General features: G+C 44.4%; 3 protein-coding genes across 9 annotated transcripts in view; 1 reads left to right on the forward strand and 2 right to left on the reverse strand.

The window, feature by feature from the left end:
* Nucleotides 1–39,379, reverse strand: part of TOM1L2 (target of myb1 like 2 membrane trafficking protein) — a 108,417-nt gene extending 69,038 nt beyond the window's left edge. For all 7 annotated transcript variants that reach the window (XM_089656741.1, XM_089656740.1, XM_089656739.1 and 4 more), the window contains exons 1-3: nucleotides 39,237–39,379; nucleotides 11,547–11,631; nucleotides 4,000–4,078 (exon numbers count right to left, since the gene is read on the reverse strand). In XM_089656741.1, the coding sequence (XP_089512867.1) occupies nucleotides 4,000–4,078; nucleotides 11,547–11,631; nucleotides 39,237–39,288 (216 nt within the window). In that variant the 5' untranslated portion in view covers nucleotides 39,289–39,379. The remainder of the gene's footprint in view (nucleotides 1–3,999; nucleotides 4,079–11,546; nucleotides 11,632–39,236) is intronic.
* Nucleotides 39,380–42,857: 3,478 nt separating this feature from the next.
* DRC3 (dynein regulatory complex subunit 3) lies at nucleotides 42,858–74,217 on the forward strand. Its single transcript, XM_089656718.1, has 12 exons — nucleotides 42,858–43,019; nucleotides 46,131–46,247; nucleotides 49,349–49,515; nucleotides 54,213–54,359; nucleotides 58,165–58,284; nucleotides 58,474–58,586; nucleotides 61,298–61,472; nucleotides 63,451–63,582; nucleotides 65,417–65,487; nucleotides 67,692–67,815; nucleotides 68,172–68,303; nucleotides 72,596–74,217. The coding sequence occupies exons 1-12, from the start codon at nucleotides 42,860–42,862 to the stop codon at nucleotides 72,704–72,706; spliced, it is 1,569 nt and encodes a 522-aa protein (XP_089512844.1). The 5' UTR covers nucleotides 42,858–42,859; the 3' UTR covers nucleotides 72,707–74,217.
* A 5,734-nt stretch (nucleotides 74,218–79,951) lies between these two features.
* Nucleotides 79,952–108,128, reverse strand: SMIM22 (small integral membrane protein 22). Its single transcript, XM_089656742.1, has 4 exons — nucleotides 108,043–108,128; nucleotides 96,973–97,155; nucleotides 90,114–90,196; nucleotides 79,952–86,367 (listed from the first exon to the last, which is right to left on the reverse strand). Exons 2-4 carry the CDS (start codon nucleotides 97,103–97,105, stop codon nucleotides 86,317–86,319), a joined length of 267 nt encoding a protein of 88 aa, XP_089512868.1. The 5' UTR covers nucleotides 97,106–97,155; nucleotides 108,043–108,128; the 3' UTR covers nucleotides 79,952–86,316.
* Nucleotides 108,129–144,179: the final 36,051 nt, after the last annotated feature.

Consider the following 144,179-nt stretch of genomic DNA (forward strand, 5'->3'; position numbering starts at 1 on the left):
AAGATCCCAATTGAAAGATCCATTTTGTTTCATTCTGCGAGATGCTCCTTACCATATCTCCTCCCCTCCAATGGGAAAAAATCCGATCAATCCCGCAGAATTTCAAACACGATGGATCCCTATTATGACACTTTCTAAAATGGTAGGAAAGACTATGATATTTATATCCTTTTTTAATATTTCTAATATGTTCACCTAATCTCACCGACAATTTCCTGGACGTTCTACCTACATATTGAAGGTGACAAGAGCATTCCAACAAATACGTAACAAAGGAACTGTCACAAGATATAAAATGATTTATTTTGTAAGAGGAACCCGTAGAGCAAGAATGAAACGAATCACTAAGAGGAGATATGATTCGTTTCATTCTTGCTCTACGGGTTCCTCTTACAAAATAAATAATTTTATATCTTGTGACAGTTCCTTTGTTACGTATTTGTTGGAATGCTCTTGTCACCTTCAATATGTAGGTAGAACGTCCAGGAAATTGTCGGTGAGATTAGGTGAACATATTAGAAATATTAAAAAAGGATATAAATATCATAGTCTTTCCTACCATTTTAGAAAGTGTCATAATAGGGATCCATCGTGTTTGAAATTCTGCGGGATTGATCGGATTTTTTCCCATTGGAGGGGAGGAGATATGGTAAGGAGCATCTCGCAGAATGAAACAAAATGGATCTTTCAATTGGGATCTTTGTACCCTAAGGGGTTGAATTCGGACATAGACATCAATTGTTTTTTGTCTAATTGGTAAGAGCATAGTTAATTTCCAATAAAAATCCTCAGGTGTGTCTTATCACTAATAAAAAGATTTCTTATATATTTTAATGTATTTGTATTTAATAAACATTATTTTGATTTTTTATGTTTATTTATATATATTTTTATTTGTAGTTTTATTTTTATTTATTTTTTATTTTTATTTTTATTATTATTTTTATTTTCATTTTTATTATATTTATTTTCATTTTCATTTTTATTTTTTTTTATTTTTATTTTCATCTTCATATTTATTTTTATTTTTCATTTTTATTTCAATTTTATTTTTATTTTTATTTTCATTTTAATTTTATTTTTTATTTTAATTTTTATTTATTTTCATTTTTACTTTTATTTTTATTTTTATTTTTTATTTTTATTTTCATTTTCAATTTAATTTTATTATTATTTTATATTTAATTCATATTTTAATTGCTATCTAGTAGTGATGTCATTCATTGCTCATTTATTAAAGAACGTTTTTTTGTAATAGTTAGGCATTGTTTAAAATTGTATTTGTGTTTTTCCCACTAGGGACATGTGGTATTATACATGTCGCTTCTGGGAGATAATTAAACAGTGTTGGGAATAACCTAAAAAATGATTTTAAATTGTGTAGGCATATGCCTCATTTGTAAAGGACTCTCACGTCACATAACAGGAGGAGTGGTTTTTTGATAATCCCGGGGAGGTGTTTTGACCAATGGGAACGGAGGGGTGGGTCCCTGTTGGGTATGTAAGGGAGCTTCAGACAGGAAATGAACGTCTTGAGAACGCCCGATGGGAGGGGCGAAACGCGTTGACGCATTTCCGGTTGTTACTCCTTACGTCTGGCGTCACTTCCGGTGAGTGGAGCGCACGCTGAGCGGTGCGTTCCAGCGGCCATTTTTTGGGATCTGTAGATGTGTGGTCTTTGTGGAGCTTCTGCTGTAACCTGGAGCTGTGATGTGAGATTCCGTGGGAGGTTGCCTTACATCTACTGTTCATCTGGAAAGAAGCTGGTCCTAATAAATATGCCTTTTTAAAGTGATTTTAATGTGAGTGGCCTTAATCCTTGATTTCACTTATGAATGGTGTTTTGCAATATTACACTATCTGAGATTTTTTCTCCCTGGTCGGATGGTGGAGCCTATGCTGGAGGTGAGGATTCCTACAGAGTGGATACGAAAGAGGGTTTAGGATCCCATAAATTCCTTAAAGGCGTTTCATTCACCTAAATCTGGTGAGTACATTTGATGTTGGTTTTCACGGGTGGAAGGTGGAAGTTTCTTTATAATAGAAGAAGAATTTGAAAATTTCTTTTTGCACAAAATATATTTTTGAGATTTTTTGAACTTTGGTTTATTAATTTTGATGGACTTCACTATTAATCTAATTAATTATAAATTAATTTTCTATATATGTTTGCACTTTGTATGTTGATTTGATGTAGAGGTCTATGTTTGCGCTGTTTATCTTTATTTTTTACCTACAGGAGTAGTTAGACCCACAAGAGGTTGGCCTTGAGTTTTTTAAGCCTAGTGTTCAATCATTAGCTAGGTGACAGTGTAAAGACCTGTGTTGGTGGGTTTTTGGTGTATGGCAAAGGTCTCCAAACTTTCTAAACAAAGGGCCAGATTGCTGTGCTTCAGACTTTAGGGGGGCTGGACTGTCAGTGGGAGTAGAAAATGCTCCAGAATCCAGTGCAAGTACACAATTTCTTAGGTCTGATTGTCAGTGGGAATAAGAAAATTACACAGTGCATGTGGTCAGTAGAAGAAGGAATGGTGCCCCATCATTAGATTGTAAGCCCGGGATTGTGAGCAGGGCCCTCTTAACCCTCTTGTATTTTATTGTATTGTAACTGTACTGTCTCCCTTTCTATTGTAAAGCACTGAGCAAACTGTTGGCCCTGTATAATAATAATAATCTTTGGTACCAGTGAAAGGAGTAGTGCCATTTATTGGTATCAGTGGGGGTACTAGTGCCCCATCCCTGATGCCAGTGGAAGGAATAGTGTCCCATCATTGGTGTCAGTGGAAGGAATAGTGCTTCATCCCTGGTGCCAGTGGAAGGAATAGTGTCCCATCATTGGTGTCAGTGGGAGGAATAGTGCCCTATCATTGGAGTCAGTGGAAGGAATAGTGCTTCATCCCTGGTGTCAGTGGAAGGAATAGAGCTCCATCGTTTGTATCAGTGGGGAAAATCATGCCCTGTTATTGGCGTCCATAGGAGGGATAGTGCCCAATTGTTGGTGTCAGTGGAAGGAATAGTGCCCCATCATTCGTTTCAGTTGAAGGAATAGTGCTCCATCCTGGTGTCAGTGGAAGGAACAGAGCCCAATTATTATTGTCAGTGAGAGGAACAGTGGGAGGAAGAGTGCCTCATCCCTGGTGTCAGTGGGAGGAAGAGTGCCCCATCCTTGGTGTCAATAGGAGGAATAATTCCCCATGGTTGGTGTCCATGGGGGGAATAGTGCCCCATTGTTGGTGTCGGTGGGAGGAAGAGTGTCTCACTGTTGATGTCAGTGGAAGGAATAATGTCCCATCATTGGTGTCAGTAGAAGGAACAGTACCTCATCCTTGGTGTCATTAGAGAAAAGCATGCCCCATTGTTGGGGTCAATGAAAGGCATGCTGCCCCATTATTAATGTCAGTGGAAGGAATAGTACCCTATTGTTGGTGTCAGTGGAAGGAATGATGCCCCATTGTTGGAGTTAGTGGAAGAAATGGTTCCTTAGTACTGGTGTCAGTGGAAGTGATAATTCCTCATTTCAGTGAGAATAGTGCCCCAAAGGGCCTGATAAGGGCAAGCAAGGGCTGCATCTGGCCCGCCAGCTGCAGTCTGGAGATCAATGGTCTATGGGGATGCAAAACCCACTTGAAGCAGGTCAGAAGGACATCAATTGCAGGCCACATGCGCCTGCCAATAAAGTCGGAATTTTCTCAGAAGTGTGTCAAACTAAAGCCATACACACAATCCCAAAGCACTTTGACAAAGGCCCTAAACCACAGTTCATTTCATATATATATATATATATATATATATATATATATATATATCTTACCAGGTATTTCAACAAACGATAAAGAAACACTGTTTACCCCCGTATTGAAAAAAAATAAATCATTCAATTTGGTATTCGTTAATAAAAGTATTTGTTTATAAACTTGTAACAAAAAAAATAAATGATCACAAACAGCATAGTTCTCATTTAGGCAACTTTCTTGTTAAAAAATCAAAAGGGAAGCTCACCGTTAATGCCAGCATCACTTCTCTGTAATTTTTGTTTCCATTCAACCTTTTCTTTAAGGCGCGGATCGCATCTTTTGGCCTAGACACAAAATAAGGTAATTCATTCAGCATTTAAATTTGATTTCCAGCCTTTAACCATAAATCAGTATAACAATAATCACTACTGGGACATGTAACATGTATATTATATAAATATTAAAGCACTTCGGTGCATAGAGATGAATGTCATTTTGTGACAAATAAAGTAAAAAAAAAACAAAAAAAACCCCAGAACAGTACATAGTATGATGCAATGCAGCAGAGCATCACACCACCCCCTCACTGCACCTTCACAATGTACACAAGGGCATACTGCTATAGCGTGTAGGCTGGTGCAAACGAGCCATAAATGAGTGTATGGTTAAACTTTTTCTATTCCTTCCACTGACACCAACAACGGGGAACTATTCCTTCCACTGACACCAACAATGGGGAACTATTCCTTCCACTGACACCAACAACGGGGAACTATTCCTTCCACTGACACAAACAACGGGGCACTATTCCTTCCACTGACACCAACAATGGGGAACTATTCCTTCCACTGACACCAACAACGGGGAACTATTCCTTCCACTGACACCAACAACGGGGAACTATTCCTTCCACTGACACCAACAATGGGGCACTATTCCTTCCACTGACACCAACAACGGGGAACAATTCCTTCCATTGACACCAACGACGGGGAACAATTCCTTCCATTAACACCAACGACGGGGAACTATTCCTTCCACTGACACCAACGACGGGGAACTATTCCTTCCACTGACACCAACAATGGGGAACTATTCCTTCCACTGACACCAACAACGGGGAACTATTCCTTCCACTGACACCAACAATGGGGAACTATTCCTTCCATTGACACCAACAATGGGGCACTATTCCTTCCACTGACACCAACGGGGAACTATTCCCCCCATTGACACCAATGATGGGGAACTATTCCTTCCACTGACACCAATGACGGGGAACTATTCCTTCCACTGACACCAATGACGGGGAACTATTCCTTCCACTGACACCAATGACGGGGAACTATTCCTTCCACTGACACCAATGACGGGGAACTATTCCTTCCACTGACACCAACAATGGGGAACTATTCCCCCCACTGATATCAATGACGGGGAACTATTCCTTCCACTGACACCAACGACAGGGAACGATTCCTTCCACTGACACCAACGACAGGGAACTATTCCTTCCACTGACACCAACGACAGGGAACTATTCCTTCCACTGACACCAACGACAGGGAACTATTCCTTCCACTGACACCAACAACGGGGAACTATTCCTTCCACTGACACCAACAACGGGGAACTATTCCTTCCACTGACACCAAAAATGGGGAACTATTCCTTCCGCTGACACCAACAACAGGGAACTATTCCTTCCACTGACACCAACAACGGGGAGCTATAGGTAGTCTCGTAGGATGAATATCCCAAGGGACTCATTCACACCAGTGGATTGTGGTAACCTGTACACAACAGTAATCCGGTAAATGAGGTGCGTTGCTGTACAAACAATGCAGCATGCATTTTTGGTGTGCTGAGGTGCGTTTACAGGCCATTCATTTTGAATGTACAGCATAAAGCCATGAGCTTCAACGTAGAAAAATCATGTGCATTGCAGCGCAGGGCATCGTAATATGAACCGACCCGAAGAACAATGACATCTATAGGGGTGATTAGCAATCTAACAGAAGACAGGACATCCCTGGGTGCTCGGAATAAACACAGTTCTATCTGCACTGACGAAGTATAAAAAAAAGTGACTTTGGCTCTTATGTTTTTGACTGCCCTCCAAACTTCCATCACTGTGCCGTAAGCTGCAGAGAAACCAGAATCTACGAGGCTGACGAAATGTCTCTACTCCCCGGGGTGGAGGCACGGATGTGGCCTATTAATCTATATATAGTGAGATCTGGTCTGGTGAGTCTGGCTCACACAGGAGTGACCATGTCCTCGGCTCGTGTCCCGCTCATTGAAGGACGGGCGAGGTAAGACACGCCGCATCCGTTACAAGACCGGTAGATCTGGAATTGCAAATTAAAGGGTTACTCAAGAAGACAAGTGAAATGCTAATGTCATCCAGGAAACACTGTTCAGTACATTCTCGCATGTGCCCCAGGGTGGAACTACAGTCTCTGGTCCAGGGGCAGACTGATCATTCGGGCACTGCCCAAGGGCCCGGGGTCAGTGGGGGGCCCCATGATCTGCCCCTGGTACCTTTCATAGGCTTTTTTGGGTGTGGTTTGAGTGTTGGTCTGGTAACTTTCATAGGCTTTTTTGGGTGTGGGCGAGGACACAGGGGCCCCATGATCCCCTATTGCCCGGGGGCCCCATGAGTTGTCAGTCCGCCCCTGCTCTGGTCACATGATTCTGTGCTACATTCACCTCCATTTCTGTTTGTCTGAGAGACAGTAAATAGCCTTCAATGGGTGGAGTTGGGGCTACCAGACCCTCCTACTCTCAAGCCTATCAAATTGTTTCTTGAACATCCCAACAATACAGCTGTTTTAAAGCTTAATTCCACCTTGGGGAGTCACAGACAGAAATAAAAACCTGACAAAAATGTAAATCTGAAACGCAAAGAAACATTTTGGCTGGAGTTTGGCTTTAAAGCGATGATATAGTTTGCTATGTAAGAAGACAGCTGCACTCCCAGCTTGATGTGTGAATATCGATGTGAAACGGCCTCAGACAGCTCTCTTACATAAGCCACGCTTCCCCCCCGGACGCGTTTCGCCCCACCTAGGTGGGGCTTAGTCACATAAGGATCTATCAATGCAGGATAAATGAATGCTCAAGCCGACACCCCTATCTCTGAGGATCAGAGGGGTTGGTTTCCTCTTAGCTTTGAGCTGCGGTCCAAGTTTGTGTACAGATTTATTTTGCTACTTGCATTGGGCCAGCTTAGGTCAATAAGCCTAAGCTGGCCCAAGGGATGTTCAAGAACAAATGTAATAGGCTTGATAGTAGGCGGGTCTGGTATCCCCAAGTCCACCCATTGAAAGTTATTTACGGTCTCTCAGACAAACAGAAATAGAGGGGAATGTAGCACAGAATCATGTGAACAGAGACTGCAGTTCCACCCTGGGGCACATACGAGAGCTTACTGAACAGTGTTTCCTGGATGACATTAGCATTTTACTTGTCTTCTTGAGTCCCAATGTGATACCTGATCAGGGTCTCTGGAAGCTGTAAATTACTGTAGTCGCCCGAACTGCTAAATTGATCATTGAGATCTTCCAGGGGCTGTGCCAGGCGGCTGCCTTCCTGCCTAATGACCACAGGGGGTTTGCTCGCTTGGCACTGCAATGCATTGTGACCATCACTGTAGTAGCTTGGCTGCAGCTTCCACAGAGGCCGATCGGCGATCACATACATATACTTGTAAGCCCAATATAAGTATGCAAAATATAGAACTGCTGGAGTTCAGATTTAGAGCCAAACTCCAGCCAGCAATTCTTTGGATAGTTATGAACTCATTCTCCTGGGACATACTACATACAGCCTATGCCTGTGCAAGGGCCATATTTCCCTTTGCAGGCATTCATGCCAATTGGGATGCAGCGGGTGCACAGACACAGACCATGCTCCAGATTTGCCGTCCATGCAGTTGCACAGCCCTGAATGCACACGGCCTGCCTTTGGGGCTATTATTATTATTATACAGTATTTATATAGCTCCAAAGGGTATGCTCAGCGCTGTACAGTAGCAAGGGGGACAGAACATAAGACAAGACAGTAACAATACAATACACGAGGGGTTCGAGGGCCCTGCTCTTTCGAGCTTACAATCTAGGATGCATACACGCAGCCCACAGGTCCACCTGCCCTTGATCTATCCATTAAATACATGTACCTCTACTATGGGGGCTCTCAAAATGTTAGGACTACAGAATATCGGGGTACTGTGACGTGGCTCTGTGGCTTACGTATTTGCAAATGTGTGCTAACTAAACCCATTTTAACGCATACCGTTAGACAGGTTAATTTGGTTGTTGGCAAGCTGGCTGGCAAGTTGACCAGGAACTTTCTTTTCTCTCTTTTTTCTTTTGACATGCGTCGCCTGTTCATTTGTCCTTGCTGCAAAAGCCAGTTATAGACTGGGGCAGTGGCCATTTTTGTACATACTATAGCAGGGGTGGGCAAACTTTTTGACTTGAGGGCCGCAATGGGTTCATATATTGGACCCGGGGGCCGGACCAAGAGTAGATGAATGATGTGTATGTGTCATCCATAGTAAGTATAGTAATATTCCCCCATAGTAAGCATAGTAATTCATCCCCCATATAGTAATTCATCCCCCATAGTAATTCATCCCCCCTATAGTAATTCATCCCCCATATAGTAATTCATCCCCCCTATAGTAATTCATCCCCCCTATAGTAATTCATCCCCCCTATAGTAATTCATCCCGCCTATAGTAATTCATCCCCCCTATAGTAATTCATCCCCCATAGTAATTCATCCCCCCTATAGTAATTCATCCCCCCTATAGTAATTCATCCCCCCTATAGTAATTCATCCCCCATATAGTAATTCATCCCCCATATAGTAATTCATCCCCCATATAGTAATTCATCCCCCATATAGTAATTCATCCCCCATATAGTAATTCATCCCCCATATAAAGTCCCCAAGTCCCCCCTGTGTCAATTCACTTACCTTTGCTCCGCGCGTTCCTCTCGCCGTGTTCCCGCGCCGTTCCGGCGTAGCATGAAAATCTGTCTCCTATGAGGATCTGTCCCCCTCGACGTATCTGCGCATGTGCCAGTTTCAGGCATTAGCAGCCGATCGGCGATCTCCGGCACATGCGCAGATACGTCGAGGGGGACAGATCCTCATAGGAGACAGATTTTCATGCTACACCGGTCTTCAGGGCGGACTGTGAGAGGAGCCTAGCGGGAGCCTAGCTCCGCGGGCCGGATTAAAAGGTCCGCCGGGCCGTAGTTTGCCCATTGCTGTACTATAGCCTATGCAAGGGCCATATTTCCCTTTGCAGGCATCCATGCCAATTGGGATGCAGCGGGAGCACAGACACAGCCCATGCTCCAGATTTGCCGTCCATGCAGTTGCACAGCCCTGAACGTACATGGTCTGCCTTTGGGGCTATGCATACACACACAGCAAGTGTCTGTGACCCCCAAGGTAGAACTGGGCTTTAAAACAGCTTTGTTGCAAGATTTTGCCCTGGGACTATCTAACGTTTCCATCAATACTACCTTAATTGATGCAAACTATAAAACGTTGTTAAGATGGTACTTGGTCCCTACTCGGATTGTGAGGATGCATCCATCTGTTTCGGCGATGTGGCCAGGTGGGTTCTATGTATCACATCTGGTGGCAATGTCTGATAGCAACAAGATTTTGGATTTGCATGTTTAATTTAATCAATATGGTGAAGGGGGGGGGGGGGGATGCCTGCAGATCCCCGGAGACAGCCCTCTTTCATAAATTCCCAGATAACGTTCCCAGAAAATCCCATAAATTGATCACCTACACGTTGTTAGACGCGAGAATCACTATAGCTAGACATTTGAAGCAAATCGGTTATCCCGCTTGACTATGTTAAGAATAAACCCTCTCAGCGGCTGTGAATCTTCAAATATTATTCAAAATTCATATTTCCACTTGATCCACCTCCAAAAATGTCACTCTTAAATATCCCCGTGTACCCCAAAAAAAAAAAAAAAAAAAACTACATATAGTGCATTATCCTTATTGCATAAACGTCAAAATAAAACTCAAAAACAAAATCTCAGTGTATATTGTGTTCAGGATCTGCATAAATCACTCAGTGTCCACTTCTATGTGGCTGAATTAATACTCTTACCCTAAAAATACTTGTACATAACTTTAAATCTCATTCCACATTAGAATCTGCTAAAAAACTGATCCTTTGAATGCATCTTCATAAAGAATACCTCCGGAGAAAACATATGACAGTGTAGGATCCTTTAAACATGAGCACATAGGGGCGCACATTTCACATGTTTAACCACTTCAAGACCGGACACTTTTACCCCCTTCCTGTCCAGGGCAATTTTCAGCTTTCAGCGCTATCACGCTTTGAATGACAATTACGCGGTCATGCAACACTGTACCCAAATGAATTTTTTACCATTCTTTTGAAACAGATAAGGCTTTATTTTGGTGGTATTTATTCACTGCTGGGATTTTTATTTTTTTTGCTATGTAAATGAAAAAGTCCAAAAATTTTGAAAAAAAGTGTTTTTTTTATAAAATTTTGCAAACAAATAATATTTCATCATAAATCTTTGCCAAAATGTATTCCGTTATCTTTTTAGTAAAAAAAAAAATCCAAATTAGTTTATAACAAAAATTATAATTTTTAAACATTTTTATTTTATTTTTTTATATTATTATTTTTTATTTTTTTTTTTACATACTGTCACCCTAGCAGTACAGTGTCACCATGGTGACACTGTACTACTTGTGGGGGGTGATGAAGATTTTTTTTTTTTTTTACACATTGCTTTTACACCCATATAGGATGTAAAAGCAATCATTTCTCTTTCTCTCTGTCTGCATTCATGCACTCATTGAGAAGTACTGACTGAGCTGTGATTGGTCACAGCTTGTCACATGGTACAAGGCTGTTGTGAATAGCCCTGTACCATGTGACCTCTGTGATCATTCACAGATTTCACACGTAGTAAGCAATGATGTCACAAGTGACATCTTGCTTACTACTTTGCATGTGATCACTGATTGGCCAATCAGTGATCACATGATCTGGACCTCGTACAGAAGTCCCGTCCGACGATCGGTGTTTCACTGTGTCCGGAGGAAAGTGGGGTCGGGAAGTGGTTAAAGGATCCTACACTATCTAGTGTCAGACTTCCTCTGTAAGGCTGGCCATACATTATACAATTATCTTCCAATTTTCTGCCCAATTTCCTTTAGATTTACCTTCAACTGTGTAGTGCAAGGGCCCGCCTAATTGGATACAACCGAAAGTGTTGCTTAGGTTTGTCCTCCTATTATATGGTTTTTGGTAAATATAAACCAAAAATCTCCAGATAATTGTATAATGTATGGCCAGCCTTACTCTTAACTGGTCACCTGTAAAGACGTTTAAAGCGTTGCCTATGGAGAATTTTAAGTACCGTAGTTGGGCGCCATTCCACGGGCATAAGTAGTTTTAAAGCGTGATATGTTAGGTATCTATTTACTCGGTGTAACATCATCATTTTTCCAAAATATTGGATATTATATACAGTTTCTGTGCAATAACATTCATGCAAGAGCATTTTTTCCCCAAAAAATTGTAATATATAATGTTTGAGGGTTCTGAGTAATTTTCTAGCAAAAAAAAAATGTAGCTTTTCACATGTATGTGAGAAGTGTCAGGAGTGGCCCAGTAGGGAAGTGGTTAAAAATGGTAAATAGCTGACAGGTTCACTTTAGTTTTCACAGCACTATGCCCTTGATTATGGAAAATGCGATTTTCCTTGCTTTACCCACCCTTCTTCTGTCTCGTTGATGATGTCACAGATCTCCATGTTTAGCGTCCAGTCCTCGCTCTGAAGGGAGCCATCTGTGGCTTTCTCTGTGGAAGACATGAAAGGAGATAGAAGTTACATTTAAACATCATAAGCTGATCTACTGGTGCAGAAGAAGGCAGCAGATGGCTCCATTGTGTAGTAGGAACTCCACACCTCTGAAGCGACTTACCTCCAGACTCTCACTCTTCATGTTGGCAGGGCATCTTTCCAAGACTGCCCTTCACCAACATTCTAATCCAGCGCCTCCACAGCCATCACACAAAAAATGAGGAGGTGGACCTTTGGAAGCAAGCTAAGGTGATGCTGTCCTGTGTCACTAGTTAGGTGACAAAAGTCAGACAACAAAAAGGAAGGAAGGCGGAGCTGGGAACACCATCGCAGAAGTCTCACTGCCAGACTTCTCTGCAGATATAGAAGCTGCTGTGCTGGCATCTACAGCCGGTACTTACCTCTTGTCACAGTGATGTCACCAGAGAATCAATAAGCTACAACAGGGTCTCTATACTACGGTCCGCGGGCCAAATCAGGCCTGCTGCAAGATTTTGTCTGGCCTTCTGATGTAAGAGGGGCTCTGCTGTAACGCAGGACTCTGAGAGGGACTTTTATGTAAGAAGGGGACTCCTATATAAAGGGGACTTTGATGAGGACTCTAATGTAAGGGAGGACTCTGATAGCGACTTAGATGTAAGAAGGGGACCCTTATAAATGGGACTTTGATGGAGACTCTGATGTAAGTGGGCTTTAAGGAGGACTGTGATGTAAAGGGGACTCTGATTTAAAAGGGGGACTTTAATGTAAGGAGCCTCTAAGGGGGGCTCTGATGTAAAGGGAGATTCTAATGTAAGGGGGACTCTTATGTATAGGGGAAATCTGATGTAAGGGGGACTCTGATAGGGACTATGATGTAAAAAGAGAACTCTTAAATAAAGGGGACTTTGATGGGGATTCTGATGTAAGCAGGCTCTAAGGAGGACTCTGATATAAAGGGGAAATCTGATGTAAGGGGGACTCTACTGTACATAGGTATCCCCATCATACAACAAAGGGGGATTCTGATGTAAGGGGGCCCTGAAGGAGACCACGGTGTAAGGGGGTCTCTGACGGAGACCACGGTGTAAGGGGGTCTCTGACGGAGACCACGGTGTAAGGGGGTCTCTGACGGAGACCACGGTGTAAGGGGGTCTCTGACGGAGACCACGGTGTAAGGGGGTCTCTGACGGAGACCACGGTGTAAGGGGGTCCTGATGGGCTCACAATTATTTTGATTCCTTTTCTGTTTTGTTTTATTAAAGTTTTTCTATTTTGCTCTAAATCATAAAAGTTAAGTAAAACGTATTCATTTAAATTTGATTTGCTCATTTAGGGCTCATTCACATAAGAGATTGGGGGGGGGGGGGGGGGAGTGAAACCCTGCAGATGAGCCATGCTCTTACAGCCTTCCAACTGCTACCCCTTTAGATACAGAGCCAGGAGTGCAGCCATGCCACTGCTGTGATGGTTTGAATGGTACCCCGTGTCGCATGACACCTGTGAACATGGCCCATTAAAGTGAACGGGGCAATTCCGCAAGTACCCCTCAACGGCGTATGTGGTTGCGGCACACTAGTCCGGGATTCAAGGAGTTAACTGCCTTTCAAACACTCTCTGAAGAGCAATCCGAAAACGGATCACTCGTCAGAGACCAACACCAGTGTGAACGAGCCCTTTCAAAACAGATTTTTTTTTCTGGCTTGCAAATGTAAAACATACAATGTGGCCCTCGTACTGAAAAGTCTGGAGACCCCTGAGCTGTACATAGTTTACAAACAAAACTATAAATAATAAACCTTTCTAGTGTCAGTGAAAATATATGTAAAAAAAAAGTCCAAAAATTTCAAACAATTGAGGTGATTGTAGCCATATTAATGCATTTGCAACAGAAACAATTCATTACTGTCCGTGATACTTTTTTTTATTTGCACCAACATACAATTTTGAGGTCTAGCTTTCGGGGAACGTCCCCTTCTTCAGGGTCCGAGCAGTACTATTACAATGTTTTAGCAGAATGTTAGAAGTTGGAGATGAGAGAGAAAAAAACAAAAAAAAAAAAAACCCCAAAAAAAGCAGAAAGAAACACAAGCCTAGGGTTAAACTAGAGATAAGATACAGCAAAGCAAAAGCAAAAACTGGGGGGGGGGGGGGGGGGGGGAGAACAACAATGACAGAGAGAGTCATAAAATTGTCGAATAATGATTGAGGAATCCCATGTCCAAATTAAGGCCCTTATCTCGTGTCAAATAGAATTTAAATTCATGTTTGAAATTTTTGGACTTTTTTTTTTATATATTAAAAATATATATTTTTTATATATTAATTTCATTTTTGGACTTTTTTTTATATATTAAAAATATATATTAAATTAATTTTTGGACTTTTTTTTATATATTAAAAATATATATTTTTTATATATTAAATAAATTTTTGGACTTTTTTTTATATATTAAAAATATATATTAAATAAATTTTTGGACTTTTTTTATATATTAAAAATATATATTTTTTATATATTAAATTCATTTTTGGACTTTTTTTTATATATTAAAAATATATATTAAATAAATTTTTGGACTTTTTTTTATATATTAAAAATATATATTTTTTATATATTAAATAAATTTTTGGACTTTTTTTTATATATTAAAAATATATATTAAATTAATTTTTGGACTTTTTTTATATATTAAAAATATATATTTTTTATATATTAAATTCATTTTTGGACTTTTTTTATATATTAAAAATATATATTAAATTAATTTTTGGACTTTTTTTTATATATTAAAAATATATATTTTTTATATATTAAATACATTTTTGGACTTTTTTTTATATATTAAAAATATATATTTTGTATATATTAAATTAATTTTTGGACTTTTTTTATATATTAAAAATATATATTAAATAAATTTTTGGACTTTTTTTATATGTTAAAAATATATATTTTTTATATATTAAAATATATAAATATTTTCACTGACACTAGAAAGGTTTATTATTTATGATTTTGGACTTTCAAGGGTGAAAGTAGGACTTTTTAAGTGTCAATAGATAGGGTAATATATCACAATTTATTATAGATATCATTTTGGATACAGAACTTTATATCACAGATTGCAAAGAAAACTGCTTTAACTGTGTAAATGCCATGAAAACTCAACCGATCGGGTACAAGAAAATGAAAATCCTTCAACTCTTCCGGTCAGACTGTAGGATTGTTTTATTGAATTAGAGAGGTCAGGCTCAGCTCAGCAGAAACCACCGCGACACCGCAGAACAAATGACATGGAATGAGAACGGCGAGCTCCAATCTTCCCGGAAATCCTGATGGTGTCAGCAAAGAGTGACGGGACCTTAAAGAGCCGGATGGCTGGCTGGCACTTTCCTGACTGCAAAGACAAATGAGCGCCGATGATCCGAAGATCGAGTCATCAGTATCGCTCAATCTAATCCAGCCTACGTTGTCAAGACTTGACCGAAAGCGGCTCTGCCTGGTAAAAGGCCAAGCTGCTGCGGCACCTCCTGCAAAGTGCAGCTGTCAATCATAAAACAGAGGGATTTTTTTTTCTTTTAGCCAGAAAAGGACAGATGGATGCGGAGAGATGTGCAGCAGAGAGCAAGTCTCCTGAAATGACCTCAGTCTAGGAGAAATCCCAGGAGGTATCACCAATCCACTGTGAGATGAGGTAGAGGGGGCTTTTTAGTGCAGAGCATGTAGGCAAAGGCCACACCCCTGACACACCCCCGAGGTACAGGGACCACAAATAATTAAAACACGCAAAATAATGACTGGTTACAGTGGATCTGAACCAATGTTGAATTACATCTAGTTTGCTAAAGAACTAATGCCGGCCATACATGGGTCGAAATTCGACCGTTTTTTTGTCCGAAAATCGGGCCTAAGAATAATCGGCCGATTTTCACTCTGTTATTGGGGTCAATGGCATCGGACGATTTTCACTCTGTTATTGGGGTCAATGGCAACGGCCGATTTTCGTGGTTCCTCCCCTTTTCGGTGATCGGGCATGTTGGAAAATGTGTGAAAAACGACCGATTTTCGACTCAACGATGGTCAAATCGTACGATGGTTTTTCCGAAAAGAATATGTGCATGAGCCGTGACCTGTAAAGAACAGAAGTTTCGCCTGTTATATGGGGTGAACTTTATGACTTGGTCGGCCGATTTTCTGAATTATTGATGGCACCATCGGATTACCGAGCGAACAACGTTTTCGATTTTTGGACGGAATTTGACCCATGTATGGCCTGCATTAGTATCATAAACAATTACCATATTTTTCCTTAACCAACTCAATACCGGACACTTTCACCCCCTTCCTGCCCAGGACAAGTTTCAGCTTTCAGCACGGTCACAATTTGAATGGCAATTGTGCGGTCATGCAACACTGTACCCAAATGAACTTTTTATCATTTTTTTCCAAACAAATAGAGCTTTCTTTTAGTGGTATTTGATTACCATCAGGTTTTTAAATTTTGGCTAAATAAACAATAGACAGAAAATTTTGAAAAAAATATATATGCTGCATTGATGGACACTAATGAATCTGCATTGATGGGCACTGGTAAGGCTGCACTGATGGGCACTGCTGAGGCTGCACTGATGGGCACTGCTGAGGCTGCACTGATGGGCACTGCTGAGGCTGCACCGATAAGCTGCACCTATGATCAGTGTAAACAATGTAATGTCAGACTGGGGCGGGGTTTTTTGGCTCCTGTATCACATGTGGTGTGGACTGGATTTGGCCCCTGGACCTTGTGTCTGACACATGTGGTGTGGACTGGATTTGGCCACTGGACCTTGTGTCTGACACATGTGGTGTGGACTGGATTTGGCCCCTGGACCTTGTGTCTGACACATGTGGTGTGGACTGGATTTGGCCCCTGGACCTTGTGCCTGACACATGTGGTGTGGACTGGATTTAGCCCCTGGACCTTGTGCCTGACACATGTGGTGTGGATTGGATTTGGCCCCTGGATCTTGTGCCTGACACATGTGGTGTGGACTGGATTTGGCCCCTGAACCTTGTGCCTGACACATGTGGTGTGGACTGGATTTGGCCCCTGAACCTTGTGCCTGACACATGTGGTGTGGACTGGATTTGGCCCCTGGACCTTGTGTCTGACACATGTGGTGTGGACTGGATTTGGCCCCTGGACCTTGTGTCTGACACATGTGGTGTGGACTGGATTTGGCCCCTGGACCTTGTGCCTGACACATGTGGTGTGGATTGGATTTGGCCCCTGGACCTTGTGCCTGACACATGTGGTGTGGATTGGATTTGGCCCCTGGACCTTGTGCCTGACACATGTGGTGTGGATTGGATTTGGCCCCTGGACCTTGTGCCTGACACATGTGGTGTGGACTGGATTTGGCCCCTGGACCTTGTGCCTGACACATGTGGTGTGGACTGGATTTGGCCCCTGAACCTTGTGCCTGACACATGTGATGTGGACTGGATTTGGCCCCTGGACCTTGTGTCTGACACATGTGGTGTGGACTGGATTTAGCCCCTGGACCTTGTGCCTGACACATGTGGTGTGGATTGGATTTGGCCCCTGGACCTTGTGCCTGACACATGTGATGTGGACTGGATTTGGCCCCTGGACCTTGTGCCTGACACATGTGGTGTGGACTGGATTTGGCCCCTGAACCTTGTGCCTGACACATGTGGTGTGGACTGGATTTGGCCCCTGGACCTTGTGCCTGACACATGTGGTGTGGACTGGATTTGGCCCCTGAACCTTGTGCCTGACACTTGTGGTGTGGACTGGATTTGGCCCCTGGACCTTGTGCCTGACACATGTGATGTGGACTGGATTTGGCCCCTGGACCTTGTGTCTGACACATGTGGTGTGGACTGGATTTGGCCCCTGGACCTTGTGTCTGACACATGTGGTGTGGACTGGATTTGGCCCCTGGACCTTGGGTCTGACACATGTGGTGTGGACTGGATTTAGCCCCTGGACCTTGTGCCTGACACATGTGGTGTGGATTGGATTTGGCCCCTGGATCTTGTGCCTGACACATGTGGTGTGGACTGGATTTGGCCCCTGAACCTTGTGCCTGACACATGTGGTGTGGACTGGATTTGGCCCCTGAACCTTGTGCCTGACACATGTGGTGTGGACTGGATTTGGCCCCTGGACCTTGTGTCTGACACATGTGGTGTGGACTGGATTTGGCCCCTGGACCTTGTGTCTGACACATGTGGTGTGGACTGGATTTGGCCCCTGGACCTTGTGTCTGACACATGTGATGTGGACTGGATTTGGCCCCTGGACCTTGTGTCTGACACATGTGGTGTGGACTGGATTTAGCCCCTGGACCTTGTGCCTGACACATGTGGTGTGGATTGGATTTGGCCCCTGGACCTTGTGCCTGACACATGTGATGTGGACTGGATTTGGCCCCTGGACCTTGTGCCTGACACATGTGGTGTGGACTGGATTTGGCCCCTGAACCTTGTGCCTGACACATGTGGTGTGGACTGGATTTGGCCCCTGGACCTTGTGCCTGACACATGTGGTGTGGACTGGATTTGGCCCCTGAACCTTGTGTCTGACACTTGTGGTGTGGACTGGATTTGGCCCCTGGACCTTGTGCCTGACACATGTGGTGTGGACTGGATTTGGCCCCTGGACCTTGTGCCTGACACATGTGGTGTGGACTGGATTTGGCCCCTGGACCTTGTGCCTGACACATGTGATGTGGACTGGATTTGGCCCCTGGACCTTGTGCCTGACACATGTGGTGTGGACTGGATTTGGCCCCTGAACCTTGTGCCTGACACATGTGGTGTGGACTGGATTTGGCCCCTGGACCTTGTGCCTGACACATGTGGTGTGGACTGGATTTGGCCCCTGGACCTTGTGCCTGACACATGTGGTGTGGACTGGATTTGGCCCCTGGACCTTGTGCCTGACACATGTGGTGTGGACTGGATTTGGCCCCTGTGTCTGACACATGTGGTGTGGAGCCCAGCAAGGCAGGTGTATCTCCTTAGTGCGTTGAGATGCCATTGACAATGAACGGCACCACAACGCAGTAGCGCATATTAAACATGTTACGTTGAAAATGAAATATAAATGGCCCCTCAATGAAAGCTGCTGAATAAAAACATCTTTTCCATGAACCTGCTAATGAGATTAAAAGGGATTTGAATAAGATCTACCTCAAATGAAATCTGTCACAAACCTGAGCATATGATCCAGCTCCAGTCATAGAAAAATAATCCCAAAAACCCGACAGCAGTAAAGCTGCCACAAATCTTTATAAGATGAAAAAAAAAAATGTATAAACAAAAATGACCTTCAATGAAAAGCATGTCAATGTGGTCAGCAGACCCTGACAGAGGTAGCTGGAGGTGAATCCAAACCCCAACATTTCATGTAAAAGCTGAGCCCCACTATAGATGGACGATTGCCATGGCTGGCCGGTCTAACCGGAAATACTAGCTGCCTGGCTACCATGCTGATTCATGATCTCCTCTGGCAAGGCACTGAACCAAAACAGGCAAACATTTCTGCACTCCCTCGCAAAACCACAAAATTGATGGGTTTCACCTTTTCAGACAGGCACCTGCACTTATTTTAGCATTTTTTGCCTAGACCAGCTTTCCTCCGCCAGGGGGCCCAGGCACCCTGGGGTGCCTTGAGGTTGCTTCAGGGGGTGCCTTCAAAATAAAAAAAGTCTAAAAAGTTCCCAAAATTTGTATTCAAGCCAGCGGGTGGAACACGCCCGCCTTTTAGTTACACAAAGTCACAGGTTTTCATTGTACGCCATTACAACCTTCTAGCCGCCGGCGTCCTGACAACCAATGACATCAGCTGATAAGGAGGATGTTGGTTGCCTGCACAGCATCCTTGTTTGACCCTCCCCCTCTCTCCATCAGTGCTGGGGTCACATTAGCTCAGGGATGGAGAAAAACTGAAGGAGAAGGGAAACATGGGCATACTAGTCAGTACCAGTGTGCAGAAGTGTATTTGCTTTGGAAGAATAAATCACCTCTAATGTTGGGTGTCCTACATGTGTGGATGTTGCTGCGTTATATAAAACTATTAGAATAGTTTCACATTTTAGAACGGGGTGCCTCGGGACTGTCCACAATTTTAAAGGGCGCCTCGGGACTGTCCACAATTTTAAAGGGCGCCTCGGGACTGTCCACAATTTTAAAGGGCGCCTCGGGACTGTCCACAATTTTAAAGGGCGCCTCGGGACTGTCCACAATTTTAAAGGGCGCCTCGGGACTGTCCACAATTTTAAAGGGCGCCTCGGGACTGTCCACAATTTTAAAGGGCGCCTCGGGACTGTCCACAATTTTAAAGGGCGCCTCGGGACTGTCCACAATTTTAAAGGGCGCCTCGGGACTGTCCACAATTTTAAAGGGCGCCTCGGGACTGTCCACAATTTTAAAGGGCGCCCCGGGACTGTCCACAATTTTAAAGGGCGCCCCGGGACTGTCCACAATTTTAAAGGGCGCCCCGGGACTGTCCACAATTTTAAAGGGCGCCCCGGGACTGTTCAGAATTTTAAAGGGCGCCCGGGGACTGTTCAGAATTTTAAAGGGCGCCCCGGGACTGTCCAGAATTTTAAAGGGCGCCCCGGGACTGTCCAGAATTTTAAAGGGCGCCCCGAGACTGTCCAGAATTTTAAAGGGCGCCCCGAGACTGTCCAGAATTTTAAAGGGCGCCCCGAGACTGTCCAGAATTTTAAAGGGCGCCACGGGACTGTCCAGAATTTTAAAGGGCGCCTCGGGACTGTCCAGAATTTTAAAGGGCGCCTCGGGACTGTCCAGAATTTTAAAGGGCGCCTCGGGACTGTCCAGAATTTTAAAGGGCGCCTCGGGACTGTCCAGAATTTTAAAGGGTGCCCCAGGACTGTCCAGAATTTTAAAGGGTGCCCCGGGACTGTCCAGAATTTTAAAGGGTGCCCTGGGACTGTCCATCATTTTAAAGGGTGCCCCGGGACTGTCCATCATTTTAAAGGGTGCCTCGGGACTGTTCATAATTTCAAAGGGTGACTTGACTGAAAAAAGGTTGAGGAACACTGACCTAGACAATAATTACATCAGCTTGGCCTACCTGCTACCTCCTGGGACATATCACAGGCCCCAGGAGGCTGCGGGACCACATGATCTCATGCATGTGCATTGGTGGGCCAGCTGTGAGACATCAGGAAGTTCCAGCTGCATCCATGATGGCAGCACCAGGGATCCAAAGCATGGTGAAGGATCGGTTCCAGCGAAAACAGTGCTGGACTCCTAGACTGGCAAGTGTCTGCTAAAAGTCAGCAGCTACATGTGTAGCTGCTGACTTTCAATTTTTTTTAAATACAGGACCAAAGTTCCTCTTTAAAAAGTGGTAATAAACACAAAATGTAATAATGCAGCTTACCAATCATTAGATGTGGTGGCTGCATTTGTTTTCTTTTCTTCGGCTTTTCCCCCTCAGTTTTTACATGGTGATCTGGCCAGTAACACACCTCCTGTATTAGAGTGCCCCTACTCTGGATGAGGGAGCACATTTAGACAGCAGCATTGTCAGTCTTGGGGAGGGGAGTATTAGATATACTAGCAGATTTAAATACACTAACAAACTGAAGCCAAATGCCAGTTCACACAGGATATGTGCAGCTCACAGTACATTTGCATGGTGACAAGTGAGAACAACGCCCTTACATTGGAGATCAGTGGGAAGAATGTCCCTTACATTGGTGATCAGCGGGAAGAATGTCCCTTACATTGGTGATCAGTGGGAAGAATGTCCCTTACATTGGTGATCAGTGGGAAGAATGTCCCTTACATTGGTGATCAGTGGGAAGAATGTCCCTTACATTGGGGGTCAGTGGGAAGAATGTCCCTTACATTGGGGGTCAGTGGGAAGAATGTCCCTTACATTGGGGGATCAGTGGGAAGAATGCCCCTTACATTGGTGATCAGTGGGAAGAATGTCCCTTACATTGGGGGATCAGTGGGAAGAACGTCCCTTACATTGGTGGTCAGTGGGAAGAACGTCCCTTACATTGGGGGTCAGTGGGAAGAACGCCCCTTACATTGGGGGTCAGTGGGAAGAACGCCCCTTACATTGGGGGTCAGTGGGAAGAACGCCCCTTACATTGGGGGTCAGTGGGAAGAACGCCCCTTACATTGGGGGTCAGTGGGAAGAACGCCCCTTACATTGGGGGTCAGTGGGAAGAACGCCCCTTACATTGGGGGTCAGTGGGAAGAACGCCCCTTACATTGGGGGTCAGTGGGAAGAACGTCCCTTACATTTGTGGTCAGTGGGAAGAACGTCCCTTACATTGGTGATCAGTGGGAAGAACGCCCCTTACATTGGGGGTCAGTGGGAAGAATGTTCCTTACATTGGTGGTCCGTGGGAAGAACGTCCCTTACATTGGTGGTCCGTGGGAAGAACGTCCCTTACATTGGTGGTCCGTGGGAAGAACGTCCCTTACATTGGGGGTCAGTGGGAAGAACGTCCCTTACATTGGGGGTCAGTGGGAAGAACGTCCCTTACATTGGTGGTCAGTGGGAAGAATGTCCCTTACATTGGTGGTCAGTGGGAAGAATGTCCCTTACATTGGTGGTCAGTGGGAAGAATGTCCCTTACATTGGTGGTCAGTGGGAAGAATGTCCCTTACATTGGTGATCAGTGGGAAGAATGTCCCTTACATTGGGGGTCAGTGGGAAGAATGTTCCTTACATTGGTGGTCCGTGGGAAGAACGTCCCTTACATTGGTGGTCAGTGGGAAGAACGTCCCTTACATTGGTGGTCAGTGGGAAGAACGTCCCTTACATTGGTGGTCAGTGGGAAGAACGTCCCTTACATTGGTGGTCAGTGGGAAGAACGTCCCTTACATTGGTGGTCAGTGGGAAGAACGTCCCTTACATTGGTGGTCAGTGGGAAGAATGTCCCTTACATTGGGGGTCAGTGGGAAGAATGTCCCTTACATTGGGGGTCAGTGGGAAGAATGTCCCTTACATTGGGGGGTCAGTGGGAAGAACGTCCCTTACATTGGTGGTCAGTGGGAAGAATGGCCCTTACATTGGTCAGTAAGAACAATGCCCTTACATTGTAGGGGTCAGTGGAGTATTAAATATACTAGCAGATTTAAATACAAATGAGTAGCGCTGCGCTTCACGAATGGTCCTGTAGTCTTCTGGGACCTGTCACGTGTCCTACAAGACTTTGGGGAGGGAGAATAGGAGGACGACTTCCATTTCTGATTGCCTAGGCGATCGCAGTGGAAGTGGGAGTGGGTACCTGTCAAATTCCGGTACCCGTCCCCCCTTCCCCCCAAAGGTGCCAATCCTTAATGGGGATTGGGGAACTAATCTTTAAAGCAGAACTTCCCCTTTTGGGTGGAACTCCGCTTTAAATTCTAATCTTTCCTAATCTCTGAACCAGGGGCGGACTGACAACTCATGGGGCCCCCGGGCAATAGGGGATCATGGGGCCCCTGTGTCCTTGCCCAAACTCAAAAAAGCCTATGAAAAAGGTACCAGGGGCATCTCATGGGGCCCCGTACAGACCCCGGGCCCTCGGGCAGTGCCCAAGTTTCTAAATGGTCAGTCCGCCCCTGCTCTGAACAATGACAAAACAGAGTTGGGCAATTCCATTTCATTAGATGAATTCATTACATGAATTCTGTGTCCTTAAATCACGATTCTCCCAGCCTCAGACACGCAGCCATAGGTTCAGCACTCCAATCCTCAGATCCGTCTGGAGCCTAGAATTCCCAGCAGCACCCAGATTATTGCAGCCGACAGCCGCTCTGCAGTGACAATATATCTACAGAGTACAGACGCAGCGCACTGCGCAGTGCTGCCAATAGACCTTTGCTGCACTTTAATCACCCGCAGCACGCCACGCTGCCTCATTTAGAAATACCTGCAGCGTAATTAACCCCTCGGCTTCCCACTATACAGCCTTATGCCAAGATAGCAGAAACAATGCGTCAGCCAATGCACGGTTGAGGGATGACGGCTCGGTATGCTTTACGAGGACATAATGCAGACAGGCGAAGACCTACTGGGGTGGATTAAGGCCACTTTCACACTAATCCACAGCAAATACGAATATGCGGTTTTTGCTGTGTTTTTACCGCGCGTTTTTTACAGGACATGTGACTCAAAAACCAAACAGATAATGCAATGCGGGTGCGTTTCTGATGCGTTTTCCATTGATTTCAATGAAGAGGTGACTTTTTTGGTGCAGTTTTTCAATCACACCAAAAATGTAGCAAACAGGATTTATCAAAAAAAAAAAAAGGACTCGGCCCACAACAAATCAGTTTGAAGAGTACCATAGGATTACACGGTCACATGTTTTTCTTCTGCTTTTTTTTTTTTGCTCAAACACAAAAGCAGAAGGAAACCGGATCATTGTGAAAGCTGCCTTACTAAGACTGGAGCACACAGAATCTGGTGCAGCTCTGCATAGAAACCAATCAGCTGCCAGGTGTTATGGTCAAAGCTTCATTGAACAAGCTGAAGTTAGAAGCGGATTGGTTACTATGCAAAGCTGCACCAGATTCTGAGTGCAAACATTTTAGTAAATCTCTCCCGATTGTCTGTAGATCCAAACATCACACTGTTATAATGTCTAGAAACCTGGACCCATATATCTGTCTCTTGAACAGGTCTCAACGTGACACTGTGGTAGATGTAAATCCAGTCACTAAATTGTCAGTTCAGGGCATTCTAAAAGTTATTTTCAGAGGTGCAAAGCAAAAAAATAATAATAATAATAATAATATATATATATAATAAAATAGAAAAAATAAAATATAACATAACAAAAAAAAAAAATTATATATATATATATATATACACACACACACAAATATTTTTTTTTTTATGTTATATTTGATTTTTTCTAATATATATATATATTTATTAGGACACTGTTCAAGTATTCTGGATGTCCAGTGTGCCCTTTAACATGGTCAGTTCGGTTTCGTTGCAGACTAGCTGGTATGTATACTGGGAAATGTTTTGTTGTTTGCAATGTCCAAGTATTCTGATGCTGCTGGCTGTTACAATACAGTAGCCAGCAGGGGAGATTCCTCCATCTACATTGTTTAGCACAGACGAAAGAATCAGTAGATTTCTCTTGTTCAGTCCGTGGGCTGAATAAAAAAAAAATCTAAGTGTTTATTCGGCATAAAGGGGCATTCTTCCCACTGACCACCAATGTAAGGAGCATTCTTCCTACTGACCACCAATGTAAGGGGCATTCTTCCCACTGACCACCAATGTAAGGGGCATTCTTCCCACTGACCACCAATGTAAGGGGCATTCTTCCCACTGACCACCAATGTAAGGGGCATTCTTCCCACTGACCACCAATGTAAGGGGCATTCTTCCCAATGACCACCAATGAAAGGGGCATTCTTCCCAATGACCACCAATGAAAGGGGCATTCTTCCCAATGACCACCAATGAAAGGGGCATTCTTCCCACGGACCACCAATGTAAGGGGCATTTTTCCCACGGACCACCAATGTAAGGGGCATTCTTCCCACTGACCACCAATGTAAGGAGCATTCTTCCGACTGACCACAAATGTAAGGGGCATGCTTTCCAATGACCACCAATGTAAGGGCCATTCTTCCCACTGACCACCAATGTAAGAAGCATTCTTCCCACTGAGCACCAATGTAAGGAGCATTCTTCCCACTGACCTCCAATGTAAGGGACATTCTTCCCACTGACCACCATTGTAAGGAGCATTCTTCCCACTGATCACCAATGTAAGGGACATTCTTCTCACTGACCACCAATGTAGGGAACATTCTACCCAATAACCACAAATGCAGGGAGCATTCTTCTCACTGACCTAGGGGGGCTCCTCTCACCTGACCACCATATTAATGGACACATCACTCACCACCAAATTGCATGGGCGTTACACTGACCACCAATGTAAGGAGCCATGTCTCCACTGACCACTAATGTGAGGAAGCACTACAATTTTCATAGCTTTCTTTTCTGGTAATTATTGTATTTTGATCTATTTTATTATTGCAAAAAATGTTGTATAGCTCAGCCCTAGGTGTCAAATATGCCCCATTTCAGAGCCCAAAAAAAGGGACAAATGGGAAGCAAAGGTGGACCAAGGGATTTGGTTCCAAACGAGGAACAGTTGGGATCTATTAATACAATGTTCTGCTTGAAGCGGTCTGTAAAAACACTTTGTTCTGTTACATTGTGCCTGCACTTCGGGAGTCCAAATAGGATTTTGTGAAGGAGAAGCAATCCCATGTACAGCTCCAGCGCCGGCTGTGAACCTCTACAAGGGAAGCAGGAATGAGGATCAGCATGGTGGTGCTTTTCCAGCACGCTCTCCTCTGCCTTCCACAATCTCATTTCCTGAGCCGGTCCCTGAGAGTGATATACAGTAATCCTGTTACTGATAATAGGATTCTCTACAACTCTTTAAACTGCATATAATCCAAAGGGATCAGAGCAGCAAAAAGGAGCTATTCCACTTATCCCCAACTCCTAGTAGACCAATACAAAAGTGCACTGTGCAGGGGGCCACCAGCCATCCCATAAGAAGCCTCGCTAACCAAATACCACGTCATGAAGGGGCTTATTTAAAGCTACATTCAAGTATGTGTACAGGATGTGAACTGTCTTGCCTGCCAACAGAATTTCAATGCTGTTCAACCAGTCTTATGATCCAGGTACCTCTGACAGGCACATAGCCAGGTGCGGAACGTCCACTGCAAAAGCAGCACAGCATGATGAAGGACCATCCCCAGCCTGCTGATGGAGGTCATCCCTGTGTCCTCAGCCCCACTTTAGCTAAAGATCGGTTAAAAGTGATATTATATGTAACAAAGGATGTCCCATATCGTGCAGTCTACTGGATTCTATATAAATCTTCTCTGCAAGGATGGCCCGTCCTCTTCCTGCCTCTGAACTTCTGGTGCTGAGGGGGTTAACAGCATTCAGGCTGAGCTGCAGTAAAGATGATCTGATGGGAGACCCGTCCCTCTCACACTCTCATCCATGGGGAAATGTTCTTTCATTGAATTCACTTCTTGTAACAGGATGATGTGAATGGGGGAGAATTTGAGCAGTCACATGATTCTCTCACCCATTCACAGATCATGTGAATAATAATTAAAATAATTTCTCTAAATGGGGGGGGGGGTCAGAAGGCAGTGGGACCCCAGCACATCATCTTTAGTGCACTTCATCCCCCAAACACTTGAAGTTGTTAACCCCCCTCCCAGGACTAAAATTTCAGTCAGGAAGAGGACAGGGCATCCCTGCAGTGAAGATTACTACAGAATCCAGCAGCCTGCATGACATGGAACATCCTTCATTACAGGTAAGTAATGTGACTGACCACCAATATAAAGGGCTCTCACCTCCTGACCACCAATATAAAGGGCTCTCACCTCCTGACCACCAATGTAAAAGGGCTCTCACTTCCTGACCACCAATGTAAAAGGGCTCTCACTTCCTGACCACCAATGTAAAGTGGCAGTCACTTCCTGACCACCAATGTAAAGTACTCTCACTTCCTGACCACCAATGTAAAGGGCTCTCACCTCCTAACCACCAATGTAAAGGGCTCTCATCTACTGACCACCAATGCAAAGGGCTCTCATCTACTGACCACCAATGTAAAGGGCTCTCATCTACTGACCACCAATGTAAAGGGCTCTCATCTACTGACCACCAATGTAAAGGGCTCTCATCTACTGACCACCAATGTAAAGGGCTCTCATCTACTGACCACTAATCTAAAGGGCTCTCATCTACTGACCACTAATCTAAAGGGCTCTCATCTACTGACCACTAATCTAAAGGGCTCTCACCTCCTGACCACCAACGTAAAGAGCTCTCACCTCCTGACCACCAATGTAAAGGGCTCTCATCTACTGACCATCAATGTAAAGGGCTCCCATCTACTGACCACTAATCTAAAGGGCTCTCACCTCCTGACCATCCTAAAGAGCTCTCACCTCCTGACCACCAATGTAAAGGGCTATCATGTACTGACCACCAATTTAAGAGGCTCCTCTCTTACGGACCACAAATGTAAGACAACATTCCTCCATTGACCACCAAAGTAAAGAGCTCTCACCTCTTGACCACCAATGTAAATAGCTCTCACCTCCTGACCACCAATGAAAAGAGCTCTCACTTCCTGACCACCAATGTAAAGAGCTCTCACCTCCTGACCACCAATGTAAAGAGCTCTCACCTCCTGACCACCAATGTAAAGAGCTCTCACCTCCTGACCACCAATGTAAAGAGCTCTCATCTACTGACCACCAATTTAAGGGGCTCCTCTCCTACGGACCACAAATGTAAGACAACATTCCTCCACTGACCACCAATGTAAGGGACTTGTCTCCTACTGACTGAATGTGAATTGGCATTTCTGTACACTTTGTATCTTCTGTTCATTATTATCACCAATCTTTCACTTTATGACTATTAAATAAAACAGGTTTCTAGGGTACAGAGCAGGAGGGTGCTGACCACTGATCTGCTGTGCGACTCTCATACGTATGCCATATTCTTTTATTTCTAACTTTCTGCAGCTCGCCGATCACACTAATGTACCTTGACCTTCAGATAGAATCGTTATCAGCGGGGGCTCCCCTAATGTCCTATCAATTATTTCAAGGGTCCCTCCAGGGTGAAAGAGGTGACAGAGCCTGCCAGACACATTCCATAATAAATCCAATAAGGCGTTCACCATGATTTTATTTCCAAAGAAAAGCCCTCCAGCACTCTTATCTACAATACAGAGCTCTCAGCTGACGGCTGGAGGATAATCGCAGCCCGCCCGCCGACTGACGCCATCAATGAACGCTCGCTCTGTGCCCACACAGGCCTGAGATCATTTGGAGGCCACAAGACTGAGGATTTTGGCTTTACCCCGCCGTCCTTCTCTGACCTTTACACCAACTCAAACATGAACTTTGCAGAGCTTGCTTTGGGAAAGATTTAATTAGGACATTCATCTCCATTAAATGACAGGAGGTCAGGTTGCTCCTTTCTGAACCCGTGATGGAAGATATATATATATATATATATATATATATATATATATATATATATAAACACCACGTATGTTATAGTGGAAGTTTAATTTGCTGATATTTTGCTTTTCTTGGTTCCTCCTGCCTCATCAAAATTCTAAATAAAGATTTAATGACATACTGTCTTTTTAGAACCAGTGACATCATCACTGGGTCTCTGTGCTTCTCTATGTAATGCTGACTGATGGGAGGGGATAGCTGGGCGCTGTACACAGATTTCTGAAATCATTACAGCCTTGGTACGCCTCTCAAGAGCCCTCAGCCCTGATGCAAGCAGTGGACTGGTGCTTGGAAGGAGTTATGCAAATTATGATTATTATACAGGATCAGGGTTGGACTGACAACTCATGGGGCCCCCTAGGCAATAGGAAATCATGGGGCCCCTGTGTCCTTGCCCACACTCAAACCACACCCACAAAAGCATATGAAAGGTACCAGGGGTATTTCATAGGGCCCCTACTGACCCCGGGCCCTCGGGCACTGCCCGAGTGCCTAAATGGTCAGTCCGCCCCTGTACAGGATTTATATAGCGCCAACAGTTTACAATATAACGGGAGACAATGCAGCAACAATACAGTTCAATACAAGAGGGTTAGGAGGGCCCTGATCCTGGGAGCTTACAATCTAAGCTGATCATTAATTCTGGCTGGGTGGATCTGATCATGGGTGGATCTGATCATGGGTGGATCTGATCAATGGTGGATCTGATCAATGGTGGATCTGATCAATGATGGATCTGATCATGGCTGGATCTGATCATGGCTGGATCTGATCATGGCTGGATCTGATCATGGCTGGATCTGATCATGGCTGGATCTGATCAATGATGGATCTGATCATGGCTGGATCTGATCAATGATGGATCTGATCATGGGTGGATCTGATCAATGGTGGATCTGATCAATGGTGGATCTGATCAATGGTGGATCTGATCAATGGTGGATCTGATCAATGGTGGATCTGATCAATGGTGGATCTGATCATGGATGGATCTGATCAATGGTGGATCTGATCAATGGTGGATCTGATCATGGGTGGATGAATCACCCACTGAGGTCTTACACACGATTTACAAAGCCAGGAGCACTACAGTCATATTATTCCTCCTAAGGCGGCGGGAGAAGTCTCACCCCCTTTGCTGAAAGCTCATACAGCTAAAACAACCAGGCAAGCTGAATTAAAGATCTACAAGACATAAAGCATTGAGGATATATATGCTGCCCCCACCGAACCTATTGAGAGAGGTTTTCATGCTCTCACTCACTACAGGCAACAATAACAAATGGGTACCTTCATATTTTTAGCAGCATATGTAATCTAAAGCATTCTTCTTTTAGGGCCGGTTCACACTCCCTGTGTTTCAGTTGCTTTTTTTCTGCATCCAAAAAGCACAGAAAGTAGGTGATATGGTTGTCAATGTCATAGTTCACATCAGCGCTTGCAGTTCCAGTGCGTTCTGAATGCAGAAAAAGTAGAACAGGATGCACCGTTTCTACACAGGACTGTACTGGAACGTGGTAAAATGCATAAAAAAATGCCCCGGAAAGCACCAAAACGCAAAAACACACTGGAACCCTATTTAAATTGAAGAAAAAGAGGGGAAAAAATGAACTGGAATGCATCAAAAACACACACAACCCCCCCCCCCAAAAAGAAAAAAAAAAACAAAACACAACATACACACACTGGAATGCACATGTCCCTATTTAAACTGAAGAAAAAAAGGAGGGGAAAACAATGTACCGGAACGCGCCAAAAACACTTTTGGAACACATCTGGACTGCATTTCTATACTGTGAACCGGCTCTCAATAACTTGATATAAGTAGAAATTCTCTCCTCTCTAAACTAGAAGCAGAACCGGCAGAAAGATGACTGGAGCAGAATTTGGATGCAGAAATCCCGGAAAGGGCAGGAGAGGACACGGGTGATGAGAAGTGACACGTACCGACTAATCAATATTAACACGATTTATGAAATGCAAAATTTCAGCAAAAAATACGCTAAAGTTAATTCAGGGCACAAAATTGCGATATACAGCATTACCCACTTTTTTTTAAGTAAGATATAAAAGATGAAGTTGCGCCGAGTACATAGACACCAAACATGTCAAGGCTTAAAATGACACGCACTCAGGAAATTGTAGCAAACTTTGGTCTCCGATATTTTCCACTTTAAAAGCCCCTCCAGGTCATCAGTTTAGAGTCACCCATGAATAATGGGCTGAGAATTACTACTCCTACTCCTGCGTGTGCAGAGATATGCAACATGTATCACAATCAATGTTTTTGCACATAGGTGTCCCCGTTGCATGTTTATTAGGTATATTACAAGGTGGTATCAAAACGTTTCGAGATTAGTTTTGTAACTCACCAACAGATGGCAGTACAAGGCTGCACGCACAGGGAGCACCGACCTTCATAAGTCAGTGTACATCGGGTGCTGTGCAACTGGTGCTATAATGACCACGTGCGTTACCACGCCTGCTATTTCATCATGGACAGCAAGTTAGAACAACAACAGAAAGAGCAAATGTGAAATTCTGAGTGAAAATGGGCATATCTGCCTCAGAGCCATTTGACATGATTCAGCAAGTTTACGGCTTTGCTGCAAAGAGTCCTTCTGAGCGGCACGCGAGCTTCAAGAGTGGAAGAACATCCCTGGAAGACGACGAGAGATCAGGAGGACCTTCAACGAGCTCAACCAGCGAAATCGTCGACACCATTCAGCAACTTGTGCATGATGATCGTCGGAGGACAATCCACAACACGGCTGCCATTGTCGGTGTGTCATACAGAACAGTCCAGGAAATCCTCGCGTGTGATGTGAACATGTGCCGTGTTGTTGCCAAGTTCATCCCCAGGCTGCTGATCCAGGAGCAGAAGGAACACCACGTCGAAGTCTGCCAAGAACTCCAACAGGGTGCCGTGGATGCCCCGTCATTCATGTTAAGGATCATTACCAGTGACAAAAAGTTTTGAGACTACTTTTGTAACTCACCAACAGATGGCAGTACAAGGCTGCATGCACAGTCACAGGGAACATCGACCTTCATAAGTCAGTGTGACAAAGGACATCGTCCTGTGTACATCGGGAGCTGTGCAACTGGTGCTATTCTGACCACGTGCGTTACCACGTCGGTTCTTTCATCATGGACAGAGAACAAAAACAGAAAGAGCTCCCATGTTCTTCCCCAGGCTGCTGATCCAGGAGCAGAAGGAGCACCATGTCGAAATCTGCCAAGAACTCCCACAGCGTGCCATGGAAGACCCGTCATTCATGTTAAGGATCATTACCAGTGACGAAACTTGGCAGTGTACAGGTTTCACGCAGAATTTCACGTTTGCTCTTTGTTCTAACTTGTTGTCCATGATGAAATCACAGACATGGCAACACACCTGATCATAATAGCACCAGTTGCACAGCTCCCGATGTACACAGGACAATGGGGTCAATTCACTAAGAGATAAATACTGCATTAATTGCAGGAGCGGGTGGCCATTTATAAATTACCTCACTGCCCCCTGCTTGTGCACGCTCCCTGGGAGCGTGCAGCACCGCGATCTGGTGCCCGCTGTGTCCTCCGCACACAGTGGAACACTGAACGTCGTACGAGACCTCTGTGCGAGGTCCTGATCATGTGATCACTGATTGGCCAATCAGTGATCACATGCAGAGTAGTAAGCAAGATGTCACTTCTGACATCATTGCTTACTTCGTGTGAAATCTGTGAATGATCACCGAGGTCACATGATACAGGGCTATTCACAACAGCCTTGTACCATGTGACAAGCTGTGACCAATCACAGCTCACATAGTATTTCTCAATGGCTGCAGGAATGCACACAGAGAGGAGAAATGATTGCTTTTACAGCCTTTATGGTTGTAAAAGCAATCAGTGTAAAAAAAAAAAAATATTCATCACCCCCCACCTTACAGTAGTACAGTGTCACCATGGTGACAGTATGTAAAAAAAATTAAATAAAAATAATATAAAAAATAAACTAAAAATGTAAAAAGAATTTTTAAAAATGATAATTTTTGGTTATAAACTAATTTGGGTTCTCTTTTTTTACTAAAAAGATAACTGAGTAAATTTTGGCCAAGATTTATGATGAAATATTATTTATTTGCAAAATTGTATAAGAAAAACACTTTTTTTTCAAAATTTTTGGACTTTTTCATTTATATAGCAAAAACAAATTTAAATCCCAGCGGTGAATAAATACCAGCAAAATAAAGCTTTATCGGTCTCAAAAAATGGTAAAAAATTCATATGGGTACAGTGTTGCATGACCGCGCAATTGTCAATGTGTGATGGCGCTGAAAGCTGAAAATTGGCCTGGACAGGAAGGGGGTGAAAGTTTCCGGACTGGAAGGGGGTGAAAGTTTCCGGACTGGAGGGGGGGGGGAAAGTTTCCGGACTGGAAGGGGGGGAAAGTGTCCGGACTGGAAGGGGGGGAAAGTGTCCGGACTGGAAGGGGGGGGAAAGTGTCCGGACTGGAAGGGGGGGGAAAAGAGTCCGGACTGGAAGGGGGGGGAAAAGAGTCCGGACTGGAAGGGGGGGAAAAGAGTCCGGACTGGAAGGGGGGGAAAGAGTCCGGACTGGAAGGGGGGGAAAGAGTCCGGACTGGAAGGGGGGGAAAGAGTCCGGACTGGAAGGGGGGGAAAGCGTCCCGACTGGAAGTGGTTAAAATAACTCATGCGGTATTTTTATTTATTTTTTTAATCCAGTACAAAACACGCGTTATTTACCAAAAGCGTTAAATATTTGTGTTTTGCGATATTTAGCACTTAAATTTTGCGTTACTTTTGGGGTTGTTTTTTTCAAAAATTATTTTTTTTCAGGCTTACATTGCACACAGCAATACTGTGAAACTATGAAAACATTCTAATGTGCTTTCATTCACAAAAATGATCTCCTGGTGAAATGTTACATTGTATTTCCATTCCTGAGCTCAGAGGAGGACATTTTCACACGGATACATTGTATACATTTCACTTCCTGGCCAGTGCAGAGATCCTCGAATTGTTATTTTGTGCATTTCAGATGTACCACCAGCAAACGTCAGGCGATACATAATGAATGTGGATGTTTTTTAACCCCTTTACGCCGGCCGCACATTTGCGTTCACGTTACAAAAAACATATGTGCTGAGAGCGCGCGCCCTGCGAGCACCCAGTACACATGTGTGGTACTCACGGAAAGGTCCCGATCCGCTCTTTCCCGTCCACATCACGGCGGTCAGATGATCCCTAAACCACGCCCCACCCACCTCCCAGCGTCTGAAACTCTTAAAGACCCGGGAGGCGCCGGCAGGAAGGGGTTAATGAACTGAATGATTTATCTCTTTTTTTTTGCAGTATTTATCTCACATTCGATATTTTACTTTGATGAATTGACTGTTATTATCTCATGCGATATTTCTGAAAAACAAGTCACGTGACCTTCATATCGCATGCGGTACCCTTTAGAGAATTGACCCCCAATGTCTTTTGGCCCCCCGACTTACGATGGACGGTGCTCCCTGTGACTGTGCGTGCAGCCTTGTGCTGACAAAACTACTCTAGAAAATTTTGGATACCACCTCGTATATTTATAAAAACTATTTTTACATTTCTTCAGTTACTTCCTGGTTTCCATGCCTAGGCAAATGATGTCATACATCCCAGGAGGGGAGAAGGGTTTTTCTAAGTTAAGCACACCCTCCTGCCTGTATACCTGAGCTAAGGGCAGATGGATTCCAGGATGTCAATGCTACATGAATCATCCGCCCTTGCTCAAAATGGCCACGTCCAGAAATGCTGGGGGGGGGGGGGGTTTCTCAAAGCGATTTCTCAGCAAAACAAAGCATGGAGACATGGATGGAGGATGGATGGGAGAGTTTGCTTTGAATATTACCCACTTGCTGCCCATCCACAGTACATGTACTGCAAGCAGGCGGCAGGTGCAGGCCCGGCAATGAAAATGTATGTTGCCGACTTTCTTCCAGGTTTGGGGAAGGTGCGCACCGCCTGCCGACCTGTGCTGTGATTGGGCATAGCACAAGTTTGTCAGCAGGTTTCAGACAATGATTTTGGCTGAAACCTGCTGATCGGCTCTGTCCAATCACAGCACAGAGTTCTGTGTTTACAAACACACAGAACTCTGTGTACACAAACCTGCAGTCTAGCTGTTTGTTCTCCCTGAGAAGCAAAAAGAAAACAGCCAGATCTGTGAGTAACAGAATTTTACATTTTTGAACATATTTGATTTTATTGGATGTGTTTTATAACAGAAGAAGAAAATATATTATTTCAAAGTTTTTGGTCTTTTTTCGTTGATATAATTTTTAAAAAAACAGCGGCGGTGATCAAATACCACCAACAGAAAGCTCTATTTGTGTGCAAAAAAAATGATATAAAATTTAATTTAGGTGCAGTGTTGCATGACTGCACAATTGCCATTTAAATTGGTTAAAACCCCTTACATGTACCCAGTGAAGGGTCTATCCTCAGGTGATACACAGAGATTAAACAAAGCCTCCCACATAAGTTGTACCGGTTCACAGTGCTCAATTTATAAAGCTTGTCAGAGTTCAGAGCACAGGGGTGGAAAGTTGAAATTACACTCTTCAGAGCTCAGAGAGGAGAGCTCTGAGAGCTGATTGGAGGGAAGAGACACCCCCCCCCCCTCCACACAGCTCACAGGAACAGAGCTGAGGATGTCAATCTGCTGGAGGTCCCTCACCTGTCACCATTTTGCTCTTGGTGTCAGAAGCAATTCATGCTGATGAAGGAGACAGCAGACAGAAATAACACTTAGTGCTCTTGAATGAGACAAATACACACTATACAGGGATATGCTTTGTTCATATTTCTTGACTTGGGTTTACAACCACTTTAAAGTGTTACTAAATCCAGGACCCTGCATTCACTATATCCGCTCTCCCCGGACCCTGCATTCACTATATCCGGTCTCCCCGGACCCTGCATTCACTATATCCGCTCTCCCTGGACCCTGCATTCACTATATCTGGTCTCCCCGGACCCTGCATTCACTATATCTGGTCTCCCCGGACCCTGCATTTACTATATCCGCTCTCCCCGGACCCTGCATTCACTATATCCGCTCTCCCTGGACCCTGCATTCACTATATCCGGTCTCCCCGGACCCTGCATTCACTATATCTGGTCTCCCCGGACCCTGCATTCACTATATCCGCTCTCCCCGGACCCTGCATTCACTATATCCGGTCTCCCCGGACCCCGCATTCACTATATCCGCTCTCCCCGGACCCTGCATTCACTATATCTGGTCTCCCCGGACCCTGCATTCACTATATCCGCTCTCCCTGGACCCTGCATTCACTATATCTGGTCTCCCCGGACCCCGCATTCACTATATCCGCTCTCCCCGGACCCTGCATTCACTATATCTGGTCTCCCCGGACCCTGCATTCACTATATCTGGTCTCCCCGGACCCTGCATTCACTATATCTGGTCTCCCCGGACCCTGCATTCACTATATCTGGTCTCCCTGGACCCTGCATTCACTATATCTGGTCTCCCCGGACCCTGCATTCACTATATCCGCTCTCCCCGGACCCCGCATTCACTATATCCGCTCTCCCCGGACCCTGCATTCACTATATCCGCTCTCCCCGGACCCTGCATTCACTATATCCGCTCTCCCCGGACCCTGCATTCACTATATCCGCTCTCCCCGGACCCCTGCATTCACTATATCCGCTCTCCCCGGACCCTGCATTCACTATATCCAGTCTCCCCGGACCCTGCATTCACTATATCCGCTCTCCCCGGACCCGGCATTCACTATATCTGGTTTCCCACAGTACACAGAACATGGAAATGCAATTATTTTAGTAAATATAAACTGCTAAATACCTTTTCTCATCAGCAGTATATAGCAGTCTTGTGACTTCTAACAGTGTCCAGCCAAGCACTGGTTAAAGCTTTTAGAAGGAGTTTTCATTCTCCCCTGATTGTCCTATGAGGCTGCATGACCCCTGCCCTCTGCTTGGACAGCGCTGATTGGCCCTGTGCTTATAACATGCACCCGCCCAAGAAAAAAAAAAACTCTGGTAATACACACCAAAATGACCAAGCACAGCTTGCTGTTCTATCAGCAGATGGATTGGGGACAGTAGAAGAAGGGGAGGATCAGAGAAGACAGGATCAAACAGCATTTTTACACAATGCAGAGGATTAACCCCTTAGGTCCCACAGCGAGTATAACAAGCATGCTTTACTGTATATACAGACTGATTGTACTGTTGTGCGTTTAGTAATATATTTAAGGTAAACCTTCCACTGCCGGTCCCCCCACCTCCCTCCCTAAATACTTACTTGAATCCTACATCAACCCAGCGCTTTGCCCATCTGCAGTTCTTCTTACCCCTCTTCCTGCTGTCCCAGGCTATACACCGATAGCAGCGGAAACCAACCAGCGAGGAGGGCAGGGCCAAGCCATACTGTGTGTGTCTATGGAAGCACACAGCCAGGCTCGGGACATCTGCCCCATACAGCCTGCTATAGGAGCATGCACAGAAGAGGAGGAGTGGAGAGCACCAGCTGGGGGGCCTAGAAGAAGAGAATCTGGACTTCTGTGCAAAACCATTACAGAGATCAGGTAAGTAGGACTTCTTTTTTTATTTCAATTTTTAATGAAATGGAGGTTTATAACCACTTCAACATAAAGCGTTCTCTGATTGGGTGAGTGAAGTCACTGCCCCGCCTCTCCAACTCATCAAATCAGAGAAGGCATTCACAGGAGGTATGTCAGGTGACAGTGAGAAATATGTGTGTATATATACTCTCTCTCTATATATATATATACACTACATTGCCAGAAGTATTGGTCGGCTGGCCTTTCCACACACATGACCTTTAATGACCCCCCAGTCTTAGTCCGTAGGGTTCAATATTGAGTTGGCCCCGCCCTTTCCACACACATGACCTTTAATGGCCCCCCAGTCTTAGTCCGTAGGGTTCAATATTGAGTTGGCCCCGCCCTTTCCACACACATGACCTTTAATGGCCCCCCAGTCTTAGTCCGTAGGGTTCAATATTGAGTTGGCCCCGCCCTTTGCAACTATAACAGCTTCAACTCTTCTGGGAAGGCCGTCCACAAGGTTTAGGAGGGTGTCTATGGGAAGGTTGGACCATTCTTCCAGAAGCACATTTGTCAGGTCAGGCACTGATGTCGGGGGAGGAGGCCTGGCTCGCAGTCTCCGCTCTAATTCATCCCAAAGGTGTTCTATGGGGTTGAGGTCAGGACTTTGTGCAGGTCAGTCAAGTTCCTCCACCCCAAACTGGCTCCTCCATGTCTTTATGGACCTTGCTTTGTGCACTGGTGTGCAGTCATGTTGGAACAGGAAGGGGCCATCCCCAAACTCTTCCCACAAAGTTGGGAGCATGAAATTGTCCAAAATGTCTTGGTATGCAGACGCCTTAAGAGTTCCCTTCACTGGAACTAGGGGGCCAAGCCCAACCCCTGAAGAACAACCCCACACAATAATCCCCCCTTCACCAAACTTTACACTTGCCACAATGCAGTCAGGCAAGTACCGTTCTCCTGGCAACCACCAAACCCAGACATGTCCATCCGATTACCAGACAGAGAAGCGTGATTGGTCACTCCAGAGAACACGCCTCCACTGCTCTAGAGTCCAGTGGCGGCGTGCTTTACACCACGGCATCCGACGCTTTGCATTGCACTTGGTGATGGAAGGCTTGGATGCAGCTGCTCGGCCATGGAAACCCATTCCATAAAGCTCTCTACGCAGTGTTGTTGGGCTCATCTGAAGGCCACACCAAGTTTGGAGGTCTTTAGCTATTGACTCTGCAGACAGTTGGTGACTTCTGCGCACTGTGCGCTTCAGCATGCACTGACCCCGCCCTGTCATGTGACGTGGCCTACCACTTGGTGTCTGAGTGGCTGTTGTTCCCGGTTGCTTCCACTTTGTTATAATCCCACTAACAGTTGAGCGTGGAATATTTAGTAGCCAGGAAATGTCACGGATGGACTTATTGTACAGGTGACCACCTATCACGGGACCACGCTTGGAGTCACTGAGCTCCTGAGAGCGACCCATTCTTTCACCAATGTTTGTAGAAGCAGTCTGCATGCCTAGGTGATGATTGTATACACCTGTGTCCATGGAGGGGATTGGAGCCCTGAATCACATGACTGGAGGGGACTGGAACACCTGAATCACATGACTGGAGGGGACTGGAACACCTGAATCACATGATTGGGGGGGGGGGGAACAATACTTTTGGCAATATAGTGTATATAGATATATAAAATATAAATAGAAAACTATGATAATAAAGCTATAATACTAGGAGGTGTCAGTGACACCAATGGGGGAGGGGTGTACACAGAGGTGACAGTGAGAAATGTACACTCACATATATATATTAATAGGGGATGACAAGGACACACAGCGGGCCCTGTAGGCCTCTCACACACGCACACATAGGAGGCCCCAGTCCCGCCCCCGGCTCTCTTACCGATACATTGCCCCACCGGGGTGCTGTACGGGTTCCCCAGCAGAAACTCCATCTTGATGACAACAAACAGCCGGCCTCTCGATTCACTCCCACAGCCAGGCCGAGCTCCCGCCCTCTCTCCGTCCCCATTGGACGAGCGGAAAGAATCCCGAACCTCGTTGGACCATTCTGTCACTCCGCCCGCCCCCACCGATGATGGTTTTCACTCCATTGGTTGACGCACCTGTCAACCTTGAATGTTGTCCTTGCTAAGCTAGAGGGGGAATGACAGGCTAACGCCGTCCTCAGAGCCTGATTGGTCGGCGCGCTCTGCCCATCCCCTTGTCATTTAATCGCCCGCCTCTTCGGACATCCCGGTGAGGGATTGGCTAACAACGTTTTGAATGGGAAAGCTTTATATTCTGTCGTGCTAACAGTGAACATCGCTTTCATTGGCTATTTCTTAGCACGTGTGCAGTTGCTCTTGGCTACCAAGGACGCCTCTGTATTCGCTGTGGTGGGAGTCAGGTAATGGAAAGTCCGTAGTGTAAGATGTTATCTTTTATACGGAAACTGCATCTCAGAGTGCGATGTGTGAAGGGGCAACCTGAAAGAGTGTCCCCAGGCAGGACTTTTATATTTATATAACATGGTGAGGGGACAGAAGTCAGCGCACACCCCTCTGTCAGGGTTTCCTTGTAATAGTCACTGTGTCTGTTAGTCCTGGTGATCACTGTCACTGGAAAGCAATAGAAAAATCCAAAATGTTGTCACCAGAACAGGAAGAATGGGGATCCGTGTTCTTGTGACAACTTGGAGAGATTTCCTCTTACTTCCTGTTGTGTCCACCAGACAGGAAGTGAAGGTCACCAGTGGCACAGGTAGCAAAGAGAAAACTAACAAGTGGTTCAAACCATTCTAAACATGTGACATGAAGAACAAATGGCTTTATACTATATACTGTTGCAAGCCAGAAATCCCGCGAGCTTCCCGTGCTCTGCGCCGGCATTGTTCCCGGTTATTTCTGAGGGCTACATAACTCCTCCTTCCTATGTTATGGAGATGAGGAAAGGAGGGCATGTTCTGTATACAGTACGGTGATTGAGCATTAGACATGTGCTTTTCGTTTCGTTCCAGATTGAAATTCACAAAAAAGTTTTGTGATACGGATCTGGAATAACGAATTATCTGAATTCAATTCAAATCAAATTCAAGACAAATTTGAAAACAAATTGGAAGTGTAAACATATTGCTGATGGTTCCTGATTTCCTTCAAAGTCTATATGTATTAGAATATAGCTGTCTTCCGAAATTCACATTTTGAAAGGAATAGTAGAAGAATAGAACAGAATAAAATAGAAAAAAATAGAATAGAAAATAAAGGAACAGAATATAAAATAAAAGAACAGAATAAAATAGAATAGAAAACAAAATAAAGGTACAGAATAGAAAATAAAAGAACAGAAAAGAATAGAATAGAAAATAAAGGAATATAATATAAACCAAAATAAAGGTATAGAATAGAATAGAAAATAAAGGAATATAATATAAACCAAAATAAAGGTATAGAATAGAAAAGAATATAATAGAAAATAAAGGAATATAATATAAACCAAAATAAAGGTATAGAATAGAAAAGAATATAATAGAAAATAAAGGAATATAATATAAAACAAAATAAAGGTACAGAATAGAAAAGAATAGAATAGAAAATAAAAGAGTCAAATGGAAAAGAAAGTAAAATAATCAAACAGAATAGAAAGAATATAGCCATCTTCCAAAATTCACATTTTGAAAGGAATAGTAGAAGAATAGAACAGAATAAAATAGAAAAACATAGAATAGAAAATAAAGAAGTAGAATAAAATAGAAAATAAAAGAACAGAATAAAATAGAATAGAAAATAAAGGAATAGAATATAACCCAAAATAAAGGTAAGAAAATAATAGAATAGAAAAGAAAAGAGTCAAATTAAAAAGAAAGTAAAATAATCGAACAGAATAGAAAGAATATACCCATCTTCCGAAATTCACATTTTGAAAGGAATATTAGAAGAATAGAACAGAATAAAATAGAAAAAAATAGAATATAAAATAAAGGAATAGAATATAAAATAAAAAAAACAGAAAAGAATAGAATATAAAATAAAATAATAGAATATAAAATAAAATAAAGGTATAGAAAATAATAGAATAGAAAATAAAAAAGAAAGTAAAATAAAGAATATAGCCACCTTTCGAAATTCGAATAGAATAAAACCAGTTAATTCTTCACAATGAATTTGGGAGATCAGCAGAGCTGGGGGTTACTACTGAGTAGGATATCAGCAGAGCTGGGAGTTTCTACTGAACAGGGGATCAGCAGAGCTGGGATTACTACTGAGTGGAGATCGGCAGAGCTGGGGGTACTACTGAGTGGGGGATCTGCAGAGCTGGGGGTACTACTGAGTGGGGGATCTGCAGAGCTGGGGGTACTACTGAGTGGGGGATCAGCAGAGCTGGGGGTACTACTGAGTGGGAGATCTGCAGAGCTAGGAGTACTACTGAGTGGGGGATCAGCAGAGCTGGGGTTACTACTGAGTGGGGGATCAGCAGAGCTGGGGTTACTACTGAGTGGGGGATCTGCAGAGCTGGGAGTACTACTGAGTGGGGAGTCTGCAGAGCTGGGGGTACTACTGAGTGGGGAATCTGCAGAGCTGGGGGTACTACTGAGTGGGGGATCTGCAGAGCTGGGAGTACTACTGAGTGGGGAATCTGCAGAGCTGGGGTACTACTGAGTGGGGGATCTGCAGAGCTGGGGGTACTACTGAGTGGGGGATCTGCAGAGCTGGGGGTACTACTGAGTGGGGGATCTGCAGAGCTGGGGGTACTACTGAGTGGGGGATCAGCAGAGCTGGGGGTACTACTGAGTGGGGGATCTGCAGAGCTAGGAGTACTACTGAGTGGGGGATCAGCAGAGCTGGGGGTACTACTGAGTGGGGGATCAGCAGAGCTGGGGTTACTACTGAGTGGGGGATCTGCAGAGCTGGGAGTACTACTGACTGGGGAGTCTGCAGAGCTGGGGGTACTACTGAGTGGGGAATCTGCAGAGCTGGGGGTACTACTGAGTGGGGGATCTGCAGAGCTGGGAGTACTACTGAGTGGGGAATCTGCAGAGCTGGGGTACTACTGAGTGGGGGATCTGCAGAGCTGGGGTACTACTGAGTGGGGGATCTGCAGAGCTGGGGGTACTACTGAGTGGGGAATCTGCAGAGCTGGGGTACTACTGAGTGGGGGATCTGCAGAGCTGGGAGTACTATTGAGTGGGGGATCTGCAGAGCAGGACTGTAAGCTTACCATTTTATTCAGTGACAGGAGCTTTGATTGGTATTCACAGGGCTTTAAAAAACCATGCCCAATGCCACATTTTGAAGTAAGTGTAAACAAGCTCTTAGTGGCAGGACCACCAGGTAAAAATCAAGAATAAAGAAAAAAAAAAAAATAAAGACCCCCACAAATATAGCCATTATATCTATGGAATGACAAGCTGCAATATATTATGTTTGTTTTTGGCTTCAGGTACATTTTAATACTTTAGATACTTCTGCATTACTTGCTGGATCCTGGTTTGTTACTGTTTCCATTTGTGTTTGTGTAAAGGTGAGAATGAACGGGCTGTACGATACGGCAGAACCAAATGTCATCGATGACGAAATGCTGAGGAGAGCCGTGGAGGAGCAGGGCCCGAAGGAGGAAGCCGGACGCATAGCCAAGGTGGAGGGCATTGATTTCAAGGATGTCACTAGCCTGCGCCTCGATTTCAGACGTAAGGCTTCTGTAATTTTATATTATGCCACAACTCCAGATATAGCGGCTCAGTTTTAGTCAACCACTTGAGTCCCGGGTGCTGCTTTATACTACCTATTTGAAAGGAAACCAGTCCCAACGTAACCACCATCCTCCACCGTCACCCACCAACCCCCCCCCGTAACCACCATGCTCTACCGCCGCCCACCACAACCCCCCACCCAACGGAAACACCATCCATTTTTTTGAGACAGATAAAGCTTTATTTTGGTGGTATTTATTCACCGCTGGGATTTTTATTTTTTTTTTGCTAAATGAAAAAGTCCAAAAATTTGGAAAAAAAGTGTTTTTCTTATAACATTTTGCAAATAAATAATATTTCATCATAAATCTTGGCCAAAATTTATTCCGTTTATCTTCTTAGTAAAAAAAAAAAAGCCAAATTAGTTTATAACCAAAAATTATAATTTTGAAACATTTTTTTTTACATTTTTATTTTTTTATATTATTATTATTATTATTTTTTTACATACTGTCACCCTAGCAGTACAGTATCACCATGGTGACACTGTACTACTTGTGAGGGGTAGATGAAGATTTTTTTTTTTTTACACTGATTGTTTTTACACCCATATAGGATGTAAAAGCAATCATTTCTCTTTCTCTCTCTCTGCATTCTTGCAGCCATTGAGAACTACTGAGTGAGCTGTGATTGGTCACAGCTTGTCACATGGTGCAAGGCTGTTGTGAATAGCCCTGTACCATGTGACCTCTGTGATCATTCACAGATTTCACACGTAGTAAGCAATGTAGTCACAAGTGACATCTTGCTTACTACTTTGCATGTGATCACTGATTGGCCAATCAGTGATCACATGATCAGGACCTCGTATAGAGGTCCCGTCCGATGATTGGTGTTTCACTGTGTCCGGAGGACACAGCGGGCACCGGATCGCTGTGCTGCGCGCTCCCAGGGAGCACGCACAAGCAGGGTGCAGGGAGGCCGTTTATAAACGGCCACCTGACCCTACACTGCCACCGTCCGGCTGTTTATATGCAACGGCCGGTCGGGAGGTGGTTAAATGCTAGGCGCGTTTAGCACTTGAGTGGTAGTTCATTTTAATGGCCAGAATAAACAATCATTCTGGCCAAGGAAATGGATTAGTACCCAAGCGCTTGAAGCTTGTAAATACACCTAAATGCTTGTAAAAACTTTAGATACTTTTACAAGCACCAGACGTTTTTTCTGCAAAGACGCTGGTGCCTGGAGGACAGCTTTTTTAATGTTCTGCGTGCATGAGGCATAAAACCTGCAAGCTGATTGGTTACTTTGCACAGCTGTACCAGGTTCTGTGTTCACCAGTTTTAGTAATTATCCCCAGTGTATCTTTCTCTCCTTGAAGGAAAGACAGATGTAAACAAAGTGTGTTTACTGTAAGCACAGCCATCCAGAGCAGTGTGCTTACAGTGAAGCACCCCCCGCCCTGCCCTCTAGTGCTCACAACAGCCTTTTAAAGGTCACTGTGCCACACTTGATATTTCCCTCAGCAAGATCCATTATAAAAGTTCAGAGCAAAAAAAAAGAAAAATATATAAAGGGAATGGATGGACAGCCCCTAAAAATGAGGACAGTAGGGAACAAAATCAAACCATTAACTGCTAGAAATCAGCCTACAGAATATTTTCCTTCCCTGGTTGAGTAAGCACCAAACACACAGTATTATCTTCAGGGACCCCAAGGGCCACACAGTAAGTGTGTGTGAAAGGGAAGCAGGTTGGGCACTAGGACAGTAATGCATGCAGTACTGCATTGTGGTGCTATTCATTTTGAATGACACTCTAATGCACTAAATATATGAGCCTCGGATGCACCTGTATTACTGTATACCTCAATGCAGTGGCTTCTCTAGGGGGGTACGGGCCGCACCGGGTGACACCATCACAGGGGGTGCAGGAGCAGGATGCCGGCACAGTGACAGCTGTAAAATGAGTATCCCCTGAAGCAACTGCGCATGTGCCAGTTTCAGGCCGAAGAAGCCAATCGCCGGCTCTGTGCTAAAGTTGGAGTTCGTCTTCTTCGGCCTGAAACCGGCACATGCGCAGTTGCTTCAGGGGATACATATCTTCAAGGGATACTCATTTTACCGCTGCACCGGCACCGCTCCTTCCTCTATGGAGGGGTGACACCGCGTGTTATCGCACTGGGTGACACCAACCCTAGGGACGCCTCTGCCTCAATGCACAGAAAGGCACTACTATGCTTCATGCCCTGCGTTGAAAAGTAGTGCAGATGCATTTTATGGTCTCTTGTAGTGCAGTAAAGTGGTTATAAACCCTTATATATACCAAGTAAAGTTTTTGGTCTTTTCTTCCTTTATATAATAACAAAAAACAGCGGTGATCAAATACCACCAACAGAAAGCTCTATTTGTGTGCAAAAAATTATAAATCTCATATAGGTGCAGTGTTGCATGACTGCGCAATTGCCATTTAAATTGGTTAAAAACCCTTACATGTACCCAGTGAAGACTCTATCCTCAGGCGACACACAGGGATTAAACAAAGCCTCCCACGTAAGTTGTGCCTGTTTATCTGCTGTATTCTCTTCTACATCTGTTCAAAGTGCTGAATTTGTAAAGGTTATCTGAGAGTTCAGAAAATAAGGGAGCTGAAGTTACACTTTGCTGAGCTCAGTAAGGAGAGCTCTAAGAGCTGATTGGAGGGAAGGGACACACCCCCTTCCACACAGCACACAGAAATAGAGCAGAGGCTGTCAATCTGCTGGAGGTCCCTCCCCTGTCACCATTTTCCTCTTGGTGTCAGGAAAACTCAATAGAAGTGGCTCATGCTGGTAGCAGCCAGCAGACAAAAATGACAGTGCTCTGGACTGAGGCAAGTGCACACTACAGAGGGGTATACTTTTTCATATTTCACGTCTGAGGTTTACAACTTAAAGTGCATTCACTAATGCTCCACACAGATTTGAATGGAGCCTAAGTCCTGTCTTCAGCATGCAGTCCGCTGTCTGTTTTTAATTTTTGACCTGCAATGGAAAAACTAGTAAAAAAAAAGTAATTAGATTATAAACCTCATTTACTTCATATTCCTTTGTTTTTCTGTTTAATTCTAGAGATTTTAAAGATTGATAATCTGTGGCAGTTTCACAATCTGACCAGACTTCAGCTGGACAACAACCTCATTGAGAAGATTCGGGGGTTGGATACACTTGTCAATTTAGAATGGCTGGGTGAGTAACATACTGAGATTAGCTTTTATTGTACAATATATTTAAAGCTGAACGCTGGGCACACAAATATTAATATTCACTATATCTGGTCTCCCCGGACCCTGCATTCACTATATCTGGTCTCCCCAGACCCTGCATTCACTACATCCGGTCTCCCCGGACCCTGCATTCACTATATCCGCTCTCCCCGGACCCTGCATTCACTATATCCGGTCTCCCTGGACCCTGCATTCACTATATCCGCTCTCCTCGGACCCTGCATTCACTATATCTGGTCTCTCCGGACCCTGCATTCACTATATCTGGTCTCCCCGGACCCTGCATTCACTATATCTGGTCTCCCCGGACCCTGCATTCACTATATCTGGTCTCCCAGGACCGTGCATTCACTATATCCGCTCCCCCCGGGCCCTGAATTCACTATATCCGGTCTCCCCGGACCCTGCATTCAATATATCCGGTCTCCCCAGACCCTGCATTCACTAAATCCAGTCTCCCCGGACCCTGCATTCACTATATCCAGTCTCCCCGGACCCTGCATTCACTATATCCGCTCTCCCCGGACCCCGCATTCACTATATCCGCTCTCCCCAGACCCTGCATTCACTATATCCGGTCTCCCCGGACCCCGCATTCACTATATCTGGTCTCCCTGGACCCTGCATTCACTATATCCGCTTTCCCCGGACCCTGCATTCACTATATCTGGTCTCCCTGGACCCTGCATTCACTATATCTGGTCTCCCCGAACCCTGCATTCACTATATCTGGTCTCCCCGGACCCTGCATTCACTATATCTGGTCTCCCAGGACCCTGCATTCACTATATCTGGTCTCCCAGGACCCTGCATTCACTTTATCCGGTCTCCCCGGACCCTGCATTCACTATATCTGGTCTCCCCGGACCCTGCATTCACTTTATCCGGTCTCCCCGGACCCTGCATTCACTATATCCGCTCCCCCCGGGCCCTGCATTCACTATATCCGGTCTCCCGGGACCCTGCATTCACTATATCTGGTCTCCCCGGACCCTGCATTCACTAAATCCAGTCTCCCCGGACCCTGCATTCACTAAATCCAGTCTCCCCGGACCCTGCATTCACTAAATCCAGTCTCCCCGGACCCTGCATTCACTATATCCGGTCTCCCCGGACCCTGCATTCACTATATCTGGTCTCCCCGGACCCTGCATTCACTATATCCGCTCTCCCCGGACCCCGCATTCACTATATCTGGTCTCCCCGGACCCTGCATTCACTATATCCGGTCTCCCCGGACCCTGCATTCACTATATCTGGTCTCCCACAGTACACACAACATGGAAATGCAATTATTTTAGTAAATATAAACTGCTAAATACCATTTCTCATCAGCAGCAGTTAGAGCAGTCTTGTGACTTCTATCAGTGTCCAGCCCACCACTAGCCAAAGCTTGTAGGAGGAGTTTTCTTTCTGCTCTAGGAGGATGGAAATCCCCTGACCTCTGTCTGGACAGTGTTGATTGGCTCTGTGCTGATTACAAGCACTCTCCCAAGGACAAAAAAAAACGTCTCTAGCAATACACACTAACCTGAGCATGCGCAGAATGGCTACGGTACAGTCTCTTATCAGGAGATAAGATGTGGACATTTGAACAAGAGGAGAGGCAGAGAAGACAGGATCAAACAGCCTTTTTACACAATGCAGAGGATTAACCCCTTAGATTCCACAAGCATGCTTTACTGCATATACAGACTGATTTTATTGTTGTGGGTTTATCTGCATCAGGGAAAAATCAGGTCTCCTGCCCTTCAAGACAAGGCAGAGCTGTGTAAATCTTAGGACTGGATGGAAAGAAATAAAAGCCTTCTGGTAGGTAAACCAGCTCCCTTGCATGTGTTTCTTATGTGTATTTATCTGGAGCCAATAATTACACGCATCAACCTTATAGAGAAGAGGTGGTCACTTGAAGAAGGGGAGGAACAGAGAAGACAGGAGCAAACAGCATTTTTACACAATGCAGAGGATTAACCCCTTAGGTTCCACAGTGAGTATAACAAGCACGCTTTACTGCATCTACAGACTGATTGTACTGCTGGGGGTTTAGTGGCACTTTAAGTGAATGGGGCTTCGCTGCAAGCACCCCCCAACCACGCACAATGCATGTGATTGCATCGCAGTAGTCCAGCATGCAGGGCGTTAAAGTGGTCTTAAAGGCCGAAGGGGCAGGACAAAGCCCCGCTGTCTCTGTTTATGAACTTGCTGGGGAAGGGGAGGAGGGGGGGGGGGTACTTGAAGAGTGAAGGAGTCAGGAGCGCTGGCGGGGGACCTAAGAAAAGGAGGATCGGGGCTGCTCTGTGCAAAAGCATTACACAGAGCAGGGAAGTATAACATGTTTGTTATTTTTTTGTTAAATTTGAGCTTTTATTATCACTTTAATCCAGATGATGAGAAGGCAATACATCACTTCTTCACCGCCTTTTACATTTCCGAAGATCGGCTTGCTATTGAGAGAGAAAAGCAAGTGTACAAGAGGCCTAGAAACATTTTCACAAACTACAAAAAATACATGTGGATCCTGCCAGAAGTCCTCTGTCCTTGCCACTTCCTGTGCAGTAAACTGAAATCTCAAAAAATGTTATCGATTTCCCTATCATCTGTAAATTACAAAATCTACCCCCCTTGTGTAAAGTAAAAGAGATGAGGAGAGGGGGAGGTGTTTGTAGTACAATATGTAACAACAGCCTAGGGCGACAACACTGCTGCTCCATAAATACAGTACAGTGAGTGAGCATTGTCATCCCAAGACAGGAAGTGTTACTGGCAGGATCGCCAGGAGAAAATAAAAGAAGAGAAGCCTGAAAAAGAAAACTAATGCAGCCACCTCATCTAAGGACTGGAAAGCTGCAACACTTTAGTTTTTTGAAGGGGTTTGATCCACTTTGACCCATCTTTGGTGACAAACTAGATCCACTTTATCTGGCTGCCAAGAAGATTACCTCCATTTTTCTTTATATTCGCATTTGTGAACGAGGCTTTCAGTGTTCTGATCACTGTGCTAGTGATCTGGTATCTTTATATTTGCTGCACGTAATCCTTTCACTTCCCCTGTTTGCTTTCTAGACTTGTCATTTAACAACATCGAGGTGATCGAGGGGCTGAGCGCTCTTACAAAGCTGGAGGATCTAACTTTGTATAATAACCGGATTTCTGTATTTGAGAACATGGATGGCCTGAAGAATCTGCAGGTCTTATCTATCGGGAATAATAACCTGGCATCCCTGGAAAATGTAAGGAAGGACCGAGTGTTTTGCCCAAGTTGTTGCTTTGACACTTGAGGGTCATTTTTGCACTTGTGTAGAAACTGAATCACCTTAAAGCAGAGCTCCACCCAAAAGGGGAAGTTCCACTTTAAGGACTGCTCCCCCGCTCCCCGTTAAGGATTGGCACCTTTGGGGGGCGGGAGCTGGTACTTAAAGTTGACAGGTACCCGCTCCCATTTCCAGTCCGATCACCTAGGCGATCGGAAACGGAAAGTGTCCTCCCTCCCTCCCTCCCTGTAGTCTCTTGGGACACATGACAGGTCCCAGAAGACTACAGGACTTCATGAAGCGCAGCACTACTTGCGCATGCGCAGTGGGTACCCGGCTGTGAAGCGGAAAGCTGTCACAGCCGGGTGCCCACACTGAAGATGCCGGCCTCCTGGAATACAGGACGGCCGGTGAAACGGGCTGCGGGGGACACACCGCCGGACCGAGGGACAGGTACAGTATTTGTAGCTGCTGATTTTTTGTTTTGACAGGTGAGTGGAACTCCGCTTTAAAGAGGAGTTTCAGGCTCCCCAAAAATATTAAGTCAGCAGCTACAAATACTGACTTTTAATATAAGGGCATTTACCTGTTCAGGGGCCCAGCGCCATTGTCACCCGATCTAGTTCGCTACGCCATGTGATTGGTCCCGTAGTCTTCTGAGACCTGTCATTTGTCCCAGAAGACTGCGGGGGGAAGGAGGGGGGCCAGTACCTGCCAAAACCAGGTACCTGCCCCCCCCCCCCAAAAAAAAAAAAAATGTGTCAGTGGAAAGTGAAAACAAGCGGGGGCTTGTGTTTTGTTTTTTTTTTTGTTCATTTTGGTTTTTTTTTTTAATTATTATATCTTTTATTAAATGTTCTTAGAAGAAAAAAAATGCATTACACAACCACCATATATTTTATTACATCATACATATAAACATTATTCCCATACCCACCCCCAAAACACCCCTGTCCAATCTCATCCTAACCTCTCTTTCCCATAGTAGTCAAAACAGAGACCACAAGGATCCAAGACCTTCTTGACAAGACCTTACTTTTTCCTTGAATCAAAATACAAGGTGTCGCTCTCCACCTGGGGACACCTGATGTAAGGGGGTACTCTGATGGGGACACCTGATGTAAGGGGCACTCTGATGGGGACACCTGATGTAAGGGGGTACTCTGATGGGGACACCTGATGTAAGGGGGTACTCTGATGGGGACACCTGATGTAAGGGGGTACTCTGATGGGGACACCTGATGTAAGGGGGTACTCTGATGGGGACACCTGATGTAAGGGGCACTCTGATGGGGACACCTGATGTAAGGGGGTACTCTGATGGGGACACCTGATGTAAGGGGGTACTCTGATGGGGACACCTGATGTAAGGGGCACTCTGATGGGGACACCTGATGTAAGGGGGTACTCTGATGGGGACACCTGATGTAAGGGGGTACTCTGATGGGGACATCTGATGTAAGGGGGTACTCTGATGGGGACACCTGATGTAAGGGGGTACTCTGATGGGGACATCTGATGTAAGGGGGTACTCTGATGGGAACACCTGATGTAAGGGGTACTCTGATGGGGACATCTGATGTAAGGGGGTACTCTGATGGGGACATCTGATGTAAGGGGGTACTCTGATGGGAACACCTGATGTAAGGGGTACTCTGATGGGGACATCTGATGTAAGGGGGTACTCTGATGGGGACATCTGATGTAAGGGGGTACTCTGATGGGGACACCTGATGTAAGGGGGTACTCTGATGGGGACACCTGATGTAAGGGGGTACTCTGATAGGGACACCTGATGTAAAGGGGTACTCTGATGGGGACACCTGATGTAAGGAGGTACTCTGATGGGGACACCTGATGTAAGGGGGTACTTTGATGGGGACACCTGATGTAAGGGGGTACTCTGATGGGAACCCTGATCAGGGGTGTATTTACCACAAGGCATTTGCCTAGGGCGGTATTTCTCAGGGGATCGCAAGGGGAGATTGGGACCTTTCCGTGAGTCACGGACATTTGCGGAGGGCACGCGCTCTCAGCACATATGTATTTTCTAATGGCACATAAATATGCAGCCGCTCGGCGTCAAGGGGTTACTGCTAAAGGGTGGCAGGGCTGAGCAAAATCGTGTGTGTGTGTATGTGTGTGTGTATATATAATGTGATTTGCATTTCCAGGTAGGGAGCATGTGCCGCCACCCTGCCCGTGCCGCTATTGGCGGCTAGGGGTGTCAATCACCGGGAGCTTCCCCACCAGCACTTAACAATCGTTGGGGAAAGCTGACGGGAGAGACCTGTGTCTAAACAACGCAAATCTCTCTCCTGCCAGCAAGGACATGCTGCTTTGTATTTCTCAGCATAGCATGTTTCCATAGTAAAACACACACAGCACATAATGTAAAACACAGCACACAGTTAACCCTTTGCTTGCCCCAGATGTTAACCCCTTCCTGCCCAGTGCCATTCGTACAGTGTCAGTGCTTTTTGTTTGCATTGGTCACTGGGGATGTCAGTGGCAGTTAGTCAGTCTCCCGCCCAGTATCAGAATGCCCATTGCAGTCCCGCACTCCCACTATAGGTCGCTGATCACCGCCATCACTAGTATAAAAAAATAAATACAAATGTAAATTCCAGTCTATATACCGCCATTTGTAAACGCTATCACTTTGACGTAAACCAAATAATTTACACGTATTGGGATATTTGTTTTCTAGCAAAGACATGGAGCAGAATACATTTTGACCTAAATTTAAATTTACATTTTTTTATTGGATATGTTTTATAGCAAAAAGTCAAAAATATTGTTTTGTTTTTTTTCAAAATTGTCGGTCTTTTTTTGTTTATAGTGCAAAAAATAAAAAATGCAGAGGTGATCAAATACAACTGAAAGAGAGCTCTATTTGTGTGGCAAAAAAAAGGAGATACATTTTATTTACGTACAATGGTGCATGACCGCGCAATTGTCAGTTAAAATAACGCAGCGCCATATTGCAAAAAATGGCCTGGAGGGCATGTAGTTAAAGAGCCCTGTGTTGTTTACCAATACAGGGCGCTCCTCTATCATTCGCTGGGTTCCAGCAATAAATCGATGGCCGGGACCTGCTGAACAGCATGTGCTGTAGCGAATGACAGCACATCCGAGGTGCCGGGCGTGCATGTGCGCGTCCTACTCGGAATAGCTGGATCACGTACATGCATGTGAACCAGCACAGGGAGGCCGCTCTGCCACAGTATATCTCCGGTAGTCTCAGGGGTGTCCAAACTAGGGCCCTCCAGGTGTTGAGGAACTGCAAGTCCCGTGAGACCTTGCAAGACTCTGACATCCACAGGCAAGTCTCCCAGAGGCATGATGGGACTTGTAGTACTTCATCAGCTGGAGGGCCATAGTTTGGACACCCCTGCTCCAAGTAGTTAAAAAAAAAAGGGGGTTGCTTTCATTTATACTTTAGGGAGTCATCTTAGTTGGTAAGCTGTGTCTAGGTCAGCAATGGGCAAACTACGGCCCGGCGGACCTTTTAATCCGGCCCGTGGGTGTGGCTATCAGGATGTGTGTAGGCGGGGCAGCGTGACGAACGTGAGGGGAGCTAGGCTCCTCTCACAGTCCGCCCTGAAGACCGGAACGGCGCGGGAACACGGCGAGAGGAACGCGCGGAGCAAAGGTAAGTGAATTGACACAGGGGGGACTTGGCTTACTACTTGGGGGGGAATAGTACTGTGGGGGATGAAATACTATGGGGGATGAATTACTCTATGGGGGATGAATTACTATGGGGGATGAATTACTATGGGGGATGAATTACTATGGGGGATGAATTACTATGGGGGATGAATTACTATAGGGGGGATGAATTACTATATGGGGGATGAATTACTATATGGGGGATGAATTACTATATGGGGGATGAATTACTATAGGGGGGATGAATTACTATAGGGGGGATGAATTACTATGGGGGATGAATTACTATGGGGGATGAATTACTATAGGGGGGATGAATTACTATAGGGGGGATGAATTACTATATGGGGGATGAATTACTATATGGGGGATGAATTACTATATGGGGGATGAATTACTATACGGGGGATGAATTACTATACGGGGGATGAATTACTATGGGGGATGAATTACTATGGGGGATGAATTACTATATGGGGGATGAATTACTCTATGGGGGATGAATTACTATATGGGGGATGAATTACTATATGGGGGATGAATTACTATATGGGGGATGAATTACTATGGGGGATGAATTACTATATGGGGGATGAATTACTATGGGGGATGAATTACTATATGGGGGATTAATTACTATATGGGGGATGAATTACTATATGAGGAATGAATTACTATGGGGGATGAATTACTATGGGGGATGAATTACTATATGGGGGATTAATTACTATGCTTACTATGGGGGAATATTACTATACTTACTATGGATGACACATACACATCATTCATCTACTCTTGGTCCGGCCCCCGGGTCCAATATATGAACCCATTGTGGCCCTCAAGTCAAAAAGTTTGCCCACCCCTGGTCTAGGTGGTGGATGGCTAATTCTGTATTGATTTTAATAGTTCCTCATTTATAAAACGGATTTTATTAAGTCAGAGTTCACTTACAATATCAGCAGTTTATGTCTCCTTATCTCCGTATTTCCCTTTGCTTCCAGCTCGTCTACCTGCGCAGGTTTGAACATTTGCGGACGTTAAATCTCGCAGGGAATCCAATGTGTGAGGACCAAAACTGTAAATTGTTTGTTGCTGCTCACCTCCCAAACCTGGTGTACCTGGACTTCAGACTTCTAGATGACAATATAGTAAGATGGACTTTATACGTGACATTTATATTTTGTGTGTGCCCATTACCAATACTGGTTTTCCTCTGTTTTCCATTTGAGTAAAATAGAGTAGCTAACATTAAGGCCCCATTCACACCTGAGCGATTTGTAGCATAAAGCGCGAGGCTCCTAAGCGCTTATTATATAAAAATAAATAATACTTAACTCGTAACCTTAACCCCCAACCCTAACAAAAAAAAATAAATTATGAATGATTATGATAATAATAAATAAACACTCAAACCCGAACACAAAAATTTTTTAATTATTATTTATTTTAGAGTTGGGGTGTTTATTATTAATAAAATTATTATTATTTACTTTTTTTAAGGGTTTGGGGGATAAGGTTAGGGGTTAATTATTTATTATTCATTTATTTTATTAATTTATGATTATTTTTATTTATGCATTTATTTTATTTACTTTACATTTATTTATTAATTTTTTATTATTGTTATTAACACCCTATCTCTGACAAAATAAATAAGAAGACAATAAATAAAATATTAACCCCCCTCCAACCCAAACCCTAATCCCTAACCTAACCCTAACTGTAACCCCTTACCCTAATAATAAAAAAAAAAAGAAAAACAAGAAAAGAAATAAAAGCTGAAAGACCTAGCAACAAGTGATTGCAACAGATTATTATTATTATACAGTATTTATAAAGCGCCAATGGTTCGCTCAGCGCTGTACATTAGGGGGACAGAACATGTGACAGAACAATACCAATACAATGCAAAACATGAGGGGATTGAGGGCCCTGCTCTTTCGAGCTTACAATCTAGGAGGGAGGGGATGGTGGCACAGGAGGAGATAGCTGTGGGGGATGGAGTGGTAGAAAGAGTGGAGGAGGTCGGCAAGTTAGCAGGGGGTGGGGTAGGCTTCCCTGAAGAGATGGGTTTTCAGGGTGCGCCTAAAGGAGAGGAGAGTAGGTGATAATCTGATGGGTTGGGGCAGGGAGTTCCAGAGGATGGGTGACACCCTGGAGAAGTCCTGGAGGCGGGCATGGGAGGAGGAGACCAGGGAACTAGAGAGAAGGAGGTCTTGTGAGGAGCAGAGTGTGCGTGCTGGGTGGTACTTGGATATTAGGTCAGTGATGTAGTTCGGGGCAGTATGGTGGACAGCTTTGTACGTCAGTGTTAGGATTTTGATTTTGATCCGTTGCGCAATCGGAAGCCAGTGGAGGGATTGGCAGAGGGGGGTGGCGGAGATGGAGTGGTTAGAAAGGTGAATGAGTCTGGCTGCCGTATTCAGGATGGACTGAAGCGGTGATAGCCAGCGGAGAGTTGGGGTGTTTATTATTAATAATATTAATATTATTTACTTTTTTTAAGGGTTTGGGGGTTAAGGTTAGGGGTTAATTATTTCTTATATATTATTCATTTATTTTATTAATGTATGATTATTTTTATTTATTTATTTGTGCATTTATTTTATTTACTTTACATTTATTTATAAATTTTTTATTATTATTAACACCCTATCTCTGACAAAAAAAATAAGACAATAAATAAAATATTAACCCCCCCAACCCAAACCCTAATCCCTACCCTAACTGTAACCCCTTACCCTAATAATAAAAAAAAAAAAAAGAAAAACAAGAAAAGAAATAAAAGCTGAAAGACCTAGCAACAAGTGATTGCAACAGATGATATTTTTCTCTATTGGCTAATAAAAAAAAAGACAAATCTCAAAAATGCTGTATGAAAACAACAAAGGAACAGAAAATGCTCAAAGGCGCTACGCTCAAATGTGAATCCAATCTAAGTACCAACATTCCTGCATTTTGTATTTGAGACATACCCAATGTGACATACCAGTATTTCTTTTTTATGTACTCTTTTTTTCTATTTTATGAATTGTAATATCAAGAAATATTCACAAAATTCTGATGACATTATTTCTCACTTTGTATTTTTTTTTAATGCAAAATAGGTGTTAATAATATTAAAATGGACATAAAGTAACAATATCAACACTGACAAAGACATACATCTGTGCTGGACATGTTAGTCAAAGGAGTAGATAAGATCTCTGTAATATATTGGGAAATTTGTACTCTATTTTGTATTTAAAAACCATGGAAGGGGTATTTCTCCATTTTATATTTTAGCTACTTGGTCAATGTTACGTACTGGTATTTCCCAATTTTGTATTTTAACAACCTGGCAAAATGACATACTGGTATTCCTCCATTTAGTATTTTAGAGACATGGCCAATATGACATACTGGCATTCCTCCATTTTGTACTTTGGAGACATAGGCAATGTGATGTAGTCCTCCATTTTATATTTTAGAAACATGGCCAATATGGCGTATTGGTGTTAGTCCATTTTGTGTTTCAGAGACATGGTCAATCTGGAGTACCAGTATTCCCTCATTTTGTAGTTTAGAGACATGTACCAGTATTTCTCCATTTTGTAGTTTAGAAACATGGCCAATATGACATACTGGTTTTCCCTCATTGCGTATATTTCAGACATGGCCAAGGTGATGCACTGGTATTCCTCCATTTTATATTTTAGAGACGTGGCCACTGTGACATACTGATATTCCTTCATTTTGTATTTTACAAAACATGGCCAATTTGACATACTGATGTTCCCCCATTGTGTATTTTAGAGACATGGCCAATGCAATGTACCGGTATTCCTACATTTTGTATTGAGCGATATGGTTGGTATTCCTACATTTTTTATTTTAGAAACATGGTCCATTTGGCGTACCGGTATTCCTACATTTTGTATTTCAGAGACGTGGCCAATGCAATGTACCGGTATTCCTTCCTTTTGTATTTCAGAGACGTGGCCAATGCCATGTACCCGTATTCCTTCATTTTGTATTTCAGAGACATGGCCAATGCGATGTACCCGTATTCCTTCATTTGTTATTTCAAAGACATGGCCAATGCAATGTACCTGTATTCCTTCATTTTGTATTTCAGAGACGTGGCCAATGCGATGTACCCGTATTCCTTCATTTTGTATTTCAGAGACGTGGCCAATGCCATGTACCAGTATTCCTACATTCTGTAATTAGAAAAATGGTCAATATGATGTACTGCTATTTCTCTTGCAGGCACTGTGGACCAATTCATCCATGCAACTCCCTCCTATTGCCTAGCTCCTATTACCTAGCAGTGGCACTGCAGTTCAGCTCACTCTGCTCCCCCTTCCTGCAGTGACTCAGCAGCCCAGCCTTCCCTTGCAACCCCTTCCTAGCGGTGACACAGAAACTCAGCTCCCTCTGCTCCCCCACCAGCCGTGATATAGAAGCTCAGCTCGGCTAACCCTGCTCCCCTCTCCCACAAATGAAACCAATGCTCAGCTTCTTCTGATTCCCTCCCGGCTCAGCAGCTCAATGCACCTTCTTCCCCCAACTTAGAGCTCCTGCTCTGTTTTTATATTAGAAGGCTGCTGAGTCTGGAAGGTGGGGGGTGGGGAGAGCAATGTCAACGTGTGCCGAGAAGTCACTGCTGACAGGGAGAACAAGATCTGAGCTGCGAATGTATGACTGGGAGTGAGGAGCAGGGGAAGCTGAGCTTCTGAATCACTACTGAGAGGGGGGGGGGGCGAGAAGAGCTTAGCTGCTAAGAGAATTAAATGATCGAGAATAAATTGCTCCACAGTGCTTGCAGCTACATAGGTCAGTGAGGGCTTGTTTTAAAGCTCATTTATTGCTTGTTAAGAATATATACATATTTGAAAATTCGTAGGCTAACCACAGGTTCACTTTAAAGTCATTATGATATCCCAGAATGTGTGCATTGTATATTTTCAGAGAGACATAGCCAATGTGAAGTACCAGTACTCCATTGAGGAAATGAATCATAATGAGACTTTGGAGAGAGTGAAGAGGGAAAAAGAAGAACAGAGTAAGCAAGAGTTGGATAAGCACAAGGTAGATCCTGAAAATTATTAACTAGTGTGTGTCCGATGTCCTTAAAGACTTTCTTTCATTTGCTGATGTTCCACCAAAATCATAGCTGATAACTTGTTGGTTGCCATGGGCAGCAGAGATTTTCTATTTCCTGAAGTGCTATGCTTTGTGAAAGTGTATCTCTCACGTTTGTATTATGTTTACTTTAAGGCTGCCTACGTGGAATATCTGAATGGCCCCTTCCTTTTCGAGGCCATGTATGCAGAGGATGTCGATGGAACTCGGTTGTCTACACTTCCTGGTATGGATGAACTAGTGGACTCATATCCTTCTATCCTCCTTGTATCAAACTAGGAGAGATGTTACCTCTAGAAAATGTTTTTGAATCACTGATGTGTTAATTTAAATGTAACTGGTTACTCAGTGGTGTAAGCCATTTTGTGTCTATAGCAGGCTTATTGATAGCATGGCCTGTACATTCTTCCAAAACCTTCCATGCCCCTGAAAGTGTATAAAAAAAAAAAAGTTTATACTAACACACAAAAGTTTGGGAATGCAAAATGTGTATTGAAATTCTGGAATGTTCTGGATAGGGCTGGGTGCCACTGTGGGAGGATTGGGGTTCTAGAAGGTTTAGAACTTGGTGAGCCTGTAGGGGATGAGATTTCTGGAGGACGCTGGGGGAAGCTGAGGAATGGGGTCGCTCCAGGAGGATGGGAACTTTTTCAGGGGCACTGGCAGGTGCTGCGGGGCTGAAGGGCACTGTAGAAAGTGTGGGACATTTTTGCAGGTTGGTGGCACTATGGGGGTTTTGAGGCTCTGCAGTAGGCTGGGGGACACTGTAGGAGGCTGGTAGCCACTATGGTAGGTTGGAGGGCACTGTCAGTGGTTACGCGATCTCAAAACACCCAGTGATTTTTTTTTTCCCATGAGAGAGCAGCTCAATTTTACAATCACCTCCCATTATTAATTGAAGGTCTAAAAGAAACTTTTGTAAAATCCACGCAAGACTGCCATCCTCATATACTGGATCACAGAGGGATATATCAAGATGGAAATCTCATATGCATGGAAAAAGAGACTAACTCACAGGTATTGCCACAAATCAGGTACTCCTGTAGCTCAAAAATGCTCAAGTGTGATGATGACACTGGAATCCTGCCCATTTCCCAGTGTCGTCACCGCTGTTGGACGTTCCCAGTGTCGTCGTCACGGTTGGACGTTCCCAGTGTCGTCGTCACGGTTGGACGTTCCCAGTGTCGTCGTCACGGTTGGACGTTCCCAGTGTCGTCGTCACGGTTGGACGTTCCCAGTGTCGTCGTCACGGTTGGACGTTCCCAGTGTCGTCGTCACGGTTGGACGTTCCCAGTGTCGTCGTCACGGTTGGACGTTCCCAGTGTCGTCGTCACGGTTGGACGTTCCCAGTGTTGTCGTCACGGTTGGACGTTCCCAGTGTCGTCGTCACGGTTGGACAATCCCAGTGTCGTCGTCACGGTTGGACGTTCCCAGTGTCGTCGTCACGGTTGGACGTTCCCAGTGTCGTCGTCACGGTTGGACGTTCCCAGTGTGGTCGTCACGGTTGGACGTTCCCAGTGTGGTCGTCACGGTTGGACGTTCCCAGTGTGGTCGTCACGGTTGGACGTTCCCAGTGTGGTCGTCACGGTTGGACGTTCCCAGTGTGGTCGTCACGGTTGGACGTTCCCAGTGTGGTCGTCACGGTTGGACGTTCCCAGTGTGGTCGTCACGGTTGGACGTTCCCAGTGTGGTCGTCACGGTTGGACGTTCCCAGTGTGGTCGTCACGGTTGGACGTTCCCAGTGTGGTCGTCACGGTTGGACGTTCCCAGTGTGGTCGTCACGGTTGGACGTTCCCAGTGTGGTCGTCACGGTTGGACGTTCCCAGTGTGGTCGTCGCGGTTGGACGTTCCCAGTGTGGTCGTCGCGGTTGGACGTTCCCAGTGTGGTCGTCGCGGTTGGACGTTCCCAGTGTGGTCGTCACGGTTTGACGTTCCCAGTGTGGTCGTCACGGTTTGACGTTCCCAGTGTGGTCGTCACGGTTTGACGTTCCCAGTGTGGTCGTCACGGTTGGATGTTCCCAGTGTCATCATCGCGCTTGGACATTCCAAATGTCGTCATCATACTTGAATGTTTCCATTGTCGCCATCCAGCTTGGACTTTCCAAGTGTGGTCATCACGCTTGGACGTTCCCAGTGTCGTCATCACGCTTGGATGTTCCCAGTGTCGCCATCATGCGACGATCATGGTGGAGAGATCAATAGATATTTAATAACGTTTGCATTATCTGGTGACTTGGGTCTTAGCTGGGTCACTGTACAGTCTCTCCATAACCAGTTGAGCTCACAGGTCAATATTAAACCAAACCCCTGTAGCTTGAAGCCTCAGCTGCCATAGAAATGGTAAAGCAGTGCGGTGCTTTGGGCACATAGACCCTGAGAGCATCGGTCATTCAAGAAGTTTGAACGTATTTCTTTATCATCCTCACTGCGGATATAGTAGATATTGGCAGTTGCCAGTTTTTTGGTATACAGGGTGATCTCACTGGGTCCCGGTGCTGAATTTCAATTTTCATAAAGCTATTTCTTCTGTCGGGTCTAATCCAGTAATTTCTTCTGGTTTAAGGTATGGTGAACATAACCTCTTCTTCGGTATACTTGGATCCATGTCTTGTTATTCCTGAGAGTGGACTTTGAACAGATGTAGAAAAGAGAGTAGATAAACAGGTACAACTTATGTAGGAGGAGTTCTTCTATCTCTGTGTATCACCTGAGGCCAGTCACTTCACTTGGTATACGTAAGAGATTACAACCACTTTAAACCATATGAAGAAAACCTGACTTATGTAAGCACCCCCAGCAGTGTTATATGGTTCCTCCCAATGGCTACAACTTTTACTGGACAGCTTGGCATGTTAGGACCCATTCACACCACACATTATGTAAAAGGAGCCCATTCATTTATGACCACATCATATTTAATACATATGTGCAGTGTGGTGTTCCTTACCATTGACCCCACATACAGGACGAAGTGTACGGAGGTGTGTCAGGCTATATTCGATTATGGCCTCAAGCACCACGAAAAAAGAGAAGATGAAATGGCCATCTTTAATGAATGTCGGCAGGAGGCTGTGACTGAAAACGAGGAGGCCGGCGTCAAGCAGATTCATGAGTTTCAAACGCAGAACAATGAGGTATGGTTTATAAGGGTGTATATGTGGGGAGGGTCATTGCTCTTGTATGGTATGTCGGCTTGTGATCTTGGGATGGTGCCATGTAGCAGTTTTACCATTTATACAGGGGACTAGTCCCAGCGGTGCACAGCTGGAACATGCTGACTATCTAGAAGGCCCCATATTAAATGGCTGTCTGCTTGGTGAAAAAAAAATCATTCTGAGTTTCGGTCAAAGACTGAGGACGTATTGTGAGTGGAGGGGGACAAGGACAGTGCTGGATTAAACTCTGGAGGCCCCTAGACCGTTGAAACCTTGGGGTCCCCCTCCCAGGTTTCTGGAGGTTTCTCGTGCGTGCACTCTACTGTATTGGGATCATGTTGAACTAAGTATTTTGCACATTGGCCGCTAGATGAAGATGACCACCACTACTGTGCGTTACATGTACGTAGGTTGTACCAACATTTTTTTACAAACTGACAAATGAAAGACGATGAGCTTTTAAAGGACAAACTGTAATGTGAATCTGATGTCTGTAGTTTATGTAGTTTAAATTGTTATTGGGTACACTATATTAATACGGTATCTTTGACAGAGTCTTTAATCACTTGTCACCCCACCACAGTACATTTACTGCAGCAGGGTGGCAGGTGCAGGCAGTGGTGTACTTAGGTTTTGTGCTGCCCTAGGCAACACAAAAATTGTCCACCTCCCCGCTGAAAGAACCTGACACCGACAAACCCACTACCCCACCCCCGCGGAGAGATCCTGACACAGACCAACACTAACTGCTCCCCCCGCCCAAGAGAGCCTTCCACTACCACCACCTCCCATACAACCACCATCAACCCCCTCCCCACTGAAAGGGCCTGATACAGATCAACACCACCACCCCAGCCCCGCAAATAGAGAGTCTGACACCGACCAACACTAACCGCTCATCCACTTTTCCCTTCCCTCCGACCCCCCCCGCCGCGCAGAGAGCCTCACACTGACAGACACCACCCCCACCTCTACCTCCCGCCCAAGAGAGCCTTCCACTACCACCGCCCCCCATACACCCGCCACCAACCCTCCCCCCTGCTGAAAGAGCCTGAGACTGACCAACACCACCACCCACTCCCACGGAGAGAGCCTGACAGTGACCAACACTAACCGCTGCCCCCTTCCCTCCAAAACCCCTGCAGCACAGAGAGAGCCTCACACTGACCGACACCATCCCCACCTCTACCTACCACCCAAGAGAGCCTTCCACTACCACCACCCCCCATACACCTGCCACCAAACCCTCCTGCTGAACGAGCCTGATACCGACCAACACTAACCGCTCTTCCCTTCCCTCCGACCCCCCCCGCCCAGCGAGAGCCTCACACTGACCAATGCCACCCCCACCTCTACCTACCACCCAAGAGAGCCTTCCACTACCACCACCCCCCATACATCTGCCACCAAACCCTCCTGCTGAACGAGCCTGATACCAACCAACACTAACCGCTCTTCCCTTCCCTCCAACCCCCCCGCCCAGCGAGAGCCTCACACTGACCGGTGCCACCCCCACCTCTACCTACCACCCAAGAGAGCCTTCCACTACCACAGCCCCCCATACACCCGCCACCAACCCCTCCTGCTGAACGAGCCTGATACTGACCAACACCACCACCCCACCTCCGGAAATATAGAGCCTGACACCGACCAACACTAACCGCTCCCCCCTTCCCTCCAAACCCCCTGCAGCACAGAGAGAGCCTCACACTGACCGACACCATCCCCACCTCTACCTACCACCCAAGAGAGCCTTCCACTACCACCACCCCCCATACACCCGCCACCAAACCCTCCCGCTGAACGAGCCTGATACCGACCAACACTAACCGCTCTTCCCTTTTTTATAGGAATCAAACTCCCAAAAGTTTACTTTATATCTGACATGCACATCCACAATTGTCCTCAAAAGATCAAAATAAAAAATGTTTGTATGATGTCCTTTATGTCTCTCTAGCTGTTCGATGAGCTCTCGCAGATCACAGACCAGCAGATTGTAGACTCCAAATCACTGCAGTATAGTCAGGACATTGCCCAGCTCATGGACTCCCTGCTGATGCTGGAGGTGCAGCTGGTGGACCAGCTGGAGGTGAGTCCACGTCTATTACTGTGTTTATTCCCCCCAGAAAAAGTCAGAAATCATCATAACTCTACCCTTTCTAAAGGGATACTGTATTGGTATTTGGTCAAATTTGTTTCACATATACAGTAAGTAAACACTAACAATGAATTTCTCTTGTGTTCCCATTTGCTCTGTTTTATTAACATTGCAAATGTTTTGTTATATCTGTTTAATAAAAGCGCAGAAAACCTGTTGATTTTTACCTAAGCTGGTTCCTGTGCACATTTCCTATGTTATCTCAAAGATCCTTCTCAGTTCTTATCATGAACTACAGAATTATTAGCCTTTATATTGTAAAAATGAGGAGGTCTGAGTAGCTTAGCAAAAAACAGTGGGCAGGGCTGACACCACTCAGTTCTCCAAAAGTGTGTTGTCAGCCCACAACAGGGCTTAAAAGTGAATTCCAGATGTACTTTCACTTGGGCCAAGCTGGCCAAAGCAAATTATTTCCATGCCAGAATGGTCTAACATTAGCTATCAGTGTTTTTCAACCAGGTTGCCAGGATTATGGGACCCAGTTGGGTCTGGATCAGCATCATGAGTTACCATGGTGAGGGCAGGCTTGCCATCAGTGTGATAATAATTAATGGCGCTTTAGGACTAGGACACACGTCATCATTCATTGCTTGGGTGTTGATAGCCAGCTGGCCCACACCATGACAATGCAGGCAATGCATGACAAAGAACCAGGGCAAACAGCATGCAAGGGTACCCCCAACATTCAGGGGAGGATGGAAGACCGCCTCCTCCAAACTTGCTCCGCCTCCCACCCTCTGCTACGCTGTTGGAGTCATAAGGTACAACTCTGATATGAAGAGGGACTGTGTGGGACTGTCTGATGGTGGGGGGGAGTGCTTTGTGATTAGAGGTCTCTGATGAGGGACTGTCTGATTACGGGACCTGTGATGGAGGTGTAGACTGTGTAATTTGGGGGCTCTGTATGGGTAGACTGTGTGATTAGGAGACACGGTGATGGGGTGTGGACTGTGTGATTGGGGGATTTTGTATGGGTAGACTGTGTGATTGGGGGAACTGTGACGGAGATATGGAATGTGTGATTGGGGGGCTCTGTATGGGTAGACTGGTTAAGGAGTACTATGATGGGGGTGTGTCCTGTGTGATTGGGGGGCTGTGTATGTGTAGATTGTGTGATTAGTGGCACTGTGATGGGGGTGTTGACTGTTTGGGGGACTCTGTATGGGTAGACTGTGTGATTAGGGGACATGGCTATGGGGTGTGGACTGTGTGATTGGGGGGCGCTGTCTGGGTAGACTGTGGGATTAGGGGCCACTGTGACCAGGGAGACTGTATGACTGGGGGGTCTGTAATGAATGGGGTGGACTGTGTGATTGGGGACACTATGATGAGTGGTTTTGTGATTGAGGGACTCTATAAATGGAGGGGGACTGATGTGATGGGGGCTCTCATATATAGGGGGTCTCTGATGTAAATGGGGGGGACTCTGATGTGATGGGAGGGGGACCTCTGACATCCAAACAAATTATTCATACGCCAGAACAGTCTTGTCTATTACAGCAGTCCCAGAAGCCAGAACTTCTGGCATTGAAATAATTTGTTTAGGCCAGCTTGGCCCAAATGAGCCATTAAAAGTGAAAGTAAACCTGGAATTCTCTTTTAAGAGCTGAATGCATTTCTGGCAGATCAACGTTTAGTTCAGTACTTGGAGGGTAATTAAAGGAATAAAACACAGGGAAATGTTCATGTGTTGGAGAGATGTACTTGTATTTTTTTTCTTCCTTGACATACACTTTAATAACCGGCTCATTTTCTCTGTACACAGGAGATCACTAAGGAATATGAAAGGAATATCTCTGAACTGGTGTCAACTTTTCTGGAAACTGCACAAGGCCTATATCCTTTTTTTGGACAGGTCTTGTAAAGACAGCCAGCAGCTAGTATACAGCGATCTTCTTTTTTCTGTATTCATATTTCCTACCTAGGATTTCATAATCTAGGTTCATAATACATCGTACATCACAGGTGTGCTTGGCCATTTTTGTGACAGATTCAAATACAAAGTGCAATAAAGGGGCCATTTGAGTGATAACTTTGAAGATATAGCCAGTGCTTTGCAGCATCAGAAGCAAGATTTTTGGATGTATTGAAAATCTTTGCAAGTGATGAGTGATTGTTCCCTATCAAAATTCCCTAACAATCCAGAAAAGGGCTCTTTTATTTCTTTTTGTTCACCCAGACAATGCCAATCCTGTCCTAACATTTCCTTCAAACTTGACATACATTCTGCTACTGGTGTCCCCACATGAACTGGCACTCACCATAAAACGTTGACCTACTACTGCTAGTCAGGTTACTTAATGCTTTTGGGGTACCCCTGCCTGTTTATATCCTCCTTCACGTGGCTTCTATAAGTCTTCCACAGATAGTTCGCTTCCACTCAGGAAATAAAATGCCAGGGGGAGATCTCATAGCGTAAAACCATTTGATTGATTAAAATTGCAAAGTAAACACTCTACACTCACTTGTTGAAGTGCCTATGTAAACCGGGACTAGGTACTGTATATGTAGCTTGTATGGGGGAAGATGGCCGCCGCTACTTCAATCCCGGAAGCTGAGTGAGTTCCACTAACCGAACGTGACTGTACCAGATGTGCCGTATCGGCACGTAAACCAGACCTCAACACATTTCGTCCTGATTGGATGTCTTCAAGAAATTTTAAACAGTGTATATTTCTTGGGGTAAAGGTTTTACATATATAAATAAAAGTTGATCATTGTTAGCACCCCTGTCTGTGGCAAATGGTTTGTCTCAGCTCTGTAACTGATACATTCTGCTGGAGAGCATGTTATTTTGAAAAACAACCGTTTTACTGGCTGGATCACCAAATGAAAATAGAAGAAAAAAAAGCCTAAAAAAGAAAATGAGTACAGCCATTGCAATTGAGAATTGGTAAGCTGCAATATAATGATTGCTTGCTTTTGGGTTTAATACTGCTTTAAAGTCCAACTCTGGAAACTTTTCAAATTATCTCTTGCAGTGGGACTACTTCTGAATTGCAAGGGATAATTGCTCCTTTTATCAAGGGGAAACAGTTGTAATAAACCGATGCTTCACTTCCTTGGCAGATGGTGTTCCCCACACTCTGGCAATGGGCTATCCCTTGGCATCATCACGTCCAATGCAGGCCTATGGACCCTAATATGATCTTGATGATGTCAGGATCCGAGAGCACGGGGAAGGAGAGGTTGCCAGGACCGGACTAGCTGGAGGATCAGGTAAGTAAATTTAAGGATAAGTTCACCTTTGGCAACATATTACATGTTCCACCTGGTTTTAGCCGCCGCCCCCCCCAGTATCTAAAAGGTGAACTTATCCTTTAATCCTTGTTGTGGGAGTGCAGGCCCACTACAAGCAATCATTTTTTTAGTTGCCCATTGACGAGCTTAAAAGGATGTGTCCCTAAATCGATGCTTCACCGTTTGGTAGAAGACGGAGAGTTAAAGCAAATAACCGTTTCCTAAATTTCTTAGGGACTCCATTGGTGAGATCTCCCAGATCTGCACACCTGCTGTACCCATTATGAGGGGTTCCCATTCTTCATGATGGTTATACTTATTTTTTTATAATAGTCAATGTAACAGAAAGATCAAGAACACCCAAAACTCCCAGGTAGACAGGAACAAAGCCAGGAGTTATAGCAGGGAAGTCTTGCTGTTGTAATATCCGAGACCAGGGGCGGACTGACAACTCATGGGGCCCCCGGACAATAGGGGATCATGGGGCCCCTGTGTCCTTGCCCAAACTCAAAAAAGCCTTTGAAAAAGGTACCAGGGGTTTCTCATGGGGCCCCCTACTGACCCCGGGCCCTTGGGCAGTGCCCGAGTTTCCAAATGGTCAGTCCGCCCCTGTCCAAGACATATAAAAAGCTATGGGTGACTTCAGCCCACCCTGCTCCACTGTTTATTACTTTTGGGTGGATTGACCCTTTAAACAATAGAACAATCAGATTGAAGTATGTGGGCTTCTTAAAACTCAGTAGTACTTTAACAGTTCAGTAACTAATCGTCTGGAGTTGTTCTTTAACCCCTCAATTTACAATGGCTCAGATCAGAGACTTGGAGAACCACCACCATGAAAAACTCCTGGAGTTGTCTATTAGCATGCTGGAGAGAGTATTGAAGGGGGAGATGGATGAAGACATGACCGATGAGCTTCGAGCGGTGAGCAGATTGTATTATTATACCACACCCAACAAACTGTCCTTGGGGACCATTAATGTAGAACTGAAGGTAAAATAATTATTTTTTTTCTCTAAACTGAGGGAAATCCCTGGTAATCACCAGAACTATCGTTCTCATCATGTTCTCTATTCCTGTTCTGGTGTCCAACCAAAATTTTGGATTTTCTTTCAATTTTGTTGAACAAATCAATAAGGGTGAATCTCCTTAATGTGGATAAAGACAGCAATAAAAACCTGACAGTTGTTCTAATCCCTCTCCACTCTATCCAAAAGTTAAAAAAAAACTTGCTCTCAGTTACATTTTAACACTGTGTACTTTTCACCTTTTGCTGGCAGCTGTTTGTGGACAAAGACACCATCGTCAATGCAGTCAGTGCCTCTCATGACATACACCTGCTGAAGATCGATAATCGAGAAGATGAACTAGTTACCAATATCAATAACTGGGCCACCAACCTCATACAAAAAGTAAGACTAGAAACTATGGCATAAAGTCAATGCAACCAAAATCAGGATTCACCTTTGAGTTGAGCTTTAAATCATCCACCAGTTTTATATTTTTCCTCTGATGAGATCAGGTTGCTTAGATTTTCCACTAGATTCTTATACACTATAATGGCCCCTTTCATATGATCTTTCTGATCAGGTCCGATTGTCAGTATTTTAGGTGGACCTGATCAGATCCATTCAACCCTATGAACCTAGGAACCGGTGGGTGTATACACCAGCCTACCGATCCACTAAACACACACAGAAGAGGATCTGTCCTCCTGTGTCTAGGTGGATTGGATGGGGCAATCTGGTGTAAACTTCCATAGAGCAGAGTGGGCTTTGTCCATGTCCACTCAGTTCAGATTCACCTGTCATCTATGCACTTTGCTGTGATCAGCAGGGGATCAATGGGCAGATGCCTTGCTAATCAAAATGGAAAGGGCCCATGTGAAAAGGGGCCTAATGCCAAATGTTTGAGGGCACCAGGTTGTCACACAATATGGAAAAAAGTATGTGAATACCCCTCCAAATTATTAGGTTCAGGTGTCTGCAGTGCAGGGTAATGTTAATTACTAGAGAATACAAAGACTATTTAGATAATTGTGTGGTCAACCTTGTTGTAACAGTTTGGGAAGCATTTTTCTGTTCCCGCATGACTGTGTGCCATACAGCTCCATAAAGTCATGGTTTGAGTTTGGTGTGTATAAACTTCAGTTGCCTGTACAGAGCCTTGGCCTCAGAAACCTTTGGGATAAACGCTGATTGGAAGCAAGGTCTTCTTGTCTGATCTCAGTACCAGACCTCACAAATGCTCTTTTGGCTGCATAGGCCCAAATTCCTACAGAAACACTCCAAAATCTTGGGTACAGCCTTCCCAGAAGAGTGGAGGCTGATATAGATGCAAAGAGGAGGACAATGCCTTAATAATGTCCATGGTTTTGGAATAAGATGTCCAACAAGCTCATGTAGGTGTAATGGTCAGTTGCCCACAAACATGGCCATCTAGTGTATCTTTTAGTGGCTTTGGCATTGAGGTCTGCCCCACATGAACTCCCATCACCAGCTCAACCAAAAATGAAATTCACCTTTTGGTTGACACAAGTTTGAATCATCCACCATCCTTATATTTTTCTATTGATGAGATCAGGTTGCTTAGATTTTTCGCCGGTTTCTAATACACTGTGTGCAAAGCCATTGGCTGAATGAGCACAGATTCTCACAGACACACCCCAAATTCTTAGGTAAAGTCTTCCCAAAAGAGTGAAGGCTGATATAGCCGCAAAGAGGGAGACAACACCTTATTAATGCCTTTGGTTTGGTATAGGATGTCCAACAAATCCATTTACTGTAGGTATGATTGGTCAATTGTCCACAAACATTTGACCACCAATCGTATCTTCTGGTGGTTCAGGTAGTGAGGTCTCCCAACATGAACTCTCAGCAACACTCACAAACATTAACCACTTCAGAGCAGTCCACCCATATTGTAGTGCGGATGGGAGGATCCTACAGGCACTTTGATGTACCTGTATATCACTGGCATCTTCTGGGTAAAGGCTGTGCGTTCGTGCCCACCGACTCCCGCTGTGATTAGACGGAACAAAGAGAATTTTAGTAAAAAGCAGCACATAATACACCTATTAACACTTGTTAGGCACACACTTAACCCCTAATTACCCAGAGATGTTAACCTCTTCCCAGCCAGTGTCATTAGTATAGTGACAGTGTATAGTATCATCACTAATCACTGTATTAATGTCACTGGTAATGTCAGTGTCTGCTAGTTCGTTCCCATCCAGCATCAGTTAGTGTCAGATTGCCTGCCGCACAATCACAGTCCTGCTATAAGTCATTGATCATGGCTATTACTAGTAAAATAAGTAAGTAAATAAATAAAAATTCCAGCATATATGCCATCATTTGTAGACACTATAACTTTCACACAAACCAATCAATATCCACTTATTGGGATATTTTTTTTACCAAACACATGCAGCAGAATACACTTTGGCATAACTTAATGAAGAAATTTGATTTTTTAAATTTTTATTTTTTTTTCTTAGTTTATATAATAAAAAATTTAAAAAAACCCGGTGAGGATCAAATACCACCAAAAGAAAGCTCTATTTGTATGCAAAAAATGTTTATATATTTTGTGTGAGTATAGCTGCATGACTGTGCAATTTCCAGTTAAAATAGTGCAGTGCTCAATAGTAAAAAATGGCCTGGTCACGAAGGAGGTAAAACCTTCCGTGGTTAATGTTGGACTTTTTTTCTGCTGCAAGCTTTCTATTTACATCATGCAGACTGCAGTAGAATGAGTCATGTTCCTGGACAATACTAAGTACAGCTAGGAGTTATGGCAGAGAGATCTAGCCAGTAAGGCAGTCAGCCATTTAACCCTCCGGTGTCCACTCATAAATAAAATATGCGTTTGGGCCGGACTGATCCTTTCAACAGAATTACTTAAGTGAACATGTACGGTAATTAGCCTATACAGCACAAGGCAACAAATCAAATCAATTGCAGCTCCGGTAGCGGCACCTACTCACCTTCCTTTCATTCATTTGGTGCTGTTTTTGGCCACTGAAGTAAGACAGCCTTGTGTGAGTGTGGAGAACCACCAACAGGATACAGGTACCAAAAAAAATGATGGCAGTTTTAACCAATCCAAAACTAAAAGAAAGAGGCTTGGGCTGTAAAAATACTCCTTAAAAAGACTGTTAGCAATGTAAACAGGGGCGGACTGACAACTCATGGGGCCCCCAGGCAATAGGGGATCATGGGGCCCCTGTGTCCTTGGCCAAACTCAAAAAAGCCTATGAAAAAGGTACCAGGGGCATCTCATGGGGCCCCCTACTGACCCCGGGCCCTCGGGCAGTGCCCTAGATTCCAAATATCAGTCAGCCCCTGAATGTAAAACAATTGCAGGTAAAAGCATGTAAAAAAAATTAAAGTGGAGATCCAGTCAAACAAACAAAAACAGAGACTTACCTGCCCCATGATCCAACGGTGTTCTCTCCGCAGCTGGTTGCACCAACTGTCCTCACTCCCCGGCACCAGCATCTTTAGTGTGGTCACCCGGCTGTGACAGCTTGTAGCTTCACAACTGGGTTCCCACTGCGCATGCGCGAGTAGCGCTGTACTTTGTGAATGGCCCCTTCTGGGATCTGTCACGTGTCCTAGAAGACTATGGAGAGGGAGAGGAGGAGGACAACTTCTGTTTCCAATCACGTAGGCGATTTGGGGAGCAGGTACCCAGTTTTGACAGGTATCCACTCCCCAAAGATGCCAATTCCTCACGTCGAGCAGGGGACCAGTACTTAAAGCGGAACTTCCACTTTTGGGTAGAGCTTCACTTTTAAGTATTTTTAATTCCTACTTGCAATGTTTTTCCATAAATTAATTTTTATTCATTGCAATGTGCCCTTGAATGACACTTCATAGTCTTCTGGGAGTATCTAATTACTGCCCAGGGGCGGACTGACCATTTGGAAACTCGGGCACTGCCCGAGGACCCGGGGTCAGTAGGGGGCCCCATGAGATACCCCTGGTACCTTTTTCATAGGCTTTTTTGAGTTTGGGCAAGGACACAGGGGCCCCATGATCCCCTATTGCCCGGGGGCCCCATGTGTTGTCAGTCCGCCCCTGTTACTGCCTATGCTGGCCAAACACCTCCGCCCCTTCTTTACCTCCTTCCATAAACTTTGATGTAGCTGCCTGGGAAGGAGCAAAGAGGAATACTATAGAGTAGTCTTTCCCAACCTTTTTTACCCCAGAGAAACTCCTAAAATAACTTTCAGGCCTAGGGGAACCTTTACCTAACCAACTAATTGGGGGTCAATGGAAAAAAATACCCATCACATTGGTGGTCAGTAGGAAGTGTTACAGCGGTGGTCAAAATGCCACCCTAAAAGATAGCTATAAAGTTCTTTGGTGTCTTATTGATGGCTTTGCCAAGTGGCCTTGGTCCTGGACCTATGATGGTACCATCAAATAGGAGGTCATTCAGCCACAGCTCAAGGAACCCCTAGCAACCTCAGGAGGAATCCTAGGGTTCCATGGAACCCTGGTTGAGAATGGCTGCTATAGAGTATCACTTGAGCCAACAGTTTTCAGGGCTTTTGGATGTCTACACAAGAGAGGCTTTTACATGTAAATATCATATCACCAAACGCACATATAACCTTATGGTAGAATTTTTGAATGCTGAAGGGTAACGACGGCCATTGCCAACTACCAACTGTGCACTTTTCATGTTTGAACAGGTTCACAGAGAAGAACAACAGAGAAATCGTAAACGGGTTTCAGAAATCAACATGTACATTGATCACCTACGGGATGAGCTTGACAACCTTGACATCCATGAACAGATATGACTGCCTCATGACTGAGCCCAGCTAACAGACTTTCAATCTGCTCACATAGTTATCCACAACCTCACCTATTCTCAGCCATGTTGTGTTAACAAAAAAAGGGGTGAAGTGAGGTTTACTTTTTATTACTTTTATTCTTTATCTCCCGACCAAGAGATGAAGGTAGATGAACCTTTACAGAACTCAGTAGGGCTGTAATGTACCGGAAGATTGAGACTTGCAGTGCTGAATATCATCAAACACCAGAACCGGGGATGTCGAATCTTGGTAAGGCTGGCCATACACTATACAATTCTCTTTAGAAAATTGCTTTAGATTTACCAAGAACCATATAATATGAGGTCAAACCTAAACAACACTTCCAATTGTATCCAATTAGGCAGGCCCCTGCACTACATATGTGATAAGAGAGTGCAGCACTATGAATTCAACCAATATAATGCAATTGATGGAGATGTAAAATTACGTAAAGTGCCAAGTGCGTATAAACCAAGTTATAAATAATATGACAATGTGCATAGAATAAACTTTTGAGCAATCAAATGAATAAATAAATGTCTAAATTAATAAAAACGTGCAAATTGTCCTTAATTGTAAAGTAAATCTTGTGCTCATAACAAGAAAATCCTGTATTCAGGTGAAAGTATATTTCATGTGACCAATATTTCATTCGGTGAAGTGCGGAAAGTGGTAAAAATGCACACTCACCAGATGCGCATTTAAAATACGCAGTGTATTACATATGATGAAATCAGCCAGAGGTCCCCTTTGAAGTAGAATGGATGTATAGCCTGGTAAGGATATCCCTCCTCTGGATACTGGGGCTGCTTTACAGCTTGATGTCACCTAGGATTCGGGCGTTGTTGTGATAAGCTGGGGCCTGGACTCCGTGCCGGTGCCGGCTCCTTCCTACATTCTCCACAGACCCCTTTCTCTATACGAAGACCCTCCTTCTCCTCGCCCTTTCCGGTTCCGGGTTGCCACACCTCCTCCTCTTCCCTTTATCTAAAGCAGTGGTTCTCAAGCTTCCTAATGCTGTGACCCCTTAATACAGTTCCTCATGTTGTGGTGACCCCCAACCATAAAATTATTTACCCAGTAATTATAATTCATGAGTGTCGTTTTACCTCCAATATTGCTGCTTTCTATACAGTAGCTGCTTTCAACACAGTAGCTGCTTTTAACAGAGTAGCTGCTTTCAACACAGCAGCTGCTTTCTACACATCGAAAATATGTGTTTTCTGATGGTCTTAGGGGACCCCTGTGAAAGGGTCGTTTGACCCCCAAAGGGGTCGCGACCCACAGGTTGAGAACCACTGTTTTAAAGGAAATTGGACAGAAAATTGTAAGGAAATTGTATAGTGTATGGCCAGCCTAAGTATGTATTTCTAAAGGGGGTGGAGGGTTAGTTTAGGTCAATGTTCTTTGAAAGTGTACTTATTGTTTCAATATCTTTTTAAATGCTATACAAGCCTTTTTATTTAATATAATTAAAATGTGCCTTTCCATTTAAATCTGCCATTGCTGTGATTTTTTTTTTTTTCCTTACATCACCAGAAATGTTGCTTCTTTCAAACAGAACTCCAGCCAAATATAATAAGATTTGGCCACCCAACCACATGGTACCGCAGTACAATGGGGTTTGGTGTGCTGCGATTTGTAAGTCGCTTGCCTTATCTTTTGTGCATTCCTGTGTTTTTTGCAGCCCATTGAAATGAATAGGCTGTTAAAAACCAAATGTGCAGGAACACACAAAAATGCCTGAAAATTGGGGACGCAGACAAAAAACACATTTTCATTAGAGGGAAGGGTTGAAAAATTTTGACGATGGTTTTATTGCTGACTCGATGACAAGCGCACCTCCCACTTCTAGAACTGTCAGCCCGTAACACCAAAATGACTTTTAAAACTAACAATCTTTAACTGTGTAAAATAAACGTATGGATTTTATACAACGATATTGGTACCTGCTGAAGTTTCAGATTAGTTTACTGCTGTTATATTCTGTGACAGGGATGGTGGTACTCACTCTATAGGGGGTTTTTGATACCCCCAAAGTGTTTTTTCAATATTGGTTTATTTAGGGGCGTATTTACCACAAGGCACTTGCCTAGAGCGGCATTTTTCAGGGGGGCAGCACCTCCCCACAGAAGAAGGGATGGGGAACCAGGTGGGATCCAAGAGAGGATGTGGGTTACTTGATGGTGTATGTAGAGTGACTCTCGTTCCCAGGGATGTCTGGAGCTCTGAAGATGAGTGTCTTTCTCTCTATCGCTGGGGGGGGGGGTTGGTGGAAGGCTCTCCCGAGTGGGGTGCAGAGGTGTTGTTGGTCAATGTCAGGCTCTCTCCGTAGGAGGGGGAAGGGGGGGGGTGGTGTTGGTCGGTGTTCATTGGGGCAGACGATTTTTGTGTTGGCTAGGGCAGCACAAAACCTAAATACACCACTGAGTCTGTTATCTAATTGCTAGTTTGTTCAGTAACATTCTTACCGCATTTTCTCTTCCTTGAAAACCAGCAACTGTAGGTCTTCTTGGATCAAAAAACTGCCATATCTAAACATTCCACAAGATGGCGACATTTCATGCCTGCAAACTAAATCCATTTTACTGTATATAAGAATTGTCAAAAGAAGCCTGCGCCTGTTCTGAAAAAAGCCTGGCCATATACACTGTGCTGTACATTATATACTCACTACCTGCCTGGTATATACACTGTGCTGTACATTATATACTCACTACCTGCCTGGTATATACACTGTGCTGTACATTATATACTCACTACATGTCTGGTATATACACTGTGCTGTACATTATATACTCACTACCTGTCTGGTATATACACTGTGCTGTACATTATATACTCACTACATGTCTGTTATATACACTGTGCTGTACATTATATACTCACTACCTGTCTGTTATATACACTGTGCTGTACATTATATACTCACTACATGTCTGTTATATACACTGTGCTGTACATTATATACTCACTACCTGTCTGTTATATACACTGTGCTGTACATTATATACTCACTACATGTCTGTTATATACACTGTGCTGTACATTATATACTCACTACCTGTCTGTTATATACACTGTGCTGTACATTATATACTCACTACATGTCTGTTATATACACTGTGCTGTACATTATATGCTCACTACATGTCTGTTATATACACTGTGCTGTACATTATATACTCACCACCTGTCTGTTATATACACTGTGCTGTACATTATATACTCACCACCTGTCTGGTATATACACTGTGCTGTACATTATATACTCACTACCTGTCTGTTATATACTATACACTGTGCTGTACATTATATACTCACTACCTGTCTGTTAAATACACTGTGCTGTCATTATATACTCACCAGTATATACTCACCAGCTGTCTGGTATATACACTATGCTGGCATTATATACTCACTACCTGTCTGTTAAGTACACTGTGCTGGCATTATATACTCACCAGCTGTCTGGTATATACACTGTGCTGGCATTATATACTCACCAGCTGTCTGGTATATACACTGTGCTGGCATTATATACTCACCAGCTGTCTGGTATATACACTGTGCTGGCATATACTCACCAGCTGTCTGGTATATAAACTGTGCTGGCATTATATACTCACCAGCTGTCTGGTATATGCACTGTGCTGTGCATTATATACTCACTACCTGTCTGTTAAATACACTGTGTTGGCATTATATACTCACCAGCTCTCTGGAATATACACTGTGCTGGCATTATATACTCACCAGCTGTCTGGAATATACACTGTGCTGGCATTATATACTCACTACCTGTCTGTTTAATACATTGTGCTGGCATTTTATACTCACCAGATGTCTGGTATATACACTGTGCTGGCATTATATACTCACCAGATGTCTGGTATATACACTGTGCTGGCATTATATACTCACCAGATGTCTGGTATATACACTGTGCTGGCATTATATACTCACCAGATGTCTGGTATATACACTGTGCTGGCATTATATACTCACCAGATGTCTGGTATATACACTGTGCTGGCATTATATACTCACCAGATGTCTGGTATATACACTGTGCTGGCATTATATAGAGGTGAAACTCGAAAAATTAGAATATGGTGCAGAAGTTCATTTATTTCAGTGCAGCAACTTAAAAGGTGAAACTAATATATGAGATAGACTCATTACATGCAAAGCAAGATAGTTCAAGCCGTGATTTGTCATCATTGTGATGATTATGGCTTACAGCTCATGAAAACCCCACACCGTGTTTTATCAAGTCTGTGATGGGAGTGACTTTGGGTGGGGGGCCCATGGAGCACAGCCCCCTTTGGAGAGGTGGGGAGACCCCTCTCTCAGCTCCCCATATCCCTATTATGTGTAAGTCACCCTGTGCCTGTTAAGGGTACAGAGTGAAATGTCCTGCTATTGTGTAGACATGTATAGGTGGGGGGGTTGTTCATTGTTTACTGTCACGTGGTCCCATTGTTCTATTGTGTGTCTTGCTTGGGAGCAAACTATTATGGGATATATGTGTTTGTACTGGCTTGATGGGGGGGTGTTTCCGGCAGCCCTTCCCCCTAATGGGACAGCCTGCTGATGTGTTTCCTGTTACTGGGTGTATTTCCCCGCCTTGTGTATATATCTTGTATCTATGTTAAAATAAAGCACTCCACTTCCTGTTTTAAGACAAGTCTGGTGCTGTCTCGTCCTGTATGGTCAGCGGTGGTGTCCGTGGATCTGTGTTCAGTCAGGGAAGCGGGAGTCTAACGGACATACCCTAGTGGGTCCGGTTCTGTTACAAAGTCCAAAGGCATTCTAGAGCACTTCATGCTTCCCTCTGCTGACCAGCTTTATGGAGCAGGTCAGCAGAGGGACTTGGCACCTGCCCACACGGCCAATAGTACCAATATCTGGTTTAATGATCATGGGATCACTGTGCTTGATTGGCCAGCAAACTCGCCTGACCTGAACCCCATAGAGAATCTATGGGATATTGTCAAGAGGAATATGAAACACCAGACCCAACAATGCAGACGAGGTGAAGGCCACTATCAAAGCAACCTGGGCTTCCGCAGTGCTACAGGCTGATCGCCTCCAAGCCACGTCGCATTGATGCAGTAATTCCTGCAAAATGAGCTCCAACCAAGTATTGAGTGCATACTATACTGTACATGGGCATACATTTCAGTAAAAGTTACAGAATTTTGGGTTTTCAGTAGCTGTAAGTCATAATCATCAAAATTAAAAGAAAGAGAAATTCTTGAAATATATCACTTTTCTGTGTAATGAATCTATATAATGTATGAATTGCACTTTTTGAATTTAAAACTGAAATACATTAAGTGTTGATATTCTAATAATAAGACGTTCTCATTTCTTGAGATGCACCTGTATACTCCCCGATCACTCGCATACGACTTTCATTTCCCAAACACCAACCATTTGCCATCAGGAAATAAGTATTTCTTTTTTTTAACTGAACAAGCAAAATACTCTACTGATCTTTTCTTTCCTCCTTCCAGAACAGAATGTGTTAACTGAAAGTTAAAGTTTGTTCAGATGAAATCTAATTTGTGACAGCAAGGGATTCTGGGAGATGGATCCCTGATGAGCTCCACATGATGCTTAATGAAGTTATTGAATTATGGATTGATTTTAAATGATGTTTTCGGGCCCTTTGCAGTGTAGATCTGCTCCATTCACACATTAACGTCTCCATCTGTAGTGGGTGCACGGTCCATCCAGGGAGACGCCATTACCCCATAGTATTGCTACGTTGGCTGTACAAAAGCTCCTCAACTGATGTAGGCCTTCATATTATTCTTTAAGTGCAATTCCCTCCAGACCAATATTTCTCAACCTTATTACACCAAAGGAACTCCTAAAATAATCTTCAGGTTTCTTAAATCAAATGCCTTTTAGATTGGTGGTCAGAAGAATGAATGCAATTCTTGAAATGGTGGTAAGGGAGAAAAATGCTCCTTATATTGCTGGTCAGTGAGAAGAATGCTCCTTCCATTGGTGATCAGTGAGAAGAATGCTCCTTCCATTGGTGGTCAGTGGGAAGAGTTACCTTTACATTGGTGGTTAGTGGGAAGAATACTCCTTACATTGGTGATCAGTGGGAAGAATGCTCCTTACATTGGTGGTCAGTGGGAAGATTGGTCCTTACCTTGGTGTCCACTGGGATGATTGCTCCCTACATTGGTGGTCAGTGAGAAGAATTCCCCTTACATTGGTGGTCATTGAGAAGAATTCCCCTTACAATGATGGTCTGTGGGAAGAATGTTCCTTACATTGGTGGCCAGTGGGAAAAATACCCTTTATGTAGGTGGTCGGTGGAGAGAATGCTCCTTACATTGGTGGCCACTAGGGAGAAAGCTCCTTACATTGGTGGCCACTAGGGAGAAAGCTCCTTACATTGGTGGCCACTAGGGAGAAAGCTCCTTACATTGGTGGTCAGTGGGAAGATTGGTCCTTACCTTGGTGGCCACTGGGAGGATTGCGCCCTACATTGGTGGTCAGTGAGAAGAATGCTCCTTACATTGGTGGTCATTGAGAAGAATTCCCCTTACATTGATGGTCTGTGGGAAGAATGCTCCTTACATTGGTGGCCACTGGGGAGAATGCTCCATACATTGTTACATTGTTGGTCAGTGAGAAGAATGCCCCTTACATTGATGGTCAGTGGGAAGAATGCCCTTTATATAGGTGGTCAGTGGGGAAAATGCTCCTTCCATTGGTGGCCACTAGGGAGAATGCTCCTTACATTGGTGGTCAGTGAGAAGCATGAACAGACCGTGAAAAGGATAATTGGTGTCATGGTGCTGGTGTTGCCATGGGAGTGGACTCAAAACGTTGCATCCTCTGGAAGCATCCTGCTGAGAATGGCTAGTCTAGAAAGAGAACAGTTTCTAAATAGGGACTGGTTTACCTGCCATTGAATTGTAAGTGAATACTCCCAGTGAACCTTTTGCCATCCACCATTATGTTGTGATACTCAAGCTTTCTCCTTGAGATCCCATTATGAACCTCCACCCTACCCATCAGCTTACACAGCAGCTCCACCCACTGCAAGCCTGATTTCAACTGTCACATTACGTGTTACAAATCATATCTACAAAAGCTGACCTGAAAACAGGATCTTAGGCAGTAGGGTGGTCAGCAGAGAGGTCTGTGACACTTGTAGGTCTCCTTTGAAATGATAGAAGAACAAACTGAGACCAATAGTTTTTCTGATTATTCTGCATTTATTTGAATAAAAAGCCCAAAGTTGGATTTTTTCTTTAAAAGCTACTTAAAAGTGGAATACATTCATTTTCATTCATTCCCAATCTGTAATATATTCTTTGTAAATATTCCTGTCCATAAAAAATAGTCTTTTACTGCAGAAAAACTCGATCTTGCAGTGATATTCACATATAAAGATGATATTAAATGTTCATGAAATGTATAAATGATCTTTACATCCCAACTGATTCATTGCTTTTCTATAGAAGTGATTTCAGCTGTTGCTCCGCCCTCTACAGACAATTTGAACACTTTTTAATTCAATTGAATGTATTTTTTTCCTTGGAAACCTCCCAGATCATTATATGGATTCGTTAAATGTGGTTAGTTATGACGAAACGGGGAATTGGCGGAAAAATCAATTGGCGTGACCTATTCAGGAATGATTATGCAAGGTAGATGGGATCAGAGGAAGCCCCCCCACCCCCTACAGCAGTGTTTCTCAACTCCAGTCCTCATGGACCCCCAACAGGTCATGTTTTCAGGATTTCCCTCAGATGAAACAGCTGTGGTAATTACTAAGGCAGTGAAACTGATCAAATCACCTGTGCAAAATAATGGAAATCCTGAAAACATGACCTGTTGGGTGTCCATGAGGACTGGAGTTGAGAAACACTGCCCTACAGCAATGAGCGTCTGCTGTGATCGGACCAAGTTTTGCCCAGCCACATCCGGCCTTGTTTACATGGGTGTACTATAGCGCACACCCATACTAGGGCGGTGTATAACCACATGGGGATGCACAGGAGTTTCGTCTATGCAATTACATTAATGTCAATTGGAACGCAAGGTGGAAACAGCCACTGCTGACAATTTGACATACATTTGGACCAGGGACGGACTGACCATTTGGAAACTCGGGCACTGCCCGAGGGCCCGGGGTCAGTAGGGGGCCCCATGAGATGCCCCTGGTACCTCTTTCATAGGCTTTTTTGAGTTTGGGCAAGGACACAGGGGCCCCATGATCCCCTATTGCCCGGGGGCCCCATGAGTTGTCAGTCCGCCCCTGATTTGGACACACTGTCTGTGTTTGGGGCCGTGCACCTGCATGGCTGTCAGATCGGAAGCAATGGCTGTGTCCGTGCAGCCGCTGCGTCCTCTGCGTCCCTGCAGGACTGCCTGTATGAGGATGCACGGAGCACCTGTACATCCCAATGCGGGTAAACACGACCAACGCACGGGTGTATACTATAGTGCGAGGACAAACTGTACTTGGGTGTCAGATCCTTTGGAGGCTAATAAGAGAGAGACTCCAAGATGGTTTTTTTTTTTATCTAGGTGGCAACGGGGAGATAAAATGCTGGTCAGCTGATTGCCTACCTACAAACAAAATGAAGACCGTTAAGGTCTATGGACACCCTCAAGGTTTTTGAATAATAGCATTTATTGCCAATCTAGTCAAGTATTTAAACTGATGTTCTACCTTGCAGATAGTTATATGTTGTATGTACATCCATTCCTGAGGAAGTGAACAGAGATTCACGAAACGCGTCGAGTTCTAGAATGCTTTTTTAAATTTAATCATGTATTGATACTTAGGATTTGATATGAAATGGAATAATTGCAAACCAATTTGACAGTATTGTATGTTTTCTGTGCGAATTGTCTTTATTTACCAATAAATTTGTACCCATTAGCTGTGTGTGTTGCCCCTCATTTAAAGTCGCAGGGCAAACTAATGTACTTGTGTCCAAAGACATCACTGCGGCTGTGGAGTGGCAACTTAAAGTGTTACTAAACCCCGGACCCTGCATTCACTATATCCGCTCTCCCCGGACCCTGCATTCACTATATCCGCTCTCCCCGGACCCTGCATTCACTATATCCGATTTCCCCGGACCCTGCATTCACTATATCCGGTCTCCCCGGACCTCGCATTCACTATATCCGGTCTCCCCGGACCCCGCATTCACTATATCCGCTCTCCCCGGACCCTGCATTCACTATATCTGGTCTCCCCTGGACCCTGCATTCACTATATCCGCTTTCCCCGGATCCTGCATTCACTATATCTGGGCTCCCCGGACCCTGCATTCACTATATCCGGTCTCCCCGGACCCTGCATTCACTATATCCGGTCTCTCCAGACCCCGCATTCACTATATCCGCTCTCCCCAGACCCCGCATTCACTATATCCGGTCTCCCAGGACCCTTCATTCACTATATCTGGTCTCCAACAGTACACAGAACATGAAAATGCAATTATTTTAGTAAATATAAATTGCTAAATACCTTTTCTCATCAACAGTATTATAGCTGTCTTGTGACTTCAGCAGAGCACTGGTTAAAGCTTGTAGGAGGAGTTTCCTTTCTGCTGTAGGAGGATGCAGAACCCCTGACCTCTGTCTGGACAGTGCTGATTGGCCCTGTGCTGATCACATGCACTCTCTAAATACAAAAAAAAACTCTCTAGCAATACACATTAAACTGAGCACGTGACCACGGATTCAGTCTGTATCAGGTGGTCATTTCAACAAGAGGAGGGGCAGAGAAGACAGGATCAAACAGCCTTTTTATACAATGCAGAGGATTAACCCCTTAGGTTCCACAGTGAGTATAACAAGCATGCTTTACTGCATCTACAGACTGATTGTACTGTTGTGGGTTTAGTACAACTTTAAACTCAGCATGGCATGTTTAGTCGGCAATAGTAGTTGCCAAACGTGCCCATCATAGCCAACGGGACCTCATTATGTCAATTGCTTGGCATGCAGGTTGCAGTACTGAAATGCGGCAGTATTGCCTCCTGAACGCTTACAATGTCCTCCCTACCTCCCTAAACCCCATCACAACTGTAAATGAGGCCTTAAGGCTCCATTCCTACTCCTGCGTCTCCAAAGTTGCACGATTTCCCGTTCCCTTGGAGTACGACTTTGATCTGCCTTTACCCCCTATGGATTGAAGTTGCATCAAAAGTCGCACCAAAAGTAGGGCAGGTACCTTTACAAAATTGCTGCGACTTTAAATTGCACCGATGTGAACGGGTGCCATTGAAAACAATGGGCCGGGACATGTCAAGTTCAAAGTCACATGGCAAGTCGCACAAGTGTGAATGGAGCCTGAAGTGCATCTTAACCCCCCCCCCTTTATAGATGGAGTGTTTCTGGTATTTTGGAGTTATCACCAAATGCACATTGTAATGCAGATCAGACCGTGCATTCCATGGGCTTTGTGCCTTTTGCTGCCCCAGCTAGGTGTTCCAAGTTGATCTGGAAGAGTTTGGCTGGCCATACATTATACAATTTTCTTGAGATTTTCTCAAGGTATCCAGTTACACAGGCCCTTGAACTACGTAGTCGAAGGTAAATCTAAAGGTAATTGGGCAGAAATTGGACAGAAAATTGTATAGTGTATGGCCAGCCTTATGCAGACCATAGACGGGTTGAAAATCGTCTGGAAAAAAAAAAACTCGGCCGATTTTTGCATTGTTAGTGGGTTAATTGGTTGGCCATTTTTCGGGGTTTTGGCACATTTTTTTGTTATCGGTAAAGTTGGAAAATTCGATTTTGATGATTGCCCGATTTTCCCGGCAATGATGGGCAAATCCGCCAATCGTTTTACTAATAAAAAAATGTGCGCATGAGCTGTGACATGCAAGAAAAAGAAGAAAAAAGAAAAGAAGAAAGAAAAAGAAGAAATCTATTTGTTGCAACAATGTATCTATTTGTATCAAAAAAAAATCTGTATCCAAAATGGATACAAATAGATACAATGTTGCAACCGGAAGACTTTTCATATAAAATATAATAGCGGAGCTCTCTGCAGGGACAGAAGTAATTATGGGGTTAAATGCTGGCCATAGATGGGACGAAAATCGGCCAATTTTTTTACCGTTGGTGGTAACCTCAGCCGATCGAATGACCGATTTTTCCTTTTTTTTATAAAAAAAGGCCGGTTTTCGACCCGTCTATGGCCAGCCTTAGTCCTTCATTTTTAGTAACGAGGTAATTATTTAGTGCATAGTATATTCTTCTTCTGTACAGGCTCTTGAGGTATAAGCTGTGCCTAGCTGAAATGTATATCATGGAAGGAGTTCATGGCACGCCAACGCATCGCACGGTGGAGGGTGTCCCTCCCGCTCCGGACACCCTTTAAAAAGTTCTGAAGGCATGGGGGACGGAGGGACAGGAAGGATCAGAGATCATGTGACCACTGTGATTGGCTGTCACAGTGGTCACATGATCGGGAACTCGATGCATGTGTGTGGTGCGTGGCTGTTAGGGTCCCATGTTTTGCCGCCACACATATGTGTTACATGGGCTGGGACAGGTTAAAAAAAGAAATGCATGTCTTTTCATCCATTGTGGGGTGTTGGGAGACGTTAATGCGTGTGCATCTGTGCGCTGCAATTGAACGGGACTTTGAGTGTAACAAATTCAAATTGGCAGACATGTTATTGCAGAAGAAACACATTTTGGGGGTGTTTTTTTTTTTTTTAAATGTGAAGCGCTGTTTGTGCTGCGAAACTGAAGGTACGTTCATTCTGTGCGAATGTCGGCTAAATCGAATGGTATTAGTCTATTTTCTTTCCAGGTCGGATGTTACTCATTCATAGGATTGGAGTGAAACAGGAAAATACTGCATTATGGCCACTAGATGGACCTGACAATCATAGTAAATCATTAACTCCATCTAGTGGCCATAATGCAGTATTGCCTGGATTCGTGTTATTCTTAGGAATGAAGAACATCTGACCTGGAGAGGAAATAGTCTAGTAACATTCGGTGTTATTGCCATTTGCACAGAATGAATGTGAATGCAGCTTCACGGGACAAATGTCTCTTCTGCAATAAAGAATTCTTAGCTGGCTGTGTACAATGTATATTATTATTATTATACAGGATTTATATCGCACCAACAGTTTGCTCAGCGCTTTACAATATAACGGGAGACAATACAGCAACAATACAGTTCAATACAAGAGGAATTTGAGGGCCCTGATCCTGGGAGCTTACAATCTAGGATATTGAGCTACCCAAGCATGGGAGTTAAGGCCGGCCATACATGGGCCGATTTCTGAACAATTTTCCATTAGAAAATCGGACCTAAGAATAATCGACCGATTTTCGCTCTGTTAGTGGGACAATGGCACCAGCCGATTTTCGTGCTTCCTCTCCCTTTTTTTTATTGGCATGTTGGAAAATTCCTGAAAAATGACCGATTTTCGAAATCATTGGTGGCACCATTGGATTACAGAATGAACAATGTTTTCGATCGAAAAATCGTTTGGAATTCGACCCATGTTTTGCTTGCTTTAGACATGGGCAGCACAGTGGCTAAATGGTTAGCACTTCCGCCTGGCAGTACTCGGGTTGTTGGTTCAAATCCCAACCATGGCACCACCTGCCTGGAGTTTGTATATTCTCCCTGTGCCTGCGTGGGTTTCCTCCGGGTTCCTCCCACACTCCAAAGACATGCTGGTAGGTGAATTGGCTCCTGTCTAAATTGGCCCTTGTATGTGTATGTATGAATGTGAGTTAGGGACCTTAGATTGTATGCCCCTTGAGGGTTAGGGACTGATGTGAATGTACAATATATATGTAAAGTGCTGCGTAAATTGATGGTGCTATATAAGTACCTGAAATAAAAAAAGACATCCCAGCACAGCCAATCAAGATGGCCAAAGATCCAAACTGGGAAAAGACTTTGAAGATGACGGCACCAGCAAGGAGGCTGCATGGCTGGATAGCAGGTGAGTATAGTTCCCGTGTGTTACATTAGGGCAGCCTGTTGATTTGAATGGGCTGCCCACCACAGAAAGAATACATGTACCTTTCTGAAAACACCACAACCAATAAGTTAACATGCGTCGTATTGTGCTACAACGCACGTGTGAGCGAGGTGCAATGGGGGGCAGTTAAGAACGAATAGCACTTCAGAGCACCTACAATAAAAACAGTGATTTTGTGTGTGTTCTCACAGCTGTGAATGGAGCCTACAAAGTCAAGGGTCTATTTTTAAATAAAATTTGTTTGCCAACATTTGCACACACAGGACATGTCCATAATATGTGGAAAATGTATTTCCTGTGTTCGCCAGTACCATCTAGTGGCCAAAATGCAGTATTATCCTGAAATACAGCCATCAGGGAAAAACCAGATTGTGGCCACTAGATGGGGCTGATGGTCATACAAGAAAATGATATTACAAACATTACAAGGATTATTATTTTCGGATACTATTCTATAATGCTCTTCATATACACAGAGGAGACTTCATGAGAACGACTGAGACTCCAGGAGCTCCAAGGATCCTTTCATCGGCTCCAGACGTTGTCGGTCAGAACTGCACGGTGGGGGGGGGGTTATGGCTCCATGGCGAGATTATCCACGCCAACCTTCTGGGTGTATTTTTTCTGCCAAGACAAAAGAAACAATTGTAATGGTTTGCAGCCATCGATAGCGTCACCCCTAAACATAGACCGCGACAATATGGCTTCCTGCTTTCATTGTGTCACATGGTACGGTCAGCCATGGAACCAATGGAACTGGTAGAACGCACTCCTGCATGTGAATTCAAAGTGACTCAGCCAAGTTCACACAGGCTTCGATTTTTTTTTTATTTTAAAGTAGCCTGTAACCACTAGCCTACAGAGCACTTCTACCTCCTTCCTGCACAGGCCAATCTCCAGCTGTCAGCGCTGTCACACTTTAAATGACAATTGCGCGGTCATGCAACACTGTACCCATATGAAATGTTATCATTTTTTTGAGACAGATAGAGCTTTATTTTGGTGGTAGTTAATCACCTCGGGGTTTTTTATTTTTGGCTAAACAAACCAAAAACAACTGAAAATTTTGAAAAAAAAAAAGTTTTTTCTTAGTATTTGTTATAAAATTTTGTAAATAAATGATTTTTCTCCTTCACTGATGTGCGCTAATGAGGCTGCAGTGATGGGCACTGATAGGTGGCACTGATGGGCATTGACAAGCATCACTGAAAGGATGCACTCATATATGGCACTGATAGGTGGCACTGATAGGCGGCACTGACTGGCACTGATAGGCGGCACTGACTGGCAGCACTGATAAGTGGCACTGATAGGTGGCACTGACTGGCACTGATAGGGGACAAAGAAAAGCAGCTCAGATGGGCACTGATTTGTGGCATTGATGTGGCACTGATGGGCACTGACAGGTGGCACTTCTGGGGTTACACTGATCACCAGGGTACACTGATCATCAGTGCCCTGATGATCAGTGTAGATGTCCCCTCTGAGGAATGCCGATTACCGGCTCTCCTCTCCTCTGTCAATGTGACAGCTTGTGAGGGTAGAAATGCCGATAACCGGCATTTCCCTGTTTTCATGCCATCAGCTGTGATTGAACACAGCTGATCACCTGACCGAGCCGACGTCTTCGGCTCTTTCTTTTGATCGGTGATCCTCTGTGTCCGAGGGACACAGCGCACCACCGATCACCGCGCTGCACGCTCCCGCAGCCGCGCACGCGTGGTTAGAGTGGGAGGACGTCATATGACGTTCTCCCAGAACGAGAGAACCGCCTTGCGCCCGTCATTTCCCTATATCACAGACGGGAGGCGGTTAAAGTGTATTGTGTCACATGGTACAGTCAGTCATTCAAAGTGTGAGAGCGCTGAAACCTGAAAATTGGCCTGGGCAGGAAGGGGGTAAAAGTGCCCGGTATTGAAGTGGTTAAAAAAGTCCCTGACCCTTTCCAAAAAACGCACCGGGAGAAAACGCAGAGATGTGAACGTGTCCCATAGGACATCATGTTAAATGGATTGTAGTGCGTTTCTGCAAAACACAAAATGCTGCGGAAACCGCTTAGGTGTGAACCAGGGGTTATACAGCGCCCCCCAGCATGCGCACCTGTAAGTGCAGTAAATAGTTTGGGTCAGCTTGGCCCTAACAAACTATACCAAGTGACATTAAATGTGAAGTTAGGCTTTAGGAACGATCGTTTGATTTTCTAATCGTTAGTGGGGTGAACTGCACATTTGCTTTGACCATAGTGACAAGAAAAGGAGAAAATGTTTCTCAAATAAATGTTTTTCTGACAGTGTATGTGGTTCTAATTCGGGAAGTTACATTCATTCCAAAATCAAATATTAACAGCAAACAAAAGTTTGGAGCAGCATTTATCGAGCTGTATGTATGGAGAATATTCGTACAAATCTTTCAATCGTTCAAAAATCTGTTAGTGTATGCCCAGCTTAATCATCCCTCCCAGTTCTGATCTTGGTGCTGCAGAATAAATGTCTATTCTGAGGAGTTGGGGGAATAGTTGGGTCTGAGTTGTCAGCCTGGGCGGGGCTGACACCGCTTAGTCCCCAACAATGCTGTGTGTTGTCAGCCGACAATAGAGAGTGCATTTCTACCAGTTCAGCAGGTACTTCCTCTATACTTGTAGGGTCTTAGAGGGGATAACACACAGACAAGGGGCATGTATGGCAGAGATGACCTGTATATGCTGACATCTGACATTTGCTGCCCCTACACTCCAGTGCTCTATGCCGACTTACAAAAGAAACTGCTACATTCCTCATCACAGGGGTCCACATGTAGAGAGGGGGCATTTCTGGTGGGGGGGGGGGGGTTGTCTGGCCAAATTGGGGGCATGTATGAGAAGAGGGGGGACTAGTCTGGCCAGAGAGGAGGGGCATGTCTAAGCACAGAGGAGGCGTGTCGGAGCAGAGAAGGGGTGTGCCTGAACAGAGAGGAGGCGTGTCTGAACAGAGAGTCTGACCATAAAAGGGGTGTGTCTGGCCAGAAAGGCTGCATGTCTGACAAGAAAAGGGGCGTGTCTGGCCAGAGAGGGGGTGTGTCTTAACAGCAAGAAGGCATGTCTTAACATCAATAAGGTGTGTCTGGCCAGAGAGTGGGTGTTTATGAAAAGCAAGGGAATGTGTCTGGCCAGATAGGGAGTTTTTCTGACCAGCAAGGGGGCGTGTCTAGCCAGATAGGAGTTTTTTCTGACCAGCGAGGGGGCGTGTCTGAACAGCGAGGGGGCGTGTCTGAACAGCGAGGGGGCGTGTCTGAACAGTAGAGAGGCATGTCTTCACCTTGAGGGGGTTTGTCTGATCAGCAAGGCGTGTGTCTGAACACCGAGGGGGCATGTCTGGCCAGAGAGGCGTGTGTCAGAGAACAGCGAGGGGGCGTGTCTGAACAGCGAGAGGGCGTGTCTGAACAGTAGGGAGGCATGTCTTAACATTGAGGGGACATGTCTGGCCAGAGAGGGGGTTTGTCTGGCCAGAGAGGGAGGGTGCCTGAACAGAGAGGGGGGGTGTCTGAACAGAGAGGGGGGGTGTCTGAACAGAGAGGGGGGGTGTCTGAACAGAGAGGGGGGGCGTGTCTGAACAGCGAAGGGGTGTGTCTGAACAGAGAGGGGGGGTGTCTGAACAGAGGGGGGGGTGTCTGAACAGAGAGGGGGGGTGTCTGAATAGAGAGGGGGTGTGTCTTAACAATGAGGAGGCGTGTCTTAACAGCAGGGAGGCGTGTCTTAACATTGAGAGGGGGTGTCTAGCCAGAGATGGGGTTTGTCTTAACATTGAGGGGGGGTGTCTAGCCAGAGATGGGGTTTGTCTTAACATTGAGGGGGGGGGGTGTCTAGCCAGAGATGGGGTTTGTCTGATCAGCTAGGTGTGAGCCTGACCAGGAAGGGGGCATGTCTGAACAGTGAGGGGGCGAGTCTGACCAGAGAGGGGTTGTGTCTGAAAAGTGAGGGGGCGAGTCTGACCAGAGAGGGGTTGTGTCTGAAAAGCAAGGGGAGAGTCTGACCAGAGAGGGGGTGTGTCTGAAAAGTGAGGGGGCGAGTCTGACCAGAGAGGGGGTGTGGCTGAAAAGCGAGGGGGCGAGTCTGACCAGGTCTATCAGATTATAGACTACACTGGGCGGTGTGGTCAGACACTCTTGCCCATGAATTGTAGACAATGCTGTGACAGGTATACAGAGGTCACCAATACCATGTCTACAGAACCAAATCTCTATTTCTGGGACCTCACACAGGCTTTAAATTCCTCCACAACTGAGATAAGCAATGTGCAGCATTCCCACCCAGCATGCCCCGGGCCATACAGACTGCCAGTAATCAGGATAGGAGGCTCAGGACCGGAGTACAGACAAGCAGAGACTACCATTACCTTGTCCACATTGGAATCACAATCACAGCAACAGCAGCAGAAGCATCTGATGAGAACCAGCGCAACGAGCACCAGAATCAGCCCTGGGGAGCAGAGTGATGGGAGAGTCAGTCATATACTAGATAATGTTGTATATCATGTGTACATACAGGGTTATTATTGCAGTTTTTATTTCTTATGTCATTTTAATTGTTAATATACGTTTTGTCATATTTTTGCTATTGTATCACAGGAAAACTAAACTAAACATAGAAAAAAGTCTAAAAAACATCTATTAGCATGATTGGGTTGAAAAAACAAATGCTCATCAAAACAAAGGTGTACAAAGTCTTACAGCTTGCTTTCTTTATGAAGCAGACACAGCCTGGGTAGAAAAGCCTGTCCCCTGCCAACATGCTGTACAGAAGGACCCCTTGCTGTCTGTGCAGAACCAGTGATCCCTTTGTGAAGATCCAGCATGCCCCTTGCTGAGTAAGAAGTAGAGCTCTGCACATTACCACAATGCATATCAATTGAGAATGAATGACACCACATTGCAGCAACCGATTTAATGTGTATTGCTGCATATTACCACAATGGCCATCTATCCTGAATGAATGGTGCCACATTGCACCACCCCACCTAACACATATTGTCACACATGACCACAACAGACATCTATCCTCAATGAACAGTGCCACATTGCACCACCCCACCTAACACATATTGTCACACATGACCACAACAGACATCTATTCAGAATGAATGGCGCCATATTGCACCAACCCAATTAACTTGTATTGCCACACATTACTGCATCAGCCATCTATTGAGAACGAATGACACCACATTGCACCAACCGATTTAATGTGTATTGCTGCATATGATCACAATGGCCATCTATTGAGAATGAATGGCACCACATTGCACCAACTGATTTAATGTGTATTGCTGCATATTACTACAATCCCCATCTATTCTGAATGAATGGTGCCACATTGCACCACTCCACCTAACACATATTGTCACACATGACCACAACACGCATCTATTCAGAATGAATAGCACCACATCGCACCAACCCACTTAACTTGTATTGCCACACCTTACTGCATCAGCCATCTATTCAGAATGAATGGCACCACATTGCACCAGCCAATTTAATGTGTATTGCTGCATTTTACCACAATGGCCATCTATTCTGAATGAATGGTGCCACATTGTACCACCCCACCTGACACATATTTTCACACATGACCACAACACGCATCTATTCAGAATGAATTGCACCACATCGCACCAACCCACTTCACTTGTATTGCCACACCTTACTGCATCAGCCATCTATTCAGAATGAATTGCACCACATCGCACCAAAGCATTTAATGTGTGTTGCCACAATTTTCTGTATTGCAAGTTACCACAAATGATGTGAACAGCCCTGTATGTGGCCCTACACTAGGCACAGGTACCGCTATTTTACTTCACCCGGCTATATATACCTACCATTTGGGAGCAGTATCATATTTGGTTAGCTATATGTGTAATCACTGCAGCCGTTTGGGAGAACCAGGAATTTTTGGTGGGAATGTCCCAATGCTGAAGTTCCTAAGGGCCAGTTCACACCACATGCACTCCAGTGCATTTTTTTCTGCATCAAAAATGCATTGATAGCAGGTTACATGGATTCCAATGGCATAGTTCACACTAGAGTGGTCAGTTCTGGTGCATTCCAGTTCCATAAAAAAAAAAAAAAAAAAAAGTAGAACAGGCTGCATTTTTTCTGCACTGAACTGTACTGGAACGCAGTAAAATGCACCAAAACACACAAGAATGCACCTAAACGCATCCTTATTTAAGTTGAAAAAGAGAGGGAAAAAAATGAACCGGAACACATCAAAAATGTTTAAAAAACACACCAGACTGCGTTTCTATGGTGCGAACTGGACCTTAAGCGATATAAAGAGTGAACACGAACGCACCAACAAACCTGGAATAGCAGGTGGATTTGACCTTTTAAAATATGATTTTTTTGACAGATGGGTCATGTTTAAGGTCCACCTGCTGTATAATTGTCTACTTCGGCTGACTTTTGGGGGAAATACAAGAAGCACGGAAATCGCTGACTGAGCGACAACGCTACCTGCATTAATCGCACTCAGCAAAGCCGCTCTCTGCTGCCTGGTGTCACAAATGATTAATTAAAAAGCTTTCTAATAGGATCAGCAGATGTGAGAAAAGAAAACCACAGATCGGGGTCATTTGTAGCACCCTAGAAATAAAACCTTTCCGGTCACGGCTGAGCGATGACAGAAGGCTGGAACAGAAGAGGCTAAAAGTATAAATGAAGGCAAAACTTATTTTTTGTTCTAGTTTTAAATAGAGAGGAGAGGGATTAGAACCCTCGTCAGGTTTTCATTCCTGTGCCCCTGTTGGGGAGATTCACCCTGTTTACCGTAAAAGTGATAGAAAATCCTAAATTTTGGGTTGTCAAGAATAGAGGGAAAATCTTCCAATGTTGACACCAGGGGCGGACTGACAACTCATGGGGCCCCCAGGCAATAGGGGATCATAGGGCCCCTGTGTCCTTGGCCAAACTCAAAAAAGCCTATGAAAAAGGTACCAGAGGCATCTCATGGGGCCCCCTACTGACCCCGGGCCCTCAGGCAGTGCCCGAGTTTCCAAATGGTCAGTCCGCCCCTGGTTGACACTAGTTTTGGTGACAACAAGAAATTCCCTCACTTCAGATGGATTCCTCTCAATTCCTGCTGTGGTTATGTGACAGAAAGTGAAGAGAAATCTCCTTAACCACATGGCTGCCACCCTATAGCAGAAATACTGCTACAGAGCAGCACGGCTGCGCAAAATCACGTATGCATACATTGGTGGCTTCAACTGTCGATCACCGGGTCCTGGCTGGTGATTCCCCGCCGGCACCCAGTGATCGCCGAGTATCACTGACGGGGGAGAGGTCTGTATGTAAACAATACAGGTCTCTCCCGTCTGCTCCTTCACACTGCTTTGTATGGGTCTGCATAGCACAGCCATCCAAAGCAATGTACTGACACAGTACAACACACACAGCACACAGTTAACCCTTTGATTGCCCCACATGTTAAACCCTTCCTGCCCCGTGTCATTAGTACAGTGTCAGTGCTTTTTATTAGCACTGATCACTGTATTGGTGTCACTGTAGATGTCAGTGACACCAAGTCAGTTCCCCCCCAGTGTCAGAATGCTATAACTTTCACATAAACCAATTAATTTACACGTATTGGGATTTTTTTTTGCAAAGACATGGAGCAGAACACATTTTGGCCTAAATTTATTACGAAATTTGATTTTTTAAAAATTTTTTACTAGATATGTTTAATAGCAAAAGGTCAAAAATATAGTTTTTTTTCTCAAAATTGTCAGTCTTTTTTTGTTTATAGCTCAAAAAATAAAAAACACTGAGATGATCAAACACCACTGAAAGAAAGCTCTATTCGTGGGTAAAAAAGGACGTACATTTCATTTGGGTGCAGTGTTGCATGACTGCAAAATCGTCAAAGTAACGCAGTGCCATATTGCAAAAAGTGGCCTGCTCAGGAAGGGGGGTAAATCCTCTGGAGGGCAAGGGGTTGATGAGACACAGTTGGCAAAAGAAAAATAAATAAATAACAGGGGTCCTAACCCTCTCTTACTCTCAAAAAATGAAAAAAAAAAAGTTTTGCCTTTAATTCAAATTTAACCAGTTGAAGACACTGGACAGGCTACACCCCAAAAAAGTAATTATTGTGTAACACATCCATCCGTCTTTCTGCCATATCCCTCTTTCCCAACTGCTAGCAATTGTTGACTCTGAAAATTAAGCTTGGAGCTGCTGGTATATATGAGAACTGCTGCTGTCAAACATTAACCATCTGACTCAGCATATATAGAGAGACATACAATGTAACATTGTTTATAAAAACATTGTTCAGACATGAAGAAGAGAGATACAAAGTAACATTGTTTATAAAAACTGATCAGATGTGAAATAGAAAGATAGACCTGGTTCACATATATATAAAAATTGAATGCGTTTTGAATCACATCTGATTCACATGACATGTGAAGCAAAAGCCTTTTCTATGAAGTTAATTCACATATGTTTGGGCTGGCTGCAGTGTGATTTGTAAAATAATCGAGAGAGAGAGAGAGAGAGAGAGAGAGAGAGAGAGAGAGAGAGAGAGAGAGAGAGAGAGAGAGTAAAATAAAGAAGAGGGAAAGAAAGAGAAAGAAAAAGAAAGGACAGAGAGAGAGAGAAAGAAAGAAAGAAAGAAAGAAAGAGAAAAAGAAAAGGACAGAGAGAGAGAGAGAGAGAGAAAGAAAGAAAGAAAGAAAGAAAGAAAGAAAGAAAGAAAGAAAGGGAAAGAAAAAGAAAAGGACAGAGAGAGAGAGAGAAAGAGAGAAAGAAAGAGGGAAAGAAAAAGAAAGGACAGAGAGAGAGAAATAAAGAAAGAAAGAAAGAAAGAAAGAAAGAAAGAAAGAAAGAAAGAGAAAGAAAAAGAAAGAGTTAGAGAAAGAGGGAAAGAAAGAAAGAGAAAGAAAAAGAAAGAAAAAGAAAGGACAGAGAGAGAGAGAAAGAAAGAGGGAAAGAAAAAGAAAGGACAGAGAGAGAGAGAGAGAGAGAAAGAAAGAAATAATAGGAAGCGAGGGAAGGAAGGGGAGACAGAGAGAAAGAACCCTTTCCTTGGAGACCTGGTTGCAAGAGCGACCGTGCGTTTTGAATCGCATCTGATTCAATGACGTGAAGTAAAGGCCTTTTCTGTGACGTTAATTCACATATGTTTGGGCTGGCTGCAGTGTGATTTGTAAAATAATCCAGAGAGAGAGAGAGAGAGAGAGAGAGAGAGAGAGAGAGAGAAAGAAAAAAGGACAGAGAGAGAGAGAGAGAGAGAGAGAGAGAGAGAGAGAGAGAAAGAGAAAGAGAGAAAGAAAGAGGGAAAGAAAGAAAGAAAGAAAGAAAGAAAGGAAAGAGAAGGAAGCGAGGGAAGGAAGGGGAGACAGAGAGAAAGGACCCTTTCCTTGGAGACTGGTGGTGGAACTCCAGGGCCTGGTTGCAAGAGCGACCGTGCGTTTTGAATCGCATCTGATTCAATGACGTGAAGCAAAAACCTTTTCTATGGAGCTAATTCACATATGTTTGGGCTGGCTGCAGTGTGATCTGTAAAATAATCCTGTGCTATTTCAAGAAAGAAGAGAAAGAGAGAGAGAGAGCGAGAGAGAGAGAGAGCGAGAGAGAGCGAGAGAGAGAGAGAGAATTAGAGAAAGAAGGAGAAAGAGAGAGAAAAAAGGGAAAGAAAGGGAGAGAGATGGAAATAGAGAAGGAGAAAAAAAAAGAGAAGGAAGCGAAGGAAGGGGAGACGGGGGAGACTGGTGGCGGAACTCCAGGGCCTGGTTGCAAGAGCGACCTTGGTAGTTTCACCACTAGTATCAGTAGGATTTTGTTTTTATTTTTTTTTACAATTTTATATTTTATTATTTTTTAATATTTGGGGGGTGCTGGGGGGCTTTGGTGAGAGGGAAAGACAAGAAAGAAGGAAGGGGAGACAGAGAGAAAGAGAGAGTATTAGAGAAAGAAGGAGAATGAGAGAGAAGGAAAGAAAGAAGGAAAGAAGGAAAGAAAGAAAGAAAGGGGGAGCATGCAGAAGTGCACGTCAGCAAGATAGGAGGGGCGGCCTCCAGCAGCCGAGAAGCAGGCATTCAGTGACAGCAAGAGAGAAATGCACAGTTGGGTTGCTCTATGTGCCGCCCCTCCTATCCAGGCGAATGCCCAGTGTGCCCTGTGGCCAGGTCATTGCTCTCTGCTCAAAGCAGCAAGGGCAGCTAAGTGATCAGCAGCGTTTGATCGCTCAGTTCTCAGCCTTAGAGCTGGCGGGTACAGATGCATGGCTGCTCTATCCAGATAGGTAAGAATGATTTTAAAATGAAAAAGAATCCCTTACTTCTCTGTTAAGTAATGACATCATTATTGGTGAATAGACAAGTCCATAACAGGCAGCAATCTTATGGGCTCATTCTTACTGCTGCATTTTAATGCTCGTGTCACAGCCTGCTAAAACGCACATCCCCAAAATAAAAAGCATCTTTTCTTATCTCTCCACTGCAGTGCATTTTGAAAAATGCAATATGTCCAATTTTTTTTTTTGTTGGGGGGGGAGGGGTAGACCAATAGCAGTCAATGCCATCAATGGCATGTCAGCTGCATTTTGCTGCATTGGGAACAGATATTAACAAGTCTCGGTCGCTGGCTGTTGACCCTATCCACACCAAATTCTAAATAAAACGCGCATTAGAACTGCACGTCAACACACATCAATAACTCTTGTCAGTGCACAAAGGAAACGCATGTCGACACAAGAAAATGCAGCTACCTGATGCTCCAAAAATAGCATCTCTATGCAGATCTAAATGGGCCCTCAAAAATTATTTTTGGACTGAAAATGACAGTAAATTATATCCTCATACTCCAAAAAAAAAAAAGGCTGTGAGATCTTTTTTTCTTGAAATTGTTTCTTACTGTGTTTTTCTGCCTCCTTGAACTCCCAAACATCTCCTTTTCCCTTTCACTTCTGTTTCTTAGCCCTGCTTCAAAATCCAAAGTCCATAGTCCATCTCATGAGCAAGCAAGAGAGAGTGACTACGTTCCTATGTACAGTGGGACCCTGGTGGACAAACGTAGCCACCCTCTAACAGGAAGTCAGATCACAGCAGTAAAAACAAAAGAATTTGGAGATTTGGAGAGCAATAGAAGGGACTATTTTGAGTTAAGAATACATACTTGAATATTTTTCCATTTTTGGTGTCACTTGAAGATGACACACGGCCAGAGTGACGAATAAAAAATTCTCACCAATGAATGTAAAGAAAATGGCGAAGGCGGCGATGTCCCAATCTGATTGGAAGAACTGTTTGCTGGTGATGCGTCCCAGGATATCATTCCACTGGCTCTGCAGCTGCTGCTCAATGCTTGCCGTAGTTGACATGGTGTGGCGCGGTGAAGGAGGTGGCGGTCACCTCTGCCCGGGTCTCTATCCTAAATGAAACGATAAGAAAACCACGTCATGTCATCATTTCAGGGAACCAAATTGTTTCAGCTGCCAAAGGATTTGCCTTACAATTCACAAATCAGTCACAAGTAATCCCCATAATGTGTCTAATATGTGTATTTCCTATGGTTGTCAGTTCCATCCAGTGGTCATATTGCAGTATTTTCCTGACTGTGGCATTTCAGGAAAATACCGCATAATAGCCACTAGATGGAGCTGCTGGGCATGTTAAAATGTTGCTAAACCCCCAAACCCTGCATTCATTATATCCGGTCTCCCCGGACCCTGCATTCACTATATCCACTCTCCCCGGACCCTGCATTCACTATATCCGGTCTCCCCGGACCCTGCATTCACTATATCCAGTCTCCCTGGACCCTGCATTCACTATATCCGGTCTCCCTGGACCCTGCATTCACTATATCCGGTCTCCCCAGACCCCGCATTCACTATATCCGGTCTCCCCGGACCCTGCATTCACGATATCCAGTCTCCCCGGACCCGGCATTCACTATATCCGCTCTCCCCGGACCCTGCATTCACTATATCTGGTCTCCCCGAACCCTGCATTCACTATATCTGGTCTCCCCAGACCCCGCATTCACTATATCCGGTCTCCCCGGACACTGCATTCACTATATCCGCTCTCCCAGGACCCTGCATTCACTATATCCGCTCTCCCCGGATCCTGCATTCACTATATCTGGTCTCCCCGGACCCTGCATTCACTATATCTGATCTCCCCAGTCCCTGCATTCACTATATCTGATCTCCCACAGTACACACAACATGGAAATGCAATTATTTTAGTAAATATAAACTGCTAAATACCTTTTCTCATCAGCAGTTACAGCAGTTTTGTGACTTCTATCAGTGTCCAGGAGAGCACTGGTTAAAGCTTGTAGGAGGAGTTTTCATTCTGCTCTAGGAGGATGCAGAATCCCTGACCTCTGTCTGGACAGTGCTGATTGGCCCTGTGCTGATCACATGCACTCTCCCAAGAAAAAAAAAAAAGTCTCTAGCAATACACACTAACCTGAGCATGCGCAGAATGGCTACGGTACAGTCTCTTATCAGGAGATAAGATGTGGACATTTGAACAAGAGGAGAGGCAGAGAAGACAGGATCAAACAGCCTTTTTACACAATGCAGAGGATTAACCCCTTAGATTCCACAAGCATGCTTTACTGCATATACAGACTGATTTTATTGTTGTGGGTTTATCTGCATCAGGGAAAAATCAGGTCTCCTGCCCTTCAAGACAAGGCAGAGCTGTGTAAATCTTAGGCCTGGATGGAAAGAAATAAAAGCCTTCTGGCAGGTAAACCAGCTCCCTTGCATGTTTTTCTTATGTGTATTTAGCTGGAGCCAATAATTACACGCATCAACCTTATACAATAAAGTTTCCATTTTTAGGAACTATAAATTTTGGACAAAAATTACTTTTTTTAATCCAAGTTCTTCTTTATATTCCTGTATCTGAATGTTCTGAATGGCGGAGGGGGGATTGTATGAAACGTTCGTCCAGATCCAGGCCCCTCACTAGAGGTTGGACAAGGTTAATGAAGTTTACACTGAACATTTCCGCCTTTGGAACGAGAGAATAAACCAACAGACCGCGCCCAGTCCTGGCCACGCCTCCCGTCTTCTCATTATTACTTACACAGTAAACATCAAACTGTCCCCAGGAATATGATTAACAGGGTTCTATGATCTGCAGAGAGTCAGGGGTCAGCCAAGCATGGGTCGGCTCCGGGAAGACGCTGCCAGGGGCAATTTACAAGGATATGTACAAGAAGAGAATTAAAGTAGGAAAACATTTGGGATAGAGAGTGAAGGGGTTAGAACAGGGGTCAGCAACCTCGGCCCTCCAGCTGTTGTGGAACTACAAGTCCCATGAGGCATTGCAAGACTGACAACTTTAGGCATGACTCCCAGAGGAAGGGGCATGATGGGACTTGTAGTTTCAGAACAGCTCGAGTGCGGAGTGTGCGTACCTTTGGGTTAGAACCTCTGCCTGCTTTTTATTAATAAGAAAAGATAGTAACCAGCTCTCCGAAAATAAGAAAAAATTATGTTTACCATCATTCCAGAGGGACCAACATTTTGGGAACATAAGGGACCCACAGGGTACATTGAACCTTGCTCTCTGTGAGGAAAGCAGTGGTCACTCCACAGAGGTACAGCGTACCCTTTGCTGAGTCAAAGCTAAAGCTCTCTAATCATCTATGTGCAGAAGCTTTTCGGATTGCAGAGCCAAAGGTCTGACCAGGGGAGGACTGACAACTCATGGGGCCGCAGGGCAATAGGGGATAATGGGGCCCCCGTGTCCTCGCCCACACCCAAAAAAGCCTATGAAAAAAACAATGAAAAAAGGTACCAGGGGCATCTCATGGGGCCCCCTACTGACCCCGGGCCCTCGGGCAGTGCCCGAGTACGCGAATGGTCAGTCCGCCCCTGCGTCTGACCTAGTAGGGGGTGTTCTGAACCACTGCAGAGAGACCACTGCTTCCTCAGAGGCAGTTTCTCAGTAGCATGCTGGCAGCATGGTACCGAGGTGCAACCTTGCTCTCTGTGTGGAAGCAGTGATCTCTGCAGAGGTCCAACAGTCCCTTTGATGTTTCATATCTATTATTTATTTATTTCAGGTACTTATATATCGCCATCAATTTACGCAGCGCTTTACATATATATTGTACATTCACATCAGTCCCTAACCCTCAAGGGGCGTACAATTTAAGGTCCCTAACTCACATTCATACATACACATACTAGGGACCAATATAGACAGGATCCAACCTACCAGCATGTCTTTGGAGTGTGTGAGAAAACCGGAGTTCCCAGAGGAAACCTACGCAGGCACAGGGAGAACATGCAAACTCTAGGCAGGTAACGCCATGGTTGGGATACGAACCAACGACCCGTGTACTGCCAGGCAGAAGTGCTAACCACTTAGCCACTGTGCTGCCCAGATCTATAGCCCTCCAATCATCAAGGGACATGAGCTCTACTGATTGCAGAGTTAAATGTCAGACTCAGTAGGAGGTGAGTTAGACCTTTGCAGAGAGACCGCTGCTTCCTCAGAGAAAGCTCCTCAGTGACATGCTGGCAGCATGACACAGAGACTTGCTTCCTCTGGGGAAGCAGTGATCTCTGCAGAGGTCCAACATTCCCTTTGATGTTTCAGATCTATAACCCTCCAGTCATCAAGAGGCATGAGCTCTGCTGATTGTAGATCTAAATGTCAGACTCAGTAGGAGGTTAGACCTTTGCAGAGAGACCACTGCTTCTTCAGAGAAAGCTTCTCAGTGACATGCTGGCAGCATGACACAGAGATGGAACCTTGCTTCTTCTGGGGAAGCCGTGATCTCTGCAGAGGTCCAACATTCCCTTTGATGTTTCAGATCTATAGCTAAAAGTCAGACTCAGTAGGAGTTGGACCACTGCAGAGAGACCACTGCTTCCCCACAGAGAGCAAGAGTCCATCTCTGTATCATACTGGCAGGAGAGAAGCTTTTTGTGCCAATGACCCCAGTTGTGGCAAAAAAGTCCAAAGGGTGCTCAGGTTATGGTGGTGCCATGCAAATCCAAGGAAAGCCAGCACTCCAGGAATAAGGAAAATGACATTTACAGCCATTTCAACAACATTTTGGGGACCTCCTTTCTCAAGGTAATGAAACAGAAAGCTGAATATTTTGCAAGTCCATCAAAAGATGTCCAATAGTTTACAGCTTATTTTCTTCAGAAAGCAACCACAGAGTATAAAAGCCTATCCCCTGCCAGCATGGTACAGAGGTGGAACCTTGCTCTCTGTGTGGAAGCAGTGGTCTCTTCGCAGAGATCCTCCATGCCCAGGGGCAGACTGACCATTTGGAAACTCGGGCACTGCCCGAGGGCCCGGGGTCAGTAGGGGGCCCCATGAGATGCCCCTGGTACCTTTTTCATAGGCTTATTTGAGTTTGGGCAAGGACACAGGGGCCCCATTATCCCCTATTGCCCGGGGTCCACATGAGTTGTCAGTCCGCCCCTGTCCATGCCCTTTGCTGAGTCAGAGGTAAAGCTCTCTAATCATCAGGGAATATGAGCTTTGCTGATTGCAGAAATAAAAATCTGACTCAGTAGGGGGTGTTTTGAACCTCTGCAGAGAGACCACTGCTTCCACACAGAAATCAATAGTTCATCTCTGTACCATGTTGGCAGAGGAGAGGGTTTTATGTCATCAGTCTGTGCCACATTCAGTCCAGTGTGCCAAAAAAGTGCAAAGGGTGTTCGGCTTATGGCGGTCCCATACAAATCCAAAGAATTATTAGTAGCCAGCACTCTGGGAATGAGGAAAATTACATTTACTGCCAGTCCATAGAGACCAACATTTCAGGGACATGTGGGACCCCTTTCTCCGGTTAGAAGAGAATTCTGTTAGCGAAATATACTCCAACTACATCAAACGGTGTACAAGGTTTTAGAGTTTGTTTTCTTCTAAAAGCAGCCACAGAGTATAAAAGCCTGTCCCCTGGCAGCATGGTACAGAAATGGAACCTTGCTCTTTGTGTGGAAGCAGTGGTCTCTGTGCAGAGGTCCAACATTCCCTTTCCTGTGTCAAATCTATAGCTCTGCAATCATAGAGGTGCAGGACCTCTACTGATTGCAGAGATAAAAGTCTGACTCAGAAGGAGGTGTGTTGGACCTCTGCAGAGAGACCACTGCTTCCCCACAGAGAGTCTATTTATGTATCATAGTGTCAGGGAACAAGTTCTTCTATCATCAGTTTGTCCCACACTCACTCCAGCTGTGCCAAAAAAGTCCAAATAGCGCTCGGCTTACGATGGTACAGCACAAATCCAAGGAAATATAGTAGCCAGCACTCCGGGAATGAGGAAAATGAAATTTACTGCCAGTCCATAGAGACCAACATTTCAGGGACATGAGGGACCCCTTTCTTGAGGTAGTAAAATAGAACCCCTGTTGAGGTTTTGCCCCCTGGCAGCATGACACAGAGATGGAACCTTGCTCTTTGTGTGGAAGCAGTGATCTCTGCAGAGGATGCAGGTGACCACAACTGGTCAGTTTGGATGCAGCCATAGCACAGTGCCTTGAGTTTAGCCACTTCGAAACGCAGCAAACAGTCCACTCCCATGGGGCCGTGTGAATGCATCCTATATGTGACTTGGCGTGGCTGCTGAAAAACCACATAGGGCTCGCCTTATAACATTGTTGATTTGGAGCGCAGAAAACATACCGACATTTACCTTGCAAAACTGGTGCACTTCTCTTTGGTAATTCCCCTACACTGAACGCTGAGTGGGGCTTTAAACTATTTTAAAGGAAGATCTAAGTGAACAACATGCAATCCTCTGCGTTCAAGTAAGGTACCAGTATCCTGAGAAGACACTCTCTACTTCAAATATCTCAAGTCCATGAACAACGACTTGATCCTCAGGAATCCGCTAAGCCTTGCTGCCCTCCTCAGACTGGAGTAATCGGCACTACATGCAGAATGACAGAAGAAGGTGCACCAGCCTAGTGCGTTAACCACAATACCATTTATTGAAATGGCTAAAAGTAGGTAATTATGCTCAAAAATGGACATAGACACAGGCTCATCACAAGGGGGTATCCTTGAAATGCGTCAACGTTTGCAGACCCTTGTGAGATCTTCCCAGTCCATCTGGAAGCATACACAGGGGTTCTGGACATTTCATCCTTGATGGTTGATATAACTCTGAGTAATTATATTCACAAACGGACATAGACAAAGGCTCATCACAAGGGGGTATCCTTGAAACGCGTCAACATTCACAGATCCTTGTGACTACCTCCTAGTCCATCCACAGGCATGCACAGTGGTTCTGGTTCTTTCATCCTTGATGGTTGTGATAATTGTGAGTAATTATACTCACAAAATGGACATAGACAGAGGCTTATTACAAGGGGGGGTACCTTTAAATGCGTCAACATTTGCAGACCCTTGTGACATCTTCCCAGTCCATATGAAGGCATGCACAGTGGTTCTGGACATTTCTTCCTTGATGGTTGTGATAATTGTGATTATACTCACAAATAGACGTAGACAAAGGCTCATCACAAGGGGGTATCCTTGAAACGCGTCAACATTCGCAGACCCTTGTGACGTCTTCCCATTCCATCTACAGGCATGCACAGTGGTTCTGGACATTTCTTCCTTGATGGTTGTGATAATTGTGGGTAATTGTACTCAAAAACATAGACAAAGGGGGTTAGCTTGAAACGCGTCAACATTCGCAGATCCTTGTGACGTCTTCCCATTCCATCTACAGGCATGCACAGTGGTTCTGGACATTTCTTCCTTGATGGTTGTGATAATTGTGGGTAATTGTACTCAAAAACATAGACAAAGGGGGTTAGCTTGAAACGCGTCAACATTCGCAGATCCTTGTGACGTCTTCCCATTCCATCTACAGGCATGCACAGTGGTTCTGGACATTTCTTCCTTGATGGTTGTGATAATTGTGGGTAATTGTACTCAAAAACATAGACAAAGGGGGTTTCCTTGAAACGCGTCAACATGCACAGAGCCTTGTGACGTCTTCCTAGTACATCTGCAGGAATGCGCAGTGGTTCTGTTTATTTCTTCCTGATGGTTGTGATAATTGTGAGTAATTATACTCACAAATGGACATAGACAAAGGCTCATCACAAGGGGGGGTACCCTTGAAATGCGTCAACATTTGCAGACCCTTGTGACATCTTCCCAGTCCATCTGAAGGCATGCACAGTAGTTCTGTTTATTTCTTCCTTGATGGTTGTGATAATTGTGAGTAATTTTACTCACAAATGGACAGACACAGGCTCATCACAAGGGGCTACCCTTGAAACACGTCAGTATCTGCAGACTTCTTTCCAGTCATTCAAACATTCCTAGACCCTTGTGACGTCTTCCTAGTGCATCTGCAGGAATGTACAGGGGTTCTGGACATTCTTCCTTGATGGTTGTGATAATTGTGAATAATTATACTCACAAACAGACAGAGACAAAGGCTCAGCACAAGGGGGTATCCTTGAAACGCGTCAACATTTGTAGACCTTTGTGACATCCTCCTAGTCCATCCACAGGCATGCACAGTGGTTCCGGTTGTTTCTTCCTTGATGGTTATGATAATTGTGAGTACTTATACTCACAAATGGACGTAGACAAAGGCTCATCACAAGGGGCTACCCCCGAAATGCGTCAGTTTCTTCAGACCCTTGTGCCGTCCTCCTAGTCTATCCGCAGGCATGCACAGGGGTTCTGGTCATGTCTTCCTTGATGGTTGTGATAAGTGTGAGTAATTATACTCACAAACAGACATAGACACAGGCTCATCACAAGAGGCTACTATCAAAACGCATCAGTATCTGCAGACGTCTTTGCCCGAGGGCCCGGCGTCAGTAGGGGGCCCCATGAGATGTCTCTGGTATCTTTTTCATAGGCTTTATTGAGTTTGGGCAAGGACACAGGGGCCCCATGATCCCCTATTGCCCGGGGGCCCCATGAGTTGTCAGTCCATCCCTGTTCCAGTCCATCTGGCACGGGGGTTCTGGCCATTTCTTCCTTGATGGTTGTGATGAGCCTTTGTCTATGTCCGTTTGGGATGATGATTACCTACTTTTAGCCTTTTCATAAATGGTATCGTGGTGAAGGCACTAGGGTGGTGCGACTTCTTTTGTCTTCCTGCATGAAGATCTAAGAGGACTAAAGTGCGTTTTTCTGTATGGCCGTGGAGTGCTCCTTTAACACCTAGCAACAGTAACATATAAATTGCAGAACGATCACAACATAGCAACTGGCTGTCATTTGTCATTTTATCACCCGCTGTAAATTCCCTGGAACTCGCATCACACACCTAAAAAAATTCCAGGTTTACAAAATCTTCAATTTACACCCCATATACATCCACGGGACGATTCTACACCCACACTGCATGCAATCAGTGGATATAAACCCAATCCCAAAAATCTAATCTTAAAACAATCCCTGGAGATCCTGCCACAAGGGGTATTGTCAAGGCACTTCCTGTTATAGGTTGACAACCGGCTCCCAACTCTGCTCCTGTGTTGTCACCCTGTCATGTGTGCCCCTACGTAATGTAATAATAAACCCTCCATTTTTAAGCACTTTCCCCCCGGTCAGATATCGCGTTGTGGGAACAAGCATTCCTGGTTGTGATTCCAAAAGAGCGATTTACATGCGTTTCCTTGTGCCATGCATAGGGCAGCCCACTCACTTTACTGCGCATTTGTTGCCCTAAAGAAGTTCCTGCTCCTTTTTGGGCAACAAGCTTAGTGAGATTTTGAAACGCGCATTTTGCTGTGCGATTCTGTCGTGCGACAATCATGGCAGGATGCTGCTGCGCTTGGCGCCCAGATGCACGACATGCGTTTTGCCGCAATTTGGTTTTACCAAATGTGCGGCTTCTTTATCTTGCATTCCTTGTCAGTGTTTCAGTTTAAGCCGATGCTTTGACCACTGCCCCAGGTTTTCTGTTTCAGAGTGGCTCCTTTTGTCTTTCAGAGTCACTCTTGCATACAGGGACTAGAGTTGTGTCTCCCTGTACAATAGAAACACACAGTCCCATAGCCTAGGATGGCAAGGCACTCCCCTCCTCCTCCTCCCTCTCTTCTTCAAGCAAAAAGACTGGATGGAGACTGCACTATCTACTCTTAACTCATTCCTGTAAAGCCTGGAAGTTCAGGGAAGCAGCACTAAGAGAGCAACTGCCATCTTTGACTATGTAGTGTGGGACTTTTGGCATAGCTCCCAACTGTCTCAGATTTTGAGGGACTGTCCCTGATTTGGAACAAGGTCCTTCTATCCCTCCTTCCTCCTCATGTGTCCCTCATTGTGGTCTGATCTATATAGCTGTATATAAAATGCACTACTTATCTTTCAAAGAAGTGTTTCCCAGTGCTAAACCTTTCATCCAATTTCTAAATTGTTACATTTGTAAACTTCAAAAGCCAATATAAAGGAATAGTATTGGTAAAAAAAAGCACTTGTAGGTTCAACTAATCTTTCTCCTTTAAGGGGGCGTGTCAGGGGGGTGTGTCCTATGCCTACAAACATTTGATAATAGATGTCCCCCGGTCCTATCACAAAAAGTTAAGAGGTGTGCTTTTGGGACCACATCTGCACACACATGGGCAGGGCTGTGGATAAGGGGGTACCACCATTTCTTCAGTACAGGGCCCAGTCCAGCAGGGGGGCCCATGCAGATGAGTGAATCAAATGTGGGCAGGGATGGTGATCAGCCCGGGGGGGGGGGCAATTACAGGAACCAATCCCCTGTGTGTCTCTCTTTCAGTTGCTGCAGTGCCATACAGGGGATTGGTTCCAATAATTGCCCCTCCCTCCCTCTGCTGCCTAGGCCCCCCTGTGTGCCCCACCCCTGCAGTGCTGCTGGATTCTCTCTTTTTCTCACTTTCAGCTGCAAGCACACAATCGGATCCTGCAGGATGCAGAGTGGGGGAAAGGTCTGGCAAGTATGTCACATCAGCCCCTTCTTTCCTGAATGAACACAATGAGTGATTGGTAACAATCACTCGCTGTGTTCATTCATTTATTTATTTTTCCAGGGGGCCTGTCAGGTTTTGCTCAGCGCTGTACAATATAACGGGAGACAATACATGAGACAGTACAGTAACAAAACAAAACACAAGGGGTTCGAGGGCCCTGCTCTTTCGAGCTTACAATCTAGGATCAATAGATATGAACCTATCAATAGTTTAGAATTCTTATCAACAGATATGAACCTAGCAATAGTTTTGAATTCTTATCAGTAGATATGAACCTATCAATAGTTTAGAATTCTTATCAATAGATCTGAATTCCTATTAATAGATCTGAATTTATCAACAGATATCAATTTGTATCAATAAATCTGAATTCTTATTAACAGATCTGAACTTATCAATAGATATCAGTTTATCAATAGATCTGAATTCTAATTAATAGATCTTAATACCTATCAATCAATATCACTAGATATGAGTTCTTTTTAATAGATATGATTTTATCAATAGATCTGAATTCTTATCAATAGATATCAATAAATCTGAATTCTTATTAATAGATCTGAATTTATCAATAGATATCAATAAATCTGAATTCTTATTAATAGATCTGAATTTATCAATAGATATCAATAAATCTGAATTCTTATTAATAGATCTGAATTTATCAATAGATATCAATAAATCTGAATTCTTATTAATAGATCTGAATTTATCAATAGATATCAGTTTATCAATAGATCAGAATTCTTATTAATAGACATGAACCTATCAATAGTTTAGAAATCTTATCAATAGATATGCATTCCTTTTAATAGATCTGAATTTTTCAACAGATCTGAATTTGTATCAATAGATATGACTAAATCTGAATTCTTATTAATAGATTTGAATTTATCGATAGAAATCAGTTTATCAATAGATCTGAATTCTTTTTAATAGATCTGCATTTATCAATAAATATCAGTTTATCAATAGAACCCAATATTAATAGACCTGAACCTATCAATAGATTATTATTATTATTATTATTATACAGGATTTATGTAGCGTCAACAGTTTGCAAATATAACAGGAGACAATACAGCAACAATACAGTTCAATACAAGACGGTTAGGAGGGCCCTGATCCTGGGAGCTTACAATCTAAGAGGGAGGGGCTAGTGGTACAAAAGGTATCTGAATTCCTATCAATAGATATGAACCTATCAATAGTTTATAATTCTTATCAATAGATATGACTTCCTATTAACAGATCTGAATTTGTATCAATAGAGATGAATGTATCAATGGAGATGAATTCTTATCAATAGATATGAATTTGTGATTAGATCTGAATTCTCCATGTACCTGTTCCGTAGGTGGAGGCTGTTGGTGTCTTCCTGCTTCCTGCACTATAAGGAGGGGTGAGCTCAGCCTCAGGTGGAGGAACTGGCTGGGCGAGGAGGAGGAGGAGGAGGAGGAGGAGGAGGAGGGACCTGTACAGGTGACAACAGGAACTTGCACTCCTCTGCTGGGATTTGCTCTCCTGCGCAGGTCACTGGCCAGGCATCTCTTAAAGTGACACAATCCCAAAGCTGGCCATACACCTATAGATTCTCATTCAAGAATATTCGTTTGATTTTCTTTTTTTTAAATGTAAATTTTTATTTGATTTTCCAGTGCAAAAAAGAACAAAAACACATTTGCAAAAATATTTCACATATACATATTTCCATTTACCCCAATATTACCCTCACCCACCCTTCCACCCTCCCCCCAACCCATTTGCTTTTGATTTTCTAATCGTTAGTGGGGGTCAAATCGATGTTTGTTTTCAGCAGCAGTGACGGGAAAATTCGAAGGGGCAGGAAGGAACACTTTTCTCGCTCAAACAAATTTTCGGCCGGTGTATGTGGTGATCGTTCAGAAACTACATTCATTTTAATATTCGAATGTTAAAAGCAAAAAGACAATTTTCGAATGACGTTCGTCCATTCACTGAATGTTCAAAGAATTGTTGTACAACTTTCGTACGAATATTCTCGTCTGAAAATCTACATGCGTACGGCCAGCTTTAGTCTTTAAAAATCATCCAAACTCATCCACTACTTAATGCCCCTGTAATCTATTTTTCATGAAATTGTGTTTTTCTGCCTCCTTGTAACATCCGATGTGATCTCCAGGACCTTTTATTTTCCCTCTCACTTCCATTTGTTTGGGATGAGTGGTGCACGTTCGCTGCGGTCATGTGCATCTAGGGAGGGAGCAAAACAGGGTGGCTACGCTCCTACATACAGTGGGAGCATGGAGAAGGAACGTAGCCACCCTCTAACAGGAAGTCAGATCACAGCAGAAAAATGGAATTTGGAGATCTGGAGGAGGCAATAAAAGTGATTTTTTTTTTTTTGTTAAAGCAGTATTACACTCAAAACCAAAAACGTAATACGTATATTGCAGCTTACCAATCATTAGATGTGATGGCTGCATTTGTTTTCTTTTTTTAGGCTTTCCCCCTTCGGTTTTCACCTGGAGATCTGGCCAGTAACACACCTCCTGTATTAAAGTGCCATCACGCTGGATGAAGGAGCACAGGGGGCACCTTTGGACAGCAGCATTGTCAGTCTAGGGGGAGGGGAGTGTTAGATGATCTGTAAGATTTAAATACACTGACAAGTTGAAGCCAAACTCCAATTCATACTTTATAATCAGTTACAGCAAACAGTTTTATTCTTTTGGGATAAAGGTTTTTCATAAATAAATAAAAGCGGATCATTGTTAGCACCCCTGTCAGTGGGAAATGCTTTGTCTCAACACTCTAACTGATACATTCTGCAAGAGAGTTTGTTCTGTTGAGAAATAACAACAGACTTACTCTGGATCACCAGGTGAAAATAAAGGAAAGAAAGTCTAATGGAGAAAACTAATGCAGCCGTCACATCCAAGAATTGGTAATCTGCAATATAATTAATTTTTGTTTTTAGGTTTAATACCAGGGCTATTTTCTCCCCAAAATATTGGTGACTCCCCTTCCGAGTCACCCATTGTCTCCATTCTCTACCCACCTCTGAGCAGTGCCCCTTCTCTCCACCCCCTACCCACCTCCGAGCACCATGCCTTGGTACCCACCTCTCAGTACCACCCCTTTTAGAGAACAAAGAACCATTTATTCTGTGACGCTAAGTAATTTGTATGGAATTTGTTAAAAATAACAAGAAAAGCAAAAAAATAGGTCCCCTACAGCCAACAACAATAGACCCCCCCAGCAACAATATATACCCCCAGCAACAGTAGATCCCCCTGCAACAAAATACCTCCCCAGCAACAACAGACCTCCATCAGCAACAATACATCTCCCAGCAGCCAGCATCAATAGACCCTCCAGCAGCCAGCATCAATAGACCCCCAAGCAGCCAGCATCAATAGACCCCCAAGCAGCCAGCATCAATAGACCCTCAGATGAGCCCCAATTTCTGCACCATCGAACCTCAGATGAGCCCCAATTTCTGCACCATCAAACCTCAGATGAGCCCCAATTCCTGCACCTTCACATCTCTAAATTTCTGCATCTTCACACCTAAGCCAGGCCATCTTAATGGCCTCATGGTCCGCTGGGCAAAGTAATGCACTGGGGCCCCTACCAGCCTGCCCCAATTTACACACCTACTCTCAAGAATTAAAGTATAAATCGTTGATAGAATTAAACATATATTTTTCAGTACTTTCAATTGTTTTAAGAAATAAGAATATATTCCATAAATCAAAGACTAATCAACAAAGAGGACACAGTACAGGGGGTAGGCAGGAGGGCACAGTACAGGGGGTAGGCAGGAGGACACAGTACAGGGGGTAGGCAGGAGGGCACAGTACAGGGGATAGGCAGGAGGGCACAGTACAGGGGGTAGGCAGGAGGGCACAGTACAGGGGATAGGCAGGAGGGCACAGTACAGGGGGTAGGCAGGAGGGCACAGTACAGGGGATAGGCAGGAGGGCACAGTACAGAGGATAGGCAGGAGGGCACAGTACAGGGGATAGGCAGGAGGGCACAGTACAGGGGATAGGCAGGAGGGCACAGTACAGAGGATAGGCAGGAGGGCACAGTACAGGGGATAGGCAGGAGGGCACAGTACAGGGGATAGGCAGGAGGGCACAGTGCAGAGAATAGGCAGGAGGGCACAGTACAGGGGGTAGGCAGGAGGGCACAGTACAGGGGATAGGCAGGAGGGCACAGTACAGGGGATAGGCAGGAGGGCACAGTACAGGGGGTAGGCAGGAGGGCACAGTACAGGGGATAGGCAGGAGGGCACAGTACAGGTGGTAGGCAGGAGGGCACAGTACAGGGATAGGCAGGAGGGCACAGTACAGAGGGTAGGCAGGAGGGCACAGTACAGGGGGTAGGCAGGAGGGCACACTACAGGGGGTAGGCAGGAGGGCACAGTACAGGGGGTAGGCAGGAGGGCACAATGCAGGGGGTAGGCAGGAGGGCACAGTGCAGGGGATAGGCAGGAGGGCACAGTACAGGGGATAGGCAGGAGGGCACAGCACAGAGGGTAGGCAGGAGTGCACAGCACAGGGGGTAGGCAGGAGGGCACAGCACGGGGGGTAGGCAGGAGGGCACAGCACGGGGGGTAGGCAAGAGGGCACAGCACGGGGGGTAGGCAGGAGGGCACAGCACGGGGGGTAGGCAGAAGGGCGCAGTGCAGCTGGGACAGAGGGGTACAGTACAGGAGGGAGATGTCATTCCAATTGTAGATTTAACCCTGTGGCAGGCTGCTGCTGTCTCCATAGCCCAGATTCCGAGACACTGCCTGGGACACGGTCATTGGGACAGCTTAATAAAAAGCATGACTGTCCCAGCAAACCTGGGACAGTTGGCAAGTATGATGTAGTGCAGGGTTATCATGGGGCCCCCATACACCTGGGGCCCGTGGGCAGTACCCAGGGGTGCCCATGCATTAAGTGGTCCTGCACCTAAGATCAGCCTCGATTCCTGCACCACAAGACCTCATATCAGCCAAATTTCAGCACCTCCAGGCCTCAGATCAATGCCAATTCTTGCACCTTCACAGCTGAGATCAGCCCCAGTTATTACACCTTCAGACCTCAGATCAGCCCCAATTCTTGCAACTTCACACTTCAAATGAACTGCACCCAATTCCTGCACCATTAGAACTCAGATCAGCTCCTATTCCTGCAGCTTCCCACCTCACCTCCCCTTAGTACAGAATGGCAAGCCAGGCTTTGACAGCCTAGTGGTGGCAGCGCTTTCTTGTGCCGAAGAGTAAAAAACATTATCATGTTACTTTTGACATGTTGGACCTCTGCAGAGAGACCACTGCTTCCACACAGAGAGCAACGGTCCTGCTTTGCAGCATGCTTTTCTACTGGGTCTGTGACTGTTTTCGAAGGGAAACAACCTCAAATGTATTTTAAACTGAAGGTTTAATTGAGCTTAATGTCTCAATCTTGGCACAAAGCGAAAATACCTCTTTTTCGCCCTCGATTTAATGCAGTGGGCGGAGCCATGCCAATCATTTATGATTTTGCCAATGTACTTGTATTTCCTCCATCTATGCAATTTCGCAGCTGGCCTGGAAATGTTGATGTAATAACAAACAATGCCCAGCAGGTGTCGCTGTCCAATAGAAAATCTTCTCACATCAAGTCACTAGTTTTCAGGAAAATTGGCAGATTTTATATCATTTGTATTTATTATGAAAGAGTTAAATAAGGTTTCAATAATTTCGCAGTGTTGCTTAAATAATTTCTTGGGAGGATTATCAAATACTGGGGGTATAAAAAAGGAAGTTAAGGTTCTATTATTGTATATACTCCATATTTCATAGAGTGCATGGCTGGCAGAAACAATCAGCTTAGTGATTCTTGTCCTTGCGATGACAATTACAACATTCTCCAATCCCACTTTAAACTTCTTTACATTTAAAAGCTGACCTCCGACCTTCCCTTCAGTCTTGCGCAGTTATAGCGGCTCCTCTCCTGGACTGACATTTCTTACTCTGATTTCACTGCACACTGTGGGCTTCTCACAATGTTGCATTAGAAGCTGCAGCAAATCTCCCCAGGGAGAAACAGAAAAATGACCCTTCACGCATCTATACAAAAAGTTTTGGCTTTACATTCACTTTAAAGAGGAGTTCCAGACATTTTTGTGTTGATTAAAAGTCAGCAGCTACAATACCTGCAGTGCCATAAGCACACACTCATCTGTCCGAGGATCCAGCCATGTGCTCTCCGGAGCAGTCCCTTCACTCCATCTTCTCTCCCTGGTGAGAGCATCTCAACTGTGGGCACCCGGCGCTGACAGCTTGCGGCTTCATAGCCAGGTGCCCACTGCGCATTACCGAGTAGTGCTGTGCCTCCTGAATGGTCTGTCAGTCTTCTGGGACCTGTGAAGTGTCCCAGAAGACTGCGGGAGGGAAGAAAGGGGGTCGAATATCCAGCTCAGTTTTCCGAAAACTAGGTACCTGCCCCCCAAAAAAAAAATTGCATGCCAAAATGTGGAAAGAGAGGAAGGGAGGAGTACTTAAAGCTGAACTTCCTCTTTTGGGTTTAGCTCCGCTTTAAGGTTTTGTTCACACATACGGCACTCTTTACCACCCCATTCTTCCCACTGACCACCAATGTAAGGAGCATTCTTCCCACTGACCACCAATGTAAGGAGCATTCTTCCTACTGACCACCAATGTAAGGAAAGTGGAAGGAATGGGAGTAAATGAGAAGAATGTCCTTACATTGATCATCAGTGGGAAGAATGCTCCTTATGTTGGTTGTCAATCGGATGGGTGTTGTGTTACACTGTTGGTCAGTGAGAAGAATGCTTCCTACATTGGTGGTCAGTAGATAGAATGCTCCTTACATTGGTGATCAGTGGGCAGAATGCTCCTTCCATTGGAGGTCAGTGGGAAGAATGCCCCTTACATTGATCTTCAGTAGATAGAATGGATCTTACAATGGTGGTCAGTGGGAAGAATGTCCCTTACATTGATCTTCAGTAGATAGAATGGATCTTACATTGGTGGTCAGTGGGAAGAATGTCCCTTACATTGGTGGTCAGTGGGAAGAATGCCCCTTACATTGATCTTCAGTAGATAGAATGGATCTTACATTGGTGGTCAGTGGGAAGAATGTCCCTTACAGTGGTGGTCAGTGGGAAGAATGTCCTTTACATTGGAGGTCAGTGGGAAGAATGGCCCTTACATTGGTGGTCAGTGGGAAGAATGTCCTTTACATTGCAGGTCAGTGGGAAGAATGGCCCTTACATTGGTGATCAGTGGGAAGAATGTCCTTTACATTGGAGGTCAGTGGGAAGAATGCTCCTTACATTGGAGGTCAGTGGGAAAAATGCTCCTTACATTGGAGGTCAGTGGGAAGAATGCTCCTTACATTGGAGGTCAGTGGGAAGAACGACCCTTACATTGGTGGTCAGTGGGAAGAATGTCCTTTACATTGGAGGTCAGTGGGAAGAATGCTCCTTACATTGGAGGTCAGTGGGAAGAATGCACCTTACATTGGTGATCAGTGGGAAGAACGACCCTTACATTGATGGTCAGTGGGAAGACCGCTCCTTACATTGGTGGTCAGTGGGAAGAATGCTCCTTACATTGGTGGTCAGTGGGAAGAATGCTCCTTACATTGGAGGTCAGTGGGAAGAATGCTCCTTACATTGGTGGTCAGTGGGAAGAATGCTCCTTACATTGGAGGTCAGTGGGAAGAATGCTCCTTACATTGGTGGTCAGTGGGAAGAACGACCCTTACATTGGTGGTCAGTGGGAAGAATGCTCCTTACATTGGAGGTCAGTGGGAAGAATGCTCCTTACATTGGAGGTCAGTGGGAAGAATGCTCCTTACATTGGTGGTAAGGAGAGAAGCTCCGCTGGTCCCATGCTACTAGCTCTGCCAAGTGGTATTGGTGCGAGAACTATGCAGGTACAATCAGGTTGGAGTTTGATCCACCATTGCTCAAGGAATCCCTAGCAAACTCTGGAGGAACCCTAGCTTAGAAAGGCCATTCTATGTAAATCTGTTATTCTGTACTGTGCTGCCACCTAGTGTCTTTAGTGGAAAACTAACCTAACACACCCTGTTACTGCAATAGTTGCATTCTCTGTTATACACAGTTCTGTGCTTATAGCATACCCCTTTGCCATTGTGTTGACATTGTCAATTGATCCAGAAATCATCCAGTAAACATTAAGGTGTACATGCCGTTGGCCTGATCATTTGGTTGACACCTCAACATTACCCTTTGAGACTGTCGTGTGTGTGATGTTTTTTTAAAACCTTGCTTCTATGTATAACATGTAATTATATATGTTCGCGGGGGCAATTATATTGTCTTGTTACATATGCTGGTTGTACTTCCTGCGTAATACTTAGTATCAGTTACATTACAACGGAGACTGTGCCGCAGGCGTACGGGCGCACAATAAATACAGGTGGGGGCTAGTCACTATAATAAATGAGGACAAATGTAAATGTTCAGGTATATAAATAAAAGGGAACAAATCTCATCGATCGGCGCAGCTGTCACAGGGAACACATGCTGCAACAACGAACAGCTGCTCACCTACATGGAGAGGCGTTTGGGGAATATTGTTATTACGGCGCCATAGAGGAAGTCAGGGCTCTGCGATTCTTGATCTGTGGGCTCAGATGACAGATTTCTATACAAAACTGATGCCGCGTCCGTTGAGCGATTGGGAATATCAATCTGCCGAGCTGAGAGGCGCAGGCGACAGATGAGGTGAAAGTCGCCATTGTAACGCAAGCCTGCCAGGTGGACGGGAATCTTTCACGTAGTTTTTTATTGCTGTTTAATTAGATTGCCGCTCCTTTCCAGCTTTAATTAAAGCAAATCATTGCAATTCCTTAAAGGCGCTCCGTCTTGTCAGCCCGGAGGCTGCTCGGAGCCTCGCCGAGAAAAGTTATTAATTGCTGCAGACGCAGGTGGATTTAAAGCAGAATGCATCCCGTGAAACTTGAAATTTTTTTCGATCGGAAATCGTTTTAGCTTCCAAAATGTTGTTAATTCTGTTCGGATGCTGTTGTGATCCACCAGGAAAAGAAAATGGTGTGGCATGCTCACCCCTCCCATTGGTGCTCATGTGTCCATCATCATCTCTGGCATACATGGATAGATGATAAGACTTTACCGTCCTGTTTGTGCCAAGTGGCAGGGTCACCCCTCCCTGGCCATAGCTGAACAGAGCTCACACGTGACTTGCAGGAGAATCTCCATCTCTGGGTATTATTTGTTCCTCAGTTTTTAGGGGTTAGATTTCACCAGCTGGCCAGGGAAGCATGGTGGCCCCATGTGGGATGGTCTCTTCTAGACATGGTGGGGCATATGACCTTCTCCCCTTCCTCCCAGGATGCACTGCTCCGGCCTGAGTGGTCAGTCGCCTGGTCCACACGTCACATGGGGGAGGGGAGAAGGTCATTGAAAGTGTGTAGGCTCCAACACGAAGCTTACATAAGGAACAGACTCAGGTGCAAATGTCAAAATGATCATTACATACGGAGGAGGTAAAGGCAGCTGAAGTTTTAAGCAAATCTCCACTTTTCCTTTAAAAGGTGTGCTTGGCTCCACCCCCAAATGCTTCCTAAGCCTCCCTATTGGTTATTTAATGTGATGGGCAGCCTCAGTGGCCAATAGGGAGTCTTAGCAGGTTGGAAGGAGTAGGCGTGCGTTGACCATTGAAGACCCACTCCTTTTTTGGGCTGAGAAGTGCAAATACCACCAGGTTTTTATTGATGTGTATGACCCTGACATCACCACACTCAGGAGGGTCTTCTGCCTTAAAGTGGTTGTAAACCTCAGACATGAAATATGAACAAAGCATATCCTTTTATAGTGTGTGCTTGTCCCAATCCAGAGCAAAAAATGTCATTGCTAACCATTGCCGCGTTCCTCTGTGAAAAGCTGGGGTCACTTTGATTGTGATTGACAGCCTCAGCTCTGTTCCTGTATGCTGTGTGAATGAGGTATGTGCCTTCCCTCCAATCAGCTTTCAGAGCTCTCCTCACTGAGATCTTCAAATCCCCACCCCCTGCTTTTCAGAGCTGAGGGATCCTTTGTAAATTCTGCACTTTGAATGGGGTAGTAGATAAACAGGTACAACATATGTTGGAGGATTTGTGTCATCTCTGTGTATCACCTGAGGCTAGTCACTTCTATATATGAGAGGTTACAACCACTTTAAGAGATCTCTGCTTAGAGGCACTTCTGGAATCAGCTTGACTGCTGGGCACGGCAGGCCCGGGACAACACCCTGCGGCTGTGACCAGCGCGTTTCGACTTTAAACACATCTGAGCAATTTAAAGGTTTGAAACTGGTCACTCAAAAAAAAAAAAAAAAAAAAGAACATCAATGGGAGTGCTGGAAAAAAAAAAAAATCAGAAAACGTCACGTTTGACTAATCACTAGTTTTCCATCGCTCTCTGTCCTTGTGGTGGGAGGGGAGGGGTTGGGAGCTTAAGTTACACAGACCACGGAAATGACAGGGAGGGGGAGAGAGGGAGACAGAGATACAGACATGCTGCAGAGAAAGCAGGGTGATGGAAAGACGTAAACTGACCACGCTACATCATGGATCGGTAGCCAGGATTACTGTGGTCAGTTTACAGACAGGAACAGCAGGATCAACCAGGTATTATACAACATTAACAAATTACTAAATTACATTGCAAGATCACGATGCAGTTTATCCTGCATTAAAGAGACAGGAACATGATTTTTTTAACTGTTTATCTGACTAGTGCATTATCTGCAGGTAAAAAGCTTTCTGCATGCTCTTCTAGCCCCCCCCTTATACTTACCTGAGCCCGATTTTGATCCAGCGATGTGCAGAAGAGCAGAGGCTTTCTTGGCTCTCTCTCTCCTCATTGGCTCAGAGACAGCAGCGGGAGCCATTGGCGGGAGGGAGGGAGCATGGGGTGGGGCTGAACCACGTTCTCTGTGTCTTATGTACACACACAGCCTGGCTTAAGAGCGAGGACACACGAGTGCCCCCATATCAAGCAGCTTGCTATGGGGGCACTCAGTGGGGGGGGGGGCAGAAGCGGAGGAACAGGGCAGGTTTGTGCAAAACTATTGTGCAGAGCAGGTAAGTATAACTTGTTTGTTATTTTTTTTATTTTTATTTTTTTTTAAATCAAACCTTTAGAATCACTTTGAGTGCAAATTATGGATCTCTTGGCTTCCAGGAGATTGTTTAGTACTTGAGACCCTGGTATTTGCTTGAGATTTCTTTTTGTTTCTCAGATACAGTTGCCTTACGATCCCTAGCTAGTCCTCCATTGCTGATCTACTAAAAACTGCACCACTTACCCCTCTACAATTATAGACATCCCCTAAATATTGTGCAGAAAATGCCATTTATATGCTAAGTACGTCCATAGGATATCTGTGAGTATGGATTACGGGCTATAGTCCACGTTCATAAAATCAAAGATACAGTAAGAATGATTAAACCTCCAGGCACAACTATCTCTCTATGGAAGCTGCTCTGCGCTCTTATTGAGATTTATGGGTTTAGAAAGCATGGGTGGGGGAGGGGAATTATGTCTAGGTACAAAGATGTTAACGAGAAATCTACAGAATTGCAAAAAAAAGTGATAAAAGAAGAACGGAAGGCTCATTACTGTTCCTGCAGCACGGTTACTTAAAGAGCTCCAGTTTGTACAGAACTTATAGGTTTTAAAAGATGTTTATATTATGAATATATTATTATATTGCTATTTAGATTATTATATTCATTTTTATGAGGATTTATATAATATATATTATTCATTTATTATAATACTAATTTTTATATTGTTATAATTATTATTAAGGTTTATATAATATTTATGTTACTAATATAATAGAATATTGTGTATATTATTATAATTATTAGGGTTTATATAATATTGATGTTACTAATATAATAGAATATTGTGTATATTATTATAATTATTGTTATTAGGGTTTATATAATATTTATGTTACTAATAGAATATTGTGTATATTATTATAATTATTGTTATTAGGGTTTATATAATATTTATGTTACTAATATAATAGAATATTGTGTATATTATTATAATTATTAGGGTTTATATAATATTTATGTTACTAATATAATAGAATATTGTGTATATTATAATTATTGTTAGGGTTTATATAATATTTATGTTACTAATATAATAGAATATTGTGTATATTATTATATTTACTAGGGTTTATATAATATTGATGTTACTAATATAATGGAATATTGTGTATATTATTATAATTATTAGGGTTTATATAATATTTATGTTACTAATATAATAGAATATTGTGTATATTATAATTATTGTTAGGGTTTATATAATATTGATGTTACTAATATAAATAGAATATTGTGTATATTATTATAATTATTAGGGTTTATATAATATTGATGTTACTAATATAATAGAATATTGTATATATTATAATTATTGTTATTAGGGTTTATATATTATTAATATATTATTTTTTAGATTATTTATTATATTAATACTATTAATACATTTTTGGGGGGATTATAATAATTATTATTAGGGTATATACTATTTAAATTATTAATATATTATTACAAAGTGATTAATGGTAGGAACTAGGATGACATTTGGCATCCAAATCAGCATAAACACTAAGACTATACCGCACCTATACTGCATGCAGATTAACTAGGACTGTTGTTAAGTGCACCAATGCTCTTAAAGGGCCCCAACAATAGCCGGCAGAAGAACATCTCAAACAACTGCCCCTGCCATAATAATTATTCTGCAGACCCTCTTTGTTCTTCTGCCCCCTCCTCTACCATCCTTCTTTGCTTTTGGACAGTGCATTCCCAGTCGGTTTAGGACGAGCATCACCACCATAAATGCGTTCTGGCAGTATAGTTTCAGCACTTGGTAGATTAAACGTTACCACTGCCCCCTGCTGCACCTGAGGTGGCCTTGCTGCTGTTTATGCTGATCTGGATGCCAAATGTCATCCTAGTTCCTACTGTTAATCACTTTGTATGCTAAATTATGTTATTACCATTGTTAATCCATTTTATGCTTGCCTAATTACGGAGTATATAAATAATATGCTTAGTGATAATAATAAATAATAAATAATATTCTTATTCCCCCAAAATTACAAAAAAAGTCCTGTATCCACAAATCCAAAAATTAAAGTCCCCTTCAAACAAAAATTATGTCCAAAAATATTGTCCAAAAATAGTGATAGATTCTTCAAAGTTTTGTGAACTTGATTTTACCAATGTGTTTATCATTAAAGGCTTTAGATAAACATCCCCAAGTAGGTTGTATGATGGGACGAGTAAACGAATAATATTCTGCCAGTATCCTCACTTTCACCTCCTCATAATTCAATGTGGATCCATCCACACTATTTCCTCAGACCATTTTCATCACAACCGCCATCCCGATAACGATATATATATACACACATAAAGAAGTATATAGTGTAATACCGCCACACATTCGATTCACAAATTTTATTGGTGCTGCTTACAATATCAAATCTTTCTCATCGCATGTTTAAAAGTATGAAAAACCTGCATGCCGCACGTCCAGGAGAGTCCAAACCGCTATCCACAGTCTTACTTCCACTCTCTGCAATGGCCGCCGCTCCACTTCCGGTTTCTCGTTTGCGTCTGACGTCACCTCCCTCTGACGCGTTTCGTCATTGGACCCTTTATGATTACGTCCAATGACGAAACGCGTCAGAGGGAGGTGACGTCAGACGCAAACGAGAAACCGGAAGTGGAGCGGCGGCCATTGCAGAGAGTGGAAGTAAGACTGTGGATAGCGGTTTGGACTCTCCTGGACGTGCGGCATGCAGGTTTTTCATACTTTTAAACATGCGATGAGAAAGATTTGATATTGTAAGCAGCACCAATAAAATTTGTGAATCGAATGTGTGGCGGTATTACACTATATACTTCTTTATGTGTGTATATATATATCGTTATCGGGATGGCGGTTGTGATGAAAATGGTCTGAGGAAATAGTGTGGATGGATCCACATTGAATTATGAGGAGGTGAAAGTGAGGATACTGGCAGAATATTATTCGTTTACTCGTCCCATCATACAACCTACTTGGGGATGTTTATCTAAAGCCTTTAATGATAAACACATTGGTAAAATCAAGTTCACAAAACTTTGAAGAATCTATCACTATTTTTGGACAATATTTTTGGACATAATTTTTGTTTGAAGGGGACTTTAATTTTTGGATTTGTGGATACAGGACTTTTTTTGTAATTTTGGGGGAATAAGAATATTATTTATTATTTATTATTATCACTAAGCATATTATTTATATGGTGTACACCTCTAAGGGTAGGGGTGAAGTGTGCTGACACGGGTTATTTTGGGTAGAGTGATTTATTATTAATAATTACGGAGTATACTGAGTGACAATATATTAGGTTTGCTTTTACTACCTGGTTTGGTGCCTGTTTTCTTTGATGCTACCGGGTACTAAGCAGGGGTGGACTGATAATTCATGGGGCCCCCGGGCAATAGGGGATCATGGGGCCCCTGTGTCCTTGCCCAAAAACAAAAAAGCTTATGAAAAAGGTACCAGGGGCATCTCATAGGGCCCCCTACTGACCCTGGCACTTGGGCAGTGCCTGAGTTTCCAAATGATCAGTCCGCCCCTGGTACTAAGTATTACCTTTGGTGATTTCCTGTGATATTGAATGTTTGTACATTCAACCTGGAGGGTTAGAGGGGCTGCAGTTTTTGGAAAAGGTAGAAGACCAATCGGCGGCTCCTACGAGGGTAGCTCTACAAAAATAAATATATATATATCCAAAAGTGAGAGAGAAGGGGGCAGAAAGTGGGGAAAAATACATTTGAAATTAAAGTGAAGAGGAGTGTTGTAACCTCTTCCCGTCTGGCACATGTATATAAATAGCCAGACAGGAGCAGTGCAGGAGCGGGTGGCTGTTTATAACTGTCCTCCTGCATTCCCTGCCTGTGTGCACTCCCTGGGAGCATGCGCACTGCGATCCAGAGGACACAGAAGAACACTGATCACTGTACGGGACCTCTATGTGAGCTCCAATTCATATGATCACTGATTGGCCAATCAGTGATCACATGAATAGTAGTAGTAGTAGTAGTAGTAAGCAAGATGTCACTTCCTAACATCATTGCTTACTACGTGTGAAATCTGTGAATGATCACAGAGGTCACATGGTACAAGGCTATTCACGACAGCCCTGTACCATGTGACAAGCTGTGACCAATCACAGCTCTCACAGTATTTCTAAATGGCTGCAGGAATGCAGCCAGAGAGAAGGAGAAATGATTGCTTTTACAGCCTTTATGGGTGTAAAAGCAATCAGTGTATAAAGAGAAAAAAATAAATCTTCATCACCCCCCACAAATAGTACTGCTAGGTTGATGGTATGTTAAAAAACAAAACATAATAGTAATAATAATAATAATATTAAAAAAAAAAAAATGTAAACAAATTTTTTGAAAAATTATATTTTTTGGTTATAAACTAATTTGGGTTATTTTTTTTTTTTTTTTTACTAAAAGATAGATGAATACATTTTGGCCAATATTTATGAAGAATGATTATTTATTTGCAAAATCTTATAAGAAAAACAGGTTTTTTTTTAAATGTTTGGACTTTTTCATTTATATAGCAAAAAAAATTAAAATCCCAGTGGTGAATAAATACCACCAAAAGAAAGTTTTATCGGTCTCAAAAAAAATACTAAAAAATCCATCCACACTGCCCTGAATTACATCACTGACCTAATATCCAAGTATCGCCCAGCATGCACACTCTGCTCCTCACAAGACCTCCTTCTCTCTAGTTCCCTGGTCTCCTCCTCCCATGCCCGCCTCCAGGACTTCTCCAGGGTGTCACCCATCCTCTGGAACTCCCTGCCCCAACCTATCAGATTATCACCTACTCTCCTCTCGTTTAGGTGCACCCTGAAAACCCATCTCTTCAGGGAAGCCTACCCCACCCCCTGCTAACTTGCCGACCTCCTCCACTCTTCCTACCACTCCATCCCCCACAGCTATCTCCTCCTGTGCCACCATCCCCTCCCTCCTAGATTGTAAGCTGGAAAGAGCAGGGCCCTCGATCCCCTCATGTTTTGCATTGTATTGGTATTGTTCTGTCACATGTCCTGTCTCCCATTGTAATGTACAGCGCTGAGCGAACTATCGGCGCTTTATAAATACTGTATAATAATAATATGGGTACAGTGTTGCATGACCGCGCAATTGTCAAAGTGTGATAGTGCTGAAAGCTGAAAATTGTCCTGGGCAGAAAGGGGGTAAAAGTGTGCGGACTGGAAGTGGTTAAGGACCGGTAGAATCCAACACAGAATTAACACTCGGAGGTGTCGCTATGATTGTTCTACCAGCTTCTCATTTAACGCATAGCTGGTCTCCATACCAGACATCCAGACTTGACCCGGCACATGGCACCCTTGTGAGCTGGAGATGGTAACATGAGATGTCAAGGGCCCCGGGGCCGGGAACAGATTGTGTGTGAAGTGTTTGTGCATCAAAGCTCACATCTATAACCTGATCTTATGCGATTGGACATGATCTGCGTCACAGCCAACGTGTTCACCATCATCGCCCTTTTTTTAGGTGCCTGGTCCTTTAAGATCCCAGGCCCATCATATCCCCTGTAAGTAATGAATCTGACATCCAACATTCAGAGACGGCTCCGCTCATACTGAACCGATTTCACTCGGAAATTACTTACAATTCTTAAATCTGACCCCCAGCTGTCCCTTGTACGGTTGTACCGGCTCCTCTCCTGGACTGACTCTGATATTACTGCACACTGTGAGCTCCTCACAATGTGCATTAGAAGCTGCAGCAAGTCAGATAGAGTCCTCCTCATTTGCTGGCTAAAGGACGGCCAGCATCATCCAGCTCAGAGGTCTCCAAATTTTCTAAACAAAAGGGCCAGTTTTCTGTCCTTCAGACTTTAGGGGGGCTGATCAGTGGCCAGTGGGAATACAAAATGTCTGGGACAAGGGCGGACTGACAACTTATGGGGCCCCCCGGGCAATAGGGGATCATGGGGCCCCTGTGTCCTTGCCCAAACTCAAAAAAGCCTATAAAAAAAAAAAAAAAAAAAGTGTACCAGGGGCATCTCATGGGGCCCCCTACTGACCCCGGGCCCTCGGGCAGTGCCCGAGTCCCCGAATGGTCAGTCCGCCCCTGGTCTGGCAGTTAGTGGGAGTGAGCAATGCCCCATTTTTGGTATTAGAGGAATAGTGTCTGATCATTGGTGTCAGTGGGAGAAACACTGTCCTATCATTTTTAGTGTTTTTTTTTTTTTAACTTTTCAACCTTTTTAATTTTTTTTTGTGCAGAGGACCTGTCACTGTAAATATTCAATAGAGAAGATGGGACTTTCAGGATGCATGAACATGAATACCAAACATTAAAAAGTTATACAATTTTTATTTCATTTTTTTTTTTTAAAAAACAAAAAAGGAAAAAAACCTGTCACTGTAATTATATTGGTCCCCAATAAAGTTGTGAAAAAAAAAAGTTAAAAAAATTTAAACTATATTTATGGTATAATAAAATAGAACATTGAAATAGAAATTAAATTAAAAAAAGTGTCAAAAAAGAAAAAAAAAAAAAAGGAAATAGAGAGCCCCAGCCCGACTTTAACAAAAACGCACATACATAAAAAAAAAAAAACGCATACAAAGTATGAAAACTGAATGCGCTACCTCATGTTTTATATTGCCACAAACACCACTGAGAACAATAATTCTACAGTCACTATTTATAACGAACTCTAAACTGATATCCTCCGTGGACCAAAGCTTGTTGCCATTTCACAGGTACACAGGGGCGGACTGACCATTTGGAAACTCGGGCACTGCCCGAGGGCCTGGGGTCAGTAGGGGGCCCCATGAGATGCCCCTGGTACCTTTTTCATAGGCTTTTTTGAGTTTGGGCAAGGACACAGGGGCCCCATGATCCCCTATTGCCCGGGGGCCCCATGAGTTGTCAGTCCGCCCCTGCAAGTACATGATATTTGGAATTTTAAAGCTTGACATGTTGGGTATCTAATTACTTGATGCAACCTCATCTTTTTTTATTTTACCAAAAATATTGCAATTGTGTGCATTAAATATAACTTTAGTATATTTTTAACTTAAAGTGATTCTAAGGCTTATTTTTTTAAAGAAAAAATAACCAACATGTCTATACTTACCTGCTGTGTGTAATGGTTTTGCACAGAGCAGCCCCAATCCACCTCTTCTTGGGTCCCCAGCAGGCTTTCTTGGCCCCTCTCTCCTGTTGGGTGCCCCCACAGTAAGCAGCTTGCTATGGGGGCACCCACTGCTCCCTGTGTCCATTCACACATGAAGTCGCGGCTCAGCCCCGTCCCCTCTATCTTCTCATTGGCTCACTGGCTGTGATTGACAGCAGTGGGAGCCAATGGTTCCCTCCTCCCCTGCCTCAGCCAAAGAGAAGAGGGAGTCCCGGGATAGCCGGGAGTCTAGTGCACATCGTTGGATCGAGAGGGGGTGCGTATTAGTCTAGGTCCACACCTATGTGTTTTAGCTGTGAAATTAAAATGCTTCTCTCATCTCCCACTCAGTACCGTGGGGGTCCTGGTCTGGGGGTCCTGGTCTGTCATCCGCAGTTTCATCTGTAACAAAAGTTATATAAATATCATTCATTATTTTCCATTCAAATAACAAATCACCCAATTACAGGCCTTGTGGGGACAGTCATTGCCCGCCTGCCCATCCGCCTGCGCGTCTACTATTCACTTTCCTGAAAACAAGAATATGAATTTCAGTAAGTTGAAGTAAATATCAAGTTCAGCTGATGTTACACTTTGAAAAGGTTTGCACTTAACAACCTTGGCGCCGGCGCCTCCCGGCCCTTTAAGAGTTTCAGAAGCCGGGAGGGTCTTGTGACCGCTGTGATTCACAAGGGACCTTTCCGTGAGTCACGGACATATGTGCTGGGAGAGCGCAGGGCGTGCGCTCTCAGCACATATGTATTTTCTAATGGCGCGCAAATATGCCACCACTCGGCATCAAGGCCCAGACACCGAGAGGCCGCATATTTGCGTGCGCTTGGCGTCTCAGGGTTAAAGTAGTATTAAACCCCCAGTGGTTTTTAGCACAATTGAGCGCAATAAAATAAACATTTCCCAGTCAACTATTTGTGAAACTTCATACCCCAGCACTTGCAGTTTACAACTTTCATTGCTGCTGGCTGCTGCTCTTCAGTGCTGCTTCCCTGAACTTCCAGTCTTCACGGGAAAGAGTTAACAGTGGACAGTGCGGTCTGTTAGCTTGGAGAAGGGAGGGGCGTGGAGGAGCAGGGAAGTGTCTTGCCATCCTAGGCTATGGGGCTGTGTGCTTCTTTTGATGCACACAGTGCAGGAAGATACAACACTAGTCCCTGCATGCAAAGGGTGGCAAGAAAAAAAAAGAGGCACTATGAATCAGAAAACCTGGGGCAGCGGCCATGACACCAGATTAGGCTGGAACGGGATGAAAAGATAAAGAGGCTGTATACTCAGTAAGTGATTCAATCAGTTCTGAATGTGCTTAAAATGGTATAGTCAGTAGCAGCTAGCCACATCCAGCTTGACCTCTGTAGTGTTTAAGTTTTCATTTCATTCTCCAAGCTACTTCTGTTCTAATGAGCGTCAGGAAGATAATCCAGCATTTATATTCATGCCTTAGGACACCTTAATCCAGTCACTAGAAGTAAGAAGCAGAGAGCAGGGGGTCAGGGATATGTAACACACAGTGCAGGGGTCAGGAGTATAACACACAGTGCAGGGGTCAGGAGTATAACACACAGTGCAGGGAACAGGAATACGTAACACACAGCGCAGGCATCAGGAGTACGTACCACACGGCGCAGGGGTCATGAGTACGTACCACACGGCGCAGGGGTCAGAAGTACGTACCACACGGCGCAGGGGTCAGAAGTACGTACCACACGGCGCAGGGGTCAGAAGTACGTACCACACGGCGCAGGGGTCAGAAGTACGTACCACACGGCGCAGGGGTCAGAAGTACGTACCACACGGCGCAGGGGTCAGGAGTACGTACCACACGGCGCAGGGGTCAGGAGTACGTACCACACGGCGCAGGGGTCAGGAGTACGTACCACACGGCGCAGGGGTCAGGAGTACGTACCACACGGCGCAGGGGTCAGGAGTACGTACCACAGTGCAGGCATCAGGAGTACGTAACACAGTGCAGGCATCAGGAGTATGTAACGCACAGTGCAGGGGTTAGAAGTAAACCATACTGCAGAGATCAGGAGTATACAATACACAGTGCAGGAGTCAGGACTATACAACACATAGTGTAGCAGTCAGGAGTATACAACACATAGTGTAGCAGTCAGGAGTATACAACATACAGTGTAGCAGTCAGGAATATGTAACACACACTGCAGGGGTGAGAAGTAAGCAAACCATATTGCAGAGATCAGGAGTATACAACGCACAGCGCAGGGGTCAGAAGTGTGTAACACACGGCGCAGGGGTCAGGAGTGTGTAACACACGGCGCAGGGGTCAGGAGTGTGTAACACACGGCGCAGGGGTCAGGAGTGTGTAACACACGGCGCAGGGGTCAGGAGTGTGTAACACACGGCGCAGGGGTCAGGAGTGTGTAACACACGGCGCAGGGGTCAGGAGTGTGTAACACACGGCGCAGGGGTCAGGAGGGTGTAACACACGGCGCAGGGGTCAGGAGGGTGTAACACACGGCGCAGGGGTCAGGAGGGTGTAACACACGGCGCAGGGGTCAGGAGTATACAACACAGTGTAGAAGTCAGGAATATGTAACACACATTGCAGGGGCCAGGGGTAAGCGAAGCATAGTGCAGAGGTCAGGAATAATAACATTTACACAGTCCACAGTGATTGGATTAAGGTGTCCTGAGGTGCATGTATGAATGCTGGGGTAACTTGACACTTTAGGAACTGAATATTTGGCTTGGAGAGGCTATGAAGTGTCTTCAGCATTACAGAACATGTCCATTGAATGCCTCTAACTACTACTAAATACTCCTGCTAAAACTTTATTTTTTCCAGTCCAGTTTGGAAGTCAGACAATCTGTAAAGCTTGTATTGCAATCTTTGTGTCCCCTGAGGTGGTCTTCTCTGATCCGAAACTCCAAACTGCGGCCCTTTGCGTGCTTTTTATTCAGCCCATGTGGCACTATTCCTCCCACTGATACATGTAAGATATGTGATATATTTCACCAAAAAACAAGTAATATACTGTGTCTGCGTGCACTAAAATTTACTTTTGAGAATTTTTTTGTGCTAAATATTTGTTTGCACTTGTTAAAATGTTGCACTAATATTGTGTGACTTAACAAAATTAAACTACCGCAATTTTATTCACCGAGGTCTCGGCTTTCAGAAAATGAATGATGTTTTGGGAGGTTTAATTTTCAAACCTAAAAAAGGATGTCTTGAATGTGTGCAAAACACACAAAAACGGCTCTGGCTGTGAAACATTAAGCAAGAGCGTGGCCGTTCCTTCTGGCTGCTGAATATCAGCGTGTTACATCGTTTGGGAACATTTCCTCCCAGCAACAGCTTCTCCGCTATCTTCCTCCAATCTAATGATTACTTAATACAAAGCCAGGAGCTGCACTGAAGTCTTTGTATAAGGCTGACCACACATGATACAATTTTCTTGAGAATTTTGCTTTAGATTTACCAAAAACCATATAAGAGGAGGTCAAACCTAAACAACACTTTCAATTGTATGCAATTAGGCAGGCCTGTGCGCTACATAGTTGAAGGTAAATCTAAAAGATAATGGGCAGAAAATTGTGTAGAGTATGGCCAGCCTTAAGAGTGAGTTCAATTATCATAAATGATACCTGACAAAAAAAAAGCTCTCAAATACAATGAATGCTTCTCCTTGTACAACCAGTACGGAATGAATCCATTTGAAATAATCAGCCAAAAAAACACCTTTGTTTATTGCAGGGAAGCAACCATCACTGCTATTTTCTGCTTTTGCTATTAGATTTAGAAATAATAAATGTGTAGAGGTCAATTTATAAAAAATTCACTCTGCGAACGTCTCAAGCATCCACAAAGTCACAAGTAATCATTGTATTTATATACAAAAAAATCACCAGCGCCAAAAATTATAAAATAATTCCCAAATAAATGCTGCTGCTCCTTAGTGTGAAACACTAATCAAACAACAAAAAAACATCAAAACAGCACAAATAAATACTTAAAAGAATAAATGATTAAAAAAAAAAAAAAATATCACACAAAACGTATAATATTAATTAGTCCCACTCCCAAAAAATATTTCTGGGATGAATATGGTGAGTAGAGAGAAATTGAAAATCCTTATTCCAAGACCCATGACCCGTGTTCACACCCATTTGTGTTAAGATCAGGGGCGGACTAACCATTTGGAAACTCGGGCACTGCCCGGGGTCAGTAGGGGGCCCCATGAGATGCCCCTGGTACCCTTTTTGTAGGCTTTTTTGAGTTAGGGCAAGGACACAGGGGCCCCATGATCCCCTATTGCCTGGGGGCCCCATGAGTTGTCAGTCCGCCCCTGGCTAAGATCACATACCGCACTCACCGGATAATGATGAAAAAAACACCTTAATTATGGGTTCTGGAATCCTAGACCCATTCAACTCAGCCTCCAATCACCAGGTTTAGGTGGAAATCCCCCAATGCAGGTATAGATATATGCCTCAGAACTCCAAACCGTAGTATAAATCAGCCTCCAACCTCCAGGACCACCAGAGATCACAAGTCTGCAAGGAAGCACAAAATAAAGGGTGCGGTAGGGAACAGATCCACCAAATCCCAAATCATCAGAGTGAAGCACAAACAGCCGATAAGTCAAAAGACCAGTGGTCTTATATATATATATATAAAATCTGCATTGGGGGATTTCCACCTAAACCTGGTGATTGGAGGCTGAGTTGAATGGGTCTAGGATTCCAGAACCCATAATTAATGTGTTTTTTTTCACCATTATCTGGTGATTGCGGTATGTGATCTTAGCACAAACGGGTGTGAACACGGGTCAAGGGTCTTGGCATAAGGAATGGGCAGCACAGTGGCTAAATGGTTAGCACTTCTGCCTGGCAGTACTCGGGTCATTGGTTTGAATCCCAACCACGGCAACACCTGCCTAGAGTTTGCATGTTCTCCCTGTGCCTGCGTGGGTTTCCTCCAGGTACTCCGGTTTCCTTCCACACTCCAAGACATGCTGGGAGGTGAATTGGCTCCTGTCTAAATTGCCCCTAGTATGTATGAATGTAAGTTAGGGACCTTAGATTGTACACCCCTTGAGGGTTAGGGACCTTAGATTGTACACCCCTTGAGGGTTAGGGACTGATGTGAATGTACAATATATATGCAAAGTGCTGCGTAAATTGATGGTGTTATATAAGTACCTGAAATAAATAAGAATTTTCAATTTTGCTCTACTCACCGTATTCATCTCAGAAATATTTTTTGGGAGTTGGACTATCTGAATAATATTATTTATATTATAAGTTTTGTGTGATTTTTTTTTTTGGTATTATTTATCATTTATTCTTTTGAGTATTTATTTGCGCTGTTTTGATGTTTTTTGTTTAACCACTTGCATATAAACGGCCGGACGGTGGCAGTGCAGGGTCGGGTGGCCATTTATAAACGGCTTCCCCGTACCCTGATTGTGCGCGCTCCCTGGGAGCGCGCAGCACAGCAATCCTGTGCCCACTGTGTCCTCCGGACACACTGAAACACTGATCGTCGCACGGGACCTCTGTACGAAGTCCTGATCATGTGATCACTGATTGGCCAATCAGTGATCACATGCAAAGTAGTAAGCAAGATGTCACTTCTGACATCATTGCTTACTACCTGTGAAATCTGTGAATGATCACAGAGGTCACATGGTACAAGGCTATTCACAACAGCCTTGTACCATGTGACAGGATGTGACCAATCACAGCTCACTCAGTACTTCTCAATGAGTGCAGGAATGCAGACAGAGAGAAAGAGAAATGATTGGATTTACATCCTATATGGGTGCAAAATCAATCAGTGTAAAAAAAAAAAATCTTCATCACCCCCCACAAGTAGTACAGTGTCACCATGGTGACACTGTACTGCTAGGGTGACAGTATGTAAAATAAAAAATAATATAAAAAAAAAATAAAAATGTAAAAAAAAAGTTTAAAAATTATAATATTTGGTTATAAACTAATTTGGATTTTTTTTTTACTAAAAAGATAACGGAATAAATTTTGGCCAAGATTTATGATGAAATATTTTTTATTTGCAAAATTTTATTAAAAAAACACTTTTTTTCAAAATTTTTGGACTTTTAATTTACATAGCAAAAAAAAATAAAAATCCCAGCGGTGAATAAATACCACCAAAATAAAGCTTTATCTGTGTCAAAAAAATGGTAAAAAATTCATTTGGGTACAGTGTTGCATGGCCGCGCAATTGTCATTCAAAGTGTGATAGCGCTGAAAGCTGAAAATTGCCCTGGTCAGGAAGGGGGTGAGAGTGTCCGGTCTGGAAGGGGGTGAAAGTGTCCGGTCTGGAAGTGGTTAATCATTGTAATTTGCCTAATATATTTATTTTCTAGAATCATCAGCTCCATCTAGTGGCCATAGAGCAGTAATTTCAGATTTGTGTATTTCATGAAAATACAGCACTATGGCCACTGGATGGAGCTGACGATCCTAGGAAATTTTAGGCAAATTATGAGTAAGGTTCCTGATATCTGTGCGAATCATTCAGACCTACGCACGGCATTAAAAATAGAAACCCCTTATACTCTTTTCATTTTCTTAAAGTGGACCAGTGTATATCAGATATGTTTCAACATATTAAATACCTACATGCTAAGTTATGTGTATGGCCTAGTTAGACCTTGGCAGTCATAGGCATTGCGCTAACACGCGTGTTTTTGCGTTGTAACGTATGTTGTTAAGGCTGTCCGATCAAATAAATAGGCTGGCAGGGAACCAAAAATTTGACATGCATGTTTTTGGCAATGCAACGCAACAAATTGCATGGTAGGGGATTACTGACATTAGAGCTGCATTGTCTCAGTGGGTCAAAACAAATGGCATCGCAATGAACGTAACACGTATTGCGATATTGTAGATGTTATCACACGCTAAAGCCAAAAACTGTGTTCCAGCCCTTCCAGGTATCTATAAACCTCTCACAGAGATCACAGAACTCCCCCTGAAAATGCCTTCATCTGTTTTTCTCTCCATAGGGACGGCACCATCTTTGTTCGGGCATCATCCAGGGTCCCCATCTACATCCTGGACTGAAATGACACAGTCATGTAAATCTTCATGCCTATGCAGTTGCAGGTATGGGAGCAAAGACAGGCAGGCAAGGATTTTAGTAGATTGAGGAAGGGGAGCCTTCATGGGCAAAGTTACAGTATTTTTTTTCTTTTAAAGTTGAACTCCAGGCATAAAATCTTTCGGTTAATCATATGCCCCAATAGTCACTTTGAGTGCACTGTATGCCTTTACAAACCCAGATATTATCTTGAAAAAGTAGCAGTGACATCATCACTGTGTTGCCCATAGCCTGTGCACAGAGCGGCGGGAGGGACCTAGCAGGCTCCTCCCACTAGAGGCTGCCTGCAGAAAACTACAGGAGGAGGTGGAGTCAAGACCTGTCACCCTGCACAAGTATAGAGAGCAGTAGTGAGCGGTCTTTATTACAGGAAGTTCCTGCACAGAGGGAAAGTCTCACACTGGATTCCTGCACAGATCTGGAAGAAATACAGAAATGTATATACATAACTCTTGTATTTACACCATATTTAAAGCAAGATGACAGTGAAGAGGCAATATAGTAAAGATTGGAGATTTGTAACAAGAATTTACAATCTAATAAATAATACTCTCTGACAACAAATCCATTAGTTGCACTCCCCTAATGCCCCCATTAAAACACCATTACCTTGTGTTAAATACATTTCAGTTCCCCCAATGATAATGTATGCTAATCCCATCTCACTGTGCGCTAATCAGTGTCCTAATTCATTTTATTTCATTTAATTGATTTCATAAATTGTTAGCGGCATAGTTAGCTCTGTTATGGCGTATTGTAAAGACAAAGATGGCTTTGGACTATTAGAAGACAATTAATGAAAGAGGTCTCATACACCTATAATAAAAACATTATTTATTATTATTTATTTATTTCCGGTACTTATATAGCGCCGTCAATGTACACAGCACTTTACATATATATTGTACATTCACATCAGTCCCTAACCCTCAAGGGGCGTACAGTCTAAGGTCCCTAACTCACATTCATACATACACATATTATTCTGCAAACAATTGGTAATATTATATATATATACTGTGAATATATATCAGGGGCGGACTGACAACTCATGGGGCCCCCGAGCAATAGGGGATCATGGGGCCCCTGTGTCTTTCCCAAACTCAAAAAAGCCTATGAAAAAGGTACCAGGGGCATCTCATGGGGCCCCCTACTGACCCCGGGCCCTCGGGCAGTGCCCGAGTTTCCAAATGGTCAGTCCGCCCCTGATATATATATATATATATATATATATATGTATATACAGTACTGTGCAAAAGTTTTAGGCAAGTGGGAAGAAATGCTGTAAAGTAAGAATGCTTTCCAAAATATGTATTTTAATAGCTTGTTTGTATCAATTTACAAAATGCAAAAGGAGTGAAAAGCAGAAAAATCTACATCAAATCAACATTTGGGGTGACCACCCTTTGTCTTCAAAATAGATTGAATTTTTTTAGGTAGACTTGCACACTGTTTTTGAAGGAACTCGGCAGGTAGTTCGTTCCCAACATCTTGGAGAACGAACAACAGATATTCTGTGGATGTAGGCTGCCTCAGATCCTTCTGTCTCTTCATGTAATCCTAGACAGACTCCATGGTGTTGAGTTCAGGGCTCTGTGGGGGGGCAAACCATCATTCCCACGACTCCTTGTTCTTCTTTACGCTGAAGATAGTTCTTAATGACATTGGCTGTATGTTTGGGGTGGTTGTCCTGCTGCAGAATAAATTTGGAGCCAATCACATTTGGGGCCATACCTCCCTGATGGTATGGCATGATCGATAAGTCCATAAGACCATAATTTTATGACCTAGTATTGAGTAGGTCCCACTTTTTCTGCCAGAAATGCCCTGATCCTTCCAGGCATGAGTTCCACTAGACCTCTGAAGGTATGCTGTGGTATCTAGCACCAAGCCCTTGGTAGTAGATCCTTTACGTCCTGTAAGTTGCGAGGCATGGCCTCCATGGATCAGACTTGTTTTCCAGCACATCCCACAGATGCTCAATTGAATTAAGATGTAGAGATTAACTCAGCACCTCAAACTCATTGTTGTGTTCCTCAAACCATTCCTGAACCATGCTTTTGGTGTGTGGCAGGGCATATTTTCCTGCTTAAAGAGGCCACTGCCATCAGGGAATACTGTTTCCATGAAGAGGTGTACTGGGTCACCAGCAATGTTTAGGTAGGTGGTGTCCAAAAACATCCACATGAATGGCTGGACCCAAGGTTTACCAGCAGAACATTGTCCAAAGCATCACACTGCCTCTGCTGGCTTGCCATCTTCCCATACTTCATCCTGGTGCCATCTCTTCTCCAAGTAAGTGACACATGCACCTGACTATCCAGATGATGTAGTAGAAAATGTGATTCATCAGACCAGGCCAGCTTCTTCCATTGCTCCGCGGGCCAGTTCTGATGCTCACAAGCCCATTATTTTTTCCAAGGGGCCACAGGAGAAGCTGGGTAGGTTGTAGAGGGCTGAACCAAAGTTTACTGTACAGTAAAACATATTTTGAATTAACCAGCAGCCTTTAAGCCCTGGCTGAATATCGGGCATCCAACTTCTGTTGAAGAGGCATGACCGAAAAAGATCAACTGGCTTTCGTTCAGCAATTCCAGCCAATGGCTGAGAGTGCTGACCGGTCTGTTCTGGTGAGGGAGGGGGGGCAGTGCCCCTGTCAGAACACAATACCACAGTGGATAGATTGGTGTACTGACACCACTTGTGTTATGACAGTGGTCTGTCAGTTTTTTTAATGAAAAAAAAAACTAAAAGTGTGTACGGGGCATTAGTATCAGCAGCCTTAGGCTCAGAGAGGCATGCTGACATTGGAGCCATCATGGGCCAGACAGGGACAGCCTAAGGGCTAGATGTGGCCCTGAGGCCACAATTTGCCCAGGTCTTAAATTCTTCTTTAGGCTGATCGGCACTACTCTACTCCATACTTGAACATTGTCATATATTTCTATATTTTACTACATCCATTCTATATGTCATGAGATCATTCTACAGAAAAAGCACACTTCCATTCTAGAGTAGAAGTGAACATTGGAAAACACATGTAAAGGTCATCTTGTTTATCCTCTATATCTCCTCTGGGTCTCCATCTTTTCCCAGAGCTAATTATAACCAATTCAGATTGTATATTTATTCATCATTAATGTGACCTGGACCGGTAACAGAACCCAGTACTCCCATTTCCTCTACAGACTGAAGAATGCTGTCTCCATGGTGAAAGGCAATGAGTATCAGCGATGATCAGGAATCATTAATGAGGGGAAATAAGAGGTCCTGGCAGTCTTAATTACATGTGTTGGGCACGTGGAGGAGGACACTCACACTTCAATTATCAGACTTGTTTTTATATCTCCAGAGGAAGGGATAGCACTGGAAAAAAATGGAGAGCTTGTGAAAATAAAATCAATAATTATACAAGCCGGGTGCTAATTGATGCCAGATTGTTATAAATATAGAATTCCTTTAAGAATAATAAATGCACATTTAATTCTTTTTAAAGGGAACCTGTCATTTTTTCTTTGCTTACACAGAATAAATATGAGTTTGGAGGCCAGCCTTCTCTGGATGAATCCTGTTCCACATCAATGGTCCACTAAGACAAATGCAAAGGTTACTCAACAAGTAGGCAAAGGCTTCTCATGTAATTCTCTCCTGACAATTACCTTTTATAGTGGACCTCTTAGTACAGCTAGGTATAGACATGCAGCAAGATCGATTCACTTCTGAAAAGTGATTCACCGCTTTTACCACATAAATGGTGTACCAAAACCACATGCATTGCACACGGGGGACAGTTGGGGGACAGTTATGGCGCAACCCCGTTCACTTGAATAGGTCATGTTCAGCAGCGAAAAGGGGAGGTCATTTTGCTGCAGCTGAGAAGCAAAGCATTGGGGCGATGGCATATGAACACCCTCATCCTCTTCCTTTGCATCGTGAGAGGGGCATTTGTAGGCAGTGGCGGACTGACCATTTGGGAACTCGGGCACTACCCGAGGGCCCGGGGTCAGTAGGGGGCCCCATGAGATGCCCCTGGTACCTTTTCATATGCTTTTTTTGGGTGTGGTTTGAGTGTGGGCTAGGACACAGGGGTCCCATGATCCCCTATTGACCGGGGGCCCCATGAGATGTCAGTCCGCCCCTGGTTGTAGGGACGGTATAAATGCAGCTCAAGTGCATGTTTTTGAGTATACTATATATCTGTGTTTGTACCAACATGTTTAAATCCACTTACCACGGACTCACTAGCTTTGATGGAAGTATGTTCCACGCATCACCAGCTATTGCTGTAAAAAAATACTAAGTTTTGTTTTGAACCTGCTAGTTTGAGGTCATGTCCCTGTGTTCTTCATCTTAGCTTCACCCTGAAAATACTGCCCTCCTGAACCTTATTGACATCTTTCATGTATTTAATTGTTTCAGTCATGTTTCTCCTTCATCCCTTCTTTCCTCCAGACCGGGGTCCCCAAACTTTCTAAGCAAAGCCCCAGTTTTCTGTTCTTCATACTATAGGGGGAGCGGACTGTGGCCACTGAGAATAGAAAATGCCCATCAGTGGGAGTAAACAATGCCTTAGACTTGGTGGTCAGTGGGAGTGGAAGGAATAGTAGCACCACCATCCAACATGCAATAACTAGCAATGATAGATTTGTCTAAACCCCCGGAACTATGCTGCCACAAAAGCAATGGGGTGGCTATGCTAAACCCAAGACTGCCTGGAGAACCCCACAGGCCAGAGTGGCTGAAGACAAGACAGAAAAAAATGGTGTATGGGCAGATAAAAGAAAATGTCCTTTGAGTTGTTTCTTTTGCCCACTATCGTTGGGGCCCGAAGACATTGGTGCACTTATGGGAGTGTGTGATAATCCTGCATCCATTGAAGGTGTAGTAAAGTACAAGAATAGACCTTGATTTGGCTGTACAGTAATAAAGGAGTCAAAGGTAGGAGGAACATAAGTCAAATTTTGAAACGAAGAAAGCAAGTATCCTGGATCTGATGTCAAAATGAAGCTCTATTTCAAACTGCTTGAAGGGAGTTATGAAGAGTATGGGTATTGTCTAGTTTCTAAGAGACTCATTTTGTGGCAGGATAGTGGCTGAATAACCCTCTCACATGTCTGGCGACACAGCATTAAATGTAGGAGCTGGAGGGCTCTTCAACTATCTCCCATTAAGCTCCAGGTGAGCAGCACTGTGGATGATAGTGATGGTGAAAAGGCTTTCTAACTTTCTCTCTGACAGCACACAGTAGCAACGTAATAGACAAGGTTCTACTCTGCTTCCCGTTGTTGGCTGCTGAGGAGCAGGCTGTACCTCTAACTGAGGCCCCAGGCCACTGGACTCACCGTCATGGTGTTCTGCTCTCTCCTTTATCCCAGTGCCATATGCCCTGTATAGGACTTCCTTACCTTCATAGCTCCTTGCCTGGCCAATTTTCTGGCCAGATGCCCCATCATCCCCGGTCATCAGGACGATGTCCCCTTTTGGGTCCCTAAGTCGGGTGGGGAGGATGCATCAGGTGACCGATCTCAGCACACAGAAGATGATCTGAAGAGGCAGAAGTAGCAGTCTAGCCGTGTTGCCCCAATCCATCTCCGTGGTTGGACAGTCCGGTGTAGCATCAAAGTAGATATCCCATCAGTGTAGCATTACAATAGGTATCCCATCAAGATCTATATCTTTTGTAGCAATTGCGCATGTGTCATTTTTAGGCAAAAGAAGCAGAACGCCAAGCTGCTGTAGCCAAACAGGTAGCTGAGGTCAATTAACCCCTTACATGCCCAGCAGGATCGGTGAAACACAGACAGGATTGCTGCAGGAGCTCGGTGCTCAGCTTGTTCGGTATGTAAGGGGTTAATCCTGCCTGTGTCCTTCAAATTGGTCTGCTCACTGCATGAAGTCCCCAGAAGTCACTTTGTAGTCCCCGGCGGTGTCAGTTCCTTTGCAGTAATCCACAGTAGTGTCGGTGCCTATGTGATCCGTGCTATGTCTGGGCAGTGTGTGCCGGTCCCGGTGCTATTGGTTACTCTGTAGTCCCCGGTCATATCAGTCCCTCCTCGGCTCTCTCCAGTGGTGCCGGTTCAGTCTCTGCTATGGTGGGGCAGTGTGTGCCTATCACGTACCTGGCGATAGAGGCCAGTGGAGAGAGGGCTTCCCTTGCGGCTATGTTCCGGACTCCCCTGAGAGTGGGACAGAGGGGGACAGCGGGGGTCAGGCCCAAAGTTGCACAGGTCGCCTGTAGGAGTGCTGGTTGGTGGTCCACTCAGAAGCACAGCTTGTGCACGGAGATAGGTCTGCAGACAGGAGGCGCCTGTGCGTGGTATGCAAGCCCTTCCGGGATTTAGATGTTTGTTGAGTAGTCGGTTCAAGCCAAGATCAGGTACCAGGTGGGAATCAGAGCGGTTGTAGTCAGATGGGCTAGCCGAGGTCATACACAGAGGAGCGAGAGAGAGAGAGAGTATCCGTAAGCCAAGCCGAGGTCAGATCAGGGGTTAAGCAGAGTAGACAGGTCCAGGAGCAAGCCAAGTCGGTAACAGGAAATCACAGGTCAAAATCACAGGAAACAGAAACTGGGCACGGGGAGCTAGAGATCATCCAGCAACTTGAGGAAGTGATGAGCCTCCGTATAAAGGCCGCCTGGAACCAAACTGAGGCTGATGTGTGCTTCTGCGGCCATGCAGAGTACTGGCAGAAATGCCAGATCTTCCAGAACTTCTGCCATGGACAGGACCCTCACAGTGCCAGTCCCGGTGGTGTTGGTTATTCTGTAGTCCCCAGTGGTGGCGGTTGTGCGCCCTAGGCAGCTGACTAGTTTGCCTTGCGGTAGCGCCGGCCCTGCCAACATGCCACTTGTGGCTGTGCTCATTTTATTTCAAGTACCACCAAATAGGAGAAAGAGGAGGGGAAGGGTGGAGAGAGATGGTGAGCCGGAGTGCTGTGGACTTGTCGCTCTCAGTTGCTATTGGTTGTAAGCATTCTATGAGAACAACTCACCCGTACCTGGCTACATGTATACTGTATAAAAATACTAAAGCTACTGATTATCTAAAGTGAATACTTTATTATAAAAGATTATTTTAATTCATTAGGGTCTCAAGTTCAGAAATGGTTAAAACTTTAGATAAAAAAATAATCAGCCCTTACGGATGTCATAGCTACACTTCAAAAGTGAAGTGTGTCTGTGACATTCATTAGTGTGTCATTAGTGATTTTTTTTTTTTCTAAAGCTTGATGTTTCTAAGAGGAGGAATACAGTGGTTGTGACTGGAGATTCAGCTGCCCATTTTATCCATTTTTATCCATTTATGAACTTGAGAGCCTAAGGAATAGTGTTTTGCAATTAAACATTCAGTATTTATATATATATATATATATATATATATATATATATATATATATATATATACACTATATTGCTAAAAGTATTGGGCCACCTGCCTTTACATGAACTTGGTCCCCCAGTCTTAGTCCATAGGGTTCAATATTGAGTTGGCCCCGCCCTTTCCACGCACATGAACTTGGTCCCCCAGTCTTAGTCCGTAGGGTTCTATATTGAGTTGGCCCACCCTTTGCAGCTATAACAGCTTCAACTCTTCTGGGAAGGCCGTCCACAAGGTTTAGGAGGGTGTCTATGGGAAGGTTGGACCATTCTTCCAGAAGCACATTTGTCAGGTCAGGCACTGATGTCGGGGGAGGAGGCCTGGCTCGCATTCTCCGCTCTAATTCATCCCAAAGGTGTTCTATGGGGTTGAGGTCAGGACTCTGTGCAGGCCAGTCAAGTTCCTCCACCCCAAACTGGCTCCTCCATGTCTTTATGGACCTTGCTTTGTGCACTGGTGCACAGTCATGTTAGAACAGGAAGGGGCCATCCCCAAACTCTTCCCACAAAGGTGGGAGCATGAAATTGTCCAAAAAGTCTTGGTATGCTGATGCCTTAAGAGTTCCCTTCACTGGAACTAGGGGGCCAAGCCCAACCCCTGAAAAACAACCCCACACCATATATTTATAATGACATATGGATGACACCCAGTACAATACCAAAAAGAAGTGTGTCTGGAGTTTGGCTTTAAAAAAGGAAAATCTTGGCAGTGCAATGGTTCACCTTGTAGTCACTTGCCTGGTGTCCTTTGACCCCCGAGGTTCAGCAGACTGTCTAATGAAAACCGCCGGGACAGCTCTGACTCACGCTAACCTCGTCGTCTTGATTAGATACTTAAAAACATGAGCACGGATTCTATTATTCTGTCTGCAGCTAAGTTGGTTGGTAAATTCTAAAATCAGAGTATTGGATAAAGAATCCAATTTCTTTCCCTTTCTTTTTATCTTGATGTGATCAGAATATTGTCATGTCTTTGTAGACGATGAAACAACGTTTTACCTCTTTCGTTGTTTTCTGCGTCAGCTCCAGTTTATAGATTGGAGTATATTGCCAGCACAGTCGATCCTCTGAAATCAAATCGTCTTTATTGACGTTTGTTTAGTATGTCTTACAAAAAAGTGCTGCATTTCTGAATTGACAGGGGTCCCCTCACCAGGTAAAGTGACATAAGTATCACAGATAACTCACGAACAATCATACGGATGTAACACTGATGAGAAACCGCAAATCACCATCACGTTATAATGATGTCACATTCTCACCAAAAACCTCCAAAAACCACAACAGTTGATGCTTGTGTTGATTATTTAAAGTGTTTGTAAACCCTTATATATACTAAGTGAAGAGATACTCAGATATAAAACAAATCCTCCTACATAAGGTGTACCTGTTTATCTGTTCCCCAATCTCTACAACTTTATAAAACACACAGATCAAAAGCTGTTTCTAAGCTCCAGCAGGCAGGAGACAGGGATCTGATGTCACACACTGCACAAAATAGAGCAGGATGCTGAGTGTAATCTGAGACCTGAGTGGAGGGAATGTAAACCCCCCACCACCTAGTCTCATAGGAAAATATACAGAGCTGAAGCTGTCAATCACCTGCTGTGTGATGAATTTGGGCCTTAGTATGTAGTGGACTCAGTGCCAACCAGTATGTAGAGAACTCAGTGCTGGCTGGTACATAGAGAACTTAGATCCAGATGCTATCTAGAGACCTCAGTGCTGGTTATTATGTAGAGACCTTGGTACTGGCTGGTATGTGAAGAACTCAGTGCTTGTCGGCATGTAGAGAACTTGATTCCAGATGAAATCTAGATCAGTCCTGGACAGGTGCGGACTGACCATTTGGAAACTCGGGCACTGCCCGAGGGCCCAGGGTCAGTAGGGGGCCCCATGAGATGCCCCTGGTACCTTTTTCATAGGCTTTTTGAGCTTGGGCAAGGACACAGGGGCCCCATGATCCCCTAATGCCCGGGGGCCCCATGAGTTGTCAGTCCACCCCTGGTCCCGGACAGCATGTAGAGAACTTGGAGCTGGCCAGTATGCGGAGAACTCAGTGCTGGCCTGTATGTAGAGAACTTGGTGTTTGCTGGTATATAGAGAACTCAGTCCAGGTCACTGTCTAGAGAACTCAGTCCTAGTCATCAAACGGAGAATTCAGTTCCAGCAGGTATGTAGGGAACTCAGTTCTGGCCAGTATGTAGAGTCCGAGTCACTATATGGAGAATTTGGTGCCGGAAGGTATTTAGAGAACTTGGTGCTGGCTGACATGCAGAAAAATCAGTTCTGGCCGGTATGTAGAGAACTCAGTCCTAGTCACCATATGGAGAACTCGGTGCCGGCAGGTGTGTAGAGAATTCGGTGCTGACCGGTATGTAGAGAATTCGGTGCTGACCGGTATGTAGAGAATTCGGTGCTGACCGGTATGTAGAGAATTCGGTGCTGGTCGGTATGTAGAGAACTCGGTGCTGGCCGGTATGTAGAGAACTCGGTGCTGGCCGGTATGTAGAGAACTCGGTGCTGGCCGGTATGTAGAGAACTCAGTCCTCTTCACCATATGGAGAACTCGGTGCCGGCCGGTATGTAGAGAACTCGGTGCTGGCCGGTATGCAGAGAACTCGGTGCTGGCCGGTATGCAGAGAACTCGGTGCTGGCCGGTATGCAGAGAACTCGGTGCTGGCCGGTATGCAGAGAACTCGGTGCTAGCCAGTATATAAAGACATCTGTGCCAGCCAGTATGTAGAAAACTCAGTGCTGGCCTGTATGTAGAGAACTCAGTGCTGGCCTGTATGTAGAAAACTCGGTTCTGGTCCCTATGTAGAGAACTTGGTGTCTGCTGGTATATAGATAACTGAGTCCAGGTCACTGTCTAGAGAACTCAATCTTAGTCATTATATGGAGAATTCTCTTCCAGCAGGTATGTAGGGAACTCATTGCTGGTTAGTATGTAGAGTCCTAGTCACTACTGTATATGGAAAACTGGGGACAGGTACGCTTTGCTAGTGACAGGTACTCTTTGCTGGGGACTGGTACTCTTTGCTGGGGACAGGTACGCTTTGCTAGTGACAGGTACACTTTGCTGGTGACAGGTACTCTTTGCTGGTGACAGGTACTCATCACAGTTGTCCCCGAAGCTGACACGTCTTCCCTGGATAAATGGGCGACATCTGTTTAGAACACTCAGCCTTCCAGCTGTCGGCGGTACCCAAAACCGTACTATAAATCCTTCATCATACAGAGACAGATGATCCCAGGAAACATAACAAACTGACAGATCCCACAGCTTCTTCATAGGACTCACCCCCAGACAACCAGTAAAAGTTCTAATCTTGTGCAGCAAACATTGCAACTGTGCTGAAGACACAAGGTTCTCTTAATAGATCTTTCATACCAATTTTCAGCAGGATTTGTACAGTGGAAGACTCTTCAAAGAGTCTATAAGCAGCTCAGCCTGAACGCTTTCAGGGAAGGGATGTATTTGCTAAGTGAGTGCTGCCAGAAAAGGCTGGAATTAGTGACATGATCAGGACGGCTTTATCTGAGTATCCAAACCCCACAATATACAGTAAGTAATGCACCTTATTAGTACTCACATGTGGTGGCTGCATCTGTTTTTTTTATGTAACACTAAAAATTCTCTTCCAGTATTTATTCTTAACTCAAAAATGTTCCTTCTGTTCTGCTCCCAGCCTCCTCCTCCAAATTCTATTTTCTTTTAGCTGCTGTGATCTGATCTCCTGTAAGAGGGTGGCTACCATGACTGGATCTAGAGGGTTGCTGCTCCCCCCCCCCCAGATTTCAGCTGTGTTCCTCACCCAAAAGCGGTGACCCCTGTCCTCTATCCTTCCAGCGTTGACCCCTGTCCTCTATCCTTCCAGCGGTGACCCCTGTCCTCTATCCTTCCAGCGGTGACCCCTGTCCTCTATCCTTCCAGCGGTGACCCCTGTCCTCTATCCTTCCAGCGGTGACCCCTGTCCTCTATCCTTCCAGCGTTGACCCCTGTCCTCTATCCTTCCAGCGTTGACCCCTGTCCTCTATCCTTCCAGCGTTGACCCCTGTCCTCTATCCTTCCAGCGTTGACCCCTGTCCTCTATCCTTCCAGCGTTGACCCCTGTCCTCTATCCTTCCAGTGGTGACCCCTGTCCTCTATCCTTCCAGCGGTGACCCCTGTCCTCTATCCTTCCAGCGGTGACCCCTGTCCTCTATCCTTCCAGTGGTGACCCCTGTCCTCTATCCTTCCAGCGGTGACCCCTGTCCTCTATCCTTCCAGCGTTGACCCCTGTCCTCTATCCTTCCAGTGGTGACCCCTGTCCTCTATCTTTCCAGCGGTGTCCCCTGTCCTCTATACTTCCAGTGGTGACCCCTGTCCTCTATCCTTCCAGTGGGGACCCCTCTCCTCTATCCTTACAGCGGTGACCCCTGTCCTCTATCCTTCCAGTGGGGACCCCTGTCCTCTATCCATCCAGCGTTGACCCCTCTCCTCTATCCTTCCAGCAGTGACCCCTGTCCTCTATCCTTCCAGCAGTGACCCCTGTCCTCTATCCTTCCAGCAGTGACCCCTGTCCTCTATACTTCCAGTGGTGACCTCTGTCCTCTATTCTTCCAGCAGTGATTCCTGTCCTCTATGCTTCCAGTGGTGACCCCTGTCCTCTATCCTTCCAGTGGTGTCCCCCATCCCCTGTCCTTCCAGCGGTGACCCCCCTACC

This window comes from Staurois parvus, unplaced genomic scaffold, assembly GCF_062004578.1.
Source record: "Staurois parvus isolate SC_StPar_1 unplaced genomic scaffold, SC_StPar_1.0 ptg000931l, whole genome shotgun sequence".
NCBI lineage: Eukaryota > Metazoa > Chordata > Amphibia > Anura > Ranidae > Staurois > Staurois parvus.

Excerpts from the sequence above, each read along its gene's own strand:
- SMIM22 (XM_089656742.1), bottom strand. The coding sequence starts at position 97,105 with ATGTCAACTACGGCAAGCATTGAGCAGCAGCTGCAGAGCCAGTGGAAT. Across the intron at positions 90,197-96,972 it reads CATTTTCTTTACATTCATTG|GGCTGATTCTGGTGCTCGTT; the intron begins GTGAGAATTTTT and ends TCTGCTCCCCAG. Across the intron at positions 86,368-90,113 it reads GTGATTCCAATGTGGACAAG|AAAAAATACACCCAGAAGGT; the intron begins GTAATGGTAGTC and ends TTGTCTTGGCAG.
- DRC3 (XM_089656718.1), top strand. The coding sequence starts at position 42,860 with ATGAACGGGCTGTACGATACGGCAGAACCAAATGTCATCGATGACGAA. Across the intron at positions 43,020-46,130 it reads CCTGCGCCTCGATTTCAGAC|AGATTTTAAAGATTGATAAT; the intron begins GTAAGGCTTCTG and ends GTTTAATTCTAG. Across the intron at positions 49,516-54,212 it reads ACCTGGCATCCCTGGAAAAT|CTCGTCTACCTGCGCAGGTT; the intron begins GTAAGGAAGGAC and ends CTTTGCTTCCAG.